A 140,258-nucleotide genomic window follows, 5' to 3' on the forward strand; every position below is an offset into this window, starting at 1 on the left:
GGCTTCTCCACCTGCGCTCCTCCGGCTCTACTTGGGAATCTTCACCTTCCGCCCTCCGCCGCCTCTGTCGGAGGGTGTCGCCCGAGCCCCCGTCATTGCTTCTTGTGCTTCCAGAGTCGCTGGTGCCCTGATGCTACCAGTGTCGCTGGCGTCACCACCTGGTTCCCCGGGGAAGATGAGCTTTGCCTTCGTGTCCGGGGTCCCCTGAGTCCCAGGCCCCCAGCCGCGGGGGAGGGAGATGGTGGGGGTTCGGTTAGAGCTGGCCCCTCTTCCGCGTCTGGTGTTGTGAGGTTCACAGGCTCCGCCGCTGCGGTGGGGCGGGGGCTGGAGGGAGGGGGTCACAGGCCCCATTGGTGTTGCTGCCCGGTTACCTGTGGCCGCAGGTGCCGCTGCGGCCGGGAGGCAGAGGCTTGTGCTCCGCCTCCCCTGCGGCCCCCGGTTCCCTGGGCCGAGGCCGCGATTCAGGCACCGCCTCCCCTGTTGCCCCGGGTCGGCCTCCCCTCTGTGTTCCCGCCCACCCTCCTAGACGTGCAGGGGTGTGGAATTCTCTCGTGCCCCCGTGTGTCGGGCAGAGGCACGTCTGTTAGTTGTGGATGTTTTACTGGTTATGGACTGAAGGGCAGGGACCCAGGCCACTTTCCCTGTCCCATGTTGCTGACCTCTCCCACCGTCCCTGGACGGCCAGGCCGGTGCAGCGTCCTCTGGCTGTTCTCCGCGGTGGACGGCAGTCACAGCCAGCCTGGTCCCTGCAAGGGGCACCATGACCCCCACATCCCCTCCCCCCATCTGGCCGCCTTGAACCCTCCGCAAAGGGTTCCGTCCAAGTCTCGATGCTTTTGTCGAAAATCCCAGCTGCAAGGACGGACCCGAGGAAGACAGGGCACGTTTGTCCACACTGAGATCACTTCAATCCTACAGAAACTCTGCAGGAGCATCACGACGCTCCTACTGTCCTTCTTTAGTTTCCACACGCGGAGACATTTGACCGCACATGGGGACCTGCCCCCCCATATGTCCTTATCATTGTTCCTAGGGCCTCTCGGTGGGTGGAGCTAGGACATGTATGTGTGTGAGCACATGCACACTTACACACACACACTCCACACACGTGTTCACGTCCAAGTCTGTGGCTCTTGCTCTGCCCGAGACGCCCCCCTGCCTTGGCGGGACCAAGTCTCTGGACCCAGGGTCCGGCGGGGCGTGCAATGACGCAGCACGGCCACAAGGGGCTCTGTTCTAGGGAAATCATATGATGGGCGTAACCCGCAAAGGTGTATGGAACGTTATGCGCACACACGATTCAGGGCGTGGTAGTGAAGAGAACACACAGGTACCTACAGGGCAGCCCGAGAAGTAGAACACGAGGGGCTCCAGTCCTGCCAAGAAGCAGAGGCCAGTGAGTGGCAGCTCCCTGCCTCCAAATCAGCTCTGCAGGATCTATAAAGACAGGCGGTTCTAGCAGGAACCAACCTGCAGAGGCCACGAACCCCACACTCCAGGGGGCGGTACCCTCCGCCCGCGTGAGGGGGGAACATCTCCGTAAATTGTTGGGGTTCTTCTGCAGGGAGAGCTGTCTCTTCTCCGCCATTTTTATTTTTCATCAAATTTTCACTTCTATCAGTGAATCCATTATGTACTTATATCAGTGTGGACTCACGGGTATTTGTTTTACACTTTGGGGTCTAATGCAATACCCAGACGGTGGGCGGGGTGCCAGGAGGTGCTGCCCTGTGACCTCTCTCCCGGGTCTGGGAAACCGCCTGGTCTGGGGCGTGTGCGATGGCGCAGGATGGCCACCAGGGGGCACCCGAGCCTCGCCGTGTGGTCATTGCGGGGACTGGATGGGGTGTAGGGGCCGCGGCCGCACAGGCGGACCTGCCAGTGTGACCCGAACTACTGAGTCCTGACCAGCAGCCACGGCTGAGCCTGCCCTGCCCGGTGTGCCTGGCTACCTGCTTCTGAAATCGTCTCTTTTCCGTTGAGTGTTCACCTCAGTGTGTCAGGAATTGCATTTTGCTTTTATTTAATGTTATGGACTGAACTGTGTCCCCCCACCCAGTTCAAATGTTGAAGCCCTAACCTCCAGGACCTCAGAATGTGACTGCACTCGGAGATGGGGCCTTTAGAGAGGTGATCGAGTTGAAGTGGGGTTACTAGGGTGGGCCCTGATCCAGTCTGGCTGATGACCTCATAAGAGGACGACATTAGGACACAGACAAGCGCAGAGGGTGCCCACGTGAGGACACGGGAGAAGACGGCGTCTACACGCTACGGAGAGAGGCCTCAGGAGAGGCCGAGTGCTGACACCTTGATCTTGGACCTCTGGCCTCCAGGACAGGGAGCGAGAATCTGTGGTTTTTGCGCTCAGTGCGCGGTGCTAATTACAGCAGCCCGAGCAGACTAGCACATGTTCCTGCCTGGGGTCTGCTGGGATTCTCCAGCGTGCTGGGCCAGGTCTCTCGTCTCTTTTGGACAATTCTGGGCCCTTGCCTCTCCGTGCACCCACTTCTTCTTTGGAAGATGAGTCCGTGGTGTGGCATGTTTGCTCCAGTGTCCAGGGCACTTGGTGTTGCTGTCCGTGTCCTCTCTCTTAGCCTCTCTGTGCTGCCTTACGTTGTGTCTTCTTTAACTTTTCCTCCATCACAAATTCTCGCTCCAGCTGTGTCCTGTGTGCTGTTTTGATTCCACTGTCAAACACCACCTTTTTCAGTTCTAGGAGCTCTTTTCAAATCTATTGGCTTCTTGAACACTTTTATCTTATTTTGTCAGACTTGAAAACATTCTTCAATTTTAAAAAAGCCCCTTCAACCCACACCCTGCATGTTCTGAGTCTGATGGTTCTGATAACCGGCACTTCCTGGGGTCTTACTCTGTGGTTCCTTGTTTCACCGATTCTCGTTTGAGGTGGCTTCTTGTTTTTGCTTCATTATGATTTTCTTTGTTAGTGGGCTTCCGTTCTCAGATCTCTATCTTGAGCCTTCTTTGAGGCTGAAGTCTAAGTGCCCCAAGAAGGCAGTCCCAGTGGGAGCAATGTTTGCATCTGCCAGGCCCCTGGCGGATCACCCAGCAGGACCAGCCATGTCGATGGCTGTCAGGGCGTTTAGGGTCCCTGGAGGTTGAGTCCTGGCTCCTACCTGCCTGGGGCTGTGGGGAGTTGGGAGGGACCTTTCCCTCACCAGAGCCCGGGCAGAGCTGGACCGACTGTTTTCCTTGTTGCCTCCCTCTGGGTGTGGGTTTCTCAGTTCACCCCTGGGGGCCTGGATTGCAGGGGTGTCTGTCTGCCTTGACTCCCCAGACTGATGGGCCCTGGCCTGGCACCTCTCCCTGATCCATGCAGACGCCCTGCACTAACCCTGGCCACAGGGCAGTGCCCTCCTCAGCACCCACCCCCTTACTCTCTGGCCATCTCAGCCGTCCATTCAGAAATCCCCCTGACCCTGATACAGACTGGGACCCACCCAGGTCCCAGACCCATGCCCAGGCTTGGTCCTGCCCTGTCACAGATGGGCACTGGGCCTGGGTCTGGGTAACAAGCCCCGGAGTGGTGCTGGGACAATGCCTTGGGGTGGGGGTGGGAGCTTCCCACCACCCAGGCAGGAGAGCTGGTGAGTCTCTGCGCAGCTTGATGAACCTGCTCACCTGGCCCAGAACCGAGTCCGGGCCCGGCCCCGAGTGCAACCCTGAACCCCAGCCCTGGTGAAGCTCCAGGGGGACCCCGGACCCTGTCCCAGGCTGCCCACGTGTTGCCCACAGAGCTGCCGCTCAGAGCCCCGAGGTTGTGGGGAGGGGTCTGGTGACCCAGTGATGGCAGAACTGCGAAGGTGCAGGCTGCCCAGGGGGTGCCCAGCCTCGCTCTGTGGTCCCTGTGGGGACAACCCTGGTCTGGGAGGGGACAGGGCCTCACAGCCGGTATGTCCAGATGTCCTCCTAGGGGACACCTGGGAGTGAACGCCTGCCTGGGACCTGCTGCACGTGACCTTGCGACAGGCTGCAGAATGGGGCCTGGGAGGTCACCCGTGAGGCACGTGGGGGCGTCCTCACAACCTGCAGCGATAATACAGCAGCCCCAGCCGAGCAGGGAGCAGCGTGTGACCCTCAGGCCTTGCCCTCGCCCCTGGGCTGGGCCTGCAGCCCTCAGGACAGCGGACACACCTGCCGTGTACACACCTGCCAACACAGGTGCCCAGGCACAGGGCCCGGCTCCCCACAGCGCAGGGCCCCCAGGTGTGCCTGGCGCCCGGTGTGACCCTTCCTGTAAGGTTGTCCCAAGGACCCGAAAGCCCACCTGCACTGAAAGGATGCGGGGCGAGGATGGGGTCCAGGACGCACACGCTCTCTGGGCCCCAGGATGAACCCCGACACCCTCCTCCAGGCGGTGCTGGCCATGCCCTCTGCCCCCTGCCCTCTGCCCCTGCCCGCCCAGGGGCCCCAGGTCTGGGCAGAGCCTCCTGCTGGCCGAGTGCCTGCGATGCTGCTGGCGGCCACACAGGGGCAGCAGAGCTCAACGTGTTCAGGGACCGGAGGTCCAGCTCATGGGGCCGCCGTGGGCCCTGAGGCCGGGAGTGGCCAGAGGGGACGCCTGCACGGAGGCCAGCCCCAGGCTCACCCGAGCCCGGCTCCGGGTCCCCTGACCCCAGCCCCAGGTTCAGCCTGGTCCCTGTCCCCAGCAGGCCGAGCTCACTGGCAGTAGGTCACCCCTGGGTCCTGGGTCATCCGGGGCTGAGGCGGCTGCACCTGTGGTGAGTGTCCACCCCGAGTGCAGCGTGTGCAGAACTCAGGGGACGCTGGGCCCTGGACAGTGAGATTGGTGCTTGGGAGACAGGACGAGGGGACCCCCTCCTGGCCCCCTGTTCTGGCACCTCTGGGGCGGGGGGTCCCGGCGTGGCAGGAGGGGGCGCCTGGTGCCTGCCAGGGGAGGGAGCGGGGCCCGCGGGGCCGCTCGGGTCTCCGGGATGGTGGCGGGGCTGGGTTTGTGGGGAGGCAGCCACTGCTGTGAGGGACTCAGAGTGGAGGTGGGCGGGCTGGGCGACCTCCTGGAGCCGTTTCTCAAGCTTCCACATCTGCACACACGTGGGGCTGTGGCCTTGGTCTGTGTGTGTTGTGTGTCTCTGCGGGTGCGTCCACCCCAAGCCCTGCCCTGTGCAAGGCACCCCGGTTCTATGCACCTCAGAGCCCCCAGCCTCCCCATGGGTTACAGCTTGACGGGGAGAGTCGCTGCTTGTCTAGGTTTTGCCCGTTTGCTGCCCGTCCTTCCCGGGCTGGCCACCACCAATGCTGAGGGAAGGTGCCCTGTAACCCCAGGAAGTGAAACACCAAAGGGGAAAAGCCATGGTGGGGGCTGTTTCCATCAGCAGGGCACAGCGACCCCCTGAACGAGCTTGCCGGTGAAAACCACTAAAATGCTGGACTTAAGAAACCTAAAATGCTCACTTTTCTAAAGCAAGGTGACCTGGCCAGAGGAGAGGGCCGGTCAGGGGCGGCAGGTGGTCCCATCCCAGGCCCACGCGGACCTGGTCCGTCTGCGGCAGGACCAGGGGCTCCGCATAGGGGAGGCGCGGGCGGCCAGCAGCCCAGGGTCCAGGCAGCCCTGGCGGCGGAGCCTGCGGAGGGCCGTTGTCCGGGTCCGGCTTTGTGAACGTCTTTCTGGGGAGACTTGCACGCCGGCTTCGGGGGCAGGGCTCCCAGTTAATCCTAAAAGCAGGCAAGCGGGCCCCTGGAGAGGCCGGCCCTGGAGGGTCCCGAGGTCGCGGCCCCGCCGGGGGGGAGGAGGCCCTCCAGCGGCGGAGGCTCGGGGTTGCGGTGCCTCCCAGCCCTGCCGCCCGCCGGCGCCCCTTCTCCGAGACCCCCTCTCCCGTGACGCCCCTGCTCTCCCCGCGCGCACCCCGCTCCGGTCCCCGCCCAGCTCCCCGCGTCCCCGCGCAGAAGAGACAGGAGGCCGCTATGTTCCTGAGCGCCCCTCTGCAGCCAGGACCCCGCAGAGCCCCCGGGGCCTCGTCCCCTGCACTTCAGTGAGACTGTCACCAGCGTGGGCAGTGTGTTTGCAGCATAAGGTGTGCTGTCAAAGTTTTATCGGAGCAGTATTACAAATGAACGTTTTTACTGCTGAGAGAAAACCACGAAGTAACATCACTGCCCTAAACCATGCAGGGAGAGCCTGGGGCGAGGCCAGGTGAGGGACCCTAGTTTAATTACAGGACCTGGTCCCTCCCCAGCCAGTCCTTGGGGGTGCCCCGTGGTTCCAGCACCCCCTGGTCCCTCCCGACCAGACCCCCGCCCCAGACCCTCCCGCTCACTCGCCCGCCCCTCCCTCTCCGCGGGTCCCTCCCCGGCCCCCAGAGCCCCTGTCCCTCCCTTTTCTCGGCACCAAACTCGCTGAAGGGCGCCCACACTGCCTGCCCCTGCCGCTCCCCTCTGCTTTTCCTTTTTTCTTAAAGAAAAAACCCTTTTTATTGTGAAATGTGGTATTCTGACAGAAAATTGCCCCAAACCAAGAAACACCCTAGAGCCACCGCAAGCCCCCATGCTCCCACCCCAGGCAGCAGGGGTCCCCGCCCCGAGGGCCCCTTCCTCCCAAGGGCACCCCGGCCTTCTAGGCGTGCATTCCCGCGAGGTCTCGTGCCCCCATTGAGTCTCCTGGAGCGTGGGGGCTCGGGGTCCCAGTGCGGCCAGCTCAGCCCCGGCCCGGGCCCGGCCACCTGCGGGGCACGCTGTCCCGGGGCCCCGGGGGGTCAGGACCGCCTTAGCTGTGGCAGCAGGCAGGGACACTGGGTGACCAGCAGGCTTCCTGGAGGAGCGTCCAGGCGGGACCGCGGGCTCTGCGTGAGGAGGGTGGTGGCCACGTCTGCACCCGCTGGGCTCGGCCTGGGCCACGGCTCCACGCGCAGACCCTGCCCTGAGACGCCCTCCACGGCGGGTGTGGGAGCCAGGGTGCTGAGGGTGGCTGGAGGGAGGGTGGCCATGGAAGAGGGCAGTGCCTGGCCAGGATTCACCCCGAGAGCGCTGGGGCCACGGGCAGCCGTGGGTTCTAGAACAATCTCCAAGGTGCAGATGGTACGAGGGTCAGTGAGGGGCCACCGAGGGGTGCAGGGCCTGGTGGTGGGTGGACGAAGGTTCAGGGTTCAAGGGGACAAGGCCAGGTCAGCTGGGCCACGAACCCTGGGTGCTCAGACGCGACGGGCAAGGTGCGGCCCCCCCAGGGTACTGCCAGCCAGCTTCCTGTTTGTGTGTGTGTGAGTAGTGTGAGAGTGAGTGTGTGCTCACGCCTGAGCTACCGCCGCCCCCTGGTCCTGACCACACGCATGAGCATTCCTGTCTCCTGTGTTGGTGGCACATGCCGGGTGTCTGAGGGGCTCTGGGTGGGCTGTGTGCACACCACGTGTGTCAGGGACCCCAGCCCCAGGCTCAGTCACGACGAGCTGTGTCCCCTCTTGAATGGACGTCCCTGTGCAGAGCCCGGGTCCCGAGTTCCCTGAATGCAGCCCCGGCGCCAAGGGCAGTGCCTGAGGCAGGTCTGGGGTCTCCGGGCTGAGCAGGGCTCTCCCGTGCTCCTCAAGACTCACACTGGGCCTCCCAGCCCCTCACCTGTGGCCACCGTGACTGACTGTCTATCTGAGCCTGTGTGAGCCTGTGTAACTCTGTGAGCCTGTGTAACTCTGTGAGGCTGTTTGAGTCTGTGAGCCTGTGTGAGCCTGTGAGCCTGTGTAACTCTGTGAGCCTGTGTAAGTCTGTGAGCCTGTGTGACTCTGTGAGCCTATGTGAGCCTGTGTAACTCTGTGAGCCTGTGTAACTGTGTGAGCCTGTGTGAACCTGTGAGGCTGTGTAACTCTGTGAGCCTGTGTGAGCCTGTGTGAGCCTGTGTGAACCTGTGTAACTCTGTGAGCCTGTGTGAGCCTGTGAGCCTGTGTAACTCTGTGAGCCTGTGTAACTCTGTGAGGCTGTGTGAGCCTGTGTAACTCTGTGAGGCTGTTTGAGTCTGTGAGCCTGTGTGAGCCTGTGAGCCTGTGTAACTCTGTGAGCCTGTGTGAGCCTGTGTGAGCCTGTGTAACTCTGTGAGCCTGTGTGACTCTGTGAGCCTGTGTGAGCCTGTGTAACTGTGTGAGCCTGTGTAACTCTGTGAGCCTGTGTAACTTTGTGAGCCTGTGTGAGCCTGTGAGCCTGTGTAACTCTGTGAGCCTGTGTGAGCCTGTGAGGCTGTGTAACTCTGTGAGCCTGTGTGAGCCTGTGTGAGCCTGTGTAACTCTGTGAGCCTCTGTGAGCCTGTGTAACTCTGTGAGACTGTGTGAACCTGTGTAACTCTGTGAGCCTGTGTGAGCCTGTGAGCCTGTGTAACTCTGTGAGCCTGTGTAACTCTGTGAGGCTGTGTGAGCCTGTGTAACTCTGTGAGCCTGTGTAACTCTGTGAGCCTGTGTAACTCTATGAGGCTGTGTGAGCCTGTGTAACTCTGTGAGCCTGTGTAACTCTGTGAGCCTGTGTGAGCCTGTGAGACTGTGTAACTCTGTGAGCCTGTGTAACTTTGTGAGCCTGTGTGAGCCTGTGTAACTCTGTGAGGCTGTGTAACGCTGTGAGCCTGTGGAACTCTGTGAGGCTGTGTGAGCCTGTGTAACTCTGTGAGCCTGTGTAACTCTGTGAGCCTGTGTAACTCTATGAGGCTGTGTGAGCCTGTGTAACTCTGTGAGCCTGTGTAACTCTGTGAGCCTGTGTAACTCTATGAGGCTGTGTGAGCCTGTGTAACTCTGTGAGCCTGTGTAACTCTGTGAGCCTGTGTAACTCTGTGAGGCTGTTTGAGTCTGTGAGCCTGTGTGAGCCTGTGAGCCTGTGTAACTCTGTGAGCCTGTGTGAGGCTGTGTGAGCCTGTGTAACTCTGTGAGCCTGTGTAACTCTGTGAGCCTGTGTGAGCCTGTGAGCCTGTGTAACTCTGTGAGCCTGTGTAACTCTGTGAGCCTGTGTAACTCTGTGAGCCTGTGTGAGCCTGTGAGCCTGTGTAACTCTGTCAGCCTGTGTAACTCTGTGAGCCTGTGTAACTCTGTGAGCCTGTGTGAGCCTGTGTGAGCCTGTGTAACTCTGTGAGCCTGTGTGACTCTGTGAGGCTGTGTGAGCCTGTGTAACTCTGTGAGTCTGTGTAACTCTGTGAGCCTGTGTAACTCTGTGAGCCTGTGTGACTCTGTGAGCCTGTGTGAGCCTGTGTAACTCTGTGAGCCTGTGTAACTCTGTGAGCCTGTGTGAGCCTGTGAGCCTGTGTAACTCTGTGAGCCTGTGTAACTCTGTGAGCCTGTGTAACTCTGTGAGCCTGTGTGAGCCTGTGTGAGCCTGTGTAACTCTGTGAGCCTGTGTAACTCTGTGAGCCTGTGTAACTCTGTGAGCCTGTGTGAGCCTGTGAGCCTGTGTAACTCTGTGAGCCTGTGTGAGCCTGTGTGAGCCTGTGTAACTCTGTGAGGCTGTTTGAGTCTGTGAGCCTGTGTGAGCCTATGAGCCTGTGTAACTCTGTGAGCCTGTGTGAGCCTGTGTGAGCCTGTGTAACTCTGTGAGCCTGTGTGAACCTGTGAGCCTGTGTAACTCTGTGAGCCTGTGTAACTCTGTGAGCCTGTGTGAGCCTCTGAGCCTGTGTAACTCTGTGAGCCTGTGTGAGCCTATGTGAGCCTGTGAGCCTGTGTAACTCTGTGAGCCTGTGTGAGCCTGTGAGCCTGTGTAACTCTGTGAGCCTGTGTAACTCTGTGAGCCTGTGTAACTCTGTGAGCCTGTGTGAGCCTGTGTGAGCCTGTGTAACTCTGTGAGCCTGTGTGACTCTGTGAGCCTGTGTGAGCCTGTGTAACTGTGTGAGCCTGTGTAACTCTGTGAGCCTGTGTAACTTTGTGAGCCTGTGTGAGCCTGTGAGCCTGTGTAACTCTGTGAGCCTGTGTGAGCCTGTGAGGCTGTGTAACTCTGTGAGCCTGTGTGAGCCTGTGTGAGCCTGTGTAACTCTGTGAGCCTCTGTGAGCCTGTGTAACTCTGTGAGACTGTGTGAACCTGTGTAACTCTGTGAGCCTGTGTGAGCCTGTGAGCCTGTGTAACTCTGTGAGCCTGTGTAACTCTGTGAGGCTGTGTGAGCCTGTGTAACTCTGTGAGCCTGTGTAACTCTGTGAGCCTGTGTAACTCTATGAGGCTGTGTGAGCCTGTGTAACTCTGTGAGCCTGTGTAACTCTGTGAGCCTGTGTGAGCCTGTGAGACTGTGTAACTCTGTGAGCCTGTGTAACTTTGTGAGCCTGTGTGAGCCTGTGTAACTCTGTGAGGCTGTGTAACTCTGTGAGCCTGTGGAACTCTGTGAGGCTGTGTGAGCCTGTGTAACTCTGTGAGCCTGTGTAACTCTGTGAGCCTGTGTAACTCTATGAGGCTGTGTGAGCCTGTGTAACTCTGTGAGCCTGTGTAACTCTGTGAGCCTGTGTAACTCTATGAGGCTGTGTGAGCCTGTGTAACTCTGTGAGCCTGTGTAACTCTGTGAGCCTGTGTAACTCTGTGAGGCTGTTTGAGTCTGTGAGCCTGTGTGAGCCTGTGAGCCTGTGTAACTCTGTGAGCCTGTGTGAGGCTGTGTGAGCCTGTGTAACTCTGTGAGCCTGTGTAACTCTGTGAGCCTGTGTGAGCCTGTGAGCCTGTGTAACTCTGTGAGCCTGTGTAACTCTGTGAGCCTGTGTAACTCTGTGAGCCTGTGTGAGCCTGTGAGCCTGTGTAACTCTGTCAGCCTGTGTAACTCTGTGAGCCTGTGTAACTCTGTGAGCCTGTGTGAGCCTGTGTGAGCCTGTGTAACTCTGTGAGCCTGTGTGACTCTGTGAGGCTGTGTGAGCCTGTGTAACTCTGTGAGTCTGTGTAACTCTGTGAGCCTGTGTAACTCTGTGAGCCTGTGTGACTCTGTGAGCCTGTGTGAGCCTGTGTAACTCTGTGAGCCTGTGTAACTCTGTGAGCCTGTGTGAGCCTGTGAGCCTGTGTAACTCTGTGAGCCTGTGTAACTCTGTGAGCCTGTGTAACTCTGTGAGCCTGTGTGAGCCTGTGTGAGCCTGTGTAACTCTGTGAGCCTGTGTAACTCTGTGAGCCTGTGTAACTCTGTGAGCCTGTGTGAGCCTGTGAGCCTGTGTAACTCTGTGAGCCTGTGTGAGCCTGTGTGAGCCTGTGTAACTCTGTGAGGCTGTTTGAGTCTGTGAGCCTGTGTGAGCCTATGAGCCTGTGTAACTCTGTGAGCCTGTGTGAGCCTGTGTGAGCCTGTGTAACTCTGTGAGCCTGTGTGAACCTGTGAGCCTGTGTAACTCTGTGAGCCTGTGTAACTCTGTGAGCCTGTGTGAGCCTCTGAGCCTGTGTAACTCTGTGAGCCTGTGTGAGCCTATGTGAGCCTGTGAGCCTGTGTAACTCTGTGAGCCTGTGTGAGCCTGTGAGCCTGTGTAACTCTGTGAGCCTGTGTAACTCTGTGAGCCTGTGTAACTCTGTGAGCCTGTGTGAGCCTGTGTGAGCCTGTGTAACTCTGTGAGCCTGTGTAACTCTGTGAGCCTGTGTAACTCTGTGAGCCTGTGTGAGCCTGTGAGCCTGTGTAACTCTGTGAGCCTGTGTGAGCCTGTGTGAGCCTGTGTAACTCTGTGAGGCTGTTTGAGTCTGTGAGCCTGTGTGAGCCTATGAGCCTGTGTAACTCTGTGAGCCTGTGTGAGCCTGTGTAACTCTGTGAGCCTGTGTGAACCTGTGAGCCTGTGTAACTCTGTGAGCCTGTGTAACTCTGTGAGCCTGTGTGAGCCTCTGAGCCTGTGTAACTCTGTGAGCCTGTGTGAGCCTATGTGAGCCTGTGAGCCTGTGTAACTCTGTGAGCCTGTGTGAGCCTGTGTGAGCCTGTGTAACTCTGTGAGCCTGTGTGAGCCTGTGTAACTCTGTGAGGCTGTGTGAGCCTGTGTGAGCCTGTGTAACTCTGTGAGCCTGTGTGAGCCTGTGTGAGCCTGTGTAACTCTGTGAGCCTGTGTAACTCTGTGAGCCTGTGTGAGCCTGTGTGAGCCTGTGTGAGCCTGTGTAACTCTGTGAGCCTGTGTGAGCCTGTGTAACTCTGTGAGCCTGTGTGAGCCTGTGTGAGCCTGTGTAACTCTGTGAGGCTGTGTAACTCTGTGAGCCTGTGTGAGCCTATGTGAGCCTGTGAGCCTGTGTAACTCTGTGAGCCTGTGTGAGCCTGTGTGAGCCTGTGTAAGTCTGTGAGCCTCTGTGAGGCTGTGTAACTCTGTGAGGCTGTGTAACTCTGTGAGCCTGTGTAACTCTGTGAGGCTGTGTGAGCCTGTGTAACTCTGTGAGCCTGTGTGAGCCTGTGTAACTCTGTGAGGCTGTGTAACTCTGTGAGGCTGTGTAACTCTGTGAGCCTGTGTAACTCTGTGAGGCTGTGTGAGCCTGTGTAACTCTGTGAGTCTGTGTAACTCTGTGAGCCTGTGTAACTCTGTGAGCCTGTGTGAGCCTGTGTAACTCTGTGAGCCTGTGTGAGCCTGTGTGAGCCTGTGTAACTCTGTGAGGCTGTGTAACTCTGTGAGCCTGTGTGAGCGTGTGTGAGCCTGTGTAACTCTGTGAGCCTGTGTGAGCCTATGTGAGCCTGTGAGCCTGTGTAACTCTGTGAGCCTGTGTGAGCCTGTGTGAGCCTGTGTAAGTCTGTGAGCCTCTGTGAGGCTGTGTAACTCTGTGAGGCTGTGTAACTCTGTGAGCCTGTGTAACTCTGTGAGGCTGTGTGAGCCTGTGTAACTCTGTGAGCCTGTGTGAGCCTGTGTAACTCTGTGAGGCTGTGTAACTCTGTGAGGCTGTGTAACTCTGTGAGCCTGTGTAACTCTGTGAGGCTGTGTGAGCCTGTGTAACTCTGTGAGCCTGTGTGAGCCTGTGTAACTCTGTGAGGCTGTGTAACTCTGTGAGGCTGTGTAACTCTGTGAGCCTGTGTAACTCTGTGAGGCTGTGTGAGCCTGTGTAACTCTGTGAGCCTGTGTGAGCCTGTGTAACTCTGTGAGTCTGTGTAACTCTGTGAGCCTGTGTAACTCTGTGAGCCTGTGTGACTCTGTGAGCCTGTGTAACTCTGTGAGCCTGTGTGAGCCTGTGAGCCTGTGTAACTCTGTGAGCCTGTGTAACTCTGTGGGCCTGTGTGAGCCTGTGTGAGCCTGTGAGCCTGTGTAACTCTGTGAGCCTGTGTAACTCTGTGAGCCTGTGTAATTCTATGAGGCTGTGTGAGCCTGTGTAACTCTGTGAGCCTGTGTAACTCTGTGAGCCTGTGTAACTCTATGAGGCTGTGTGAGCCTGTGTAACTCTGTGAGCCTGTGTAACTCTGTGAGCCTGTGTAACTCTATGAGGCTGTGTGAGCCTGTGTAACTCTGTGAGCCTGTGTAACTCTGTGAGCCTGTGTAACTCTGTGAGGCTGTTTGAGTCTGTGAGCCTGTGTGAGCCTGTGAGACTGTGTAACTCTGTGAGCCTGTGTAACTTTGTGAGCCTGTGTGAGCCTGTGTAACTCTGTGAGGCTGTGTAACTCTGTGAGCCTGTGGAACTCTGTGAGGCTGTGTGAGCCTGTGTAACTCTGTGAGCCTGTGTAACTCTGTGAGCCTGTGTAACTCTATGAGGCTGTGTGAGCCTGTGTAACTCTGTGAGCCTGTGTAACTCTGTGAGCCTGTGTAACTCTATGAGGCTGTGTGAGCCTGTGTAACTCTGTGAGCCTGTGTAACTCTGTGAGCCTGTGTAACTCTGTGAGGCTGTTTGAGTCTGTGAGCCTGTGTGAGCCTGTGAGCCTGTGTAACTCTGTGAGCCTGTGTGAGGCTGTGTGAGCCTGTGTAACTCTGTGAGCCTGTGTAACCCTGTGAGCCTGTGTGAGCCTGTGAGCCTGTGTAACTCTGTGAGCCTGTGTAACTCTGTGAGCCTGTGTAACTCTGTGAGCCTGTGTGAGCCTGTGAGCCTGTGTAACTCTGTCAGCCTGTGTAACTCTGTGAGCCTGTGTAACTCTGTGAGCCTGTGTGAGCCTGTGTGAGCCTGTGTAACTCTGTGAGCCTGTGTGACTCTGTGAGGCTGTGTGAGCCTGTGTAACTCTGTGAGTCTGTGTAACTCTGTGAGCCTGTGTAACTCTGTGAGCCTGTGTGACTCTGTGAGCCTGTGTGAGCCTGTGTAACTCTGTGAGCCTGTGTAACTCTGTGAGGCTGTGTGAGCCTGTGTAACTCTGTGAGCCTGTGTGAGCCTGTGTAACTCTGTGAGGCTGTGTAACTCTGTGAGGCTGTGTAACTCTGTGAGCCTGTGTAACTCTGTGAGGCTGTGTGAGCCTGTGTAACTCTGTGAGTCTGTGTAACTCTGTGAGCCTGTGTAACTCTGTGAGCCTGTGTGAGCCTGTGTAACTCTGTGAGCCTGTGTGAGCCTGTGTGAGCCTGTGTAACTCTGTGAGGCTGTGTAACTCTGTGAGCCTGTGTGAGCGTGTGTGAGCCTGTGTAACTCTGTGAGCCTGTGTGAGCCTATGTGAGCCTGTGAGCCTGTGTAACTCTGTGAGCCTGTGTGAGCCTGTGTGAGCCTGTGTAAGTCTGTGAGCCTCTGTGAGGCTGTGTAACTCTGTGAGGCTGTGTAACTCTGTGAGCCTGTGTAACTCTGTGAGGCTGTGTGAGCCTGTGTAACTCTGTGAGCCTGTGTGAGCCTGTGTAACTCTGTGAGGCTGTGTAACTCTGTGAGGCTGTGTAACTCTGTGAGCCTGTGTAACTCTGTGAGGCTGTGTGAGCCTGTGTAACTCTGTGAGCCTGTGTAACTCTGTGAGCCTGTGTAACTCTATGAGGCTGTGTGAGCCTGTGTAACTCTGTGAGCCTGTGTAACTCTGTGAGCCTGTGTAACTCTGTGAGGCTGTTTGAGTCTGTGAGCCTGTGTGAGCCTGTGAGCCTGTGTAACTCTGTGAGCCTGTGTGAGGCTGTGTGAGCCTGTGTAACTCTGTGAGCCTGTGTAACTCTGTGAGCCTGTGTGAGCCTGTGAGCCTGTGTAACTCTGTGAGCCTGTGTAACTCTGTGAGCCTGTGTCAGCCTGTGAGCCTGTGTAACTCTGTGAGCCTGTGTGAGCCTGTGAGCCTGTGTAACTCTGTGAGCCTGTGTAACTCTGTGAGCCTGTGTAACTCTGTGAGCCTGTGTGAGCCTGTGTGAGCCTGTGTAACTCTGTGAGCCTGTGTAACTCTGTGAGCCTGTGTGAGCCTGTGAGCCTGTGTAACTCTGTGAGCCTGTGTGAGCCTGTGTGAGCCTGTGTAACTCTGTGAGCCTGTGTGAACCTGTGTGAGCCTGTGTAACTCTGTGAGCCTGTGTAACTCTGTGAGCCTGTGTGAGCCTGTGTGAGCCTGTGTAACTCTGTGAGCCTGTGTGAGCCTGTGTGAGCCTGTGTAACTCTGTGAGCCTGTGTAACTCTGTGAGCCTGTGTGAGCTGCTGAGCCTGTGTACCTCTGTGAGCCTGTGTGAGCCTGTATGAGCCTGTGTAACTCTGTGAGCCTGTGTGAGCCTGTGTAACTCTGTGAGCCTGTGTGAGCCTATGTGAGCCTGTGAGCCTGTGTAACTCTGTGAGCCTGTGTGAGGCTGTGTGAGCCTGTGTGAGCCTGTGTAACTCTGTGAGCCTGTGTGAGCCTGTGTGAGCCTGTGTAACTCTGTGAGCCTGTGTAACTCTGTGAGCCTGTGTGAGCCTGTGTGAGCCTGTGTGAGCCTGTGTAACTCTGTGAGCCTGTGTGAGCCTGTGTAACTCTGTGAGCCTGTGTGAGCCTGTGTGAGCCTGTGTAACTCTGTGAGGCTGTGTAACTCTGTGAGCCTGTGTGAGCGTGTGTGAGCCTGTGTAACTCTGTGAGCCTGTGTGAGCCTATGTGAGCCTGTGAGCCTGTGTAACTCTGTGAGCCTGTGTGAGCCTGTGTGAGCCTGTGTAAGTCTGTGAGCCTCTGTGAGGCTGTGTAACTCTGTGAGCCTGTGTAACTCTGTGAGGCTGTGTGAGCCTGTGTAACTCTGTGAGCCTGTGTGAGCCTGTGTAACTCTGTGAGGCTGTGTAACTCTGTGAGGCTGTGTAACTCTGTGAGCCTGTGTAACTCTGTGAGGCTGTGTGAGCCTGTGTAACTCTGTGAGCCTGTGTAACTCTGTGAGCCTGTGTCACTCTATGAGGCTGTGTGAGCCTGTGTAACTCTGTGAGCCTGTGTAACTCTGTGAGCCTGTGTAACTCTATGAGGCTGTGTGAGCCTGTGTAACTCTGTGAGCCTGTGTAACTCTGTGAGCCTGTGTAACTCTGTGAGGCTGTTTGAGTCTGTGAGCCTGTGTGAGCCTGTGAGCCTGTGTAACTCTGTGAGCCTGTGTAACTCTGTGAGCCTGTGTGAGCCTGTGTGAGCCTGTGTGAGCCTGTGTAACTCTGTGAGCCTGTGTAACTCTGTAAGCCTGTGTGAGCCTGTAGGCCTGTGTAACTCTGTGAGCCTGTGTAACTCTGTGAGCCTTTGTGAGCCTGTGTAACTCTGTGAGCCTGTGTAACTCTGTGAGCCTGTGTGAGCCTGTGAGCCTGTGTAACTCTGTGAGCCTGTGTGAGCCTGTGTGAGACTGTGTAACTCTGTGAGCCTGTGTAACTGTGTGAGGCTGTTTGAGTCTGTGAGCCTGTGTGAGCCTGTGAGCCTGTGTAACTCTGTGAGCCTGTGTGAACCTGTGTGAGCCTGTGTAACTCTGTGAGCCTGTGTAACTCTGTGAGCCTGTGTGAGCCTGTGAGCCTGTGTAACTCTGTGAGCCTGTGTAACTCTGTGAGCCTGTGTAACTCTGTGAGCCTGTGTGAGCCTGTGAGCCTGTGTAACTCTGTCAGCCTGTGTGAGCCTGTGAGCCTGTGTAACTCTGTGAGCCTGTGTAACTCTGTGAGCCTGTGTGAGCCTGTGTGAGCCTGTGAGCCTGTGTAACTCTGTCAGCCTGTGTGAGCCTGTGAGCCTGTGTAACTCTGTGAGCCTGTGTAACTCTGTGAGCCTGTGTGAGCCTGTGTAACTCTGTGAGCCTGTGTAACTTTGTGAGCCTGTGTGAGCCTCTGAGCCTGTGTAACTCTGTGAGCCTGTGTGAGCCTGTGAGCCTGTGTAACTCTGTGAGCCTGTGTAACTCTGTGAGCCTGTGTGAGCCTGTGTGAGCCTGTGTAACTCTGTGAGCCTGTGTAACTCTGTAAGCCTGTGTGAGCCTGTAGGCCTGTGTAACTCTGTGAGCCTGTGTGACTCTGTGAGCCTGTGTGAGCCTGTGTAACTCTGTGAGCCTTTGTGAGCCTGTGTAACTCTGTGAGTCTGTGTAACTCTGTGAGCCTGTGTAACTCTGTGAGCCTGTGTGACTCTGTGAGCCTGTGTAACTCTGTGAGCCTGTGTGAGCCTGTGAGCCTGTGTAACTCTGTGAGCCTGTGTAACTCTGTGGGCCTGTGTGAGCCTGTGAGCCTGTGTAACTCTGTGAGCCTGTGTGAGCCTGTATAACTCTGTGAGCCTGTGTAACTCTGTGGGCCTGTGTGAGCCTGTGTGAGCCTGTGAGCCTGTGTAACTCTGTGAGCCTGTGTGAGCCTGTATAACTCTGTGAGCCTGTGTAACTTTGTGAGCCTGTGTGAGCCTCTGAGCCTGTGTAACTCTGTGAGCCTGTGTGAGCCTGTGAGCCTGTGTAACTCTGTGAGCCTGTGTAACTCTGTGAGCCTGTGTGAGCCTGTGTGAGCCTGTGTAACTCTGTGAGCCTGTGTAACTCTGTGAGCCTGTGTGAGCCTGTGTGAGCCTGTGTAACTCTGTGAGCCTGTGTAACTCTGTAAGCCTGTGTGAGCCTGTAGGCCTGTGTAACTCTGTGAGCCTTTGTGAGCCTGTGTAACTCTGTGAGCCTGTGTAACTCTGTGAGCCTGTGCGAGCCTGTGAGCCTGTGTAACTCTGTGAGCCTGTGTGAGCCTGTGAGCCTGTGTAACTCTGTGAGCCTGTGTGAGCCTCTGAGCCTGTGTAACTCTGTGAGCCTGTGTGAGCCTGTGAGCCTGTGTAACTCTGTGAGCCTGTGTGAGCCTGTGAGCCTGTGTAACTCTGTGAGCCTGTGTAACTCTGTGAGCCTGTGTGAGCCTGTGTGAGCCTGTGTAACTCTGTGAGCCTGTGTAACTCTGTGAGCCTGTGTGAGCCTGTGTAACTCTGTGAGCCTGTGTAACTCTGTAAGCCTGTGTGAGCCTGTAGGCCTGTGTAACTCTGTGAGCCTGTGTAACTCTGTGAGCCTTTGTGAGCCTGTGTAACTCTGTGAGCCTGTGTAACTCTGTGAGCCTGTGCGAGCCTGTGAGCCTGTGTAACTCTGTGAGCCTGTGTAACTCTGTGAGCCTGTGTGAATCTTGTCAGTCCTTGATCCTGTGTGGGTCTCTGTGCCTGTGTGAGTCTCTGTGAGCTTGTTTGAGGCTGTGTTGTTAGCCTGTGAGCTTGTATGAGCCTTTGTGAGTCTGTGAGCCTGTGTGAGCCTGTGTGAACCTTTGTGCCTGTACGAGTCTGTGTGAGTCTGTGTTAGTCCTTGAGACTGTGAGCCTCTCTGTCTGTGTGAGTCTCTGTGGGCTTGTGTGAGCCTGTGCGTCTCTGTAAGTCTGTGTGAGTCTGTGTGAGTCTGCATGAGCCTGTGAGTCTGTGATTCTGTGTGAACCTGTGAGCCTGTGTAATTCCCTGTGAGTCTGTGTGAGCTTGTGTGAGTCTGTGTTCTTGTGTGTGTGCCTGTTGAGCCTGTGAGTTGTGCAAGTTGTGAGTCTGTGTGAGTCTGTGTTCCTGTGTCAGTCTGTGGGCCTGTGTGGGCCTGTGCGGGCCTGTGCGGGCCTGTGTCAGTCTGTAGGCCTGTGCGGGCCTGTGTGGGCCTCTGTCAGTCTGTAGGCCTGTGTGGGCCTGTGTGGGCCTGTGTGGGCCTGTGTGAGCCTGTGCAGGCCTGTGCGGGCCTGTGTGGCCTTCTGACCCGGGGCGGTTGAGCATGTTCTTCCAGCCCTTTGATTCTCTGAAACCTGTGTGTGTGTGAGGTTGTGTGAGTGCATATGTCTGTGTGACTCTGTGTGTGACCCTCTGAAAGTGTGCCAGTGGCTGGCAGGGTACCTTTGTGTGTGTGTCTGTGTTTGTGTGTCAAGGTGCATCAGGGTGTCTGTTTGTTCATGTGAACATGTTTACCTGAGAGGCCCCATGTGCCTGTGTGTGTGTTTGTGCCCGTGGGGTCTGTGGGTATATCTCTATGTCAACACCTCTTTGTGTATCCTGTAGTTTGAGTTTCTGAGTGTGTTTACATTTCTGTGTGTCTCTGTGTCTGCCTGTGTCTGTGTCTCTCTACGTGTCTCTCTGTATCTCTGTGTCTCTGTGGGTCTCTGTTTGTCTCTGTGCCTCTACGTGTGTCACTGTGTCTCTGTGCATTCTGTGTCTCTGTGTGTGTCCATTTGTGTGTCTGTGTGCCTGTGTGAGTCTGCATGGCCATGTTTGTGGGAGACTGTGTGTGTAAGGAGGGGCCACCCAGTGACCCCCGTCACTCAGGCCACACCCTGGGGGCTCTCCCAGGGCCCCCTCCCTCAGTTGACAAGTCTTCCCTGGTGGGCCTGGGCCTGGCTGGGGAGGTGGGTGCAGGCACAGGCCTGGACCCTGGCAGATGTGGGCACCCACAGGTGCTCCTCGCCACGGTCACCACACCCTCGCTGGCCCTCCGGGGTCTCAGTCTGCAGGACGATGGGACCAGAGGCCTCTTGTGTGTGGGGTCTCACGGGGCCTCCATGAGGCAGAGTGTGCAGGTTGACCGTGGAGTGGGCAGCCCCTGTTCTGGGCACAGCAGGGACAAAGGTTTGGTGGCAGGATGGGCCACGAGGGGCCGTGAGGCCGGAGCTGTGGGCTGGGTGGGACCAGGTCCTGGGCCAGGGACCTCGTCCCTGGCTGGCCTGCACAGCCTACTTCCCAGAGTGCTGGGCTCTGTGGGGCTGTGCCTGGTCCCTCCCGTCCATGGGACCCCCTCCTCCAGGCAGGCCTCTGGGAAGCGGCCTGGGTGCCTGGGCACTCTGGCCCGGCCATGGCACGGGCTTGGCCACCTGGGGGGAGGGGTGCCCAGGACGTGGGGAGAGGATGGTCAGGAACCTTCCCCGCCAGCTGGCCCAGCTGGGCCCCCTCCCTGCCGTCAACAATGCAAATGCCCTGGGGTCCTGGCTCTGCTCTTTCAGTCTCAGGGCAGTGGGGCTTTCCCCCCGGGGCCCCACCTGCTCTGTGGCTCAACCTTGGCCCGTTTTTAGAAACATTTGCAAGTGTGTTTGTGCTCTGTGTGGGGCGGGGGTGGGGCCGCAGCCAGCACCCTCGGGGCTTGTTTCTCAGACTGGGCTGGGGGAGGGGCACCCACATCCAGCCTCCCCAGCGGGGCAGTGAGGGTCCCGGCAGGACCCCGGGCAGCGTGTGGAGCTCAGGCCTGGGCCGTGGCCTTGGCAGGGAAGCCCCTGAGGCTAAGCCTCCCACCTGGGTGTGGCCCACGGCTCTGCCAGAGGGAACCTTCCAGAACCACTGTCTCCCTGGGCCAAGGGGACAGATAGAAAGTGAGGCTCAGTGACAGCAGGCCCCGGCTGCACACTCACATCCCATGCGTGTGCACACACACACACCAACACACATGTGCGCACACACTTGGCCCCAGCACTGGCTGCCCAGGGGTCCTCAGACGCAGGTGATGAGGTCTGCTCCTCGCCTGGGCTCTGTGTGGCAGTGCGGTCCCCTCACCATGGCCTCATGACTCTGACCTTGGTGCTGACCAGGGAGGCTGGAGAGGCCAAGGTGCCCGCTCGGCCAGCTTTCTCTGACCCCAAGTGCAAACCTCAGGGCCCACAATCCACTTGTGTGCGTGTGAGTGTAAACATGTTGGTGAGCACGCAAATGTGTGAAGGCGCATGGCGTGAGCATGACCTGCAAGTGTAGTGTGTGTAGATCTGTATAGTATGTAGGTGTGCACAGGTGTGAGGGTGTGCACAGGCGTGTGTAGATGTGTGTGGGTGTGCACAGGCGTGTGCAGATGTGTGTAGGTGTGTACAGGTGTGCAGTGGAGGCTCCTGGCCAGCTCCCCCCCTCACCTTCCAGGCCTGGTTCATTGTCACCCCCAGGACAAGACCTCTGTCTCTCCTCCGGGTCCCTGCGTGCCCCTCAGCCCCCTGGGGGCAGTGACAGGGCTGGGTGGGGGGCCAGGCAGGGTGTGGCCTGTGCCACAGAGGAGACGTGCATTTATGATGTGAGCACCGTGCTGAACAATGGCTGGGGTGTCCTGGGGCAGGTGTGGCGCACAGCCCTGTGCTAGGGCCTGTGTGCCTGTGCATGTGTGTGTCAGAAGGCTGGGGCTTGTGGAATTACCCAGCTCCAAGCTGGCCTGGGCAGAGCCCCCAGACTCCCGGCCCCAAACAGAGGCTCCCACCCGAGGAGGGGGGGGTGGCGAGTGGGGGGCCGAGGAGACCCTTGGGGTCGGGGCCTGGCCGGGACTGGGTGGGCGCCCCGTGACTCGGCCTTGGGGGGAAGTGGGGGCCTCAGGGCAGGTGTCCCGTGAATACACGCTCACCCAACTCACATACACACAGAGAAGCACACTGAGAGACACACACACTGAACACAACACCCACACCCGCTACACACCCACAAACAAAATACAGACACACAACACCTGAACTCTCACTCCCCCTCCCCCCACACACCCAGAGCACACTGACACACTCACACACACAGGATGAACATATAGACACCCACACCCACACTCACACACCTACACCCACACTCACACACTCACACCCACACTCACACTCACACATTCACACCCACACTCACACTCACACACTCACACCCACACACTCCTCCCTCCAGGCCCTTGGGGCTCAGGGAGCCCCACTGAGGCTCACTCAGGCCCGGCCACTTCCTTTGGGGCCGAGAACCTGCCCAGGTGTCTGCATCCACCGGCCCCACCGCTCACCCGCCATGTGCCCCCGTCCTGCCTCGGGGGTCCCATCTGGGAGGTGGGCACATGCCCTCCGCTCGGGGAAGGCCCCGCACACACACAGTGCAGGAGCCCAGGGGCACAGGTCAGCTGGCAGCTGGGAGCGGCCCAGTGAGCCCTGGGTCAGAGCCGGGGGCCTGAGTGCAGGTGGGGGCAGAGCTGCTCGGGGACCCACCTGCACCTCCGGGGTCCGACCGCTGAGGTCTCTGGGATCCCCTCGGCCCTCCACCCTGTGTGCTGGCACTGTGCTTGCCAGGGCAGGCCTCCAGGCCTCGGGGAGAAACCCACAGGCCTGTCTGGGCCCTGAGCACGGGGCTGGCAGAAGGGCCAGCGCCCAGGGGAGCCGGGAGGTGCTGGGACCCCGGGGCACTGGGACCCCAGCCCCGGGGCTCAGTCCTGGGGCTGGTGCAGGGCCCCGCTCGAGGGGCTGACAGCCAGGGGCTCTGGGCCGGCTGCCCTTGGAGCCGGTGCTCAGAAGCCAGCAGAGCGGGGCGGCCAGCACTGCTCAGCCTGAAGACAACGGTGACGCTGCGAGGCCGACAGCACAGGGGGCTGGGGGCAACTTCCGGATGGCGGGGGTGCCCCGCAGGGGCCTGTGCGGGCCCGTGTCCGTGGGAGCGTCTGGCCGAGGCTCATCCCGCCCTGGCCCAGGAGCAGCCGGGGGGGATGGGGAATGAGGGCAGCGGAGCAGCGAGGTGGGGGCAACAGGGCCGGGTGGGGGGCGGGGGGGGGGCGGTTTGCTCTGACTGAGCCCAGCTGCAGGGTGTGACCTGCTGGGACCCTGTCCCTCTAGCTGCCATGGAGAAGGGACCCAGGTCCAGGCAGAGGCAGGGACATGGGATGGGGGCCTCATTTCACGGAGGGTTCAAGGAGGTCTCCCACTTCTCCAGCCCATCACGTGTTAGCTGGGAACCCTCTGGAAGGAGCGGCGCCCTCAGCGACTGTCTGGCGATCGCAGGGCATAAGGCGCCCTTGAATTATTCACCAGTTTTCAGTCCCTGGAGTCAGAGGGCCCGTGTGGAGCCAGCACTGGGGCCCCTGTGCCCACATGAGCGCGGCCTACAGGTTCTCCCCCAGCCACGCGGCCTCCTCGGCCACCACCCAAGATGCCAGCCAGGCCACCAAGGCCAGGAGGCCTTCCCCCGCTCCTGCCCCCCTTGCCGAGGCCAGTACCAGCTTCTCGCAGGCACCTCCCGCCAGTGGGCCGGTGACACCGCGGCCACCCAGGCGTGGGCCCTGGCCGCTGTCCTTCAAACACCAGTGGTGGGGTCTGGGCTCCCTCCCACCATCCTGGGCCCCTAGGTGCCGCGTCCTAGCTGGCCAAGGGCACAAGCGGCCGAGCAGGCCTCTGAGTCTCACATTTTCCTCTGGGGAGGGACCTGCCTGCGGGGCTGCCGGGGGCTTCCCTGGGGGTCCAGGCTGCGCGCTCAGCGCTGCGCTGGCAGGGCCGTTGGCGGGCTGGGGGCTGCCTCGTCAGGGTCTCTGGGCCCCGAGGCCAGGCCGTGACCTGGGCCCGCTTCCCCCCACCCCCGCTCCCCCCAGGCAGGTGTGAGGCCGGCTCAGTTTCTCCCCAGGTTACTCATTTGGGGCAAACTTGGCCCCAGAGGGTACATGCAAATGGCTGTTTGTTCCACACCGAAAAACAAGTCTCTCAGCCTCTGAGGATGTTTCCGAAATAGCTTGTGCTGACCACCCACCTGCAGCTCCAGCCACCGCCCCCCACCCCCAGTGTGGCAGGTTGGCCTAGGCCTCAGGAATCGGGGTGCCTTGTGCCCCCTCCCACAGGGCAGAGCCCACCGGGCCCACCCTGGGTCAGTGACTGCCCTGCGCATGGCGATCTAGTGAACTACAATTGTTCTCAGCTTGCTTGCATCTTTGTGACCCTGGTCCCCCACGGGCGACCCACAGGCCCCAACACTGGGGGGAGGGTAATGGGGATCGGGAGGGGGCAGAGGAGAGGGACCCTTGTGGTCCAGACGCTGGCCACCCTACTGGCCTGGCAGTCCCCACTTGAGAGCCCAGGATGACGAGGACCCACAGGGCCAGGGAGCTGGCCTGAGGCCACACACAAGCCTGTGGGACCCCAGGGTGGCCACGGCACCCGAGTCCCGTCCACCTGTCCCTCCCATGACCCTGCCCTGCCCCGTCCTCATCCTACGGTCCACACCCGTCTCCACTGGAGCCTCTGTCTCCGTCGCTCTCTGACTCTCCCCCGTCCCCTTCTCCTGACACCCAGGTCTCTCCCTGTCTCTGTCTCTCTCTGGTTCTCTCTCTGTCTCTCTGTATTTCTCTTTGTTTCTGTCTCTCTCTTTCTCTCTGTGTGTCTCTCTATCTCTGTCTCTCTCTGTTTTTATGTCCTATGTCTATTTCTTTCTCTCTGTCTGTCTCTCTGTGTCTGTCTGTCTATCTCTGTCTCTCTCTGTGTCTCTCCGTGTATCTCTTTGTCTCTGTTTCTGTCTCTTGTTCTCTCTCTGTCTCTCTGTATCTTTCTATCTCTGTGTCTCTCTGTCTCTGTGTGTGTGTCTTTCTCTCCCGCTCCCTCTCTCTGTGTGTCTGTTTCTGTGTGTCTCTGTCTCTCTCCCGCTGTCTGTCTCTCTATGTCTTTATCTCTGTCTCTCTCCCCCTCTGTTCATCTCTGTCTCTCCCTCTCTGTCTCTCTCTCTGTGTCTCTCTATCTCTCTGTGTCTCTGTCTTTCTGTGTCTCTGTCTCTTTCTCTCCTTCTGTCTCTTGTTCTCTCTCTATCTCTATGTTTCCATGTCTCTCTGTCTCTGTCCCTCTCCGTCTATGTCTCTGTCTGTCTATCTCTCTGTCTCTCTGTGTCTCTTCTATGTCTCTTTCTCTCTCTGTTTCTGTCTCTTGTTCCCTATCTCTCCATCTCTATGTCCCCTCTTCCTCTGTCTCTGTCTCTCCCCCTCTGTCCATCTCTGTCTCCCCATCTGCATTTCTCCCTGTCTTGAGCTGGTGCATAAGGGGAGGACGTGAGAACCTGCACCCACTCCTGAGTGATCTGTGCTCCATGATCTTCAGGCAGTAGATGAGGGAGCTTCTCCTTTTGGAAGGTTCCAGCTGACCCATGAAGAAGGGACAGAAGGGGTGGGAGCCCCCATCTGTGATCTCTAATGAAACACAGTCCCAAGGCCAGCGGCGGACAGGGCTACCCTCTGGAGTTTGCGGCTCTGGCAGGCGAGGCTGGGGCCAGGCTGGGCAGTGATGGTCACGGCACCGACGCCCACACCCGCGGCTCCAGAGGGTTCCCCCGGAGGGCCCGAGGGTCCGAGGAGCTGGAGTGGCCCTGACACCCGGACCCATGCCCGGGGCCACAGGACAGTGGCAAGGGTCCAAGCGGGACCACCAAGGATGCAGGACTCAGTGTGGGAGACTTTGAGTGGCCGGGGTGACACTGAGAAGTTAGGACCCACCAGAGCCTCCGGTCCTTGGAGACTCGGGCTGAGGTTTACAGGTGAGACGTGGGCTGTCAGGGCCTGCGGTCAGGTGGACAAGCCTGAACGCACCCCGACCCAGGCCCCTCGCCTTCCTCAGCAAGGGTTTTCAGATGGACCCTGGAAAGTGCTGAGCAACACGGGGAGCGGGCAGAGGGACACAGACACATGTGTGATGTTGACACACGTGCAATGGCAGGCCTGCCGAGACAACTCTCCTGGCTGCCGTGTGTGTTTGAAATACCTCTAATCGGCAGAGTCGAAATGCTCCTCTCTGCCAACACACTCCCTCCCAGTCCTGCCACCCCTCACCCCAGGGCTCCCCACCTCCAACTGGACCCCCACCTGGACCCCCAGCCCCGAGCCCCTGACGCTCCCACCTGGACACTCAGCCGTCACCCTGAGGCCCCCGCCCCGCCTCAGACCCCAGGTCCCGAGCCCCTGACGCTCCCACCTGGACACTCAGCCGTCACCCTGAGGCCCCCGCCCCGCCTCAGACCCCAGGTCTGTCACCTGGACACTCAGCCGTCACCCTGAGGCCCCCGCCCCGACTCAGACCCCAGGTCTGTCACCTGGACACTCAGCCGTCACCCTGAGGCCCCGCCTCAGACCCCAGGTCTGTCACCTGGACACTCAGCCGTCACCCTGAGGCCCCGCCTCAGACCCCAGGTCTGTCACCTGGACACTCAGCCGTCACCCTGAGGCCCCGCCTCAGACCCCAGGTCTGTCACCTGGACACTCAGCCGTCACCCTGAGGCCCCGCCTCAGACCCCAGGTCTGTCACCTGGACACTCAGCCGTCACCCTGAGGCCCCGCCTCAGACCCCAGGTCTGTCACCTGGACACTCAGCCGTCACCCTGAGGCCCCGCCTCAGACCCCAGGTCTGTTCTGCACGCAGCAGCCGCCCTGCAGCTGGGCTCAGTCAGAGCAAACCGCCCCCCCCCGCCCCCCACCCGGCCCTGTTGCCCCCACCTCGCTGCTCCGCTGCCCTCATTCCCCATCCCCCCCGGCTGCTCCTGGGCCAGGGCGGGATGAGCCTCGGCCAGACGCTCCCACGGACACGGGCCCGCACAGGCCCCTGCGGGGCACCCCCGCCATCCGGAAGTTGCCCCCAGCCCCCTGTGCTGTCGGCCTCGCAGCGTCACCGTTGTCTTCAGGCTGAGCAGTGCTGGCCGCCCCGCTCTGCTGGCTTCTGAGCACCGGCTCCAAGGGCAGCCGGCCCAGAGCCCCTGGCTGTCAGCCCCTCGAGCGGGGCCCTGCACCAGCCCCAGGACTGAGCCCCGGGGCTGGGGTCCCAGTGCCCCGGGGTCCCAGCACCTCCCGGCTCCCCTGGGCTCTGGCCCTTCTGCCAGCCCCGTGCTCAGGGCCCAGACAGGCCTGTGGGTTTCTCCCCGAGGCCTGGAGGCCTGCCCTGGCAAGCACAGTGCCAGCACACAGGGTGGAGGGCCGAGGGGATCCCAGAGACCTTGGGGGTCGGATCCCGGAGGTGCAGGTGGGTTCCCGAGCCTCTCTGCCCCCACCTGCACTCAGGCCCCCGGTTCTGACCCAGGGCTCACTCGGCCGCTCCCAGCTGCCAGCTGACCTGTGCCCCTGGGCTCCTGCACCGTGTGTGTGCGGGGCCTTCCCCGAGCGGAGGGCATGTGCCCACCTCCCAGATGGGACCCCCGAGGCAGGACGGGGGCACATGGCGGGTGAGCGGTGGGGCTGGTGGATGCAGATACCTGGGCAGGTTCTCGGCCCCAAAGGAAGTGGCCGGGCCTGAGTGAGCCTCAGTGGGGCTCCCTGAGCCCCAAGGGCCTGGAGGGAGGAGTGTGGGTGTGAGTGTGTGAGTGTGAGTGTGGGTGTGGGTGTGACTGTGAGTGTGTGTGAGTGTGATTGTGTGGGTGTGGGTGTGAGTGTGTGTGAGTGTGGGTGTGAGTGTGAGTGTGGGTGTGGGGTGAGGAGGTCTGTGTGGTCAGGGGCTCTCCTGTACACGTGTCTCTGTCGGCAGCAGGGTGCGAGTGTGTGAGGGGCTTGCACGGATGCCTGTGCCCACCTCACGGCCCTTTCTGTCTCTCTGCGTCTCTTTATCTCCTTGATCTGTCCTCTCTGCCTCCCTGCATCTCCGTGTTTCTCTCTCTGTCCAGGTCTCATGTTTCCCCCTGTCTCTGTCTCTCCCAGCCCTGTCCCTGTCGCTGACCCTGGTGCTGTCTCCCTTTGCTGATCCCTCCACGTCCCTGCGTGTGGGACGTGGGTCCTGCCGTGAGCCCTGTGGGCTGTTCCTGGCCCATGGCCCGGGGGGAAGCTGCTGGGGTCCCAGGGTGGTGCCTGCAGCCTGCCCCCAGCTGTGGGGCCTGGCATAGGGGAAGAGGAGGGACAGGGTGCATGGGGCTCGGGGCCAGGCGAAGTCATTGCTGGACCCCACGACGCCAGCCTGGCATAGGGGAAGAGGAGGGACAGGGTGCATGGGGCTCGGGGCCAGGCGAAGTCATTGCTGGACCCCACGACGTCAGCCTGGCATAGGGGAAGAGGAGGGACAGGGTGCATGGGGCTCGGGGCCAGGCGAAGTCATTGCTGGACCCCACGACGCCAGCTCCCCATCTGGGCCTGGCTCTGTCGCGGGCTCAGCCAACATGGGAGCGACACCCTGAAGGGTCCTGTAGCTGGCAAGAGCCCCGATGGTCCAACCTGGCTGGATGCCAGAATAACCTGTGCAGACCCTGGTAGAACCTAGGCTGACCCTGGCCTGACCCTGGCTGACTGTGGGTTGACCCTGATTGACCTTGAGTTGACCCTAGCTGACCCTGGCTGACTCTGAGCTGACCCTGTTGACACTGCTCAACCTGGCAGAGCCAGGTTGAACTTTGCCTAATCCTGGCTGACCCTGGACTGACCCTAGTTACACTGGCTGATCCTAGGCTGACGTTGGCTATTCAGGGTGATCCCAGCTGACCTTGTGAAGATCCTGGCTGACCCTAGGCTGATGTGGGCTGGTACGGGGTGGGGGCTAGGGCCCTCTGCAGGTCTCGGGAAACTCACTGCTCCCAAAGGGCTCTCCTGGGCTTTGGCCACTTGCCAGGCCCCAGGCCCAAGTGGCTAGGTCTCTGTTTTGGGACATGATTCTCAGAACAGCAGTCTGGCTGGGACACCTGGGCTAGCCTGTGCTCGCAATGACTCAGCCTCCCCATAGAGCTATTTTGGGTGTTTCAGCAGGTGATGAGGTGCAGGAGGCTTGAGAAGAAAAACAAGAGAACACAAACACCATTGCATCCCCCATCCTGCCTACACTCCTGCACCCAAGCCCTCCCCTTCTGGTAACTGTGTGCCTGGTGACCCCCATGGACTGGGGTCTGGCTCATGCAGCCTGGGCCCTGGGCCAATTTTCTTTCCATGAAGTTGGCCTGGCATCTACAAACACCTAAGGGTAAGGGAAGGGATGAAGCCAGGTGATGAGGCATCACCTCATTCTCCATCCAGTGCTCAGACCAAGAGGGTCTTGGGGCCCCTGGGAGGCTCTCCTTCCTCTGTGTGAGTGACTTCTTATGAGGGTCAGGACTCAGGACCATGGGGTGGGAAAAGGACTCAGGATCTAAGATAAAGTGATGAAGCCAAAGAACGAGGGCTCCAGGATGAATGGACAGAATGTGAGGGCCTGGCTGAGAGAGGAGAGGGCACAGTTTTTAGGACCAGGGCCCCGTGATCAGGACCAGGCTCAGTGAACAGGACCAGGACTCAGTGATCAAGACCAGGTCCAGTATCAGGACCTGGCCCAGTGATCAGGATCAGCCTCAGTGATCAGGACCAGGGATCAGTGATCAGGACCAGGGCCCAGTGATCAGGAGCAGGGCCCAGTGATCAGGACCAGGGCCCAGTGATCAGGACCAGGGATCAGTGATCAGGACCAGGGCCCAGTGATCAGGACCAGGGCTCAGTGATCAGGACCAGGGCCCAGTGATCAGGACCAGGGCCCATTGATCAGGACCAGGGCTCAGGGCTCAGTGATCAGGACCAGGGCCCAGTGATCAGGACCAGGGCTCAGTGATCAGGACCAGGGCCCAGTGATCAGGACCAGGGATCAGTGATCAGGACCAGGGCCCAGTGATCAGGACCAGGGCCCAGTGATCAGGACCAGGGATCAGTGATTAGGACCAGGGCCCAGTGATCAGGACCAGGGATCAGTGATCAGGACCAGGGCTCAGTGATCAGGACCAGGGCCCAGTGATCAGGACCAGGGCCCAGTGATCAGGACCAGGGCTCAGTGATCAGGACCAGGGCCCATTGATCAGGACCAGGGCTCAGGGCTCAGTGATCAGGACCAGGGCCCAGTGATCAGGACCAGGGCTCAGTGATCAGGACCAGGGCCCAGTGATCAGGACCAGGGCTCAGTGATCAGGACCAGGGCCCAGTGATCAGGACCAGGGATCAGTGATCAGGACCAGGGATCAGTGATCAGGACCAGGGCTCAGTGATCAGGACCAGGGATCAGTGATCAGGACCAGGGCGCAGTGAATAGGACCAGGGCCCAGTGATCAGGACCAGGGCTCAGTGATCAGGACCAGGGCTCAGAGATCAGGACCAGGGCCCAGTGATCAGGACCAGGGCCCAGTGATCAACACCAGGGATCAGTGATCAGGACCAGGGCCCAGTGATCAGGACCAGGTCTCAGTGATCAGGACCAGGGATCAGTGATCAGGACCAGGGATCAGTGATCATTATCAGGGCCCAGTGCTCAGGACCAGGGCTCAGTGATCAGGACCAGGGCCCAGTGATCAGGAGCAGGGCCCAGTGATCAGGACCAAGGCTCAGTGATCAGGACCAGGGATCAGTGATCAGGACCAGGGCCCAGTGATCAGGACCAGGGCCCAGTGATCAGGACCGGGGATCAGTGGTCAGGACTGGGACTCAGTGATCAGGACCGGGGATCAGTGGCCAGGACCAGGACTCAGTGATCAGGACCAGGGATCAGTGATCAGGATCAGGGCCCAGTAATCAGGACCAGGGCTCAGTGATCAGGACCAGGTCCCAGTGATCAGGAGCAGGGCCCAGTGATCAGGACCAGGGCCCAGTGATCAACACCAGGGATCAGTGATCAGGACCAGGGCCCAGTGATCAGGACCAGGTCTCAGTGATCAGGACCAGGGATCAGTGATCAGGACCAGGGATCAGTGATCATTATCAGGGCCCAGTGCTCAGGACCAGGGCTCAGTGATCAGGACCAGGGCCCAGTGATCAGGAGCAGGGCCCAGTGATCAGGACCAGGGCTCAGTGATCAGGACCAGGGATCAGTGATCAGGACCAGGGCCCAGTGATCAGGAGCAGGGCCCAGTGATCAGGACCAGGGCCCAGTGATCAGGACCGGGGATCAGTGGTCAGGACTGGGGCTCAGTGATCAGGATCGGGGATCAGTGGCCAGGACCAGGACTCAGTGATCAGGACCAGGGATCAGTGATCAGGATCAGGGCCCAGTGCTCAGGACCAGGGCTCAGTGATCAGGACCAGGGCCCAGTGATCAGGAGCAGGGCCCAGTGATCAGGACCGGGGATCAGTGATCAGGACCGGGGATCAGTGATCAGGACCAGGGATCAGTGATAAGGACCAGGGATCAGTGATCAGAACCAGGGCTCAGTGATCAGGACCAGGACCCAGTGATCAGGAGCAGGGCCCAGTGATCAGGAGCAGGGTCCAGTGATCAGGACTGGGGATCAGTGATCAGGACCAGGACTCAGTGATCAGGACCAGGGATCAGTGATCAGGACCAGGGCCCAGTGATCAGGACCCGGGCCCAGTGATCAACACCAGGGATCAGTGATCAGGACCAGGGCCCAGTGATCAGGACCAGGGCTCAGTGAACAGGACCAGGGATCAGTGATCAGGACAGGGCCCAGTGATCATCATCAGGGCCCAGTGCTCAGGACCAGGGCTCAGTGATCAGGACCAGGGCCCAGTGATCAGGAGCAGAGCCCAGTGATCAGGACCGGGGATCAGTGATCAGGACTGGGACTCAGTGTTCAGGACCGGGGATCTGTGACCAGGACCAGGACTCAGTGATCAGGACCAGGGATCAGTGATCAGGATCAGGGCCCAGTGATCAGGACCAGGGCCCAGTGATCAGGACCAGGGCCCGGTGATCAGGACCAGGGCTCGGTGATCAGGACCAGGGAACAGTGATCAGGACCGGGGATCAGTGATCAGGACCGGAGATCAGTGATCAGGACCGGGGATCAGTGATCAGGACCGGAGATCAGTGATCAGGACCAGGGCCCAGTGATCAGGACCAGGGCCCAGTGATCAGGACCAGGGATCAGTGATCAGGACCAGGGCTCAGTGATCAGGACCAGGACTCAGTGATCAGGACCAGGCCCCAGTGATCAGGACCAGGGCCCAGTGATCAGGACCAGGGTTCAGTGATCAGGACCAGGGCCCAGTGAATAGGACCAGGGCCCAGTGATCAGGACCAGGGCTCAGTGATCAGGACCAGGGCCCAGTGATCAGGACCAGGGATCAGTGATCAGGACCAGGGCCCAGTGATCAGGAGCAGGGCCCAGTGATCAGGACCGGGGATCAGTGATCAGGACCGGGGATCAGTGATCAGGACCAGGGATCAGTGATAAGGACCAGGGATCAGTGATCAGGACCAGGGCTCAGTGATCAGGACCAGGACCCAGTGATCAGGAGCAGGGCCCAGTGATCAGGAGCAGGGTCCAGTGATCAGGACTGGGGATCAGTGATCAGGACCAGGACTCAGTGATCAGGACCAGGGATCAGTGATCAGGACCAGGGCCCAGTGATCAGGACCCGGGCCCAGTGATCAACACCAGGGATCAGTGATCAGGACCAGGGCCCAGTGATCAGGACCAGGGCTCAGTGAACAGGACCAGGGATCAGTGATCAGGACAGGGCCCAGTGATCATCATCAGGGCCCAGTGCTCAGGACCAGGGCTCAGTGATCAGGACCAGGGCCCAGTGATCAGGAGCAGAGCCCAGTGATCAGGACCGGGGATCAGTGATCAGGACTGGGACTCAGTGTTCAGGACCGGGGATCTGTGACCAGGACCAGGACTCAGTGATCAGGACCAGGGATCAGTGATCAGGATCAGGGCCCAGTGATCAGGACCAGGGCCCAGTGATCAGGACCAGGGCCCGGTGATCAGGACCAGGGCTCGGTGATCAGGACCAGGGAACAGTGATCAGGACCGGGGATCAGTGATCAGGACCGGAGATCAGTGATCAGGACCGGGGATCAGTGATCAGGACCGGAGATCAGTGATCAGGACCAGGGCCCAGTGATCAGGACCAGGGATCAGTGATCAGGACCAGGGATCAGTGATCAGGACCGGGGCTCAGTGATCAGGACCAGGGATCAGTGATCAGGACCAGGGCCCAGTGATCAGGACCAGGGATCAGTGATCAGGACCAGGGCCCAGTGATCAGGACCGGGGCTCAGTGATCAGGACCAGGGATCAGTAATCAGGACCAGGGCCCAGTGATCAGGAGCAGGGCCCAGTGATCAGGACCAGGGCCCAGTGATCAGGACCGGGGATCAGTGATCAGGACTGGGACTCAGTGATCAGGACCGGGGATCAGTGGCCAGGACCAGGACTCAGTGATCAGGACCAGGGATCAGTGATCAGGATCAGGGCCCAGTGCTCAGGACCAGGGCTCAGTGATCAGGACCAGGGCCCAGTGATCAGGAGCAGGGCCCAGTGATCAGGAGCAGGGCCCAGTGATCAGGACCAGGGATCAGTGATTAGGACCAGGGCCCAGTGATCAGGACCAGGGATCAGTGATCAGGACCAGGGCCCAGTGATCAGGACCAGGGCCCAGTGATCAGGACCAGGGCTCAGTGATCAGGACCAGGGCCCAGTGATCAGGACCAGGGATCAGTGATCAGGACCAGGGCCCAGTGATCAGGACCAGGGCTCAGTGATCAGGACCAGGGCCCAATGATCAGGACCAGGGCTCATTGATCAGGACCAGGGCTCAGGGCTCAGTGATCAGGACCAGGGCCCAGTGATCAGGACCAGGGCTCAGTGATCAGGACCAGGGCCCAGTGATCAGGACCAGGGCTCAGTGATCAGGACCAGGGCCCAGTGATCAGAACCAGGGATCAGTGATCAGGACCAGGGATCAGTGATCAGGACCAGGGCCCAGTGATCAGGACCAGGGCCCAGTGATCAGGACCAGGGATCAGTGATTAGGACCAGGGCCCAGTGATCAGGACCAGGGCTCAGTGATCAGGACCAGGGCCCAGTGATCAGGACCAGGGCCTAGTGATCAGGACCAGGGATCAGTGATCAGGACCAGGGCCCAGTGATCAGGACCAGGGCTCAGTGATCAGGACCAGGGCCCAGTGATCAGGACCAGGGCCCATTGATCAGGACCAGGGCTCAGGGCTCAGTGATCAGGACCAGGGCCCAGTGATCAGGACCAGGGCTCAGTGATCAGGACCAGGGCCCAGTGATCAGGACCAGGGCTCAGTGATCAGGACCAGGGCCCAGTGATCAGGACCAGGGATCAGTGATCAGGACCAGGGATCAGTGATCAGGACCAGGGCTCAGTGATCAGGACCAGGGATCAGTGATCAGGACCAGGGCCCAGTGAATAGGACCAGGGCCCAGTGATCAGGACCAGGGCTCAGTGATCAGGACCAGGGCTCAGAGATCAGGACCAGGGCCCAGTGATCAGGACCAGGGCCCAGTGATCAACACCAGGGATCAGTGATCAGGACCAGGGCCCAGTGATCAGGACCAGGTCTCAGTGATCAGGACCAGGGATCGGTGATCAGGACCAGGGATCAGTGATCATTATCAGGGCCCAGTGCTCAGGACCAGGGCTCAGTGATCAGGACCAGGGCCCAGTGATCAGGAGCAGGGCCCAGTGATCAGGACCAAGGCTCAGTGATCAGGACCAGGGATCAGTGATCAGGACCAGGGCCCAGTGATCAGGACCAGGGCCCAGTGATCAGGACCAGGGATCAGTGGTCAGGACTGGGACTCAGTGATCAGGACCGGGGATCAGTGGCCAGGACCAGGACTCAGTGAACAGGACCAGGGATCAGTGATCAGGATCAGGGCCCAGTGATCAGGACCAGGGCTCAGTGATCAGGACCAGGGCCCAGTGATCAGGAGCAGGGCCCAGTGATCAGGACCAGGGCCCAGTGATCAGGACCAGGGCTCAGTGATCAGGACCAGGGATCAGTGATCAGGACCAGGGCCCAGTGATCAGGAGCAGGGCCCAGTGATCAACACCAGGGATCAGTGATCAGGACCAGGGCTCAGTGATCAGGACCAGGGCCCAGTGATCAGGAGCAGAGCCCAGTGATCAGGACTGGGGATCAGTGATCAGGACTGGGACTCAGTGTTCAGGACCGGGCATCTGTGACCAGGACCAGGACTCAGTGATCAGGACCAGGGATCAGTGATCAGGATCAGGGCCCATTGATCAGGACCAGGGCCCAGTGATCAGGACCAGGGCCCGGTGATCAGGACCAGGGCTCGGTGATCAGGACCAGGGAACAGTGATCAGGACCGGGGATCAGTGATCAGGACCGGAGATCAGTGATCAGGACCGGAGATCAGTGATCAGGACCAGGGCCCAGTGATCAGGACCAGGGATCAGTGATCAGGACCAGGGCCCAGTGATCAGGACCAGGGCTCAGTGATCAGGACCAGGGATCAGTGATCAGGACCAGGCCCCAGTGATCAGGACCAGGGCCCAGTGATCAGGACCAGGGATCAGTGATCAGGACCAGGGCCCAGTGAATAGGACCAGGGCCCAGTGATCAGGACCAGGGCTCAGTGATCAGGACCAAGGCCCAGTGATCAGGAGCAGGGCCCAGTGATCAGGACCAGGGCCCAGTGATCAGGACCGGGGATCAGTGATCAGGACTGGGACTCAGTGATCAGGACTGGGGATCAGTGGCCAGGACCAGGACTCAGTGATCAGGACCAGGGATCAGTGATCAGGATCAGGGCCCAGTGCTCAGGACCAGGGCTCAGTGATCAGGACCAGGGCCCAGTGATCAGGAGCAGGGCCCAGTGATCAGGACCGGGGCCCAGTGATCAGGACCGGGGATCAGTGATCAGGACTGAGACTCAGTGATCAGGACCAGGGCCCAGTGATCAGGACCAGGGCCCAGTGATCAGGACCAGGGCCCGGTGATCAGGACCAGGGCTCGGTGATCAGGACCAGGGAACAGTGATCAGGACCAGGGATCAGTGATCAGGACCGGAGATCAGTGATCAGGACCGGAGATCAGTGATCAGGATCAGGGCCCAGTGATCAGGACCAGGGATCAGTGATCATTATCAGGGCCCAGTGCTCAGGACCAGGGCTCAGTGATCAGGACCAGGGATCAGTGATCAGGACCAGGGCCCAGTGATCAGGAGCAGGGCCCAGTGATCAGGACCAGGGCCCAGTGATCAGGACCGGGGATCAGTGATCAGGACTGGGACTCAGTGATCAGGACTGGGGATCAGTGGCCAGGACCAGGACTCAGTGATCAGGCCCAGGGATCAGTGATCAGGATCAGGGCCCAGTGCTCAGGACCAGGGCCCAGTGATCAGGACCAGGGCCCAGTGATCAGGAGCAGGGCCCAGTGATCAGGACCGGGGCCCAGTGATCAGGACCGGGGATCAGTGATCAGGACTGGGACTCAGTGATCAGGACCAGGGCCCAGTGATCAGGACCAGGGCCCAGTGATCAGGATCAGGGATCAGTGATCAGGACCAGGGCTCAGTGATCAGGACCAGGGCCCAGTGATCAGGACCAGGACTCAGTGATCAGGACCAGGACTCAGTGATCTGGATCAGGGATATGGGTGTAGTTATTGTGAGAGGTCTTGCTTTGTATTCTCTTTTGTGAAGCCCGGCTCTTGCCTTGAGCCTGCAAGACCACAGGAGCAGCTGATGAGTTCTAGGCAAGGGGACCCCATCCATTCCCCTGAGACCCTGCCTTGGGCCATGGGGCAGGCATCCTTGTCTCCAGAGCCTCTGCCCCTCTCCTCCCCTTCCCCTCATTCAGAGTTTGAGAACTTCTGCCTTTGGGATCATTTATTGCACCAGGAAGGCCTTTGTGGGTGCGCGCATGGCTTCTGAGCAGTGCTGAGTTCTGGTGTCCAGCTGGGCTCTCAGGAGGCTCCTCAAGTTCCCTCCCTGCAAACACAAGAGGTGTCCGGGCCTGGGGGAACTCCAGAGGCGGGTAGAGTCCTTGCCAGTGCTCCTTTCCCACCATGGCCTGGCTCCCACAGACTGGATGGAATCCAGTGGCAGCCGCACCCAGGGAATCTGATGCCCTGACACTGCTGGGCCACATCCGTGCTCTGCCCCCAGGCCTGCCAAGTCCTCAGTGTCTGTGGGGGGACCGCCTCTCTGTAGGCCAGACCCCCATCAGGAGGGACAGGGGAGCTCTGTTGGAGCCGGGCACTCCTGCCCCCCTCAGCCAACTGCTCGGCCCCCTCGCCTCCCACCTGTGCCTGGCTGGCTCCTGCTCAGTACTGGGGGCCCTCTCGGCTGTCAGGCGGGCCCCGGATGCTCGTCATGGTCAGCGCCGTGCTGTAGAAGAGGCTCAGCAGGAAGAGGGTGAGCAGGGTAATGGTGGTGGGCCACAGGCTGGCTTCCAGGCTGTCCTCCTCGGGGCCCTCCCGCAGCATGTCCAGCACCAGCCAGGGCAGCGGGTCCTGGTGATCTGTAAGACACGGAGGGTCTGCCAGGCCCGGGTCTGCGTGAGTGGGGGCCGAGCCAGTGCCCTCCCCACCCGGAGCTCTCAGGGTGGGGACGCTGGCAGTGTGGGTGCCCTGTCTCAGGTCTGAGGCTGCCTCCTGGAGGGCGAGAGAGCAGGTGCCCAGGGAAGGGGCTGGACCTTGCAGCTCTTGAGGCACCCTCAGGACTCCTATCTCTGGGGGTCTCAGGGCACCTCAGAGAGAGAGAGACATGGCAGGGCAGGAGGGTGGGCACTGTCTCTGCTGCGCCAAGGAGAACTCAAGCCCCAGGCCTCCTGGATCCCAGCCCTACTTGTGCACTCAGCAAGCCCTTAGCAAGCCCTTGCTGTTGGACCTTCTTGGCCTGGGCCCCTGATGGGACCAGAGAAGATCAGACATGCCCACCCTCAGGGTGCTCCAGGTCGAGACAAAGATCTGGGTCTGTGGTTCATTGTGCCAAGGGCCAGATGGACAAGACCAAGGGGCTCTGTTGCTGTCCCAGGAAGTGGCTGATAAGCTACGAGGAGCACGAGAAAGGCCCAGGTGAGAGCCACCAGCACAGGCAACCTTGCTGTCTCCAGGGTCCCAGGGCATAGACCTCCCATGTTCAGTGGGATTTGGACCAGCTTGTTATATGCTGACACATCCAATCATTCATCCATTCGTCCATCCATCCATCCATGTAACGATTCAATTACCTACCCATCTATCCATCCGTGCATCTGCTCATTCATCCATCCACCTGTCCACTCACCCATCCATCCATTCATTCATCCATCCACCCCCATCTGTCCATCTGTCCATCCATCCACTTCTCTGTCCTTCCATCTGTCCATCTGTTCATCCATCTGTCTCTTCGACCATCCGTTCATCCATCCATCCATCCATCCATCCGTCCATCCACCCATCCATCCACCTGTCTGTCCATCTTTCCATCCATCATATGTCCTGTGACCCATCCACCTGTCTGTGCTGTCCGTCTGCTGGCTCTACCCTCATCTACTGTCTCTTCCTCCTCCCCATCTCTTTAGAAAGCTCCTCCTGAGGGCAGGTCCTGGTCCCTTGGTGGCTGAACCACCTTCTCTGTGGCAGCACTTCCCCAATTAATCCATTGCTCCCCCCATTGCCCTTTGGTGACTGGACCCTTGAGAGGGGAGCAGTGGCTCGGGTGGGCAGGGGTCCCCACCCCACCTTGGCCCTGGAAGCAGAGAGAGGCAGCCAGAAAGCTAGGTCCCCTGGGAAGGCCCAGCAGGTGTCTAAACAAGAGCAGGGGCCCCGCTGCCCCCTTGTGGGAGCCCTGGTGCAGGTGTCCCACGGTGGTCATGGGACTGTCCTTCTAGGTTCGGTCTCCCTGAACTTCCCTCCTGCCAGGAGCTCCAAGCAGAAGCTGTCTAGGGGCCCTGGGTGAGAGCTGTGTCTTCTGACCCCTCACCACCCCTGCCCCCCACCCCATCTATGGTTTGGGGCTCAGGAATGCATGGGAGACTTGGATTTGGGGACCAAGTGGGGAGCAGGTGATGCCTGAGAGGGGTCTCTCCAATCGATCCCTGAACTGTGCCCAGCTGGGTACACAGGGAGGCCTGAGGTCTGGAGGGACCTGGGGCAGCAGGTCTGGGCCTGGGGAAAACCCTCTGGGGGCTTGGGCGGGGACTGCTCTTGCCTTCCTGGAGCTGGTTCTGGGCTGTCAACTTCCTGCACCTGCAGGGCTCAGACGTGTGTGTGTGTGTGTGTGTGTGTGTGTGTGTGTGTGTGTGTGTGTATGCGCGCACGCGTGCGACCATGAACACATATGAGAGTACGTGTGCATGTGTGTGTGCGCCCCTGTGTACACGTGCAGAGCAGTGGGATGTGGGGTGGGGAAGGCTGTACCCAGGCGGGGTGGCCCCCTTTCCGTGCGGTCAGTGGGGCCGTCCTGACCTTCTGTGCGCTGCGCCCACAGAGGGCCCCTGGAATCCAACCCTCTTCCCTCGCCGCTCCTCCTGTGAGCCCCCCTCTGCATGGTGGCAACAGCCTCTTCTCTGGCCGCCAGGCTCCCCTCTGCCTCGCTCATGCCTCCCGGCTGCCCCTAGAGGCAGTTTCCTGAAATACAAGTGACCAAGTCACCTGCCCCTGGGAACTTTCGTGGGGCCACCGTTCTCAGGACCCATGAGGCTGTGCGTGCCTCGCAAATCTCAGGCCCAGTTCGACCCTCACGCCTGTGCTCACACTCGTGCACGGCCATGAACGCACGTCCAGTGTCAGGCTGAGGGGAAACCAAGGCCTAGAGAAAGTCGGGGCAGTGGCTGCTCTTTCCTCCTGGGTCCTGCCCCCTCCTGGTGTGTGCAGACCCCGAGCACGGACAGATAGGCAGCCGGAGGGAAGCGCAGAGCTGCTTCAGGCGAGCATGGAGTTTATTCAAGGGGCGGGTGGGGCGGGGGCACGGCTCAGTAGCAGACGCCGTCCACCTCCGACATGACCACGGACACGTTCACGTGGGTGGGTTTACCCGCCAGGCGGTCGATGGTCTTCTGGGTGAAGGCCAGGGGCAGGGCCTCGTGGCCCACCATGCAGGAGAAGGACTCCCCCTGCTTCCAGGCCTCGGCGTCCACGCGCAGCACGCTGGTCACGGCGAAGGTGGGGACGCTCTGGCTGTGCTCGGGCAGGGAGCTCCAGGTCAGGTACTTCTCGCGGGGCAGCTCCTGGTTCCCCTGCAGCCACCGCACCAGCACATCCTTGGGGCTGAAACCTCGCACCAGGCACGTCAGTGTCACCAGCTCGTTGAGGGCCAGCTCCTCCGACGGCGGCGGCAGCAGGTGGACCTGTGGCCGGAACGTGTTCCCTGGAGGGCAGAGAGCAGGGTCAGGGGTCTGGGCAGGGAAGAAGGTGCCCCCTGCCCCCTGGGCACCCCGTGTGGGGGTGGGTGGGAGCTGGAGGGCGGGGTGGGCTCAGGAGTGCACCTCGTGCACCGTGGAGTGCCCAGCCGCCCACTCGCGGGTCAGGGCCCACCTGAGGGTTTCTTGATGGTGGCGGTTAGCGGGTTCTTGGACTCGGGGTGGGTGGCAGTGCAGGAGAAGGACTGTCCGTTTTTCCAGGGATCGGTGCAGCGCGGCAGGACACTGGACACGCTGAAGCAGCCGCAGAGGTCAGGCTTGTGCAGCTCCTGGATGGCATTCTTCCCACCTGTCGGGTTCCAGGTGAAGGTGGCGTCCTTGGGGTCTCTCAGGCCACTCAGCGTACACGTGAGGCTGGCATTGGAGCCCAGGAGCAGGTCCTCAAGGGCCGGTGGGTGCAGGGACAGGCTGACCTTGCACACAACTGGACACGACATAAGTGGATGCGGCGTAACTGGAGCTGAAAGGGAAGCCAGAGCAGGTCAGCGAGCCCCTCCGCCCGCCTCCCTGGCCTCCAGCCCCAGCCCAGGCCCCTCTTGGCCACCCGCCGGGCACTCAGCCACCTCTGTCTGAGGGGAGTGCCCCCAGGGATGCAGTCAGGGAGCTGGGTCAGGGGGGCACCATGGGGGCCCCGCCCCAGCCCGCCCTCTGACCTTTGCAGGACACGTCCACGGCCTGGCTGGGTTTGGAGAGGTGCTGCACTTGGCATTTCACAGACTTGCTGTCTGGGCACTGGTCGGCCGGCACGGTCAGCTGGCTGCTCATGGTGTACAGGCCCCCAGCCTGAGCAGGGGGGAAGTTCCTGATGGACACGTCCCTGCCGCTCTGGCTCCAGGTGACCTTCAGTGGCTCTGACGGGAAGAAGCCCTGGACCAGGCAGGCGATGACCACCTGCCCGTCTGAGTTGGCACTCCTGAGGCTCAGTGGGAAGAGTCTGGGGCTGGTTTCAGTCACTGAAACACAAGGTGTGCTGTGAGATGGCAGCCTTCGCGCTGACCAGACGCCCGACACAGCCCCATGAGGGCAGGACGATGCCCGCCTTTCCTTTACACACAGAGAGTTAGTGACTGCCCCGAGGTCGCGCAGCTTGTACGCGGTGCACCCGGGGCCAGCAGCGGTCACCTGAGTTCAGCTGAGCCATTTCTGAACGCGCTCCTTGGGGCTCTGAGCACGTGGGCCACACGCGCTCCTCAGACGTGGGCCCTGGCTGTTGCACGCGGCTCCCCCACCGGCCAGCTGAGTCTGCGGGTGCTGTCGGAGCCTCAGCTGCCCTCTGTGCAATGGGCGCGGTCATGCCCTTCCCCAGCGTGTGCGGTATCGTGAGAAATGGGCCCAGGGAGAGGGCAGAGAAAAGCCAGAGCAGCCTGGGCTTGAAGCTGAGTCTGCATGGGGGCCAGTTTGTTTGTCCTGGGGCTCAAGCTGGGGAGCAGAGGGGGCCTGAGACTTCTATGTCACCCCTCCCACTTCCTGGGTAAAAGTCCCAGTCCAACCACCTCCCCCTACAAAGCCGCCCCCCCCCCATCCTCCTAAACTAGCAGCTGACTCCCATGGACTGTGGGTATCTTGAGGCTGGAGGCCCAGTTCCAAATCAGTCCTTCTGGGCTGCCCCCTGGACAGCTGGGCTACAGAGGGCATGGTCTGCCCTGGTCCTTTCACAGTTCCCTTCCGGTCAACTGGTGACGGGAGCGGGGAACATCACAGTTGCACCCTGAGGCTGCACGGCCCTTGTGTGCCCCCAAGAAACATGGGGGGCTGTCTGGCTGGAAACCAGGGCTCTGGGTATGATCCATGCTCAACCCACTGTCTCCTGTTCACCTCAGGCACTAGCCCAGTCCACCCCAGTTCAGCCCAGCCCAGCCCAGCTCAGCCCAGCTCAGCCCAGCTCAGCCCAGCTCAGCTCATGTCAACCCAGCTCAGCCTAGTTCAGCCGAGCTCGGCCCAGCTCAACTCAGTTCAAACCATCTCAACCCAGTTCAGCCCAGCCCAGCTCAGACCAGCCTAGCTCAGCCCAGTTCAGCCCAGCTCAGCCCATCCACCTCAGGCCAGTTCAGCCCAGTTCAGCCCAGCTCAGCCCAGCTCAGCCCAGCTCAACCCAGCTAAGCCCAGCTCAGCTCAGCTCAGCCCAGCTCAACTCAGCTCAGCCCAGCTCAGCTCAATCCAGTTCAGCCCAGCTCAGCCCAGTTCAGCCCAGCTCAGCTCAGCTCAACCCAGCTCAGCCCAGCTCAGCCCAGCTCAGCTCAGCTCAGCCCAGCTCAGCTCAGCTCAACCCAGTTCAGCTCAGCTCAACCCAGCTCAGGCCAGTTCAGCCCATTTCAGCACAGCTAAGCCCAGCCCAGCTCAGGCCAATTCAGCCCAGTTCAGCTCAGCTCAACCCAGTTCAGCCCAGCTCAATCCAGTTCAACCCAGCTCAGTTCAGCTCAGCTCAGCTCAGCCCAGCTCAGCCCAGCTCAGCTCAACCCAGTTCAGCTCAGCTCAGCCCAGCTCAGGCCAGTTCAGCCCATTTCAGCACAGTTAAGCCCAGCCCAGCTCAGGCCAATTCAGCCCAGTTCAGCTCAGCTCAACCCAGTTCAGCCCAGCTCAACCCAGTTCAGCCCAGCTCAGCCCAGCTCAATCCAGTTCAACCCAGCTCAGCTCAGCCCAGCTCAGCTCAACCCAGTTCAGCTCAGCTCAGCCCAGCTCAGGCCAGTTCAGCCCATTTCAGCACAGTTAAGCCCAGCCCAGCTCAGGCCAATTCAGCCCAGTTCAGCTCAGCTCAACCCAGTTCAGCCCAGCTCAACCCAGTTCAGCCCAGCTCAGCCCAGCTCAATCCAGTTCAACCCAGCTCAGCTCAGCCCAGCTCAGCTCAGCCCAGCTCAGCTCAACTCAACCCAGTTCAGCCCAGCTCAACCCAGTTCAGCCCAGCTCAGCCCAGCTCAATCCAGTTCAACCCAGCTCAGTTCAGTTCAGCTCAGCTCAGCCCAGCTCAGCCCAGCTCAGCTCAGCTCAGCTCAGCTCAGCTCAACCCAGTTCAGCCCAGCTCAGCCCAGCTCCACCCAGCTCAGCTCACCCCAGCTCAGCCCAGCTCAGCTCAGCTCAGCTCAACCCAGTTCAGCCCAGCTCAACCCAGTTCAGCTCAGCTCAACCCAGCTCAACCCAGCTCAGCGCAGCTCAGTTCAGCTCAGCCCAGCTCAGCCCAGCTCAGCCCAGCTCAGCTCAGCTCAGCCCAGCTCAACCCAGTTTAGCCCAGTTCAGCCCAGCTCAACCCAGTTCAGCCCAGCTCAGCCCAGCTCAACCCAGCTCAACCCAGTTTAGCTCAGCTCAGCCCAGCTCAGCCCAGCTCAGCCCAGCTCAACCCAGCTCAGCTCAGCTCAGTTCAGCTCAACCCAGCTCAGCCCAGCTCAGCTCAGCTCAGCTCAACCCAGCTCAGCCCAGCTCAGCTCAGCTCAGCTCAACGCAGCTCAGCCCAGCTCAGCCCAGCTCAACCTAGTTTAGCCCAGCTCAGCCCAGCTCAACCCAGTTCAGCCCAGCTCAGCCCAGCTCAACCCAGTTTAGCCCAGCTCAGCCCAGCTTAACCCAGTTCAGCCCAGCTCAGCTCAGCCCAGCTCAGCTCAGCCCAGTTCAACCCAGCTCAACCCAGCTCAAACCAGTTTAGCCCAGCTCAGCCCAGCTCAACCCAGTTCAGCCCAGCTCAGCCGAGCTCAACCCAGCTCAACCCAGCTCAGCTCAGCTCAGTTCAGCTCAACCCAGCTCAGCCCAGCTCAGCTCAGCTCAGCTCAACCCAGCTCAGCCCAGCTCAGCTCAGCTCAGCTCAACCCAGCTCAGCCCAGCTCAACCCAGTTCAGCTCAGCTCAGCCCAGCTCAACCCAGTTCAGCCCAGCCCAGCTCAGCCCAGCTCAACCCAGTGCAGCCCCAGCTCAACCCATTTCAGCCCAGCTCAGTCCAGGCCAGTTCAACCCAACTCAGCTCAGTTCAGCCCAGCTCAGCCCAGCTCAGCCCAGTTCAGCCCAGCTCAGCCCAGTTCAGCTCAGCTCAGCCCAGCTCAGCTGAGCTCAACCCAGCTCAGCTCAGCTCAACCCAGCTCAGCCCAGCTCAGCCCAGCCCAGTTCAGCCCAGCTCAGCCCAGTTCAGCCCAGCTCAGCCCAGGCCAGTTCAACCCAACTCAGCCCAGTTCAGCCCAGCTCAGCCCAGTTCAGCCCAGCTCAGCCCAGGCCAGTTCAACCCAACTCAGCTCAGTTCAGCTGAGCTCAGCCCAGCTCAGCTCAGCTCAACACAGCTCAGCCCAGTTCAGCCCAGCTCAGCCCAGTTCAGCTCAGCTCAGCCCAGTTCAGCTCAGCTCAGCTCAGTTCAGTTCAGCTCAGCTCAGCTCAGCTCAGCTCAGCTCAACCCAGCTCAGCCCAGCTCAGCCCAGCTCAGCCCAGTTCAGCTCAGCTCAGCCCAGCCCAGTTCAGCTCAGCTCAGCCCAGCCCAGCGCAGCTCAGCTCAGCCCAGCCCAGTTCAGCCCAGTTCAACCCAACTCAGCTCAGTTCAGCTCAGCTCAGCCCAGCTCAGCCCAGTTCAGCCCAGCTCAGCCCAGTTCAGCTCAGCTCAGCCCAGTTCAGCTCAGCTCAGCCCAGTTCAGCTCAGCTCAGCTCAGTTCAGTTCAGCTCAGCTCAGCCCAGTTCAGCTCAGCTCAGCTCAGTTCAGTTCAGCTCAGCTCAGCTCAGCTCAGCTCAGCTCAACCCAGCTCAGCCCAGCTCAGCCCAGCTCAGCCCAGTTCAGCTCAGCTCAGCCCAGCCCAGCGCAGCTCAGCTCAGCCCAGCCCAGTTCAGCCCAGTTCAACCCAACTCAGCTCAGTTCAGCTCAGCTCAGCCCAGCTCAGCCCAGTTCAGCCCAGCTCAGCCCAGTTCAGCTCAGCTCAGCCCAGTTCAGCTCAGCTCAGCCCAGTTCAGCTCAGCTCAGCTCAGTTCAGTTCAGCTCAGCTCAGCTCAGCTCAGCTCAGCTCAACCCAGCTCAGCCCAGCTCAGCCCAGCTCAGCCCAGTTCAGCTCAGCTCAGCCCAGTTCAGCTCAGCTCAGCTCAGCCCAGCTCAGCCCAGCTCAGCCCAGCTCAGCTCAGCTCAGCTCAGCTCAGCTCAGCCCAGCGCAGCTCAGCTCAGCCCAGCCCAGTTCAGCCCAGTTCAGCCCAGCTCAGCCCAGTTCAGCTCAGCTCAGCCCAGCTCAGCCCAGTTCAGCCCAGCTCAACCCAGCTCAGCCCAGCTCAGCCCAGCTCAGCCCAGTTCAGCTCAGCTCAGCTCAGTTCAGTTCAGCTCAGCTCAGCTCAGCTCAGCTCAGTTCAGCTCAGCTCAACCCAGTTCAGCTCAGCCCAGCTCAGCCCAGTTCAGCCCAGTTCAACCCAGCTCAGCCCAGTTCAGCCTAGTTCACCCCAGCTCCACCCAGTTCAATGCAGCTCAGCCCAGTTCAGCCCATTGTACCCAGCCCAGCTCAGCCCATGTGTACAGCATCCTGCTCTGTGTCTTCTGGGTCAATGGCCGTCTGCCTTTCTCCCTCTTGTCTCTGTATTGGTACCTGTCCTCCATCCTCCCGTCCCAGGAGGCCGTAGTATGGCCTGGCTGTGGAGGAGATGAGGCCTGAATAGCTTCTGGGACCCACCTGCTCAAGGCTGCCAGAGGGTCCAACACGGCTGGGAGAGGCCCATGCCTTTTGGTCATGTGGCCATGCCCTGCTGGTCCCCGTGCCCGCCTGCCCAGAGGCGCTGGAGTGGGGAGGGAGAACCAGGCCTCGTCCAGGCCCGCCTGTTGGCCGTGTGGTCTCAGCCGACCCCTGCCCCGCTCTGGGCCGTTTGCGCTGCGAGGTGAGGCTGACGCTGGGAAGGGGCTGCATGGCAGTGTCTGGCCCACAGGCGGGGGTCACTCACCCACTTCCTGTCCCGCCAGTTGTGGCCGCGTGCCTCCACGTCATGTCTGGTCTGTGGTCTGGCTGTGGCGGGACCAGGTGTGTGTGGCCTGGGCCGTGGGACCCCCAGGAGCCTGGCCCTGGCCTGAGGCCATGTGGGTGCAGGCGGCTGCCGTGGGGGGTGTGTCTCCACGGGGCGCCCACGGGGCTGGGCTGGGGGCCGAGGTGCAGAGAAGCAGAGGCCGAAGTAGACAGAGTCAGGGGCTTAGGGTCCCTGAGGTAGAAATAGTCCCAGAGGTGCAGATGGAGTGAGGGCCGGAGGGGAGGTTGCATAGGCCGGCAGGGCCGGGAGCCCCAAGGGACAGCCTCACCAGAGTGACCGCAGTGAGCAGGCCCCACAGACCTTCAGGCCACAGGGCAGCTGTGAGGGTGGGGAGCCTCTCCCTCCTGGCCACGACCAGGGGCTGCCCCTCCTCCGCCAGCCTCAGCAGCAGCGGGGCCCTGGACTGAAGCTGGGCAGGGCGTGTGGGCCCCCCTGCCTGGAGCCTGGAGTCCTGTGGGTCGGGGTGGCTGAGGGCCTCCCCCCGCCTGCATCCACCCAATTCCCTGCCCAGGCTTCTCCCACCCACGGGCCCTGCCGGCTGCCCGGCTGCTTGGCCCTCCCCGCTGCCCCTCAGGAGGCGGCCCCGGCCTGGGCACACGAGGGGCCGCGGGGCCTGGTTTGCACCTGCTTTCGCATGTTCATTCATTTCTTCACACCCAGAAGGTTCTGGAGCTACACACAGGGACCTATGGTCCCCTCCTGGGAAGGACGCCACTGGGGGGAGAGCTGCAGGCAGGTGGAGTGGGGAGATCAGCGTCTCCCTCGGGGAGGGGTGGGCCCAGGACGGGAGTTGGGGCAGGTGGGCTGCGAGGGGGAGATGGATGGAGGAAGGGGAGCCTGGGGCATGGCCCCGGGTGGGCAGACACACCTGGCTTGGTCAAGGGACTTCTGGCGTTTTATCACGGACCCTGGCACACCCACAGCATCGCCCACGAGGGGCACTTCGGCCCGGGCCGCCGGACTCTGGTCCACCCCCCGCCCACCGCTCTCATGAGCACCAGAGGCGCCTGCATCGTGGTTGACTGGCCCTGAGGATCCTTCCTCTTGCCGGCCCGTGAGGTCCTGGGGCCCTGCACCTTCCGGGGGTCTGAAGCCCCGGTGTCCCCTGGAGCCGCCCTGAGGGAGCTGGAGGAGTGGGACTCGGGGTGAGTGGTTGAGGCAGTGCCTGGCGGGAGTGGAGGAAACAGAGGAGGGCGGTGCGGGGCGGGGGGCCGCTCTCTCCTGAGGCCGGTGTCCCCCACGCAGCCAGCACTGCCCCGCTGTGGGCACAGACGGGCACGGAACGCGGGGCAGAAAGAAGAGCTTGGACTTGAGGTGGACGGATGTGGGGTCTCGCACGACCTGACGGTCGCAGTGGTTGGGGGAAGGGCCTGAGCCCGAGTGGACACTGTTGTTAAGACTAATGAGCACCGTTGGGGGTCAGGGGCTCGCCGAGCATGGCTCCAGTTGGCAGGGAGGAGCCGGGACCGGGCGAGTCCTCCTTGGGCTTCTTCGGAAGGAGGAAGGGCCTCGGCTTGGCCAAGGCCTACTGGCTGGTGGTGAGTGTCCTGGGGCCGTGAAAAAGGACCTCACACTGAGGGGCTTGAAACAACAGAAATTCAGTCTCACACTCTGCAGCCAGACGCCCGAGATCCAGGTGTCCCAGGGCCCTGCTCCCGCCAGAAGCTCCAGGGGAGGGTCCCTCCTGCCCTCAGCCTCTGGTGGCCCCAGGCGTCCCAGGCATCACCCAATCTCTGCCTCTGCCCTCATACGACCTCCTGCCCTGAGTCTGATCTCTCCTCCTCTGTCCCTTGTAAGGACGCTTCTCACTGGATTCAGGGCCACCTGGACAATCTCATCTTAAGATCCTTAACTTCAATCACATATGCAAAGACCCTTCGTCTGAATAGGATCACCTTCACGGGTTCCAGGGCTTAGGACGTGGACATAACTTCTGGGCCTGGGGGCACCATTCCGCCCACTGTGGTGGGTTAATGCAGAGGAGAGAGGAGGAGGAGCAGAGGGGAGCCCGAGAAGGTGGGGTCTTGCTGCTGGGAGGGCGTGTGCGGCAGGGTTGCTGGGTCTGGAGCCCGGCTGGCAGGGTGGGATCCATCCCCCCGCTCTCCTCTGCGGGCCTGCCCTTGGGCCGTGCTCCCACTGTGCCACCCCTCTGGGTGGGGTGACTGCCACTGTTCTCGGAGAGACGCCAGGGAGTGGCCCTGAAGTGGGATCTTACTTCCCTGCCCAGGAATTGAATCCGCGTATCCTGGATGAAAACCAGGAATCCTAGCTGCTAGACCACCAGGGGCCGGAGGCTAGAAGCAAAGTTGCCCTGGCTCTTGCCCCGTTTGAAAGCAAGAGTGTTTCAAGGAGGAAAAAGTGTAAAAAGAGGTACGAAGTTTGTTGTTAGAGACAGAGCACAACATGTGGGGGAGCACGCAGAGAAGTAGTTTATTTAAGACAGGAGCAAGGCAGACACACTCACCTGGAGAGAGAGGGTGTGGGCGTCCTCCCTGATGAGGCGCAGTAAAGCGGGGGCCAGATGGTTTGTACAGGGCGGTCCTCCCGGATCTTTGTCTTCCTCTGGCCCATTACCTCGCCTCTTCTCCCGCATCTGACCTGTCCTAGGGCCCTCCCGACAAGTGCGTATCTTCTTGACAAGAAAGATTCCAACGCAAAGGCTAACGGGAAGTTTGACAACACATTATGGGGTGGCACCCCCTCCCTTTTTGACCCCCGAGGAGGCTTCCTGCGCATGTGCAGGCGGGGAGCTTGCCCTGACCTCAGGAGCGATAGACGTGGTCGTCTTATCTCTTTACTCCAGCAGGGCTCAGCTCCTGCCACTAACTTTGTCCTTGGAGTGTCAGGGAAAGCAGAGCTCCAGGTTACTCTGCTTGGCAAGCTCCAGCCTCTCAGCCCAGGGGCCCATCTATCTCCTATTTCACCACCTTTCTTCCCGACTTGGGGAAGATGCACGTTGTCCATGTGTGACGATGCCCAGCTTACAGGGCCCCGCGTGGGCTGAGCCCTTGTTGCCCTCGTTCCGGATTCCACGGTGGTCTCATGATCCGGGGTGCAAGTCAGAGAAAGGGGACCCTCAGCTCTGCCCCCGGGGGCTCCTGGCTCAGGAGATGGGGAGTAAGGCCCCTGGACCTCGGCTTGAGAGGGCCATGCAGGTGGGGGCCGGTCTTGGGGCCTAGTTTCCTGAAACTGTGTGCGGGTCTGTGCAGGTGTGAGTGTGTGAGTGTCGGTGTGAGGGGGCAGAGCAGAGCAGGGCTGCGCCCTTGACCTTGTGTGAAGTGCTCTACTGCCCCTCTCATGTTCTATTTGAACCAAACACTCGGGCTCTCTGGACAAGCCTCAGAGTTGCCCAGTGCTGGGTTTTCTGTGCCCGACCCCAGCAGGCTGCACGGTCCGTGTCGGAGTCCGTGGGATGCCTGGTCTCCCAGCGCAGATGGCGGCTCTCAGAAGGGCCTTCGCCACAAGTGGACTCTCCTGTCAACACAGTCTGGGCACTCGTATGCTGGGAAGGAGGCCACCGGGCCCTGAAGAATGGTCTTAGCTGCTCACAGGTCCTCAAAGAGGCCAAGAAGGTCACTCACCGCCCCTAGTTTCCTCCTATTGTACCTTTTCCAATTATTGAAACATTTTCTTCCTGTTATTGGCCACCCAATAAGCCACCCGGTTTTTCCTTATGGTGCAGGACCCACTGCTCACATTTCTTTCTTTTCATTGGTTGCTGAGTGCTCTTTGTATATGAAGGAGTCCTGCCCTGTGTCACGTGTGCTCATGCGCTCTGCCCCGTTTCCATGGGACTTCAGAGCCCCTTGTGGGCGGGCTTCTCCAGCTCTTTACCCTCAGGAGGAGGCTCAGCCCATGCCCACCACTGTGCTTGGCCAGCCGGCCCTCTCCTTGGTGCCTGTGTCTCCTGCCTTCGCGGCTTCCAGCTTTCTTCTCGAGGACGGTAGCGGCCAGCCCCAGACAGCTCTCGCTTGCTCATCAGGATGTCCGGGCTGGCTGGTGGGATGGGGCCTGAGGACTGGCCTGTCTGCGTGAGCTCAGTGGGTGGTGACTGGGGCCCCAGGAGGCTGATGCCGGCCTCCATCCTGGTGCTTGTGCAGCTGTGTTCCTGCGGCCTCCTGCACTGACCACTGAATGAGCCCCTCAGGGTTTGCCCACAGGGAGTGGAATTTTTGCTTTTACCTTTGTGCGGAGAGGGGCAGTGAGTCTGGGCTGGAGGCCAGTGGCGCAGGCATGGTGGAGCCTGAACCGGGGTCTCTGTGGGTATTGAAGGACTCTTGAGGTGGAGCCTGGCTGGACACTTGGGTCCTCGGGGCCCAGAGCTGCCCTCTGCCCCCTTCCCTCTGGCCCCTTGTCCACGTCCTCGGGGGGGGGGGGCACCTCCTGCTCCCAAGGGACCACAGGCACCTCCCCCAAGGTATGCTCAGGTGGCATGGGATTCTTTACTTAAAGGAACTCTACAAGGAAAAGTAAAGAGAGAGAGGACGACCTGATTCTGGCAGTGGATCAGCTGGAAGATGCATGTCTGTCTTGCTTCCTTGAAGAAAGAATTAAGGAAAGAGACCAAGATTGTGAAATAGAGACAGTGTTTACTAGAAGGAAGGTACGAGTGGAAGAGCACACGGGAAACTTGGAGCGAGTTATGTCCCATAGGGGTGGCTTAGGTTGCTTACATGGGGACAGTTTTCCAGGTGGTCTCTGGCCAATCATCTCGAAGTGTCAGCAGGAGAGTGATTGCAGCTGTTCAACCTGGAGCCCATCTATCTCCTACATCAGGACGAGGGCACGGGGGACGGGGTGGGTGCTGCAGGGCTGATTTGGCCACACTGCGGACCCCTTGGGAAGCGTCTTTTGCTGTGGGACCCTGCCTCACAGCCTAGGGCCCTGCCTGCAGCCCTGAAAACTCCCCTGGCCCCTCCCCAGAAGGTCTGCTCTGCAGCCTCATTGTGCACAAACGGGGCCTGGGGGTGGACAGCAGGGAGGGTGGGCACGGGACAGGAGCAGGGCATGGGGGGCAGTGCCCTTGGACCTGGGGGCACGGAGGGCAGGACTGAGCCTGGGGAGTGAGCCCTTGGCTTGGCTGGGCTGGACTCAGACGCTGGATTGGGCTGGTTGGGACTCTGAGTCCTAGATTTGGCTCTGGGCTCCAGCGTGGGCTGGGCCATGGGCTCCAGGCCGTCACTGTGTTTCAGGGGTTGTTCAGTCAGAGCCGGTGTGGGCCCAAGCCCAGGGGCCTGGGAGAAGCCTGGGGTGGTCAGCAGCCACGCCCAGCCCAGGTCTCTCTGTGGAGGGAACAGATGCTCTTCTGGGACTTGCCCCAAAGTGGGGTGGTGTGGGGCTGTGATAAGTGGGCCCCCTTGTCGCCTTCGCCCTTGGGGCTGAGCTGGGGCCTCTGGGCGCCCGTGTGCTGGTCGCTGGGCCCCTGACTCTGGCCCCTTGGGGGCTGTTCTGCTCCTTCCTCCGGCCCAGGGTAGAGCTGGCCGCCTCGGGGCTGCTCACACGAGGAGGGGAAAGGCAGGGCTGTGCAACGTCCGTGTAGTCGCGGGAAGCCTGCGGCTGTTCCTGCCGGACGGCGGCCAGGACCCACTTCGCCTGGGAGGACGGCGTGCGTGAGGGACTCTGTGCCCAGGCCGAGGTTCTCCCTCTCTCTGGGCGCCCCGCCCTGGAATGGGGCGCCCGTGCCCACCTTGCAGAGGGTGACGGTAGCGCTGTAGCTCACGCTGAGCAGGAAGAGCGCCACGAAGGTGAGGAGGCTGGTCCGTGTCCCCTGCAGCTCCTCGCTCTCGGCCGCCTCTGCGCACAGGTCCTCCAGGGCCAGCTCTGCGGGCGTCAGCCGGTCAGCCCCCTGGCCTCGGGGTCCGACGGGGAAGGACAGGCCTGGCCACCCTTAGGGAGCAGAGGGGACTGGGCCGGGCGCCCTGGTCCTGGGCGGTCCCTCTGTCCGGCCCCTCTGCGACTGCCCAGAGCCACCAGCCGGACCTGGAGGGTGGGGGGTTGGAAGCCCCCGAGCTGGCCGGTGGCCGTGTGGGGCGGCACCGTTCCCCTGCCCTCTGCTGTCCCTCTGCTCTCAGGTGGCTGGCGTTTTCTCTCCCCCAGTTTCTCCGGCTTTTCTCCTGACTGCCGGTCGCCCCTCTCAGCCCCGCGGGCCCCTCACCTCAGCTCCAGCTCTGCCCCACCCCGCTCCCTGCCCCGTGGCAGGCGGGGTCCCCCGGCCTGGGGAGCACCCACATCCACCCACTGCATGGCCTGTGGCCGCCCAGTCCGGCCCCCTGGGCCCCGTTCCTGCTCGGCTCCATTCTCGCCAGCCTGGGGGCACCTTGAAGAGCCCAGGCTGGCCTCCCTGCCTGGAGCCCTCAGGAGGGGCTCTGGACCCGGGAGGGCCCCTAGACTCATTGGATCATCGCAGTGGGTGCCCCGAGGGCTGGGTCTGGCCGTACGGACCTTGCCCAGTCTGCGGGAGCCCAGAGCCGCCCCTGGCCTCCGGCTCCTCCTGTCCTGGGTCTGGGCCCCTTCCTTCCCCAGCACGGCCTCTGCTCTGGGCTCGTGTTCAGGGTGTGGGCTGTGCATGTGCTGCTTTCTGTGTGGCTGTGGTGGGTGCCTGCGTGCTGTCCATGTGTGTGTCTGTCCGTGTGTGTCAGTATGTATCCGTGTGTGTCCACGTGTGTCTGTGTGTATTCGTGTGTGTGTTCATGGCTGTGTCCCCATGTGTCTGTGTCCATATGTGTCTGTGTATATCCATGTCCGTGTGTGCCAGAGTGTCCATCCATGTGTATCAGTATGCGCCCATGTGTGTGTCCGTGTGTGTCCACACGCATGTGTCTCTGTGCGCCTGTGTCCATGTCTGTGTGTATCCATGTGTGTGTCCATGTGTCTGTGTGTGTCTGTGTATGTGTTCATGTGTGTGTCTCCATGTGTCTGTGTGCCTGTTGTGTCTGTGTCCATGTGTATCAGTGTCTGTGTCCATATGCGTCCATGTATATCTGTGTCCATGTGTGTCAGTGTGTCTGTCCATGTGTGTCTGTTCATGTGTATCAGTATGTGTATCTGTGTGTGTTCATTTGTATGTGTTCATGTCTGTGTCCCCATGTGTCTGTGTCCGTGTGTGTGTCTGTGTGTGTGTCCATGTGCGTCAGTGTGTGTCTGTGTGTCCAACTGTCCATCTGTGGGGTGCAGCTGACAGGGAGGGGCTGGCTGCAGGAGGAAGCCACGTGGGGCGATGGGTGGGTCCAGGGGCCCAGGTATGACGGGGAAGGGTTTGGGAGTGGCCTGGGAGCGAGGGCGGGCCTCACAGGTGGGAGGCCACCTGTGAGTGTGTGTGAGACGCTACCAGCGGTTGGCAGTGCCGTGTGACTTGGGTGGGTGCGGAGCCTTGGCACCAGCGGGCATGACAGTGTGAGGGTGCGTGCGAGGGCTGGGCATTTCCCTGGATCGATTCAGGGTGGAGTGAGGCTGAGCAGCAAGATGGGGGACACAGGGCGCCGACCCCGGCCTGGTGTGACCACGCAGGTAGGATGGGGGGTCAGAAGGCCGGGGTCAGAGGAGTGGGCTCCGCACTGGCCCCTGTGCAGGGTTGGCCCGTTTGTGCCCAGGAGGTGACGGTGGAGGGACCTGCGTGTTGGTGCCGGTGCGGGGGACTGACTTGGCCCATTTCTCTACCTGGAGGGCCTGTGTGTGCAGCTGGACTTGGGAGCTTGGGGGCTTGTCTGTGTCCAGAGGGGCTGGCAGGAGGCTAGGGGTGGAGGCTGAGGCCTCCGGGACCTCCGGGAGAGGCTGGGGTCTCTGTGGTCCCTCCCCTAGGACCACTCTCTGGCTCTTAGAACTCCTCTGAGTGGATAGAGTGCATAGTGGGGTGGCGGGGAGGGCCTCTGACACAGACGGCAATGCTGGATGGAGCCGTGCCTCAGCCCCGGCCCCCGCCCCGTGCCTTCCTTTCCTTGTGCCAAGACACTGCTCCCTGCCCCACAGCTCCCCAAGAACGGGCACGCCCAGGGCTCTGAGCAGGCACTGGAGTGTTTATTGACAATGGACGGAAGGTCTGGCCGGCCCCCTCCCCCACCCCAGCAGGATGGAGCCCTGGGACGGGGGGAGGGAGGGAGGTCAGCCATCATTTACCAAGGTCGATGGACATCGATCTCTCGAGGGTCCTTGAGCCGGACAGGGCCTCGTGGACCACCTGGCAGGTGAACGTGCTCCTCTGCTGCCAGTCGGCCTGCTTGACCGCCAGGTGGCTGTAGACGAAGAAGGCGGGGCTGGAGCCGCGGACCCTGTGGGGCCCCGTGCTGGTGTGCTGGTCCGCCTGCATCGGGGCGCCGTTCCGCAGCCACCGCACGGAGATATCCGCGGGGAAGAAGTTCTGGATCAGGCAGGTGAGGGTGACCTCGCCCTTGGTCTTGAGCTCCTCCTTGGGTGGCGGGAACACGTAGACCTCGGGAATCATACGCTTGCCTGAAGACAGGTGTGTGGTCAGCCAGACTCCACCTGGGAGGCCCGCCCACCTCCCCTCAGCCTGCAGCTCACCAGGGCCCTTGGAGATGGAGCGCAGGATCTCCTTGGGCAGGTGTGGGTGGGCCACTTTGCAGTAGTAGGTCTCGCCCTCAATCCAGTCACTGACGTCCACCGGCAGGGTGGACGTGACGGTGACCGTCCCGTTGAACTGAGTCTTGGCGATGGGTGGGTCTGGATAGACTAGATCCTTGTTCTCCGTGGACCAGGTCAGTGTCATGTCCTTGTCGCTGGCCAGGTCCACCACCAGGCAGGTGATCTTGGGTGACTTGTTGACGTACAGGTCTAGGGGTGTGGGTGGGCTCAGGTAGGCGCTCACGCCACGGGGCTCAGACTCGGCTGTGTGGGGGAGGGGACTGAGTGAGGCTGAGTCTGACCTCCTCTCTGAATCCCGAGCGGCTGGGTGTTGGCGTGGGCGAGCACCGTACCTGTGCACCTGCGGGCGTGGTTGTCGTAGGTGAAGCCATAATAGGTGACCCGGCAGGTGTAGGTGATTTGGGACACCCACTGGCCCTGCGTGATGTTGAGCTCGCTGTAAGTGGAGGCCAGTTTGCCCTCCACCCTTTCGGGGCCGGTGTGTGGGAACACGTCTGTGGCCTCACGCCCGTCCACCAGCCAGGTGACCTTGACTTTGCCTGGGGTATAGCCGGAGATGAGGCACAGGAGCTGGATGGTGGTATGGGTGTCACCACGGGGGTCGCACGAGGAGTAAAAGAGCTTCACAGAGGGGTCGGGGAAGCTCTTGGTGCACCCTGGTGGCAGAGGCAGCAGGAGTGGGGTTGGCCTCTCTGAGCCCCCAGCCCCTCCTCCCTGTGCCTCCTGCCCGGCCTCCCCCTCCCCCTCCGGCTGTCTCACGGGCTGGCCCAGACCTGGCTCACCAGTGACGGCCTTGGTGGTGGTGGTGTTGGACGCAGTGTGAGCCACACTGCAGGTGAACTTCTGCTTGGACCACTCGCCCGAGACTGTCACCTGGCTGCTGGTGGTGTAGAGGCTGGAGTTCAAGTTTTGGACGGCAGGGAAGGTCAGGGTGCTCCTGTTCAGGGACGCTGTGTCCCAGGTCATGGTCACTGGCCCCGGGAAGTAGCCCGTGACCAGGCAGCCCAGCGTCACAGAAGTGGCATTGGTAGCACTTGTGCAACAGGAGCCCAAGGGGTAGACGGATGGGCCGTGGATGGAGGCTGTGGGGACAAGACAGGGGTCAACGCTGGCCTCAGGACTGTCACCCGTATGTGCCAGACTAACTGCTGGCTTTGGAGGGTGGGCTGTGGGGTCGAGGGGGGGTGGTCCCGTGCAGGGAACACCGGGACTCTGCTCCAGCTTTGGGGGACAGATGGCTCCTCCTGGGTCCTTTCCTCATCTCCTGATTCCACTAGGGACGCCCTCCAGTGAATCCTTGTGTCCCTGCAGAAGCAGTGGCTGTCACTGCCCTTGGCCAGGACTCCTGCCCTCAGCCCCAAGTGGGTGGACACGGGGCTCTTGAGTGGAGGCGCTAACCCACTCCCTGAGGTGGAGGCTCAGAGCCCATAGCCCCCTGTCGGCACCCGGGGACCCAGAGAGACCCCCCCCCAGGAGTTACCAGGCTACTCTTCTGCCCCCACTCATAGACCCCCATTGGAGATCAGGGAACCTGAGAACCCCAGTAGCCACCAGTCTGTCCCCTCTGCCCCACCCATAGCCCTGGGAACACAGGCCTGGGACACAGAGACCCCCAGGATCACCAAGCTGCTTTCCCACTCCTAACCCTAACTCAGACCCCCATCGGGGATCAGGGAGACCCCCAGGAACCACCAAGCTGGCCCTTCTGCTCCCAACCAAAGACCTCATAAGGGCCTGGCGATCCACAGGACCCCACTTCCCAGGAATCACCTTGTGTCCCCGCCCCACTCCAAAGTCCCTGTGGGCTTGTTGTGGGCAGATCCACCTGCCACCCACTGGGCCCCTACTACCTGCAGCCGCGGGTCAGCCTTCAGGTCCCTGAGCTGCTTTGCCATGGCTGCCCTTTCACCCCATCCTTCGGCTGACCAGCCCAGGCCCCCTGGTGCTCTACCTGCCCTGCTGACCCCCCAAGGGGAGCCCGATTACAGGCCCCATGGAGAGAGGACAAAGACCCCTCAGAGCCCTCCTCAGTCCCCCTCAGCCCTTCTCAGGCTCCTCTGGTTCCCATGCCTGTCTGCACATCCCCTGGCCTTGGAGCTCCAGACCCCAGCCCATCCCGGCTCTGCATCCCAGCTCAGCTCTTCCACCTTATTCTATTCTGCCGGCTAGCCCAGCTGAGCACAGCCCAGATGACCTTGTGTCAGGACAGCTGAGACCAGCTGAGACAAAGCAAACAAGCTCGCAAGTACAGCCCAGCACCCCCTAACGAGTCCTGCTCATTTCAAGTCAGCTCAGCCCAGAACAGCCTGCCTTGATCCAGCCTGGCCCGCTTCAGCCCCTGACATCCCATCTCAAGCAAAACAACTCACCTGAGCTGCGTCCACATGGTTCATTTTAGTTCAGTTTAGCTGACTGAGCAAAGTTGGCCAGGATGACCCCACAGCCCACTCCACCCAGTTAATCCAGCTCAGCCCAGGCCAGTCCTGCCCAGCTCAACCCAATGTAGCCCTACTCAGCTCAGCCCAGCCCAGCCTAACCCAGTTCAGCCCAGCTCAGCCCAGTGTAGCCCAGCTCAGCCCAGTTCAACCCAGTTCAGCTCAGCCCAGTTCAGCCCACTTCAGCCTAGCTCAGCCCAGTTCAACCCAGTTCAGCTCAGCTCAAATCAACCAAGCCCAGCTCAGCCCAGTTCAACCCAGTTCAGCTCAGCTCAGCCCAGTTTGGCCCAGTTCAACCCAGTTCAGCTCAGCTCAGCTCAACCAAGCCCAGCTCATCCCAGTTCAGCTCAGTTCAGCCCAGTTCAGCTCAGTTCAGCCCAGCTCAGGCCAGTTCAACCCAGTTCAGCTCAGCCCAGCCCAGCTCAGTCCAGTTCAGCCCAGCTCAATCCAGTTCACCCCAGTTCACCCCAGCTCAGCTCATTTCAACCCACTTCAGCTCTGCCCAGTTCACCCCAGCTCAGCCCAGTTCAACCTAGTTCAGCTCAGCCCAGCCCAGCTCAGCATAGTTCAGCTCAGCCCAGTTTAGCCCAGTTCAGCCCAACTCAGCCCAGTTCAGCCCAGTTCAGCTCAGTTCAGCCCAGTTCAGCCTAGCTCAGCCCAGTTCAACCCAGTTCAGCTCAGCCCAGTTCAACCCAGTTCAGCTCAGCCCAGCCCAGCTCAGCCCACCTTAGCCCAGTTCAGCCTCACTCAGCTCAGCCTAGCCCAGTTCAGCCCAGTTCAGCTCAGCTCAACCAAGCCCAGTTCAACCCTGTTCATCCCTGCTCATCCCAGTTCAGCTCAGTTCAGACCAGCTCAGCCCAGTTCAGCCCAGTTTAACCCAGGTCAGCCCATCTCAGCCTAGTTCGGCCCAGTTCAGCCCAGCTGAAAATTGTTCAGCCCAGTTCAGCTCAGCTGAGTTCAGCCCAGCTCAGCCCCGTTCAACCCAGTTCAGCTCAGCCCAGCTCAGCCCAGCTCAGCCCCAGCCCTCCGGGGTAGGCAAGCTCAGCAGAGAAGAGCCCAGCCCAGAGCATTCAGCCCAGGTGAGCCCAGATTGCCCACTTTATCCCACCTGACTATGCTCGTTGGGCCCCACTCAGCCGAGCCCAGTTTCTTCTGACAGCCCAGCTCAGTCCAGCAGAGTCTGCGGCCACCTAGTTCATCTGAGCACAGCCCAGCCGAGCCAACCTAGGATGGCTGAGTCCTGAGCTCTGCTCAGCTGGACCAGCCTGCTGCCTCCCTGTCTATCCAAAGCAGCCTGGTCCAGGAGAGCCCAGCTCAGCCCCACTGGCCCCGCTGAGGACAGCCTCTCTCTAAGCCCACTTCACCTGGCTCAGTCCACCCAGCTTGGCCCAGAATCCCCTTGGCTCAGGGCAGCCCAGCTCACTTTAGCTCAGCGCACGGTCCCGCATGGTTGAGGACAGCCCTTCTGGCCAGTGTGGCCCAGCTGAGGCTGGGATAGTTCATCTCCCTCCACATAACTCCATCCACTGAAGCCAAACTTGGCCCAGCCCAGCCCTGCCTGGCCTACCCGAGTCAGGCTGGCTCAGGCCAGCCCAGCTCAGGCCAGACGATGTGGGCCCAGGCCTGCCTGCCATGTTGGCCGGCCTAGGGACTGAGCCCCGCTGCTTCCCCCTGACCCTGGGCTGGCCGTCACCGTTTTTACTGGTTGTAGGCAGATCCACACTCAGCCCAAGGTCCATGCCCCGTGTGTGATTCTTGCCCTGGCCCTGACCTGTCTGAGATTCTCGTCCCCTTGGTCTTCTCCAGGTCGGCTTCGAGCGTTCTCTTACTTCCCTGTGTCTCCCTGCAGGGAAGGGACGGCTGCAAGGCAAGCAGTGGCCCAGAAGCTGGGTCCTCACTGGGCGGGCGGTGCAGGTGTCTTCTCCCAGCAGTGGTCTGGGCAGCTCCAGCGGCTGGGTGCCTGAGGGGCTGGGGTCCGCTGTCGGCTGCCCATGGCTGGTGTGGCCCATCTGGCCAGTGGTGGCCGTCTGCAGCCTCCCAGATAAGGTGAATCGTTAGGAACCATTGCTGTTATTTTTATGTCCAGACGATAGGGCCTGGGGCGGGGCGGGGCAGGGGGGCGAGCTCTGCCTCAGTGCTCTCAGCTAAAAATGGAGTGGGAACCCGCAGGGGCCTCGGCAGCCCTGGAAGTTCCCTTCTCTCTCTCTGTTCTCGGGAAGTCGACCCAGTGACGGCCGGTCTCAGGTGAGGCTCCTCTCTGTGGCCTCTTCCCTGGCCTCTGCCACCCGGCTCGTGACCTCTTTCCCTTGATGCCACGGGCTGACCTGGTGAGCGGCCGGCACACACTGTGGTCACCACGACGGCCCGGGAAGGGAGAGGGCACCAGGCACCGCCACCGCTGCCCCTGAGGCAGCCCCGTGAGGGACGGTCCTGGCCTTTTTGTGCCTGAGAAGTTGAGGCCCGCGTGGCCTAGGGGCCTGTGGTGGAGCGTGGGGCTTTCTGAGCAGTGGTCTGGGGGCTGGCCCGGTGGGCGGCCCTGGGTGCGAGTGTGAGAGGCTGTGGGTCCAGCTGCGTGTAGGCAGGTGCTGGTCCTCTGGTGGCTTCCTGGGCACCCTGCCGGCCGGCAGTCTCACCCGCTGTCTGCGAGCCGGCTTCCCGATCGCCGTCCTGCAGCTGGGCTCCCATCGGGGCTGCGGCTGGGCTGCGTGGCCGGCAAGGGCTGGCAGGGGCCTGTGGGGCGGCGGGACGTGGCTGTGAGCTTGGCCAGTGGCTCGGCAAGACCTCTGTAGCCACCGGACCCTGGGGTGTGCTGCGCAGCCCTGTGCTGGTGCTGTCCGTCAGGGTGTGGGGACCACAGAGTGACCTTCGTAGAGGTGCCCACAGCATTCGACTCCGGTCTGTCGGGACAGCCAGTCTACCATCGACGCCCCACTGGCACGTGCTGAGCCAGATGGCGTGCTGAGTCTCGGCCTTGCCTCCATGCTGTGGACGTGTCCTGCAGGCCGGTGTGTCCCCGGAGCCCCCCAAAGCCCCCCAAAGGCCCACACACAGGGGAGGCCACGAGAACTTGCAAGCTAGCTCATCAGCATGGGCTCCTGGGAGGCGACATGCAGTCTTTGGAGAGGGACACAGCAGGACCACGTCCCCTGGGCCCAGGACACCCAGGGCCGCTGGTCTGCATGCAGGGAGGCTGTGCTGGGATGGGCTGTCGGGCCTGCACGCTCAGAGGAGTGTCCGGGCCTCTTGGAAGACCCCAGAGGGGCTGCTGGATGGCTGGGGGGGCCCCGTGTGCAGAGCCAGGGCCCCGAGGCCCCCAGGACAGATTGTCCTGGTCTGTCCCGCCCCACCCTCGGCCCCAGGCACAGATACCGCCTGGCAGGTGCAAGGGGAACGCCGAGTTCCCTGGAAGGACTCAAGGTTCTGAGAGAAACCACAGGGCAGGCAGAGCCCCGCCGGGCAGCCTTCTGCCATGTGGTGCCCAGCCCTGCGGCCCGCACGCTGTGAGTGTGTGGGGCTGGGGGCCTGGCCCGGCACCCCCTGCGCTTCTTGCCCAGCTGTGGGCGTTCAAGGCTGAGGCCTCGTGCCCAGCCGGCCCCTCCCCCAGCTCCACCCCGCACCCCAGGAGCCACTGGGCTGCCGGGCGCAGGGGCAGGGAGGGTGGGGGGAAGCGTCCCTTGGTGCTGGAGGAGACGGGCTCCTGCGCCGGCTGAGCTCTGGGCACTCGTGCTCCCTGCCTCTCTGGGGCTGCGGCCCCGCCCTGGCCTCCAGGAATCATCCTTCCCCCACCCTCTTCCTGCCCAGGGCTGGGCCTGGCTGTCCCCCTCCTGCCTGCTGGCGCCCCCTCCACCCAGCAGGCGTAGGGCGCTAGCCCTCCCGGCCACCCTGCTCAGGCCGTCTCACCTGTCCTGCCCAGCACAGGGTCCAGCTGCCCCTCCTGTGACCCCAAGGTGCTGCTGCTTTACTTCAGTGACTTCGGACACGTTCTGCACCTAAACGTGCGGCGTCACAGCTGGGTGCGTGTGTGTGCGTCCATGCGTGTGTCTGTGTGTGTGCACACCTGTGTGTTTCAGGAGCGGGGAGAGGTTGTGCCTTCCTACCCCAGCCCTCAAAAGGCCCTGCCGACCGAGGAGGGCCGGGGCTGCGTGTGCAAGAACAGAGCTGCTGCCGCTTGCGCAGGTGGTTGGTCGGGCAGGGCGGCTTTGCCCGGCAGCCCCGGGAGCCCTCAGCGTGGCCCCGTGGCACTGGAGGACGTGGCGAAGCCTGGAGCTGGGAGCCTGGACAGGGCGAGCGCAGTCTCCCTCAGGCCGCTCTCTAATGACCCAGCTCAGGCGGGCCCAGAGCAGGATCCTGTGTGGTCAGGAAGTTCTCAAGGAGCTGGGGGTTTGGGGACTGCGGGAAGTTAGATGGGACCTGGCCAGACAGCCTGGGATGGGTGGGCCTTCAGCCAAGGCAGTGTGAGGTCCCTCTGAGGCTGGGCTTCCGTGTAAGGGCCTGTGGGGTAGCCAGGGGCCAACGCTGGCTCCAGCCAGTGGGCTGCTTGGAGGGAAGGCCAAGCTGCAGATGTTTCTTCAACCTTTCCTGACCAGGACACTAACCGGGCGGCAGCACTAGCCTCCAGACCCCTCAGACTCAGCCAGGGGCTCACTGCCCTCGGTATGCACGGCGGGGGCTAGGTCCCAGAGTTCTCCTGGACAGCGAGACCAGCTGAGCCCCTTGTTGTCCTTGGTTGTGGCCCCGAACATGGGCCCAAAGATGCTTCAATCCCCGCTCCCCGGCTCCCTCCCCCCAGGGCAGGCCTGACTCCGCTGCTGCCCGCGCCCTCTTGGGGCTGGCGCACCACCACCCAGGCCTCCAGACATCCTCCACGCCAGGGAGGCCCCGCTTCTCCCGCTCCGTGCCTGCCTCCCCAGCAAGGATGCTGTCGTTACGATCTCTGAAGTGTGCAGTGCGTTGTCTCTCTTCTAATTTAAATGCTCCCATTACTAATGAGCTGGAGTATCTCTTCAGAGACTTGGGAGACATTTGGACGTCTGTCTCTGATCTCATCCTGCTTTCTGAAGATTTTCTTGGCTATTTCCTGGGAATTTGCAAGGCAGTCGTCTCTAGGTGCCTGCCCCTTGCTAGTTTTAACCTTGGGATAAACTTCTCCTGGTCAATCCCCTGGTTGTTAATGCTGCTTATTGAGTCCTCCTTTAACAGAAATTCTTGATTTCCATGTGGCAGATTCATCAGCTATTTACCCTACAGCTTGCACGTTTGGAGGCTGCCGTGTGAGCTTCCTGTGGCTGCAGTAACAAAGGCCCACAAACTTGGTGGCTTAAAACCACAGAAATGGACTCTCACATTCTGGAAGGCAAGAAATCCAAAAACAAGGTGTTGGCAGTACCAAGCTACCCTGAAAGCTCCAGGGCAGGGTCCTTCCTGCCTCTTCCAGCCCCTGCTGGCTATTGACATCACTCCAATCTTTCCTCCATCTTCACATGGCCATCTGCCCCGCGTGTCATCTTCTCCTGTTATAAGTCACTGGACTTACAATGCTTCTGAAATCTAGTGTGATCTAATCCCAAGGTCCTTAACCTAATTACATTTGCAGAGACCCTATATCCAGACAAGGTCACATTCTGAAGTTCTGGGTGGACATACATCCCACCAGGCTGTTGCTATTACTGTGCTCCGCCAGCCTTGCTGGTCCATTTCCTTTCAGCTATATTTAAAGTTAGCCTTTCAGATGTAAGTGTTTGATCCCAACAGGCTCCACCACCACTCACCGTGCATATGGTGTGGAGTAGAAACCCAGGGTGAAGTTCTCCACAGAAGAAGCCAGTTTCCCACCCACCTCAGAAGCTTTCCCGCTGCCTGAAGGCACCACACTCATTGTAGTCCAAGTTCCTAGGAACGACCAGGCTGTTTCTGAGTGCTCTCCTATTCCTTGGGTCTGGTAGTCTGTGCATGAGTACCATCCTTTTCAGTGATGGTTTTGTGTATGTGTTAACATTCAGGGGGACAGTCCCCCTGAAACCCCTCATCCTGTGCTTTTGTTTTTCAAAATGGTCTAAGCTGTAAATGGATCTCACAAACAAACAAAGAAACAAACAAAACCAACCCAGCTGGAATTTTGGTTGGGAGTACACTCTATTTCTTAGTCTGGGAGATAGATGACACTTTAATCTAACATGTCATTCCTTCCTTGACCAGTGTATCTCTCCAGCCATTCATATTTCTTTTATGTCCTTGAATAGAGTTCAGTTTTTTTCTCAGAGGTCTTGGGCATTCTTTCACAGGTTATTCCTCCCATTGCTGTGACTTGTGCCCGGCTTTCTGTTACATTTTCTAGTAGGTTTTTGCTGACATAGAGGAACACAGCTGCTTTCGGTAAGTTGGTCTTGCATGGAAATTGTCCCGATTTTCTTGTTAGTTCTAACAGTTTGTCTGCTGATTGTGTTGGCTTTTCCTTGGCAATGATCACATCATCTACAAATAATACCTCCTTCACATCTTTCCTTTCAATCTTAACAGCCCTGTTTCTTTTTCTTTTCACGTAGCATTGGCCAGGACCTCCAATAATCTATTAAATAAACATTTTCCAAACTGTTTCGACCACAATCCTTGCAAAAAAAGTGTCTTATATTATAATCTAATTCACATACACACATTATTTGTATGTAACATATATTATGTATATTTATTTATGTAACTGAAACAAAATTTTCATGAAAATATTTACCCTTGTTATGTACAATGCATAGACTTTTTTTCTTTATTTATTAGAAAGAGCTGGCTGTAACTGTCTGATTTGATTTCACAATCCACAAATATTTAAGCACATATCTGAAAAGCACTGCAAAATAGTATGATAGGAGTGACAGGCGTCCTTGCTGTGTCCCTAATCTTATGGGAACACCTCTTAAAGTTTGTCTATCAAGTGTGTTCACTGTAGCTTTAGTCCTTCTTTCCTACATTCTTTTGGGTTAATAAGTACTTCTTAGTACTTATTAGTTAGTACTTAGTAAGTACTTTAAGTACTTATTCCATTCTAATTTCTCTGGGGACTTCCCTGGTGGCTCAGTGGTTAAGAATCGGCCTGCCAATGCAGGGAACATGGGTTCAATCCCTGGACTGGGACGATCCCACATGCCGCAGAGCAACTAAGCCCGTGTGCCACAGCTACTGAGACTGCACTCTAGGGTCCACGCACCATAACTACTGAAGTCTGCTCACCTAGAGCCTGTGCTCCGCAACAAGAGAAGCCACCGCAATGAGACACCCGTGCACCACAATGAAGAGTAGCCCCTGCTCGCTGCAACTAGAGAAAGCCCACGCGTAGCAACGAAGATCCAACGCAGCCAAAAATAAGTAAATAAATAAATGTATTAAAAAAATAAAGGAAACGAAAGAGGCATGACAACTGAAACAACGTGTGATCTAGGATTTCCTTTTTTTTAAAAAAATTTCTCTGTCAACTTTTTAGATAAGCCTCTTTGCATATGGTTTCAGTGAATATAATGTGCATCCTGCAGTCATCACAATGAACTTAGATTGAATAATTGACTACCTCACATAAGTCATTAGAGCCTTGAAAAAGTATAGTTTCATTTATGAACTCATCTTTTGTGCTACTGTCATATATTTTGCATCTGTACGTATTATAAACCCCACAACATACTGTTAATCATTTTTACTTTAAACAATCGATTATCTTTTTAAGAAACTAAGAGAAAAAAGATTAGTTTTTGCACTTGCATGTTTGCCATCTCTGATGCTCGCCTTTCCATCCTGTAGATCAGAGTTTCCATTTGGTGTCATTTCCTTTCAGCACAAAGATTCTCTGTTAGCCTTTCCTTTACTGCAGGTCTCTTGGAAATGCACTCCCTCGGTTTTTGTGTATCTAAAAATGTTTATTACATATTCATTTTGGAACGATATTTTCTCTGGATATAGAATTCTGGGTTGAAACTCCCCCCTTCTATTGTTTCCTGGTCACCATTTTTTCCGATGAGAAGCCAGCTGTAGTTTGTTCCTTGTATGTCTGTGTTCTTTCTCTGGCTGCTATCAAGACATCTTCTTTACCTTTGGTTTTCATCAGTTTGCACAATGTGTCTCAGCATGACACATCATGTCGTACTTATGGTTAGGAACTGGCTGAGCTTCTTAAATCTGTAAATTGATATTTTCATCACATTGGGAAATTTTGCTTTTTATCTCTTCAAAGACATTTTCTGCCCCCCTTCTATCTCTTGTCCCTTTCTGGGACTCCAAAATTTTACGTATTTTCAAATGTTTCATAGTGTCTCATAGGCCATTGAGTCTCTTCTTTTCTTTCTTTCCAATATTTTTCTTTCTGTTCTTTGGATTTGATTAAAAGAACATTTTATTGATATACAAAATATATAGATATTATATATAATCTATATATTATATATAGATATATTTTACATACATAATACATTAGAATATCTATAATAAATATAGAATGTCTCTATATTGAAGTGTAGTTTTCTGACCTTTCTTATGCCTTCTCCAATCTGCTGTTAAGCTCATCAAGTGACTTAAAAAATTCAGAATTGTACTTTCTAGTTCTAGAATTTTTATTTGGTTCTTATAGATAGTTTAAAGTTTTCTGTAGAGGTCATCTAGTCACTCATTATGAGCATATTTTCCTTTAAGATCTCTGAACATATTTATAATAGCTGCTTTAATGTCTTTGTCATAATTGGGTCTGTGTCTGGGTCATCTTTGGATCATTCTCCATTGACTATTTTGTATTTTGACTATGGGTCACATTTTCTTATTTCTTTGCACACTTAGTAATTTTTGAATGTGCGCTGGGTGTGGTGGATGAAGTATAGTCCAGACTATGGATTTTGTACTCTTCCTCAGAGAAGTATTGATTTTTTTGTCGGGAGGCAGTTAGCTTGACTGTATTCCAAAATCTGTCTGCCATGGTACTATTTCTGTGGTTGGCAGTAGCTAACATCTCCTCAGTTCTTTCAACCTCCTGCTTGTGGTTTTTCCCAGGCCCTTTGGAGTTTCCCCTACACATGCACAGGTAAGGGGACAGTCAAGGATTTGAGCAGAGTGTACATACAGAATTTGGGGGTTCCCCTTCTGTGGCTCCCTCCTTTTATGGACATCTCCCCTTAATTTCCAGCTGCCCTTGCAATGCAGCCCTGCATCCATGATCTGACCCCTCGAGCCAGTGTGACTGCAGTTCCTGTTCATGTTCTAGTTGCACCTGGTGCCTGGTCGGGGTACATCCTCAGAGAAATCTTTCAAGGGGATCATTTTCTCCAGTGTCTGCTTGCTTTCGGTCATTCCCCAGTGCCTTCAACTCCTCTTTTAAAACAGCGCCCCCCCTGCCAGGGCTTATAATTGCTATTTGCAAGGGATTAGTCTGGCCCCAGCTGCCTCACCTGTGGTGGAGTCAGAACTACTTTCTCTGATGTGGTTTTTCATTTTCATTTCCTTCGTAACCAGTCTGGTTCCTTTCAAATGTTTGAGGGCTGTTTGGACATCTTTTGTGAAACATCTGTTTAATTCTCTTTACCACTTCTCTACCGAATTGTTTGATTTTTCTGATTGATTTGCAGGAGTTTGCTATATATTCTGGATCTGTTTCTGTGAGTTGTATTTGTTAATAGGAGAAATTGTGAAAGACTTGGAAATGGACCAAAGGGTTACTTCTTGTGTCTTCGGTGGAAAGCAAGGCATTGTCTTGCACACGCTTCAAGGTTATCTGATTCTACGGGCTCTATGATTTTCATTATCTTTGAGCTACTTCACAACTCTGTAAGCCATGGATAATTGATGGCAATGCAAATTCTCTTTTTTGGAAGGACGATTGATTCTTCTCCGCCTCCCATGTATAAACTCATTTCAGCATCCTTGATTCAACTCTATACATGTAGTACTTTGAATTCTACTTTGAAGTGGGTGTAAACAATTAATTGAGTTAACTAAAATTGTGAGATGTTTTCTTTATGTACCTGTGTGAGAGTCATCATCAGACCATGTTTTGACACCTATCATGTCACTGACACCTGCTCCCGCTTGGCCCCACGTATCCTGGGTCCCGAAGTTCCGCGGCTGGGAGGGCAGGAGACCAGGTGTTGACAAGGCGGCCTCACCATTCCTCCAGGGCTCTGCTTCAGGGTGCTCGCCCCGGGGAGTTCGCCCTGGCCCCGAGACTGGGCTGTTTCTTCTGTTGTAGGGCCTCATGCTCCAGCTTTCCATTCATAGCACTTATCATGATGGTCCTTACATCATTGTCTGTGGAATGATTTACTTGATGCCTGCCTTTGCCCTGCTCCCTAATGCCCTTGAGGTCAGAGGCCACATCTGTGGTATTCATCACGGGGTACTCAGTGTCCAGCGATGATGGCAGAGTTGCCATCTGGTGAGCAGTTGTCCGGTAGATAAATGGATGCACCTTCACAGGACTTCCAGGGCTTCTGTCTCTCCAAACATCTCCAGGCTGGAGGGATGTCCTCAGGCAGCCTGTCCCCGAGGGCAGGAATCGGAGGAGGAGGGTGCTGTTGAATCTCTCTAAGAGGCAGTGTGGGCAGTGGAAAGAACATGAGCTTTGGCTCAGAAGACATAGATGAAGCCCTGGCGTCCTCCCCAGAGGCGGGGCGTCCCCTCAGACAGGGGCTTCAGTGGTAAGATTGTGACAGTGACCGCCGCCTCTTGGGGCGTTGTGAGTACGAAAGGAGAGGAGGTCCCTGTGAGGGTCAGGGCCACAGTCCCACTTAGCGGGGCCGTGTGTTCCGACATGAGTCCGGGTGCTGCTGTGAAGGTATTTTGTAGATGTGGTTAACATCTGCAATCAGTGGGCTCCAAGTAAATGAGATGACCCTGCATGATGTGGGCGGGCCTCATCCAACCAGGGAAGGACTTAACAAAATTGAGACTTCCTGGAGAGGAAGGAATTCTGCCTCAAGACAGCAGCACCTACTCCCACCTGAGCTTCCAGTCTGCTGGCCTGCCCCACAGATTTCAGAACTGCCAGGCAACCCCGCACAAACGTGAGAGCCTGTTCCTTGGAAGAAATCTTGTTGTCTCCATATGTATGTCATCTATGTCTGTGTCTATCTTTAGCTGTATTTTAGCTCTATCTATAGATGTACATATATACATATATAGCTATATCATATGTACGTATGTATGTATGTATCTATTATCTATCTATCTATCTTTCAATCGTCTATCATCTATCTATCTATATCTATCTGTCATCTATGTTCTATTGGTTCTGTTTCTCTTGAGACCCCTGACTAATAGTCTCTGAAAACCCTGTAAAAGTCAGGACACTGTGTGCACGTCAGATGTGGTTATTACATTTGGGCTTGTTGTCGAGTTTACCTCACTCAGTGGCATTTGAGGGTGGCTGTATCAGCCAGCTTTCACTAGGATGCACTGAGATCACAGCCCCCAGGTGAACAGGCTACGATGTCAGGGTCTATCTCTCTCTTGCTGCTGCGTTTGCTGCAGTTTGTCTGGGCTCCTCTGTTCTGGGAGCCAGGACAAAGGAGCAGGCGCTTTCTGGAACTTGCCAATGTCAGGGCGGAGGGACGGAGCAGTGGTGGTCTGCACAGTGGACACTCCAGCGCATGCTCCTCTGCTGAGGCAGGGCCAGTGTGTGGTGAGTGTCCTCGTCCCCCAGGACAGAACCACAGAGGGTGGGGGCCGTGAGTGGTGGGGACAGTCATCGACGTACCCCCAGGGTGAAGACACACTTGAGGAGCCCAGAGCCAGCTGCTTGACAGCTGGTGTGCCACCTCGTCCTGCACACTGTGCCCTCCGGGGTCTGTCTGTGTCACTGACGCTGCTGGCCCCTTGCCTGGTCTCGTTGTCCCCACACCTGGCGGTGGGCAAGCTCTACAGCCCCCACTGGCCTCTCCCCCGGCCTGGCCCTCTGCAGCCTGCATTTGAAAAGAGCCCAGGGGTGGCAGTGGGGGGGTTGTCACCCAACCCCAAGTCATGCTGATGCTGTGACCAACTCCTCCACCTACCGGCCCCCTGCCCCTGCCCCAGCCCCAGCCCCTGCCCCTGCCCACACCCGTGCCGGTCATGGCTGGGTCCGGGCAGGCCCTGGCTGTGACTTTGCAATGGTGATCCCAGCCTGGAGAGCAGTCTGACGAATCCACAGGGTTGACGGGGAGATGGGTGCCCAGCCTGGTCCCCCCCTTGTGCGGCGGCTCAGCCACGTCTGGGGGTGCCCGTAAGAGCCTCTTTGGGGAGGCCAGGCTGTTCTCCCTGCTCTCTCCCCCGCAGGCCGACCGTCCCTGTGACTTTGGGCGGGCCTGGTGACGTGGCAGCAGCAGCGCCAGGAGTCCGTGGACCGGGACGGACCCCAGCAGGGCTCCGTGCGACCCCCATCCCGGCCTGGCCCGCCCCCAGGCCCGCCCCATGCAAGCTGAGCACACGTGGGGCTTCAGCAGCTCGTGCGCCAGGGGTCTTGTGTGCCTACACCCCGCGCTGGCGGGTCCTTCCCGCATCTCACCAGCCCTGCCACTGCTCTGCCAGCCCACCTGGGTCCTGGGGGTGGGGGGCACCTGGCCAGGGGTTTCCCGTCTCAGTTCGTCCGGCTGCTCCAACAAGGCACCACACACATATGGACGGCAGACACTTGCCCTCACTGTTCTGGGGGCTTGAAGTCTACGGTCACGGAGCTGGCAGATTCGGTGTCTGGTGAGGGCCGCTTCCTGGTTCACAGATGGCGTCTCCCTGCTGTGTCCTAATGTAGAGAAGGACTGCAAGCTCTATAGGGTCCCTACAGGGACACTAATCCCACTCACAGGGGACCACCCTCATGACCTCATCAACTCCCCAAAGCCCACCTCCTAATGGCATCATATTAGAGGCTTAGGGCTTCAATGTATGAATTTTGGAGGAAATATTCAGTCCATTGCATCGCCTTCTCTTCCCCTCCTCCACTCATACCGACCATTCTATGTCTTGGACCCCACAGACACCACACCATGGACATCACAGCACAGATGCCACAATGGGATGCAGAGTTCAGACTGACAATGTCTCCCTTGGTGAGGGAGGAGGCTGGGACCGGGTGGTGGCCCAGGGGTGCAGGCGTGTGTGTGTGTGTGTAAGACACAGATGGAGGTGTGTGGTGGCGAGGTGAGGCACTGACAGGTGTGTGTGGAGCTCATGGTCTGGGGGGGGGGCTCTAGGGGTCAGGACGCAGCGGGAGGCTGACCTCAGGCTCACACAGGTGCAGCCCGAGGGGCTCAAGGGCAGGCGTCGGCCACTGGGCTTCGGGGTGCTTGGGGGGCATGGAGAGGTGAGGGATGCCGTGTGGTGCGGCACTGCTGGGGGGCGAGGGTGGGAGCCCTGGGGCCCAGTGTGGGGCAGCTCTCGAGGGGCCCAGAGGCAGCCGTGCCAGGGACGGTGTTCAGCTAGGAGGCCATGGGACCGGCCCTCGTGTGACCACCCTGGCGTTCCTGCGGGGCGGGGCGGGCCGGCTAGCGGCTGATCGTTGGTCTGGGGGATAGAAGTGAGGGGCAGGGCCCAGGGCTGGGCAGGCTGTGCTGTCCTCAGGCAAGTTCAGCTTCTTGGTTACATGTTTGGGGGAGGGAAACGCAGGGTGTGGGGTGACCCCCAGGCCCGTCACCTGGAGCCCCCGTGGAGCCCAGCAGGCAGAGGGGGGCCCTGTGCCAGCGTGCCCAGCGTGCCCAGCGTGCCTGGCAGGGTCCCCGAGGGCCAGATGTTCTCCTGGACACGGCTGTCCACCCTCGGCCGTCCTGTCTGCCGCCCCTCCCGGCCTCCCCGTTTGGTGCAGGGCCCCCTGAGCGACGCAGCCCCTTCCCTGCAGACCATTCTCTCTGTCTCTGCCTCTGTCTGTCTCTCTCTCCCCCACGGGGAGCTGGAGCGGCACATCGGACGGCCTTGGGCCGCAGCGTCCATGCTGACCAGACTCCGGCTCCCGGTCTGGGCCGCTGTCCTGCTGGGCCTCGGCCTGGGGCTGTCGAGGGGCGGCCTCCTCCCCTCGCCCTGCTAGGCTGCAACAAACACACGCGTGGCTTCCTGCAGCGAAAGGCCGCGTGCCCGGGATGAGCCAGCCCCCCTGAAACGCTGGGCTGAGGGAGGCCAGCACGGCCAGCCCCCGACCCAGGCCCCGGCCCCCTTTCGTGGAGCTTTTACTGAGAAGGGCCGACAGCTGTGGATCCTGACTCTGCCCTCTGGGGAGGGCTGTGTCTGCTCTGAGGTGGCATCACCAGGAGGGATGGGACTTTGATCCCTGGTCTCTGTGAGGGCGGAGTCCTGACCCACCCCTGCATCCTTGCCGGCTGGCGGACACAGCAGCTTCACTGCCTCTGCACGGCCACCCTTCCTGGTCCCTCACCGGAGCCCCTGGAGCCCCACTCCTGCGCCTCCTGTGACACACTGGTCACCTCTGTGCAGCCAGCTGAGTTCAGTGCCACCCGGACCCCGTCGCCTCCTGCGGTCCTTCTCACTGCCCAGTCTGTCCTGAGCGGTGAGCCTGGTCTGGCTCTGCTCCCCTTTGACAGCCCCTCCCCACCGCTGCCCCTCCTGGCCTGGCTTCCTGGCGTTCCCTCCTGGTCCTCCTTTCTCGCACCCAGCTCGGCTGTTTTGGGCTGAATTGTGTCCCCAAATTCCAGTCTTGAAGCCCGGACCCCAGGACCTCAGAATGTAACTGTATTTGGAGATGGGGTCTGTAAAGAGGTGATGATGTAAACCGGGGTCTCTAGGGTGGGCCCTAATCCAGTCTGACTGGCGTCCTTATAAGAGGAGGACATTAGGACAGAGACACGTACAGAGGGACGACCACGTGAGGACACGGGAGAAGACGGCGTCTACATGGCACGGAGACAGGCCTCAGGAGAAGCCAGCCCTGCCCCTCCCGGATCTGGGCTTCCAGCCTCCAGGGTGTCAGACAGTGATGTCTGTCGTCAAAGGCCCCTGTGGTGTCTGTTACAGCCTCCTGTGGGGACACACCCAACGCGTGCGACTTCCCTCTGGCTCCCCCAGGACCCTGGCTCGCCCCTGCGCCCACAGGCCAGGCGGGACGCCCAGGCTTGGGCAGTGGTGTGGGGGAGGCAGGCTGTGGACTTCTCGAGGGTAGGAGGCGTGTTAACCTAGGGAGACTTCTCAGCGAGCTAGGCGACTGTAAAGAACGCTTTATTGTCATTAAGAAAATGAAGAGACGGCAAAGAGCATCGGTGGGCTCCAGCATTTAAGACGGAGAGCAGCCCCCCACGCTGCGACGACGTGGACCTTCCTTCCCACCCGGGGGGCGGCCTCTCCGACGCGGATGCTGAGCGCGTGTCTCCCCAGAGGCGGAGAGTTGGTGCCGGGCCCGGAGGCTGGCCCTACGGGGGTCGCGCCTCTCACCCCCAGCCCGGTGCAGGCGGAGCTCCTGCTGTACGTGACTCAGGCCTTTGGCTGCAGGATGCGCTGGCCGCGCCTTCTGCCCTCTTCTCCGGGAGCCCCTCCAGCTCAGCCCGCGGGGCACCAGGTCAGCAGGGCCCTCTCCGGGAGGCCGGTCTGGCTGGACCTCACCGCCTCCCGCGCTGGGGCTCCTGCAGCGGCCTCGGGCCCAGGCCCTGCTCTGAGCAGCGTCCTCGGTGGAGGTGACCGGAGGGACCACTAGCGGCACCAGCAGAAGCTCTCCTGCTGGGAGAGGCGGGCGCTGAGGGGGGCGGTTCCCCTCCAGCTTCTGACACAGGCCGTCCTCCCGGGACCCTGCGTCTGGAGCCCGGCCGGGACAAGATGCAGGGGGCGGGCCCTGTGCAGAAGCCCGGGAGGCCGGCCTCCTCCTCCTGCAGGGGGACCCCCACGCCGACCCGGGCGTTCCCGGTGGTCCCTGGGGCCCCGGAGGTGTCCTGCGGGGACATCAGCTCAGGTTGGGCATCACCTGCTGTCCACTCGGGTCTGTGAGTGGGGTGGGGGGCAGGTCGTGGTGGCCACGAGGCCAGAGGCCGGGGGTGCAGGCGAGGGTACTCGTGAGCTCAGAGGCTGGCGAGGTCAGCAGGCGGAGGGGCAGGCCTGGCGCAGGCTGAGCGGCACAAGGCGATGGACGTGGTCCTGCCGGTCCGGGGTGGCCCTGGACGCAGCACGTAGCGAGCGCTAGGCGCCCTGCACGATCATGTTTCTGTAGTCGGGGACGATCGTCTGCTTCAGCTCCACCACCGACGAGAAGATCCACTTCACCTGAGGGGTGGCGAGGCTGAGTGAAGGCTGGACCCCACCCGGGCCGCCACCCAGGGCCTGCCCCCCATCCCCAGGCCGACGGACAGCGAGGGTTTCCAGGGTGGACATGAGGACATGATGGGGACAGTGAGGGAGAGTGGGACAGTGGGGGACTGTGAGGGGAGGGTGAGGGGCAGTGAGGGAAGGTGAGGGGAGAGTGAGGCGATGGTGAGGGAGAGTGAGGGGAAATTAAGAGACAGTGAGGAAGAGTGAGGGACTGTGAGGGACAGTGAGGGACAGTGAGGAGACAGTGAGGGACAGTGAGGGACAGTGAGGGACAGTGAGGTGACAGTGAGGGACAGTGAGGAGACAGTGAGGGACAGTGAGGGACAGTGAGGAGACGGTGAGGGACAGTGAGGAGACAGTGAGGGACAGTGAGGCGACAGTGAGGAGACAGTGAGGGACAGTGAGGCGACAGTGAGGAGACAGTGAGAGACAGTGAGGCGACGGTGAGGGACAGTGAGGAGACGGTGAGGGACAGTGAGGAGACAGTGAGGGACAGTGAGGGACAGTGAGGAGACACTGAGGGACAGTGAGGGACAGTGAGGAGACGGTGAGGGACAGTGAGGAGACAGTGAGGGACAGTGAGGGACAGTGAGGAGACAGTGAGGGACAGTGAGGGACAGTGAGGAGACAGTGAAGGACAGTGAGGGACAGTGAGGAGACAGTGAGGGACAGTGAGGGACAGTGAGGCAACAGTGAGGGACAGTGAGGACACAGTGAGGGACAGTGAGGGACAGTGAGGCGACAGTGAGGGAAAGTGAGGGACAGTGAGGAGACAGTGAGGTGACAGTGAGGGACCATGAGGGACCGTGAGGGACAGTGAGGAGACAGTGAGGGACAGTGAGGGACAGTGAGGAGACAGTGAGGGACAATGAGGGACCGTGAAGAGACAGTGAGGGATAGTGAGGGACAGTGAGGGACAGTGAGGGAAAGTGAGGAGACAGTGAGGGACCGTGAGGGACCGTGAGGGACAGTGAGGGACAGTGAGGGACAGTGAGGCAACAGTGAGGGAAAGTGAGGGACACTGAGGAGACAGTGAAGTGACAGTGAGGGACTGTGAGGGACTGTGAGGGACAGTGAGGAGACAGTGAGGTGACAGTGAGGGACAGTGTGGGACAGTGAGGAACAGTGAGGAGACAGTGACTGACAGTGAGGAGACAGTGAGGGACAGTGAGGAACAGTGAGGGACAGTGAGGAGGCAGTGAGACGACAGTGAGGGACAGTGAGGAGACAGTTGGGGACTGTGAGGGACCATGAGGGACAGTGAGGGAAGGTGAGGGACAGTGAGGGGACAGTGGGGGACAGTGAGGGACAGTGAGGGGACAGTGAGGGAAGGTGAGGGACAGTGAGGAGACAGTGAGGGACAGTGCAGGACAGTAAGGGACCGTGAGGGACAGTTAGGGACAGTGACGGACAGTGAGGGACAGTGAGGAACAGTGAGGAGACAGTGAGGGACCGTGAGGGGACAGTGGGGGCAGTGGGGGACCGTGAGGGACAGTGGGGGACAGTGAGGAACAGTGAGGAGACAGTGAGGGACAGTGAGGAGACAGTGAGGGACAGTGAGGAACAGTGAGGAGACAGTGGGGGACCGTGAGGGACCATGAGGGACAGTGAGGGGACAGTGGGGGCAGTGGGGGACCGTGAGGGACAGTGAGGGAAGGTGAGGGACAGTGAGGGGACAGTGGGGGAGAGTGAGGGACCGTGAGGGACAGTGGGGGACAGTGAGGGACCGTGAGGGACAGTGAGGGAAGGTGAGGGACAGTGAGGGGACAGTGGGGGCAGTGGGGGACCGTGAGGGACAGTGGGGGACAGTGAGGGACCGTGAGGGACAGTGGGGGACAGTGAGGGGACAGTGAGGGAAGGTGAGGGACAGTGAGGAGACAGTGAGGGACAGTGCGGGACAGTAAGGGACCGTGAGGGACAGTTAGGGACAGTGACGGACAGTGAGGGACAGTGAGGAACAGTGAGGAGACAGTGAGGGACAGTGAGGGGACAGTGGGGGCAGTGGGGGACCGTGAGGGACAGTGAGGGACAGTGGGGGACAGTAAGGGGACAGGGGACAGCTGGAGACACAGTGGTGACAGCGAGGGCACAGCAGGGCTGGCCCGCCCACCTTGAAGAGGGTCACGGTGGCGCTGTAGCACACGCTGAGCAGGAAGAGGGTGATGAAGATGGAGATGGTCGTCCACAGCCCGTCCAGCTCCCCGTCCTGGGCATCAGCACAGGTCTCCTCCTCTAGGAGCAGTTCTGCACAGGGAGGGGGGGTCAGGGGTGGGGTCATCGGGGCCTCGCAGCGCGGCTCCCATTGTGGCGGGGTGGTGGCGGGATGCCCCAGGTGGGCCGGGCCAGAGGCACCTGAGGACAGTCGCTGGGCACCAGCCCCAGCCCCCCATTCCTCCAGCCTGGGCCCCAGTCTCGGCCTGGCCAGTGGGTCCTGCTCCCTCTCCTGTGCTGTGCGCTGAGCTGGGGCCCTTGGGGGGAGGGTGCCCGGACCCCCCGCGGGACAGTGGCTCAGGCCCCGGCCTCCTCGCCCCCTGGGGCCAGACCCGGAGGGCGGGAGGGTCAGCAGAGCACGTGGGCCGTGGGCCCTGCCCCAGGGAAGGGGCAGGACAGTGTTGGGCTCTGTCCCTGTGCCCGCGGGGCTGGGAGTGCCGGGACGAGGGGGCTGTGGGAGGATTTTGGCCTGTTCGGCAGGCGGTGTCGGTGCCCCAGGGAAGAGGAGGGATGGGTGACGGAGGTGGTCAGTGCGGTCAGTGTGGGGAGGGGCCGCTGAGCAGCCCATGGGCGTTGGAGGGTGGGGACCAGGCTCAGGTCTATGGCGAGGACTCATGAGACCCAGCTCTGTGGTCGGGTGTGGGTCTGTGCGGCTGCCCTGTGGGAGGGCCCGTGTGCAAGGCCCGCGTGTGTGCATGCGCGTGGGTGTGTGTGGTGGGTGCCCTGCACACGCGTGTACGCGGGCAGGTGAGTGCATGTGGATGAAGATGGTGGTGTGTGGGCTGGTGTGGCTCAGTGGGGGGCTCGTTTCCAATGGCTCTGGGCTCAGTGTCCACGGGTGCGTCTGGACGGTCCCTCCCCGGGCACTCAGGGCCGCTTGCCTCTGCCCCTTATGGGCACAGGGATGAGTGTCCCCACGAGTGCACAGGCCTGGCCCCTGGCAGGGACAAGCAGGGCAGAGCCACCTGGCCTGAGTGGGGGGGGCCTGATCTCCCGTGCCCGACGGTGCAGCAGGGCCGTCCACCCACCCCGGGCTGCGTGTGGCCCCCACGAGGGCACAGAGCTGCCACGCAGACCCTGGAGCCAGGGACAGGAACGTGGGGACGAGGACGGCCAGTGTCCCACAGCTTGGGCTGGAACAGGGGCGGGAAGAAGTGGGCACTCATTCTCCTGAGGGTCTCTGGTGGGCTTCTCCCGTTCCGGGCACACACTCCAGCCCCAGCAGCTGCTGGGCGGAGGGTGGCCGGAGCAGCTGTCGCCTCCGGGAGGGGCCCTCCCCGGCCTCGGGCAGCCCCCAAGCGGCCTGCGCAGACCCGCACACTCTGGGTCTGGCCCTGAGTGGGACCAGCTCTCGCGCACTGGTGGTGACAACCGTGACCCAGAGCCGGGTCCCCCCCTGCCCCAACGCAGGCCCGGCGTGCCCCGGGGCTCTGCTCGGAAAGAACCATGACAGCAGTGCGGGGTCCCAGGGCGGCGCTGGGTGCTTTATTTCATGGCGCCCGGGAGGAATGTACACAGGGCTGGGGCTCAGGCGTCCTCGCTGGACCCTGAGAGCCCAAGGGGAGGGAGGGCTGGCTGGGGCGACAATGCCGTGGGGCTCATTTACCCGGAGACTGGGAGATGGACTTCTGCGTGTTGTGATTGTGCAGAGCCTCGTGCAAAACTACACACGTGTAGGTGTCTCCCTGCTGCCAGCTCTTCTTGTCTACCGTGAGCTTGCTGTACAGGAAGAAGGACCCGTCGGCGTCCAGCTGGGGTGGGGTCGTGCCGTACTTGCCCTCTGACTCCGGCTGCCCCTTTCTCTGCCACTCCACGTCGATGTCGCCCGGGTAGAAGCCGGTGACCATGCAGGTTAAGCTGACCGAGCTCTTGGCCAGCTCTTCCCGCGGTGGGGCCAGTATGTACACCTGCGGCTCCCGGGGCTGCCCTGTAGGGAGAGGCATGGCTGTTAGCACGATGGTCACTGCTATTGGCCCCCAGGGACCCTCCTGCGCCCGTCCACCTGACCCACCTTTGGCCTTGGAGATGGTCCTCACGATGGGGGCTGGGAGACCTTTGTTGTTGACCTTGCACTTGAACTCCTTTCCCTTCAGCCAGTCCTGGTGCTGGATGGGCAGGGCGCTGACCACACGGTAGGTGCTGTTGAACTGCTCCTGCCTTGACTTCGTCTTGGCCGTCTTGACCTCTATGTCGTTCACGTACCAGGAGAACTGGATATCGGGGTTCTCCTTGCTCACGTCCACCACAACGCAGGAGACTTCCGGTGTTCGGGTTATTGTGAGCGTGTCCCTGGGTGTCGGGGGGAAGATGAAGACGGACGGTCCTCCTGGGAGCTCAGGGGCTGGTCGGGGAGACACGGTAGGGGGTCAGCCCCTGGGTGGACATCCCCTTGGGCACCCATTCATCCCCCTCCCACCCCCTAGTGCCGCGCCTGGGCGAGGTCCACCTCCGAGGGGCGGAGGGTGAGGCCGGGTGACTTACGTGGACATTTGGGACACCTGGAACAGGGGTTTGGGCCGTTGATCTCTGCAGAGAGAACAGACAGGAGGTTACCGGGGTTGGGGACGGCCCGGGGTTGGCCTTAGGGCAGGGCCAGGTTTCGGCAGGTGAGACCTGTGCCCACCTCTGTGGGCCCAGGGGCTGGGGGAGGCGTCCAGCCTGTGCCCACACTGGACCTGGTGGAAACGCCCAGAGGACCCCCTCCCCGAGCCTGGGAGGACTTCAGGTGAGGGAGAGAGACAGGCCTCCCGTGACACCCTGGGCGGGATTCACCATCCCTGGTGTGCGGTGTGTTCAGGTGGGAGGGCTGACCCCGGGCCTGTCTCGTAGTGGACACCCTCCCTGCGGCCCGTCCCCTCACCGATGCGCTTGTCCACCTTGGTGCTGCTGGCCGGGTGGGCTACGTTGCAGACGAAGGTCTTGCCGGACGAGGTGCTGGCAGGCACGGTCACAGTGCTGCTGAGTGAGTACAGCTTCGAGGAGCCGAGGACGGATGGGAAGGTGTGCACACCGCTGGATAGGGTGCCCGAGTTCCAGGTCACGGTCACTGGCTCAGGGAAGTAGCTCGAGACCAGGCAGCCCACGACCACTGTGGAACTAGGTGTGTTCCCACAGCTGGGAGGCAGAGGGTAGACTGCCGGGGCCGTGGGGGAGGCTGTGAGAGAGGAGGCCGTGTGACTGGCAGGGCCTCACCCCTGCGAGGGTCCGGGAAGGGCATCAGGTGTGCAGGCCTGGGGCACCATTGAGCCCAGCGACCATGTGCTTCCAGCGTGACTGAAGACCAGCGGCCCGGCATGGCTGTCTCCCACCCCAGGTCTCTGCGTCTGCAGCTGTGGGCTCCAGACACCGCTGGGGGCCAGTGCTGGGTGACCACGTGGATTAGATCCCCCCGGGGCCCCAGTCCTCCTGTGGGTGTCTGGCCTGATCAGGCCCTCGGTCTGAGCCCTGACCAGTGGCTATTGCTCCCTGGGCCCACTGCCCTGCTCTGCTCCTGTCCCCTTGTCCTGGCCTGCTCTTTGCCACCCAGGGCCCGTGTGTTCTGGATCAGCTCTGCCCATTGGCATCGCTGGGAGCCTTGCACTGCCCCTGGCCTTCTCCTCCTGCAGGGTGCCAGCACCCCAAGCCCCATTCCCCGCTGGACCTGCCCCCTCTGACCCTGGGCTGCTCAGCCCAGACCTGCAGCCCCTTCGGAGCCCCGAAAGGGCCCCTCCTATCCCCTCAGCCAGGTCCACTGCCCTGTCAACCCCAGCTCACTTTGGCATGTCATAACCTCCTGTCCCAAGCCCTGACAGGCGCCTGGAAAACTGGGGACACTGGGCCCATGAATTGCAGCCCATCAGGTCCCCTCAGGGATGCCCTTGCACCTTCAGCCTCAGAGACCTTCCCTCCCATGGTCCTCTCTCCACCTGGCCTTGCCGTCCGCCTGGCCCCTCCCATCAGACCAAAGTTCCTTTAGCTCGGCCCCTCATCCCCTGACCCCGGGGCTCGTGGGCAGCTCCTGCCTTCCCAGCCCCCTGCTCCCCTGTACAACCCCGCCTGCTCCCCTGAGTTCTTGGGGTAGCCTCCTGCGCCCGGCCTTACCAGCCCCCTGAGCTCCAGCGGGAAGGCTGCTCTCCTTTCTCTGTGCACTCAGGTTCCCCTCCCCCAGATGCTCCCTCACCTGCCTCCAGCCCCTCGTCCTGGCCTCTCAGCTGAGCCCGGGCTTCCGGTCCATCGAGTGTCTAGACTCTGCCCATCTGAGCTCCGGTTCACCATCTCAGGCCTGAGTCCTCTCTGCCCTTGTGACCCTTCTCCCTGGCCCAGGGCCCTCAGCACACCCCAGGGGGACCCCCAGCCCGATCTCCTGTAGGACTCCCTGCTCTGCCCCCACTGCCAGCTGCCCTGCGTCCTGCCCTCAGCCCCGTGGTCACTGGCACAAGCTCTACCTGCTCCCCCAAAACTCCCAGGCAGCCCCCTGCCCTCCCAGCCCCGGGCTCACCTACACAAGGTCTACCTGCTCCCCAGAGCCCCTGAGGCAGCCCCCTGCCCTCCCAGCCCCGGTCTCACCTGCAGAAACTCTACGTGCTCCCCCAAAGCTCCAGGGAAGCCCCCTGCCCTCACAGCCCCAGGCTCACCTGCAGAAGCTCTACCTGCTCCCCCAAAGCTCCCGGGCAGCCCCCTGCCCTCCCAGCCCCGGGCGCACCTACACTAGCTCTACCTGCTCCCCCAAAGCTCCAGGGCAGCCCCCTGCCCTCCCAGCCCCGGGCTCACCTACACTAGCTCTACCTGCTCCCCCAAGGCTCCCGGGCAGCCCCCTGCCCTCCCAGCCCCGGGCTCACCTACACAAGGCCTACCTGCTCCCCAGAGCCCCTGAGGCAGCCCCCTGCCCTCCCAGCCCCGGTCTCACCTGCAGAAGGTCTACCTGCTCCCCCAAAGCTCCAGGGAAGCCCCCCGCCCTCCCTGCCCCGGGCTCACCTACACTAGCTCTACCTGCTCCCCCAAAGCTCCAGGGAAACCCCCTGCCCTCCCAGCCCCGGGCTCACCTGCAGAAGCTCTACCTGCTCCCCCAAAGCTCCCGGGCAGCCCCCTGCCCTCCCAGCCCCGGGCGCACCTACACTAGCTCTACCTGCTCCCCCAAAGCTCCAGGGCAGCCCCCTGCCCTCCCAGCCCCGGGCTCACCTACACTAGCTCTACCTGCTCCCCCAAAGCTCCCGGGCAGCCCCCTGCCCTCCCAGACCCGGGCTCACCTACACTAGCTCTACCTGCTCCCCCAAAGCTCCAGGGCAGCCCCCTGCCCTCCCAGCCCCGGGCTCACCTACACTAGCTCTACCTGCTCCCCCAAAGCTCCCGGGCAGCCCCTGCCCTCCCAGCCCCGGGCTCACCTACACTAGCTCTACCTGCTCCCCCAAGGCTCCCGGGCAGCCCCCTGCCCTCCCAGCCCCGGGCTCACCTACACAAGGTCTACCTGCTCCCCAGAGCCCCTGAGGCAGCCCCCTGCCCTTCCAGCCCCGGTCTCACCTGCAGAAGCTCTACCTGCTCCCCCAAAGCTCCAGGGCAGCCTCTTACCCTCCCACCCCACTGCTCAGCTGCAGAAGCTCTACCTCCTCCACCAAAGCTCTGGGGACAGCTACCTGCCCTCCCAAACCCCTGCTTACCTGCACACGCTTTCCCTGCTCCCCAAAGCTCCCTGGGCAACCCCATCCCCTCCCAGGCTCCTGTTCACCTGCACAAGGTCTACCTGCTCCCCCAATGCTCCCGGGCAGCCCCCTGCCTTCCCAGCCCTGTGCTCACCTACACTAGCTCTACCTGCTCCCCAGAGCCCCTGAGGCAGCCCCCTGCCCTCCCAGCCCCGGGCTCACCTGCAGAAGCTCTACCTGCTCCCCCAAAGCTCCAGGGAAGCCCCCTGCCCTCCCAGCCCCGGGCTCACCTACACTAGCTCTACCTGCTCCCCCAAAGCTCCAGGGAAGCCCCCCACCCTCCCAGCCCCGGGCTCACCTACACTAGCTCTACCTGCTCCCCAGAGCCCCTGAGGCAGCCCCCGACCCCCTGCTCTCCAGCCCCCTGCTCACCTGCTGCCTCCCTGCCACTTGTCTCTGGAGCTCTGACCCTCAGCACCCGCGCCCCTCTGGCCCACCCCCGAGCCCTCACCCTAGTGCAGCTCCACTCCTGACTCCTTTCTTTCCCAGGGCTGAGCTCTGTTCCCTGGAGTCGCTAGGTGCCCACCCTGTCTCCGGGCCCCTCTCCTCTGGCAGAGCCCCTGTCCCACCGTGGGCCCCTCCCAGAGGAGCTTCTGGCCTGCCGAGCTTCACCCTCTTCTCTCTCCCACCACCCCCGGGATCCTCCTCTGGTCGCTTCTCCCTCCAGTTGCCGGGTCACCTGCCCTCTGCCTGCCCGCTCCCGGCCCCCAGCCCCTGCTCCCGGCCCTCAGGCCCTGGCTCCGCTCGCCCCTCGTGTAGCCTGTGGAGCTGCGTGCTCAGCCCCTGTGCGGCCAGCCCTGCCTGCTGTGCCCCCGGCGCTCCCGCTGCCCTGGGCCCCGGCCCCAGCCCAGAGCCCACCGCCAGCCCGCCTGCCACTGCCCTGGGGCTCAAGCCAGCTCCACTGTCCTGGACAGGACCCTCAGCCTACCCCCCCCGCCACCGGGGGGGCCTTTCCTTCCCCTGTGCCGAGCCAGCGTCCTCCCTCTGTCCTCGCTCAGACCCACCTGCCCATCCTGGCCTCGTCCTCAGCCCCAGCCCAGCCCTGTGCCTGCAGCACATCTGGCCAAGCGAAGCCCTCAGGCTCCCGTCCCCCAGCCCGTCATGTTCCTCGAAGGCCCAGCAGCCCCGCCGAGCTCTGCCGCCCCTGGGTTTCCAGCCCTGTTGGTGTGGACACGCCCCTGCCCGGGCTCCCTAGTCCCTGCCCTGGGGCAGCACTGTGACCCCTGGGGCAGCACTGTGACCCCTGAGCCAGCACTGTGACCCCTGGGGCAGCACTGTGACCCCTGAGCCAGCACTGTGACCCCTGGGGCAGCACTGTGACCCCTGGGCCAGCACTGTGACCCCTGGGCAGCCCGCCTCCTCCGTGCCCGCTTGGCTGCTCCCGCCGCTCTGTGGGGTCCCCGAGGCCAGGCTTCCCTCCGTGGCCCCCATTCCACTCCCTTGTCCTGATCCTCTCGGACCCCACTCACCAAGGGTTGGGGTGGTGGACTCGCTCCCCTGCAGCCCAGGGCTCCGCGCCCCCTCCCTGCTCCGGCCCCAGGCACATGTGGCTCCTCAGGGCTGTGCTCTGTGACTGCAGCCCCGCTTCCTATAGGACTTGGTACCCAGCCCCCCCGGAGGTGTGAACTCCCTTCCCCCAGACCACCAGACACTAAGAACAGGACTGAAACCGGGTGGCTCAAATTTCTTCCTGAAATTCCCTTTTCTTCTGGGTGTTTTCTGTCTCAGAGGGCCTGGGGGAGTCCAGATGCAGCCGGGGTGTCTCTTGTGGGTGTGTGGGGTGTGGTGAGCGGTGCCCTTGGACCCAGGGGACAGAGTGAGAACCCCGGCTGTCACGGCTTTCCACCTTCTGCAGGGATTATGCCTGGTTTGCCCACCGCAGCCCGGGTACCGGGCCCCTCGCCTGAGCCCTCTGGGTGTCCCAGCCCTGGTGGGCACCTCTCCTGACCCTGGAGAGTGTGTGGTTGGGCTCAGCCTGCAGCCCAGCCCCTGCCTCGTCCTGCCTACCTGCCGGGGTGGCCTCCCCTGCAGACCTCTGTCTCCCGCCTCTTCCCTCCTCCTCTCCCTGGCTCCATCCGTGGCCCCGATATCTGACCAAAGGCCAGTGTAACGTGCACGGTCAGAGGGCAGTTGTTATCCCGGCCACAGCTGTCCCCCGGGGGACAGAGTTCACGATGGTCACTGGGGCCGGAAAATGGCCCTCTAGGTGAGAGAGCGCGTGCGGCCTGTCCACTGCTGTGTGTGGGCCGAGACTGGTCGTCCCATCTTTGGGGGACACTGACCCTCAGTTTCTCGTTTGAGTGCTGCAGCGCACCCTACACCCTGTGTGCACCCCCTGGGCCGTCCTGTACCTTCAGCATTAGGTCTGGGATTGGGCATCCCGAGAGACACCGGAGCCCCCAACCCAGAAGTGCCATGGGTGGAGGCCTTGTTCTCGGAGAGACAGCAGTGAATGGCCCTGAAGTGGGATCTTAGTTCCTTGCCCAGGAATTGAACCCAGGTATCCTGGATGAAAACCAGGAATCCTAGCTGCTAGACCACCAGGGGCCGGAGGCTAGAAGCAAAGTTGCCCTGGCTCTTGCCCCGTTTGAAAGCAAGAGTGTTTCAAGGAGGAAAAAGTGTAAAAAGAGGTACGAAGTTTGTTGTTAGAGACAGAGCACAACATGTGGGGGAGCACGCAGAGAAGTAGTTTATTTAAGACAGGAGCAAGGCAGACACACTCACCTGGAGAGAGAGGGTGTGGGCGTCCTCCCTGATGAGGCGCAGTAAAGCGGGGGCCAGGTGGTTTGTACAGGGCGGTCCTCCCGGATCTTTGTCTTCCTCTGGCCCATTACCTCGCCTCTTCTCCCGCATCTGACCTGTCCTAGGGCCCTCCCGACAAGTGCGTATCTTCTTGGCAAGAAAGATTCCAACGCAAAGGCTAACGGGAAGTTTGACAACACATTATGGGGTGGCACCCCCTCCCTTTTTGACCCCCGAGGAGGCTTCCTGCGCATGTGCAGGCGGGGAGCTTGCCCTGACCTCAGGAGCGATAGACGTGGTCGTCTTATCTCTTTACTCCAGCAGGGCTCAGCTCCTGCCACTAACTTTGTCCTTGGAGTGTCAGGGAAAGCAGAGCTCCAGGTTACTCTGCTTGGCAAGCTCCAGCCTCTCAGCCCAGGGGCCCATCTATTTCTTACCCCAAATCTCCCCTGAGAGACGTGAACCCCGTGATATTTCATTGGGAAGATGAAGGGTGAACGTCTGTCTTCTGCAGCTTCTTCAGGCTGGCATGGGGCTCGCAGATCCTACCTATCTGGGGGTCATGGAGCTCTTGCCCCGGTTTACTAAGGGGCCCCAGGGTGACTTCTGTTGTTATTTTGGCAGGATCTGTTCTGAGGAGTGGCTGGAATCTTTGCATTATTGTCATCGTGTCTAGAAGACTGCTGTGTTCTAGAGAGAACAAACTAAACAAGTTGATTAAAAGAAGGCAGGGGTCAAAGATCAGTAGAAGAATTATTGTAACCAGGGGCCCAAGTAGGAGTAAGAACCAGTTTATGTTTCATAACATTTTTGATGGTGGTCCAGGTAGTGTCAGCGCTTGGGTTACCCTGTCCAAAGGAATGGAGCATTTGGCATGGTTATATACATTTTTTTAAAAGTTTTTTTTTTTTTTTTGATGTGGACTATTTTTAAAGTCTGTATTGAATTTCTTACAATATTGCTTCTGTTTTATGTTTTGGTTTTTTGGCCGCGACGTCTTTTTTATTAGCCCACTGTGATTGATGTAGGTGTAACAGACCCAGTTACAAGTAGCTGGACAACCTGAATGTTAATAGACAAAATCGATCTCATTTCTTTTCAGGAGAATAAGTCTGAAAACCAGTCTGGACCTGGCATTTCGAAGAGCCTTGTAGCCAGGTGGCCACTTATCTGGTTTTATCTAAGCAGGTTTTAACACTTAATGTGGTATTAACACACAAATGACAGGTGCTGTTTGTCGTCATACATGTTTTTTCATCTTGTTAGCATCTGATCTAAAGCAATTTCATTGTCTAAAATGTAATGGGTACAAGAGGAGGCCTTGCAAACATAAGTTGCAGTTACCAGCTGCCAGCTGGTGTTGTCTTGAGAATAGCTGAGGGCCTCAAATCTGACACAGCTCATAAAACTTAAGTTCTCAGCAATACAAGGACTGTCTGAAATCACACCCACAGTGTCACCTAGTATTACCTTGGATGTCTGAACCACAGTTCTTCCATCTTGACTTTTAATTGTAGTTTTTTCCTTAATAGCCCAAACAGTTGTCACCATTAATGATTTTAGTGTTTTTCTAGTATGAGAAGATGCAAGAATTTTGGCTCTTAAAAATCCTTATCTGAGAATATCTATCTGAAGGCCTGTTCTGTCAGTTTTCCCCAGAGCACAGAGTGCCTCTTTCCTGAGCTCCACCTTGAACTCCGTTCAGGGTATGTTGAAGGTTAGCAGCCGTAGTGGCTCATGATTTAATCCTGGTAGAGGTAGGCAGCAAGTGCCAGTTTCCAGTTGGCCGGGTCCCTTTATGGTCATGAATTTGACCAAGGTTTGGGGGGCATTTCATGACCATTTCGTCCCACAGTGCTAGGAATGCTCATTCCCAGTTCTGGCAAAGATTTCTTTGACAGGCCACTCAATGTGCTGTTACTGTAGTAGGTCTTATTAGCAGTAGCCAAAAGTCTCTGGACCACCTGTCTTACTAGTCTCTTATGGTCCAGGAAACTCTTCCCTCTTGTTGTTTCTTCCCATACCTAGAGTTACACTATTACAATCATTGATCTCATATGGGACTATATATTATCATTTTATCAGAGGCTCAGTCACACATTTGGTAACGTAAGAAAGAATGATTTTGTAAAACAAGCAATAAAAAATAAAATAGCTAGCAGTATTAGTAAGGTCATAAGTAAGAATGTAAGTCAAGAACTTTCATTAGGTGCAGCCCAGTATATCCCCAGGTTGTCTGACTTAGTCTGTTTTTTCTAGTATTACTAGGCTGGTTCCTTTAAACTTAAATGACCATAGCCTGGTGTTAATCTCCTGTTTGTAGATAGTGGAGATCTTTATCCAAAGACTGATTACCAAGTTAAGCTTCAAAAACAAACTTAGAGTGTCCTTTTAATAATTTAATTAAATCTTGTAGCAATATAACATAAGAGCAAGGGACCATCTGGGAAGTGGATTTTAGTAAACACCTTAGTTAACAAATCTAGAATTTAATATTTAGTGAAACATAATCCTCTTTTTTTTTTCCCCCTGAAGTCCCCTCATCTCCATTAAACACAGCCAAATCCAGACTAATTTGTTTTTTTTTTTTTTTTTAATTTGTTTTTAAAATAAGTCTGGCCCACTGACCACATAGGTTCCTCCATACTGACTCTGGTGTAATTCCTCAGAAGGAGTCTCAGGCTAAAATCACAAAAGGCCTCTCAAGGCCTAGAAAGCCATGCCAAAGTGCTGCCATCACATTTTGCCTGGTGGGTTTCTCTCTTCTAGAGGTCCCCCAGATATTTGGAGGTTCCTGTACATGTCAGGAGACAGTCTTTTTTATTTACCTGATAAGGCTGCTCATAACCAAGTGTCTCCAGTGTCTGGAGGGACAAGGCAGAGAGAAAAGAAAAACGTTTTAATTTTACCCATAGGTAAATCACCTAATTGTTGTAAACCATAAGTAGCTTGAAGAGAAGGGCTTCTCTATATCTGAAAAACAAAGATTAGAAGCCAGTAATATGTCAGACAAAAGTCATAAAAATTATAATCATATTTAGCAGTTCGTTGGATCCCACGTAATTAGTTTTGGTTTTGTTTGAGTCTAGTTTTTCCATTAGTTTTATTGACCTTGCCTGATGGTTGAGGGTGATAGTGATGGTGATAATTTTAAGAAGTTTGTAAGGTTTTTGGTTAAGGCTTGTATGATTTGTCCAGTGAAGTGGGTGCCTTGATCACTGGAGATTATAGAAAGTGTACCCCCAGTGGAAAACACATTTTCTAACCATTTCCTTTTTCATTGTGAGGGCATCAGCCTTGCAGCCAGGGAAGGCTTTAACCCATCAAATAAAAAATGAGGCTTGCCAGGGAGCCGGGAAAAGCCAAGCAGCCGCCTTGGATTTCCCATAGCCCTGACTGTTTAATTTAGTTATTGTTGACCCATTTCAATTTCTCTGATTTTGGAGTAGACCACTGCCATGCTGCAAGGACATCAGGATGGCAGAAGTCTGACAATGAGGGATTAATCTTTTTGTAGAAGTGGAATGAACTTTATCTGCACGTGCCATAATCTTTACAGATTCTGTTGTTGTTACCTTTTATTTGACAATGTTTCTCCTGTAATTTAATCTGTCAAATAATCCCAGTTAGTTTAATGTATATTTTTTGAGATGCTCCAGGGGCCTTCTGAAGCACTTCAAAGTTAGCTGGAGGTCAGAAGAACTTTAATTAGAATTTGACTCTTGGGAAGTTTGTTAAAAATATCAAAAAGTTTTAAAACACTTAGTCAAATAGAATCATAGGTCAATGTGAAATAATACTTATTTACTCAACCAAAGTGACAGAAGATTTTAAAAGCAAATATAAATCACTTAAAGGCAAATAAATTCATACAATCTGTTACCAAAGGCAGCTTTCCAAGGAAACTTTGTTCTCTTAACAGAGAGAGAAAACCAAATTCCAGTCTTCATATCTTCTATCACTGACAACATATATTCTACTTGCTTCACACACCGAAATGTTTCCCTTATCCTTTTTTTTTCTTTTGAATATTTACCTATTTATTTATTTGGTTGTGTGGGGTCTTAGTTGCAGCAGGCAGACTCCTTAGTTGTGGCATTTGAACTCTTAGTTGTGACATGCATGTGGGATCTAGTTCCCTGACCAGGGATCGAACCCAGGTCCCCTGCATTGGGAGCGCGGAGTCTCATCCACCATGCCGCCAGGGAAGTCCCTCCCTTATCCTTTTAGTAGCTTTAATGATGTATTATAATTTTTAACCCTTAAAAACCTTAATCTCCAGTGAAAACCAAGAAGAAAGCAATTGTGAACTGTTTGTCATGTTGGCATTTTCTGATTAGCAACCTTAAGGACATATTCCATAACCTCTAAAAACATGCACTTTCACAAAGCACAATTTCTTTTCTCAATGTGGTACAAGGCACGTGTCTAATAAAGCCAAACATCTTTAGTTTCCCTCTTGTAAGAAGACAAAAGGTAAATTTAGATTTGTTCAGCAATCAATATTCCAGTATTTTATCTTAAAAATGATTTAGACCTTTAATGAGTTCTTCTCATTTGACCTGATTTAGCAAAGCTCTAAAGTTTCAAGTTACCAAAAATCTGGAAGAACTAAAACATAATTATTTCCAAAGTGTACAAACATCGTAAGAGATTCAACACTGAAGATTTCCCAGATCATGTGAACCTGAAATTTATTTAGCTTAGTATCTCTTCTATTTAGAATTGCTTGATTTGTAAGTGCTTACTTTTAAAAAGCCAAGTAAATAGAGCTCATTTACAAATTAACCTCAGCAATACTATCCAAAGACAAAGACACATACTGAAGCATAAATATATCCAGACAGATATCTCATAGTTTCCACTTGAGGTTTAAATGCCTCTTTGTCTCTCTCTCTCTCTCTTTTTTTTTCTTGGCTTGAAGTTCTACTAATTAATCCAAGGCCGAAGTCTCAGGCAAAGTGGGCTATGTCTGTATTTCAAGGACAGCATAAGAGTTAATTTCAAGTTTTCCCCTAGGCATATTTTTGTTCTCTCAGGGTCAGAATTCTGAAAAAGAGTGTTTTAACAAGCTAGCTTTCTCTAACTGTACATGCAAAAAGAACCAGTTTTATAATTTCAAAAGAGTTTTACCTTAACCAACTTTCTCTGGAGTCTAAAGAATATTGTGGCCATCCAGTGTCAAAAAATATCATCTTTCTTTTTCTGTAGTCATAGTTTCATAGCTAAAGTATAGACCAAATAGTGCTCAAATTGGCCCTAATAACAGGGGCAGGCTGGCTGATACCCTGTCCCATCAGGGGTTGTCCCTCTGGGGATGTGGGGGTCTTAGTTTGACCGGAAGAATCTGGAGGGAATTTGCATGAGTGGGAGAAGCTTGGTTTCCCCCCTGAGAGCTGGGTGTGGGGTGGTGGTGGTTAAAAGGGGATCGTTTAGAATGTCAGGAGAGTTTTTTTTTTTTTTTTTGATTCCTCACGCTTTTGATTATAGGAGCCACATAGAGCAGGGTTATGATAAAGGGCCATAAAAGCCTGAGCACAGGGAACCTCAGTACATTTTGCCATCCTGTGGCAAAAAGATCTAACTGTAAGAGACACATTTTAGGCCATTTTCCCAACCCCCAACTTATATAAAGGTCAGGCAGTGTTACAGCAAAGCCTAAGCTTCCCCTTTCTCGGCCCATCTGGCTTAGAAAGGGGATCCTCCCATGTTGAATAACCTGCAACCGAGAATAGTGCTCCTAGAAGTGAAGTCCAGCATCCGGGAAACATTAGTAGGAGGCACCTGAAGGAGACTCAGAGTGTCTGAATTTCCTTTGGTCTCAGTGCTAATGGGATTTGGAGTGTCCTCTACTCCCCCGCTGATTTCTTTTCTTTTCTTTTTTTTTTTTAAAAATAGATCTTTACTGGAGTATAATTACTTCACAATACTGTGTTAGTTTCTGTTGCACAACAAAGTGAATCAGCCATATGCATACATATATCCCCATAGACCCTCCCTCTTGAGCTTCCCTCCCACCCTCCCTATCCCACCCCTCTAGGTCATCACAAAGCACCGAGCCGATCTCCCTGTGCTACACTGCTGCTTCCCACCAGCCAACTATTTTACATTCGGTAGTGTATATATGTCGATGCTACTCTCCCTTCGCCCCGGCTTCCCCCTCCCACCCCAAATCCTCAAGTCCATTCTCTACGTCTACCTCTTTATTCCTGCCCTGAAACTATGTCCATCAGTACCAATTTTTTTTAAGATTCTCTATATATGTGTTAGCATATGGTATTTGCTTTTCTCTTTCTGACTTACTTCACTCTGTATGACAGACTCTAGGGCCATCCACCTCACTACAAATAACTCAGTTTCATTTCCTTTTATGGCTGAGTAATATTCCATTGTATATATCTGCCACATCTTCTTTATCCATTCAGCTATCGATGGACATTTAGGTTGGTTCTGTGTCCTGGCTATTGTAATAGTGCTGCAATGAACATTGTGATACATGACTCTTTTTGAATGATGGTTTTCTCAGGGTATATGCTCAGTAGTGGGATTGCTGGGTCATATGGTAGTTCTATTTTTAGTTTTTTAAGGAACCTCCATACTGTTTTCCATAGTGGTGGTATCAATTTACATTCCCACCAACAGTGCAGGAGGGTTCCCTTTTCACCACACCCTTTCCAGCATTTATTGTTTCTAGATTTTTTTGATAATGGCCATTCTGATCGGCATCAGGTGACACCTCATTGTACTTTTGATTTGCATTTCTCAAATAATTAGTGATGTTGAGCATCTTGTCATGTGCCTCTTGGCCATCTGTATGTCTTCCTTGGTGAAATGTCTATTTAGGTCTTCTGCCCATTTTTTAACTGGATTGTTTGTTTTTTTGATATTGAGCTCCATGAGCTGTTTGTATATTTTGGAGATTAATCCTTTGTTGTTTCATTTGCAAATATTTTTTCCCATTCTGAGTGTTGTCTTTTTGTTTTGTTTATGGTTTCCTTTACTGTGCAAAAGCTTTTAAGCTTCATTAGGTCCCATGTGTTTATTTTTGTTTTTATTTCCATTACTCTAGGAGGTGGGTCAAAAAAGATCTTGCTGTGATTTATGTCAAAGAGTGTTTTTCCTATGTTTTCCTCTAAGAGTTTTATAGTGTCCGGTCTTACATTTAGGTCTTTAATTCATTTTGAGTTTATTTTTGTGTACAGTGTTAGGGAGTGTTCTTTTTTTTTCTTTTAAATAGATTTATTTATTTTTATTTATTTATTTTTGGCTGTGTTGGGTCTTCATTGCTGCGCATGGGCTTTCTCTAGTTGCGGCGAGCGGGGGCTACTCTTCATTGTGGTGCGCGGGCTTCTCATTGCGGTGGCTTCTCTTGTTGTGGAGCACAGGCTCTAGGCGCGTGGGCTTCAGTAGTTGTGGCACGCAGGCTCAGTAGTTGTGGCTCGCGGGCTCTAGAGCACAGGCTCAGTAGTTGTGGCGCACAAGCTTAGTTGCTCTGCAGCATGTGGAATCTTCCTGGACCAGGGCTTGAACCCGTGTCCCCTGCATTGGCAGGTGGATTCTTCACCACTGTGCCACCAGGGAAGCCCAGGGAGTGTTCTAATTTCATTTTTTTTACATGTAACTGTCCAGTTTTCCCAGCACCACTTATTGAAGAGGCTGTCTTTTCTCCACTGTATATTCTTGCCTCCTTTGTCGTAAATTAGGTGCCCATATGTGCGTGGGTTTATCTCTGGGCATTCTGTCCTGTGCCATTGATCTATATTTCTGTTTTTGTGTCAGTACCACACTTGTCTTGATTACTGTAGCTTTGTGGTATAGTTTGAAGTCGGGGAGCCTGATTCCTGCAACTCCAGTTTTCCTTCTCAAGATTGCTTTGGCTATTCGGGGTCTTTTGTGTTTCTATACAAACTGTAAAATTTTTTGTTCTAATTCTGTGAAGAATGCCATTGGTAGTTTGATAGGGATTGCATTGAATCTGTAGATTGCTTTGGGTAGTAGAGTCATTTTCACAATGTTGATTGTTCCAATCCAAGAACGTGGTATATTTCTCCATCTGTTTATGTCATCTTTGATTTCTTTCATCAGTGTTTTATAGTTTTCTAAGTACAGGTCTTTCACCTTCTTAGGCAGGCTAATTCCTAGTTATTTTATTCTTTTTGTTGCAATGGTAAATAGGAGTGTTTCCTAAATTTCTCTTTTTGACTTTTCATTGTTGGTGTATAGGAACGCCAGAGATTTCGGTGCATTAATTTTGTATCCTGCAACCTTACCAAATTCATTGATTAGTTCTGGTAGTTTTCTGGTGGCATCTTTAGGATTTTCTATGTATAGTATCATGTCATCTGCAAATAGTGACAGTTTTATTCTTTTTTTCCAATTTGTATTCCTTTTATTTCTTTTTCTTCTCTGATCGCTGTGGCTAGGACTTCCAAAACTATGTTGGATGAGAGTGGCGAGAGTGGACATCCTTGTCTTGTTCCTGATCTTAGAGGAAATGCTTTCAGTTTTTCACCATTGAGATTGATGTTTGCTGTGGGTTTGTCATATATGGCCTTTATTATGTTGAGGTAGGTTCCCTCTATGCCCATTTTCTTGAGAGTCTTTATCATAAATGGGTGTTGAATTTTGTCAAAAGCTCTTCTTGCATCTATTGAGATGATCATATGGTTTTTATTCCTTAATTTGTTGATATGGTGTATCACATTGATTGATTTGCATATATTGAAGAATCCTTGCATCCCTGGGATAAATCCCACTTGATCATGGTGTATGATCCTTTTAATGTGCTATCGGATTCTGATTGCTAGTATTTGTTGAGGATTTTTGCATCTATGTTCATCAGTGATATTGGTCTATAATTTTCGTTTTTTTGTGATATCTTTTTCTGGTTTTAGTATCAGGGTGATGGTGGCTTCGTAGAATGAATTTGGGAGTGTTTCTCCCTCTCCAATTTTTTGGAAGAGTTTGAGAAGGATGGCTGTTAGCGCTTCTCTAAATGTTTGAAAGAATTCGCCTGTGAAGCCATCTGGTCCTGGACTTTTGTTTGTTGGAAGATTTTTAATTACAGTTTCAATTTCATTACTTGTGATAGGTTTGTTTATATTTCTAATTCTTCCTGGTTCAGTCTTGGAAAATTGTACCTTTCCAAGAATTTGTCCATTTCTTCGAGGTGGTCCATTTTATTGGCATATAGTTGTTTGTAGTAGTCTCTTATAATCCTTTGTATTTCTGCAGTGTCAGTTGTGATTTCTCCTTTTTCATTTCTAATTTTATTGATTTGCGTCCTCTCCCTTTTTTTCTTGATGAGTCTGGCTAAGGGTTTATCAATTTTGTTTATCTTCTCAAAGAACCAGCTTTTAGTTTTATTGATCTTTGCTATTGTTTTCTTCATTTCTATTTCATTCATTTCTTCTCTGATCTTTATGGTTTCTTTCCTTCTACTGACTTTGGGTTTTCTTTGTTCTTCTTTCTCTAGTTGTTTTAGGCGTAAGTTTAGATTGTTTATTTGAGATTTTTCTTGTTTCTTGAGGTGAGATTGTACTGCTATAAACTTCCCTCTTAGAACTGCTTTTGCTGCGTCCCATAGGTTTTGGGTCGTCTTCTTTTCATTGTCATTTGTTTCTATGTATTTTAAAAATTTCTTCTTTGATTTCTTCAGCGATCTCTTGGTTATTTAGTAGTGCACTGTTTAGCTTCCATGTATTTGTGTTTTTTTTTACAGTTTTTTTCCCTGTACATGATTTCCCATCTCATAGTGTTGTGGTCAGAAAAGATGCTTGATACGATTTCAATTTTCTTAAATTTTCTGAGCCTTGATTTGTGACCCAAGATGTGATCTATCCTGGAGAATGTTCCATGTGCACTTGAGAAGAAAGTGTATTCTGCCACTTTTGGTGGAATGTTCTTTAAATATGAATCAGATCGATTTGGTCTATTGTGTCAGTTACAGCTTGTGTTTCCTTATTTATTTTCTGTTTGGATAATCTGTCCGTTGGTGTAAGTGAGGTGTTAAAGTTCCCTACTATTATTGTGTTACTGTCGATTTCTCCTTTCATGGTTGTTAGTATTTGCTTTATGTATTGAGGTGCTCCTATGTTGGGTGCATAAACACTTATAATTGTTATATCTTCCTCTTGGATTGATCCTTTGATCATTATGTAGTGTCCCTCCTTATCTCTTGTAACCGTCTTTATTTTAAAGTCTATTTTATCTGATATGAGTATGCTACTCCAGCTTTCTTTTGATTTGCATTTGCATGGAATTTTTTTCCACCCCTTCACTTTCAGTCTGTGTGTGTCCCTAGGTCTGAAGTGGGTCTCTTGTAGACAGCATATATGAGGGTCTTGTTTTTGTATCCATTCAGCCAGTCTGTGTCTTTTGGTTGGGGCATTTAATCCATTTACATTCAAGGTTATTATCGATATGTATGTTCCTATTACCATTTTCTTAATTGTTTTGGGTTTGTTTTTGGTGCGTCTTTTTCTTCTCTTGTGTTTCCCGCTTAGAGAAGTTTCTTTAGCATTTGTTGTAAAGCTGGTTGGTGGTGCTGAATTCTCTTAGCTTTTGCCTGTCTGAAAAGCTTTTGACTTCTCCATTGAATCTGAATGAGATCCTTGCTGGGTAGAGTAATCTTGGTTGTAGGTTTTCCTCTTTCATCACTTTAAGTATATCCTGCTACTCCTTTCTGGCCTGCAGAGTTTCCACTGAAAAATCAGCTGATAACCTTATGGGGATTCCTTTGTATGTTATTTTTTGTTTTTCCCTTGTTGCTTTTAATATTTTTTCCTTCAATTTAATTTTTGTTAGTTTGCTTAATATGTGTCTTGTTGTGTTTTTCCTAGGGTTTATCCTGTATGGGACTCTCTGTGCTTCCTGGACTTGGGTGACTATTTCCTTTCCCAAGTTAGGGAAGTTTTCAACTATAATCTCTTCAAATATTTTCTCAGACCCTTTCTTTTTCTCTTCTTCTTCTGGGACCCCTATGATTTGAATGTTGGTATGGTTAATGTTGTTCCAGAGGTCTCCGAGACTGTCCTCAATTCTTTTCATTCTTTTTTCTTTACTCTGCTCCTCACCAGTTATTTCCACCATTTGTCTTCCAGCTCACTTATTCGTTCTTCTGCCTCAGTTATTCTGTTACTGATTTCTTCTAGATTATTTTTGATTTCAGTTATTGTGTTGTTCATATCTGTTTGTTTGTTCTTCAGTTCCTCTGGATCTTTGTTAAACATTTCTTGTATTTTCTCAATCCGTGCCTCCATTCTATTTGTGAGATTCTGGATCACCTTTACTAGCATTACTCTGAATTCTTTTTAGGTAGATTGCCTATTTCCTCTTTATTTATTTGGTCTTGTAGGTTTTTACCTTGCTCCTTCACCTGTGACATACCCTTTACCCGCCTTATTTTTTTTTTTAATGAGTGGAATTGTGTTCCTCTCTTACTGGTTGTTTGGCCTGAGGCTTCCAACACTGGAGTTTGTAGGCTATTGGGTAGAGCTGGGTCGTGGTGCTGAGATGAGGAACTCTGTGCGACCTCACTCCGATGAATATTTCCTGGGGTTTGAGGTTCTCTGTTAGTCCAGTGGTTCTGACATGGGGCTCCCACTGCAGGAGCTTTGGCCTGACCCCAGGCTTGTGTACCAAGATCCTGCAAGCCACCTGGGGCAGCAAAAAATAAAACAAAAACAACAACAACAACAAAAAACAATAACAAAGTAAAAAATAAAATTAGGCTAGGAAACTAACAGATATGTTGGGAAGAATATAAAAGTAAAAATATAGATGAATCAGCAACTGGAAGGTACAACAGTACCACAACAGTAAAAAAGAGGAAGAGGGGGAAAAAAAAGAGGCGGGGGGAAGACCTTGGCTGTGGAGGGCAGGGCCTAAGCAAGGGTGAGGTTTGGGCGGTGGGTGGGGCCAATGCTCAGGACCTACAGGGCTGGAAAAGGCCCTGGGGGCTGTGGGAGGTGGGGCTTAGGCTTAAGGAACAGAAGGGGCCCTGGTGTGCCCCCCACCCCTGGTCTCAGAGGGCAGGGACCTCACCTGGGAGCCCAGTAGGCTTCCTGGGCTCGAATGGGCGGGGCAATCGCCCTCCTCTCCTCTCCCGCTCCTCCTAGATGTCCCCTCCCACCTGCCTCTCCTGATCCCCCGGCCTCCCTCCTACGCCCCCAGGACCCAGGCGGCCTGGATGGGGCTGTGGAGAGGGGGAAGCAGCTTGGGAGCTCAGCAGGCTCCCCGGCCGAGTGGGCCAGGCGATCGCCCTCCTCGCCTCTCTTGCTCCTCCTGGAGAGCCCCTCCCACCTGCCTCTCCTGATCTCCCCCGCCTCAGGGGCGCCGATCCTGTCTGGCCTCCACTTCTCCTCCCCCCTCGGTCCCCCTACGTTCTACAGGTTCACTCTGGGGTTCCTCCCGTCTCCTTGGGGGTCAGAGTGCCCCAGCAGCTGCCGGCAGGCGCCCTTGTTGTGGGGAGACGCTAACGCTGCGTCTTCCCCCACTGCCATCTTGACTGCGCTCCCTCCCCCCACTGATTTCTAACAAGATGTCTCTGGTCATCCTTGGTACCTTTCACAAGGTGTCCTCCTTTATTACCTGGAGAGGACATTTGGACCAGTGCAGAGTGGTTGCTGTGATGTTTCTGGTGGTGGGGGGTGGGGATCTGTTGTCTATCCTTGAGGCTGAGTGCTGCGGCCTGCTTGAACGTGGCCAGCCTAATAGGCTGTGCTTCGCTATATATGGGCTTCCAAGGCCTGGAGTGAAGGGGGAACTCCTGGAGGAACTGCAGTTGGCCACTCTGGAAAGTGCCACGGGGGTCGGGACTTGAGGATTTTATCTGACACTGACAACAGTGAGCTTGCCTGTGGCGAGGGTGCAGTTAGTCCTTCCTGAAGAGGGTGTTAAAGTATTAGGTAAAAAAGAAACCTTGCTGTGCAAGTAAGGTGGGAAAGAAAATCAGAGAAGCGTGGGAGAGACAGTGAAAGTCAGGAGTCTCCAGCCAGCAGTTTGGACGAGACCCGCAGTTTACCTTGAACTTCCGGGTTTTGGCACCAAATGGTCTCGGAGAGATAGCAGTGAGCAGTCCTGAGGCAGGATCTTAGTTCCCTGCCCAGGAATTGAACCTGGGTATCCTGGATGAAAACCAGGAATCCTAGCTGCTAGACCACCAGGGCTAGAGGCTAGAAACAAAGTTGCCCTGGTTCTTGCACCCTCTGAAAGCAAGAGTGTTTCAAGGAGGAAAAACTATGAAAAGAGGTACAAAGTTTATTATCAGAGACACAACACAACATGAGGGAGAGCTCATAGAGAAGTAGTTTATTTATTGAAGACAGAAGCAAGGCAGAAATACACACCTGGAGAGAAAGGGTGTGGGCGTCCTCCTTAATGAGGACGAGAGCTGTAAAAAGTGATTTAAATCACTCATATAGGACAGTCCTTCCAGGTCTTTGTTCTCCTCTGGCCAATTATCTCACTTATTTTCCCACATCTGACCAGTCCTTGGACCCTCTCCGATAAGCATGTGCACCTTTTTGCCAAGATGGATTTCAGCCCAAAGGCTAAAACAGGAAGTCTGACAACACCAGAGGGAGTGAACGTTGTAGGAGAAGCCGCTAGATGTGGAACAGGATCAGTGTCACCGTCTGGACAGTCAGTCACTGGCTCTGCAAGCTGCACTCACAACTCCCTGGTGTTGCCCACAAAGCACATGGATCTATGTAAGCTCTGCTTAACTCAGCTTTAATGAAGAGTCTGGAAAAAACCTGCCCATGACCTGGCTGAATCCTGACTTGACCCGACCTGTTGCAACTGTGTCTCCTGGGTCCACCCCTGCTCACCTCTTTATTTGGCACTTCCTTCTGTCGTTGCGGAGGACCACCTGGGTGCTGGTGTGAACTCCATGTGCCTGGGTCTCATGCCCACTGTCCCGGGATCGTGATGGCTACTGCTTGCAGGGCAGAGACACAGTGCCCGATCCACCGTTGAAGTTCTGCTTCCGGAAGGATTTTTTGCTTATTGCTGTGCAAGTCCAGGTTGAATCCAGAAAACATAAGCCCTTGGAGGCCTTTCAGGCGGGAATTGATGTCACCCAGGAAACCAAACATGTATAAAATTGTAACAAGAGCAGGCAAAGTGCTATCAGGTGAGATGGTCGCTGAGGCGCAGGGGGCCCAGGGAAGCGCATGATCTTCTGCCCCAAGAGGTTGCCCAGACCTGGGACGGGAACGCTCACTCAGAGTTTCAAAGAAATGCCCCTCAACATGATAAAGGCCACATATGACAAACCCACAGCTAACATCATTCTCAATGGTGAAAAGCTGAAAGCATTTCCTCTAAGATCAGGAACAAGACATGGAAGTCCACTCTCACCACTTTTATTCAACATAGTTTTGGAAGTCACAGCCACAGCAATCAGAGAAGAAGAAGAAATAAAAGGAATCCAAATTGGAAAAGAAGAAGTAAAACTGTCACTATTTGCAGATGACATGATACTATGCATAGAAAATCCTCAAGACAGTACCAGAAAGCTACTAGAGCTCATCAATGAATTCAGTAATGTTGCTGGATAAAAAATTAATACACAGAAATCTGTTGCATTTCTATACACTAACAATGAAAGATCAGAAAGAGAAATTAAAGAAACACTCCCATTTACTATCGCATCAAAAAGAATAAAATACCTAGGAATAAACCTACCTAAGGAGACAAAAGACCTGTACTCAGAAAACTATAAGACACTGATGAAAGAAATCAAAGATGACACAAACAGATGGAGAGATATACCATGTTCTTGGATTGGAAGAATCAACATTGTGAAAATGACAGTTCTACCCAAGGTAACCTACAGATTCAATGCAAACCCTATCAAATTACCAATGGCATCTTTCACAGAACTAGAACAAAAAATTTAAAAAACTGTATGGAGACAGAAAAGACCCTGAATAGCCAAAGCAATCTTAAGAAAGAAAAATGGAGCTGGAGCAATCGGGGTCCCTGACTTCAGACTATACTACAAAGCCACAGTCATCAAAACAGTATGGTAGTGGCACAAAACCAGAAATATAGATCAATGGAACAGGATAGACAGCCCAGAAATAAACCCACACACCTATGGTCAATTAATCTATGACAAAGGAGGCAAGAATATACAATGGAGAAAAGACAGTCTCTTCAATAAGTGGTGCTGGGAAAACTGGACAGCTACATGTAAAAAAATGAAATTAGAAAATTCTCTAACACCATGGACAAAAATGAACTCAAAATGGATTAAAGACCGAAATGTGAAACTGGATACTAGAAAACTTCTAGAGGAAAACATAGGCAGAACACTCTTTGACATAAATCACAGCAAGATTTTTTTGACCCACCTCCTAGAGTAATGGAAATAAAAACAAAAATAAACAAATGGGACCTAATTAAACTGAAAAGCTTTTGCACAGCAATGGAAAACCATACACAAAACAAAAAGACAACCTACAGATTGGGAGCAAATATTTGCAAACCATGCAACCAGTGAGAAATTAATCTCCAAAATGTATATACAGCTCATATGGCTCAATATAAAGAACAAACAACCCAACAGAAAAACGGGCAGAGTATCTAAGTAGACATTTCTCCAAAGAAGACATACAGATGGCCAAAAGGCACATGAAGAAATGCACAACATTGCTAATTATTAGAAAAATGCAAATCAAAGCACAATGAGGTACCACCTCTCACTGGTTAGAACAGCCGTCATCAAAAACTATACAAACAATAATGCTGGAGAGGGTGTGGAGAAAAGGGAACCCTCCTATACTGTTGGTGGGAATGAAAATTGATACAGCCACTATGGAGAACAGTATGGAGTTTCCTCAAAAACCTAAAAATAGAGCTACCATATGATCCAGCAATCCCACTACTGGGCATATACCCTGAGAAAACCATAATTCAAAAAGAGTCATGTACCACAATGTTCATTGCAGCTCTATTTACAATAGCCAGGACATGGAAGCAACCTAAGTGTCCATCAACAGATGAATGGATAAAGAAGATGTGGCACGTATAGACAATGGAATATTACTCAGCCATATAAAGAAATGAAATTGAGTTATTTGTAGTGAGGTGGATGGACCTAGAGTCTCTCATACAGAGTGAAGTAAGTCAGAAAGAGAGAAACAAATACCGTACGCTAACACATATATACGGAATCTAAAAAAAAAAAAAGGTCATGAAGAACCTAGGGGCAAGACGGGAGTAAAGATGCAGACCTACTAGAGAATGGACTTGAGGATACGGGGAAGGGGAAGGGTAAGCCTGGACAAAGTGAGAGAGTGGCATGGACATATGTACACTACCAAATGTAAAATAGGTAGCTAGTGGGAAGCAGCCTCATAGCACAGGGAGATCAGCTCGGTGCTTTGTGACCACCTAGAGGGGTGGGATAGGGAGGGTTGGAGGGAGGGAGATGCAAGATGGAAGAGATATGGGGATATGTGTATATGTATAACTGATTCACTTTGTTATAAAGCAGAAACTAACAACACACCATTGTAAAGCAATTATACTCCAATAAAGATGTTAAAACAAAAACAAAAACAAAAACACGTATAGAAGGAGAGACCGGGCTCAGCAATCCCAAACATGGGTCAACGGGCGCCTTCCTGCTCACCAGGATCAATCACGTGGAAACCAAAGACACCACACAGGCTACAGTCATGCCATGGAAAATAAGATACTGATATATACATATAACTGAATCACTTTGATGTACATGTGCAGCATTGTAAATCAACTATACTTCAATTTTAAAGAAAGAACAAACGAATAAAATAAAATCTAACCCCCCCCCAAAAAAGAACAAACAAACAACCCAATAGAAAAATGGGCAGAGTATCTAAATAGACATTTCTCCAAAGAAGACATACAGATGGCCAAAAGGCACATGAAGAGATGCTCAACATTGCTAATTACTAGAAAAATACAAATCAAAGTACAATGAGGTACCACCTCTCACCAGTCAGAAGGGCCATCATCAAAAACTATACAAACAATAATGCTGGAGAGGGTGTGGAGAAAAGGGAACCCTCCTACACTGTTGGTGGGGATGAAAATTGATACAGCCACTATGGAGAACAGTATGGAGTTTCCTCAAAAACCTAAAAATAGAGCTACCATATGATCCAGCAATCCCACTCCTGGAGATATATCCAGGAAAACCATAATTCAAAAAGATGCATGCACCGCAGTGTTCATTGCAACACTGTTTACAATAGCCAGGACATGGAAGCAACCTAAATGCCCATCGACAGACGAATGGATAAAGAAGATGTGGTACGTATATACAATGGAATATTACTCAGCCATAATAAAGAATGAAATAATGCCATTTGCAGCAGCGTGGATGGACCTACAGATTACATTACTAAGTGAAGTTAGTCAGACAGAGAAAGACAAATACCATATGATATCACTCATATGCGGAATCTAAAAAAAATGATACAAATGAACTTACATACAAAACAGTAATAGACTTCACAGACATAGAAAACAAACTTATGGATACCAAAGGGGAGAGGGGAGGGGAGGGATAAATTAGGAGTTTGGGATTAACATATACTCACTACTCTATATAGAATAGATAATAACCTATAAGGGAAAAGAATCTGGAATAGATACATGTATATGTATAACGGAATCACTTTGCTGTACAACTGAAACTAACACAGCATTGTAAATCAACTATATTTCAATAAAAAAAAAAAAAGAAATGCCCCAACACTCCTCGTGGTGTGGTTTGGGTGCCCTTCAGGGTGCCTGCAGGCCTGGCTGTGTGAACAGTCCTGTGAGGAAGAGGAGGGCGGGGCCCTCTGTCAGCATCCGTCTCTGCGCGGTAGAGCACTGTGGTCTAGCACGGCGGTCAAGCACGGCGCTCCCTGCCATGGTGCTGCTCTGGCCCCGTGGCCGTCCTGCCGACCCCTTCTCTGCTCATTTCCATGGGCGATCACCTCCCTGCCCAGGCCCGAATGCCAGCTTCACCTTTGTCCCTGTTGCGTCCAGGTCTCGGGATGCATTTGGGGCTGTTTGTCACTGTGACCCTGAGTTATTGTCACGAGACCTTGTGTCTCCTAAAACACTGGAAATGTTTTAACGGGAAAAGCAGAGGCTGTTTATTCTGAGCTGCTGCAGCCAGGGAGCCGTCCCCAGCTGGCTGGGCAGGGACTCGGGCAGCAGGAGAGTGGGTGGCTTTGAGGCTTTATTATACGTATGTGGCTTAATTGTTACTGTATACATATAACACTACGCCCATGTAAGGGCCTATAACATACTTATTATATCATGTGTGTGTTAGCATGTTAAAATATTTTCTGTGTATAGAAAGCTTCTTTATAGGAAAAAAGAGTGCCTCCGGCGTCCTGATGTGGGCTGCGGGGCTGGGGAAGCTGGACGGCCGACAAGACGCAGGTACCCCTGTGATGGCTGGGGCACACCCGGTTTTCTCTGATTGGTCCTCAGTCAGAAGTGAGGACAAAGACCATGGAAGCCGTGGGTTATTGATCAAGCCCCGCCCGTGGGAAGGATGTCACAGGGCAGTGGTAGGGCTTCCTGGGCTGTCACTCGAGATAGAGGTCTGACTTCCTGCAGGTCTAGCACAGAGGGTTAGGTTTAGGTTAGCGTGGAGGGAGAAGGCTGCTTCCTGGGCTGGATCCTGTGATGGTGCCTGGGTGTCCTGGGCTGTTGGCTGCATTCTTAGGTCAGAGTTCCATCTTTATATACGGTTGGCCAGGTACAGGTGTAAACTGAGTATCCCACCACAGCCCTGGCCTAGTGTCTTGTGAATGAGAATGTTCATGAGGCCCCCTTGGGATTTATCCCGTGCATCTCCCCTCCCCCGCCCCAGCACAGGTCCCCAGTGCACCTCTCTGCATCCAGCTTACATCACAATGCATCTCCCCACCCTCCCAGCACAGATCCCCAGGGCATCCTGCCTGCCTCAGGAGCAGATCCCCAGGGAGTATCAGTGTGAGGGGGCAGAGCAGAGCAGGGCTGCGCCCTTGACCTTGTGTGAAGTGCTCTACTGCCCCTCTCATGTTCTATTTGAACCAAACACTCGGGCTCTCTGGACAAGCCTCAGAGTTGCCCAGTGCTGGGTTTTCTGTGCCCGACCCCAGCAGGCTGCACGGTCCGTGTCGGAGTCCGTGGGATGCCTGGTCTCCCAGCGCAGATGGCGGCTCTCAGAAGGGCCTTCGCCACAAGTGGACTCTCCTGTCAACACAGTCTGGGCACTCGTATGCTGGGAAGGAGGCCACCGGGCCCTGAAGAATGGTCTTAGCTGCTCACAGGTCCTCAAAGAGGCCAAGAAGGTCACTCACCGCCCCTAGTTTCCTCCTATTGTACCTTTTCCAATTATTGAAACATTTTCTTCCTGTTATTGGCCACCCAATAAGCCACCCGGTTTTTCCTTATGGTGCAGGACCCACTGCTCACATTTCTTTCTTTTCATTGGTTGCTGAGTGCTCTTTGTATATGAAGGAGTCCTGCCCTGTGTCACGTGTGCTCATGCGCTCTGCCCCGTTTCCATGGGACTTCAGAGCCCGTTGTGGGCGGGCTTCTCCAGCTCTTTACCCTCAGGAGGAGGCTCAGCCCGGGCCCACCACTGTGCTTGGCCAGCCGGCCCTCTCCTTGGTGCCTGTGTCTCCTGCCTTCGCGGCTTCCAGCTTTCTTCTCGAGGACGGTGGCGGCCAGCCCCAGACAGCTCTCGCTTGCTCATCAGGATGTCCGGGCTGGCTGGTGGGATGGGGCCTGAGGACTGGCCTGTCTGCGTGAGCTCAGTGGGTGGTGACTGGGGCCCCAGGAGGCTGATGCCGGCCTCCATCCTGGTGCTTGTGCAGCTGTGTTCCTGTGGCCTCCTGCACTGACCACTGAATGAGCCCCTCAGGGTTTGCCCACAGGGAGTGGAATTTTTGCTTTTACCTTTGTGCGGAGAGGGGCAGTGAGTCTGGGCTGGAGGCCAGTGGCGCAGGCATGGTGGAGCCTGAACCGGGGTCTCTGTGGGTATTGAAGGACTCTTGAGGTGGAGCCTGGCTGGACACTTGGGTCCTCGGGGCCCAGAGCTGCCCTCTGCCCCCTTCCCTCTGGCCCCTTGTCCACGTCCTCGGGGGGGGGCCACCTCCTGCTCCCAAGGGACCACAGGCACCTCCCCCAAGGTATGCTCAGGTGGCATGGGATTCTTTACTTAAAGGAACTTTACAAGGAAAAGTAAAGAGAGAGAGGACGACCTGATTCTGGCAGTGGATCAGCTGGAAGATGCATGTCTGTCTTGCTTCCTTGAAGAAAGAATTAAGGAAAGAGACCAAGATTGTGAAATAGAGACAGTGTTTACTAGAAGGAAGGTACGAGTGGAAGAGCACACGGGAAACTTGGAGCAAGTTATGTCCCATAGGGGTGGCTTAGGTTGCTTACATGGGGACAGTTTTCCAGGTGGTCTCTGGCCAATCATCTCGAAGTGTCAGCAGGAGAGTGATTGCAGCTGTTCAACCTGGAGCCCATCTATCTCCTACGTCAGGACGAGGGCACGGGGGATGGGGGTGGGTGCTGCAGGGCTGATTTGGCCACACTGCGGACCCCTTGGGAAGCGTCTTTTGCTGTGGGACCCTGCCTCACAGCCTAGGGCCCTGCCTGCAGCCCTGAAAACTCCCCTGGCCCCTCCCCAGAAGGTCTGCTCTGCAGCCTCATTGTGCACAAACGGGGCCTGGGGGTGGACAGCAGGGAGGGTGGGCACGGGACAGGAGCAGGGCATGGGGGGCAGTGCCCTTGGACCTGGGGGCACGGAGGGCAGGACTGAGCCTGGGGAGTGAGCCCTTGGCTTGGCTGGGCTGGACTCAGACGCTGGATTGGGCTGGTTGGGACTCTGAGTCCTAGATTTGGCTCTGGGCTCCAGCGTGGGCTGGGCCATGGGCTCCAGGCCGTCACTGTGTTTCAGGGGTTGTTCAGTCAGAGCCGGTGTGGGCCCAAGCCCAGGGGCCTGGGAGAAGCCTGGGGTGGTCAGCAGCCACGCCCAGCCCAGGTCTCTCTGTGGAGGGAACAGGTGCTCTTCTGGGACTTGCCCCAAAGTGGGGTGGTGTGGGGCTGTGATAGGTGGGCCCCCTTGTCGCCTTCGCCCTTGGGGCTGAGCTGGGGCCTCTGGGCGCCCGTGTGTGTGTGTAAGACACAGATGGAGGTGTGTGGTGGTGAGGTGAGGCACTGACAGGTGTGTGTGGAGCTCATGGTCTGGGGGGGCTCTAGGGGTCAGGATGCAGCGGGAGGCTGACCTCAGGCTCACACAGGTGCAGCCCGAGGGGCTCAAGGGCAGGCGTCGGCCACTGGGCTTCGGGGTGCTTGCGGGGCATGGAGAGGTGAGGGATGCCGTGTGGTGCGGCACTGCTGGGGGGCGAGGGTGGGAGCCCTGGGGCCCAGTGTGGGGCAGCTCTCGAGGGGCCCAGAGGCAGCCGTGCCAGGGACGGTGTTCAGCTAGGAGGCCATGGGACCGGCCCTCGTGTGACCACCCTGGCGTTCCTGCGGGGCGGGGTGGGCCGGCTAGCGGCTGATCGTTGGTCTGGGGGATAGAAGTGAGGGGCAGGGCCCAGGGCTGGGCAGGCTGTGCTGTCCTCAGGCAAGTTCAGCTTCTTGGTTACATGTTTGGGGGAGGGAAACGCAGGGTGTGGGGTGACCCCCAGGCCCGTCACCTGGAGCCCCCGTGGAGCCCAGCAGGCAGAGGGGCACGGAGACAGGCCTCAGGAGAAGCCAGCCCTGCCCCTCCCGGATCTGGGCTTCCAGCCTCCAGGGTGTCAGACAGTGATGTCTGTCGTCAAAGGCCCCTGTGGTGTCTGTTACAGCCTCCTGTGGGGACACACCCAACGCGTGCGACTTCCCTCTGGCTCCCCCAGGACCCTGGCTCGCCCCTGCGCCCACAGGCCAGGCGGGACGCCCAGGCTTGGGCAGTGGTGTGGGGGAGGCAGGCTGTGGACTTCTCGAGGGTAGGAGGCGTGTTAACCTAGGGAGACTTCTCAGCGAGCTAGGCGACTGTAAAGAACGCTTTATTGTCATTAAGAAAATGAAGAGACGGCAAAGAGCATCGGTGGGCTCCAGCATTTAAGACGGAGAGCAGCCCCCCACGCTGCGACGACGTGGACCTTCCTTCCCACCCGGGGGGCGGCCTCTCCGACGCGGATGCTGAGCGCGTGTCTCCCCAGAGGCGGAGAGTTGGTGCCGGGCCCGGAGGCTGGCCCTACGGGGGTCGCGCCTCTCACCCCCAGCCCGGTGCAGGCGGAGCTCCTGCTGTACGTGACTCAGGCCTTTGGCTGCAGGATGCGCTGGCCGCGCCTTCTGCCCTCTTCTCCGGGAGCCCCTCCAGCTCAGCCCGCGGGGCACCAGGTCAGCAGGGCCCTCTCCGGGAGGCCGGTCTGGCTGGACCTCACCGCCTCCCGCGCTGGGGCTCCTGCAGCGGCCTCGGGCCCAGGCCCTGCTCTGAGCAGCGTCCTCGGTGGAGGTGACCGGAGGGACCACTAGCGGCACCAGCAGAAGCTCTCCTGCTGGGAGAGGCGGGCGCTGAGGGGGGCGGTTCCCCTCCAGCTTCTGACACAGGCCGTCCTCCCGGGACCCTGCGTCTGGAGCCCGGCCGGGACAAGATGCAGGGGGCGGGCCCTGTGCAGAAGCCCGGGAGGCCGGCCTCCTCCTCCTGCAGGGGGACCCCCACGCCGACCCGGGCGTTCCCGGTGGTCCCTGGGGCCCCGGAGGTGTCCTGCGGGGACATCAGCTCAGGTTGGGCATCACCTGCTGTCCACTCGGGTCTGTGAGTGGGGTGGGGGGCAGGTCGTGGTGGCCACGAGGCCAGAGGCCGGGGGTGCAGGCGAGGGTACTCGTGAGCTCAGAGGCTGGCGAGGTCAGCAGGCGGAGGGGCAGGCCTGGCGCAGGCTGAGCGGCACAAGGCGATGGACGTGGTCCTGCCGGTCCGGGGTGGCCCTGGACGCAGCACGTAGTGAGCGCTAGGCGCCCTGCCCGATCATGTTTCTGTAGTCGGGGACGATCGTCCGCTTCAGCTCCACCACCGACGAGAAGATCCATTTCACCTGAGGGGTGGCGAGGCTGAGTGCAGGCTGGACCCCACCCGGGCCGCCACCCAGGGCCTGCCCCCCATCCCCGGGCCGACGGACAGAGAGGGTTTCCAGGGTGGACATGAGGACATGATGGGGACAGTGAGGGAGAGTGGGGGACAGTGAGGGGACAGTAAGGGGACAGTGAGGGACAGTGAGGGAAGGTGAGGGGAGAGTGAGGGGATGATGAGGGACAGTGAGGGACCATGAGGGACAGTGAGGGACAGTGAGGAGAAAGTGAGGGACAGTGAGGGACAGTGAGGGACAGTGAGGAACAGTGGGGGACAGTGAGGCACTGTGAGGGACAGTGGGGTACAGTGGGGGACAGTGAGGGACCGTGAGGGACAATGGGGGACAGTGAGGGAAAGTGGGGGCAGTGGGGGACCGTGAGGGACAGTGGAGCGCAGTGAGGGACAGTGGGGGACAGTGAGGGACCATGAGGGACAGTGGGGGACAGTGAGGGATCATGAGGGACAGTTAGGGACAGTGGGGGACAGTGAGGGACAATGAGGGACAATGGGGGACTGTGAGGGAAAGTGGGGGCAGTGGGGGACCATAAGGGACAGTAGGGGGCAGTGAGGGACCGTGAGGGACAGTGGGGCACAGTGAGGGACCGTAAGCAACAGTGGGGGGTAGTGAGGGACCGTGAGGGACAGTGAGGGACCATGAGGGACCGTGAGGGACAGGGAGGGAAGGTGAGGGACAGTGACGGGACAGTGGGGGACAGTGAGGGACAGTGAGGAGACAGTGAGGGACAGTGGGGGACAGTGAGGGACCGTGAGGGACAGTGAGGGACAGTGAGGGACAGTGAGGAGACTGTGAGGGACAGTGAGGGACCATGAGGGACAGTGAGGGACAGTGAGGGACAGTGAGGAGACTGTGAGGGACAGTGAGGGACCGTGAGGGACAGTGAGGAGACAGTGAGGCAAGAGTGAGGGACAGTGAGGACACAGTGGGGGACAGTGAGGAGACAGTGAGGGACCATGAGGGACAGTGAGGCGACAGTGAGGAGACAGTGAGGGACAGTGAGGTGAGAGTGAGGGACAGTGAGGAACAGTGAGGGACAGTGAGGGACAGTGAGGAGACAGTGAGGGACAGTGAGGGACCATGAGGGACAGTGAGGGAAGGTTAGGGACAGTGAGGGACAGTGAGGAACAGTGAGGAGACAGTGAGGGACAGTGAGGAGACAGTGAGGGACAGTGAGGAACAGTGAGGAGACAGTGGGGGACCGTGAGGGACCATGAGGGACAGTGAGGGGACAGTGGGGGCAGTGGGGGACCGTGAGGGACAGTGAGGGAAGGTGAGGGACAGTGAGGGGACAGTGGGGGAGAGTGAGGGACCGTGAGGGACAGTGGGGGACAGTGAGGGACCGTGAGGGACAGTGAGGGAAGGTGAGGGACAGTGAGGGGACAGTGGGGGCAGTGGGGGACCGTGAGGGACAGTGGGGGACAGTGAGGGACCGTGAGGGACAGTGAGGGACAGTGGGGGACAGTAAGGGGACAGGGGACAGTTGGAGACACAGTGGTGACAGCGAGGGCACAGCAGGGCTGGCCCGCCCACCTTGAAGAGGGTCACGGTGGCGCTGTAGCACACGCTGAGCAGGAAGAGGGTGATGAAGATGGAGATGGTCGTCCACAGCCCGTCCAGCTCCCCGTCCTGGGCATCAGCACAGGTCTCCTCCTCTAGGAGCAGTTCTGCACAGGGAGGGGGGGTCAGGGGTGGGGTCATCGGGGCCTCGCAGCGCGGCTCCCATTGTGGCGGGGTGGTGGCGGGATGCCCCAGGTGGGCCGGGCCAGAGGCACCTGAGGACAGTCGCTGGGCACCAGCCCCAGCCCCCCATTCCTCCAGCCTGGGCCCCAGTCTCGGCCTGGCCAGTGGGTCCTGCTCCCTCTCCTGTGCTGTGCGCTGAGCTGGGGCCCTTGGGGGGAGGATGCCCGGACCCCCCGCGGGACAGTGGCTCAGGCCCCGGCCTCCTCGCCCCCTGGGGCCAGACCCGGAGGGCGGGAGGGTCAGCAGAGCACGTGGGCCGTGGGCCCTGCCCCAGGGAAGGGGCAGGACAGTGTTGGGCTCTGTCCCTGTGCCCGCGGGGCTGGGAGTGCCGGGACGAGGGGGCTGTGGGAGGATTTTGGCCTGTTCGGCAGGCGGTGTCGGTGCCCCAGGGAAGAGGAGGGATGGGTGACGGAGGTGGTCAGTGCGGTCAGTGTGGGGAGGGGCCGCTGAGCAGCCCATGGGCGTTGGAGGGTGGGGACCAGGCTCAGGTCTACGGCGAGGACTCATGAGACCCAGCTCTGTGGTCGGGTGTGGGTCTGTGCGGCTGCCCTGTGGGAGGGCCCGTGTGCAAGGCCCGCGTGTGTGCACGCGCGTGGGTGTGTGTGGTGGGTGCCCTGCACACGCGTGTACGCGGGCAGGTGAGTGCATGTGGATGAAGATGGTGGTGTGTGGGCTGGTGTGGCTCAGTGGGGGGCTCGTTTCCAATGGCTCTGGGCTCAGTGTCCACGGGTGCGTCTGGACGGTCCCTCCCCGGGCACTCAGGGCCGCTTGCCTCTGCCCCTTATGGGCACAGGGATGAGTGTCCCCACGAGTGCACAGGCCTGGCCCCTGGCAGGGACAAGCAGGGCAGAGCCACCTGGCCTGAGTGGGGGGGGCCTGATCTCCCGTGCCCGACGGTGCAGCAGGGCCGTCCACCCACCCCGGGCTGCGTGTGGCCCCCACGAGGGCACAGAGCTGCCACGCAGACCCTGGAGCCAGGGACAGGAACGTGGGGACGAGGACGGCCAGTGTCCCACAGCTTGGGCTGGAACAGGGGCGGGAAGAAGTGGGCACTCATTCTCCTGAGGGTCTCTGGTGGGCTTCTCCCGTTCCGGGCACACACTCCAGCCCCAGCAGCTGCTGGGCGGAGGGTGGCCGGAGCAGCTGTCGCCTCCGGGAGGGGCCCTCCCCGGCCTCGGGCAGCCCCCAAGCGGCCTGCGCAGACCCGCACACTCTGGGTCTGGCCCTGAGTGGGATCAGCTCTCGCGCACTGGTGGTGACAACCGTGACCCAGAGCCGGGTCCCCCCCTGCCCCAACGCAGACCCGGCGTGCCCCGGGGCTCTGCTCGGAAAGAACCATGACAGCAGTGCGGGGTCCCAGGGCGGCGCTGGGTGCTTTATTTCATGGCGCCCGGGAGGAATGTACACAGGGCTGGGGCTCAGGCGTCCTCGCTGGACCCTGAGAGCCCAAGGGGAGGGAGGGCTGGCTGGGGCGACAATGCCGTGGGGCTCATTTACCCGGAGACTGGGAGATGGACTTCTGCGTGTTGTGATTGTGCAGAGCCTCGTGCAAAACTACACACGTGTAGGTGTCTCCCTGCTGCCAGCTCCTCTTGTCTACCCTGAGCTTGCTGTACAGGAAGAAGGACCCGTCGGCGTCCAGCTGGGGTGGGGTCGTGCCGTACTTGCCCTCTGACTCCGGCTGCCCCTTTCTCTGCCACTCCACGTCGATGTCGCCCGGGTAGAAGCCGGTGACCATGCAGGTTAAGCTGACTGAGCTCTTGGCCAGCTCCTCCTGCGGTGGGGCCAGTACGTACACCTGCGGCTCCCGGGGCTGCCCTGTGGGGAGAGGCATGGCTGTTAGCACGATGGTCACTGCTATTGGCCCCCAGGGACCCTCCTGCGCCCGTCCACCTGACCCACCTTTGGCCTTGGAGATGGTCCTCACGATGGGGGCCGGGAGACCTTTGTTGTTGACCTTGCACTTGAACTCCTTTCCCTTCAGCCAGTCCTGGTGCTGGATGGGCAGGGCGCTGACCACACGGTAGGTGCTGTTGAACTGCTCCTCCCTTGGCTTTGTCTTGGCCGTGTGCACCTCTACGTCGTCCACGTACCAGGAGAACTGGACATCGGGGTCCTCGTGGCCCACGTCAACCACAACGCAGGTGACCTCGGGTATTTGGGATATTGTGAGGGTGTCCCTGGGTGTCGGGGGGAAGATGAAGACGGACGGTCCTCCTGGGAGCTCAGGGGCTGGTCGGGGAGACACGGAGGGTGGTCAGCGCCTGGGTGGACCTCCTCTTGGGCACCCATGCATTCCCCTCCCCCAAGCCCCAAGGCCGCTCCTGGGCGAGGTCCACCCCCGAGGGGCGGAGGATGAGGCCGGGTGACTTACGTGGACATTTGGAACACTTCGGGCATTCAGGACACTTGGGGCATTGGTTGGGGCCATGGATCTCTGCAGAGAGAACAGACAGGAGGTTACCGGGGTTGGGGACGGCCCGGGGCTGGCCTTAGGGCAGGCCAGGTTTCGGCAGGTGAGACCTGTGCCCACCTCTGTGGGCCCAGGGGCTGGGGGAGGCGTCCAGCCTGTGCCCACACTGGACCTGGTGGAAACGCCCAGAGGACCCCCTCCCCGAGCCTGGGAGGACTTCAGGTGAGGGAGAGAGACAGGCCTCCCGTGACACCCTGGGCGGGATTCACCATCCCTGGTGTGCGGTGTGTTCAGGTGGGAGGGCTGACCCCGGGCCTGTCTCGTAGTGGACACCCTCCCTGCGGCCCGTCCCCTCACCGATGCGCTTGTCCACCTTGGTGCTGCTGGCCGGGTGGGCTACGTTGCAGGTGAAGGTCTTGCCGGACGAGGTGCTGGCAGGCACGGTCACAGTGCTGCTGAGAGAGTACAGCCCCATGGACCCGAGGACGGATGGGAAGGTGTGCACACCGCTGGATAGGGCGCCCGAGTTCCAGGTCACGGTCACTGGCTCAGGGAAGTAGCTTGAGACCAGGCAGCCCACGGTCACTGTGGAGCCAGTTGTGCCCTCGCAGCTGGAATCCAGAGGGTAGACTGCCGGGGCCGTGGTGGAAGCTGTGAGAGAGGAGGCCGTGTGACTGGCAGGGCCTCACCCCTGCGAGGGTCCGGGAAGGGCATCAGGTGTGCAGGCCTGGGGCACCATTGAGCCCAGCGACCATGTGCTTCCAGCGTGACTGAAGACCAGCGGCCCGGCATGGCTGTCTCCCACCCCAGGTCTCTGCGTCTGCAGCTGTGGGCTCCAGACACCGCTGGGGGCCAGTGCTGGGTGACCACCTGGATTAGATCCCCCCGGGGCCCCAGTCCTCCTGTGGGTGTCTGGCCTGATCAGGCCCTCGGTCTGAGCCCTGACCAGTGGCTATTGCTCCCTGAGCCCACTGCCCTGCTCTGCTCCTGTCCCCTTGTCCTGGCCTGCTCTTTGCCACCCAGGGCCCGTGTGCTCTGGATCAGCTCTGCCCATTGGCATCGCTGGGAGCCTTGCACTGCCCCTGGCCTTCTCCTCCTGCAGGGTGCCAGCACCCCAAGCCCCATTCCCCGCTGGACCTGCCCCCTCTGACCCTGGGCTGCTCAGCCCAGACCTGCAGACCCGTCTGAGCCCCGAAAGAGCCCCTCGTTTCCCCTCTGCCAGGTCCACTGCCCTGTCAACCCCAGCTCACTTTGGCATGTCATAACCTCCTGTCCCAAGCCCTGACAGGCGCCTGGAAAACTGGGGACACTGGGCCCATGAATTGCAGCCCATCAGGTCCCCTCAGGGATGCCCTTGCACCTTCAGCCTCAGAGACCTTCCCTCCCATGGTCCTCTCTCCACCTGGCCTTGCCGTCCGCCTGGCCCCTCCCATCAGACCAAAGTTCCTTTAGCTCGGCCCCTCATCCCCTGACCCCGGGGCTCGTGGGCAGCTCCTGCCTTCCCAGCCCCCTGCTCCCCTGCACAACCCCGCCTGCTCCCCTGAGTTCTTGGGGTAGCCTCCTGCGCCCGGCCTTACCAGCCCCCTGAGCTCCAGCGGGAAGGCTGCTCTCCTTTCTCTGTGCACTCAGGTTCCCCTCCCCCAGATGCTCCCTCACCTGCCTCCAGCCCCTCGTCCTGGCCTCTCAGCTGAGCCCGGGCTTCCGGTCCATCGAGTGTCTAGACTCTGCCCATCTGAGCTCCGGTTCACCATCTCAGGCCTGAGTCCTCTCTGCCCTTGTGACCCTTCTCCCTGGCCCAGGGCCCTCAGCACACCCCAGGGGGACCCCCAGCCCGATCTCCTGTAGGACTCCCTGCTCTGCCCCCACTGCCAGCTGCCCTGCGTCCTGCCCTCCCAGCCCCCTTGGCTCAGGTCTCTGGGCTCAGCTCAGGGATGCTGTATCCTCATGTCATCTACTCACCTGGCGTCAGACTGCCCACTGTCCCTGGAGCACTGGGCCCACAGCACCAACTGTCCCTTGCACCCTATGACACTTGCCTACTCACCTGCTCACCCCAGTACCTGGTCTGCTGAGGTCCTGGGCAGGACCCTACCTCCTCACCCCGAGCTCACCTGCACAAGCTCTGCCTGCTTCCCCAAAGCTCCGGGGCAGCCCTCTGCCTCCCAAACCATTGCTCACCTGCACAAGGTCTACCTCCTCCCCAAAGCTCCCGGGGAGCCCCATCCACTCGAAGGTTCCTGTTCACCTGCACAAGGTCTACCTGTTTCCCCAAAGCTCCTGGGCAGCTCCCTGCCCCTCCAGGCCCCTGCTCAGCTACACTAGCTCTACCTGCTACCCTAAAGCTCTTGGGCAGCCCCCGGCTCACCCAGCCCCATGCTCACCTGCATAAGCTCTACTTGCTCCACCAAAGCTCCCAGGCAGCCCCTGCCCTCCCAGCCCCAGGCTCACCTACACTAGCTCTACCTGCTCCCCCAAAGCTCCCAGGCAGCCCCCTGCCCTCCCAGCCTCAGGCTCACCTACACTAGCTCTACCTGCTCCCCCAAAGCTCCAGGGCAGCCCCCTGCCCTCCCAGCCCCAGGCTCACCTACACTAGCTCTACCTGCTCCCCCAAAGCTCCCAGGCAGCCCCCTGCCCTCCCAGCCCCAGGCTCACCTACACTAGCTCTACCTGCTCCCCCAAAGCTCCAGGGCAGCCCCCTGCCCTCCCAGCCTCAGGCTCACCTACACTAGCTCTACCTGCTCCCCCAAAGCTCCAGGGCAGCCCCCTGCCCTCCCAGCCCCAGGCTCACCTACACTAGCTCTACCTGCTCCCCCAAAGCTCCAGGGCAGCCCCCTGCCCTCCCAGCCCCGGGCTCACCTACACTAGCTCTACCTGCTCCCCCAAAGCTCCAGGGAAGCCCCCTGCCCTCCCAGCCCCGGGCTCACCTACACAACGTCTACCTGCTCCCCAGAGACCCTGAGGCAGCCCCCTGCCCTCCCAGCCCCGGGCTCACCTACACTAGCTCTACCTGCTCCCCCAAAGCTCCCGGGCAGCCCCCTGCCCTCCCAGTCCCGGGCTCACCTACACTAGCTCTACCTGCTCCCCCAAGGCTCCCGGGCAGCGCCCTGCCCTCCCAGCCCCAGGCTCACCTACACTAGCTCTACCTGCTCCCCCAAGGCTCCCGGCAGCCCCCTGCCTTCCCAGCCCCGGGCTCACCTACACTAGCTCTACCTACTCCCCCAAAACTCCCGGGCAGCCCCTGCCCTCCCAGCCCCGGGCTCACCTACACTAGATCTAACTGCTCCCCCAAGACTCCCGGGCAGCCCCCTGCCCTCCCTGCCCCAGGCTCACCTAAACTAGCTCTACCTGCTCCCCCAAGGCTCCCGGGCAGCCCCCTGCCCTCCCAGCCCCGGGCTCACCTACACTAGCTCTACCTGCTCCCCCAAGGCTCCCGGCAGCCCCCTGCCTTCCCAGCCCCGGGCTCACCTACACTAGCTCTACCTACTCCCCCAAAACTCCCGGGCAGCCCCTGCCCTCCCAGCCCCGGGCTCACCTACACTAGATCTAACTGCTCCCCCAAGACTCCCGGGCAGCCCCCTGCCCTCCCTGCCCCAGGCTCACCTAAACTAGCTCTACCTGCTCCCCCAAGGCTCCCGGGCAGCCCCCTGCCCTCCCAGCCCCAGGCTCACCTACACTAGCTCTACCTGCTCCCCCAAGGCTCCCGGCAGCCCCCTGCCTTCCCAGCCCCGGGCTCACCTACACTAGCTCTACCTACTCCCCCAAAACTCCCGGGCAGCCCCTGCCCTCCCAGCCCCGGGCTCACCTACACTAGATCTAACTGCTCCCCCAAGACTCCCGGGCAGCCCCCTGCCCTCCCTGCCCCAGGCTCACCTAAACTAGCTCTACCTGCTCCCCCAAGGCTCCCGGGCAGCCCCCTGCCCTCCCAGCCCCGGGCTCACCTACACTAGCTCTACCTGCTCCCCCAAAGCTCCAGGGCAGCCCCTGCCCTCCCAGCTCCGGGCTCACCTACACTAGCTCTACCTGCTTCCCCAAGGCTCCCGGGCAGCCCGCTGCCCTCCCAGCCTCAGGCTCACCTACACTAGCTCTACCTGCTCCCCCAAGGCTCCCGGGCAGCCCCCTGCCCTCCCAGCCCCGGGCTCACCTACACTAGCTCTACCTGCTCCCCCAAGGCTCCCGGGCAGCCCCTTGCCCTCCCAGCCCCGGGCTCACCTACACTAGCTCTACCTGCTCCCCCAAGGCTCCCGGGCAGCCCCTTGCCCTCCCAGCCCCGGACTCACCTACACTAGCTCTACCTGATCCCCCAAGGCTCCTGGGCAGCCCCTGCCCTCCCAGCCCCAGGCTCACCTACACTAGCTCTACCTGCTCCCCAGAGCCCCTGAGGCAGCCCCCTACCCTCCCAGCCCCGGGCTCACCTGCAGAAGCTCTACCTGCTCCCCCAAAGCTCCAGGGAAGCCCCCCACCCTCCCAGCCCCGGGCTCACCTACACTAGTTCTACCTGCTCCCCCAAAGCTCCCGGGCAGCCCCTGCCCTCCCAGCCCCGGGCTCACCTACACTAGCTCTACCTGCTCCCCCAAAGCTCCCGGGCAGCCCCCTGCCCTCCCAGTCCCGGGCTCACCTACACTAGCTCTACCTGCTCCCCCAAGGCTCCCGGGCAGCGCCCTGCCCTCCCAGCCCCAGGCTCACCTACACTAGCTCTACCTGCTCCCCCAAGGCTCCCGGCAGCCCCCTGCCTTCCCAGCCCCGGGCTCACCTACACTAGCTCTACCTACTCCCCCAAAACTCCCGGGCAGCCCCTGCCCTCCCAGCCCCGGGCTCACCTACACTAGATCTAACTGCTCCCCCAAGACTCCCGGGCAGCCCCCTGCCCTCCCTGCCCCAGGCTCACCTAAACTAGCTCTACCTGCTCCCCCAAGGCTCCCGGGCAGCCCCCTGCCCTCCCAGCCCCGGGCTCACCTACACTAGCTCTACCTGCTCCCCCAAGGCTCCCGGCAGCCCCCTGCCTTCCCAGCCCCGGGCTCACCTACACTAGCTCTACCTACTCCCCCAAAACTCCCGGGCAGCCCCTGCCCTCCCAGCCCCGGGCTCACCTACACTAGATCTAACTGCTCCCCCAAGACTCCCGGGCAGCCCCCTGCCCTCCCTGCCCCAGGCTCACCTAAACTAGCTCTACCTGCTCCCCCAAGGCTCCCGGGCAGCCCCCTGCCCTCCCAGCCCCAGGCTCACCTACACTAGCTCTACCTGCTCCCCCAAGGCTCCCGGCAGCCCCCTGCCTTCCCAGCCCCGGGCTCACCTACACTAGCTCTACCTACTCCCCCAAAACTCCCGGGCAGCCCCTGCCCTCCCAGCCCCGGGCTCACCTACACTAGATCTAACTGCTCCCCCAAGACTCCCGGGCAGCCCCCTGCCCTCCCTGCCCCAGGCTCACCTAAACTAGCTCTACCTGCTCCCCCAAGGCTCCCGGGCAGCCCCCTGCCCTCCCAGCCCCGGGCTCACCTACACAACGTCTACCTGCTCCCCAGAGACCCTGAGGCAGCCCCCTGCCCTCCCAGCCCCGGGCTCACCTACACTAGCTCTACCTGCTCCCCCAAAGCTCCCGGGCAGCCCCCTGCCCTCCCAGTCCCGGGCTCACCTACACTAGCTCTACCTGCTCCCCCAAGGCTCCCGGGCAGCGCCCTGCCCTCCCAGCCCCAGGCTCACCTACACTAGCTCTACCTGCTCCCCCAAGGCTCCCGGGCAGCCCCCTGCCCTCCCAGCCCCAGGCTCACCTACACTAGCTCTACCTGCTCCCCCAAGGCTCCCGGCAGCCCCCTGCCTTCCCAGCCCCGGGCTCACCTACACTAGCTCTACCTACTCCCCCAAAACTCCCAGGCAGCCCCTGCCCTCCCAGCCCCGGGCTCACCTACACTAGATCTAACTGCTCCCCCAAGACTCCCGGGCAGCCCCCTGCCCTCCCTGCCCCAGGCTCACCTAAACTAGCTCTACCTGCTCCCCCAAGGCTCCCGGGCAGCCCCCTGCCCTCCCAGCCCCGGGCTCACCTACACTAGCTCTACCTGCTCCCCCAAAGCTCCAGGGCAGCCCCTGCCCTCCCAGCTCCGGGCTCACCTACACTAGCTCTACCTGCTTCCCCAAGGCTCCCGGGCAGCCCGCTGCCCTCCCAGCCTCAGGCTCACCTACACTAGCTCTACCTGCTCCCCCAAGGCTCCCGGGCAGCCCCCTGCCCTCCCAGCCCCGGGCTCACCTACACTAGCTCTACCTGCTCCCCCAAGGCTCCCGGGCAGCCCCTTGCCCTCCCAGCCCCGGGCTCACCTACACTAGCTCTACCTGCTCCCCCAAGGCTCCCGGGCAGCCCCTTGCCCTCCCAGCCCCGGACTCACCTACACTAGCTCTACCTGATCCCCCAAGGCTCCTGGGCAGCCCCTGCCCTCCCAGCCCCAGGCTCACCTACACTAGCTCTACCTGCTCCCCAGAGCCCCTGAGGCAGCCCCCTACCCTCCCAGCCCCGGGCTCACCTGCAGAAGCTCTACCTGCTCCCCCAAAGCTCCAGGGAAGCCCCCCACCCTCCCAGCCCCGGGCTCACCTACACTAGTTCTACCTGCTCCCCCAAAGCTCCCGGGCAGCCCCTGCCCTCCCAGCCCCGGGCTCACCTACACTAGCTCTACCTGTTCCCCCAAAGCTCCCGGGCAGCCCCTGCCCTCCCAGCCCCGGGCTCACCTACACTAGCTCTACCTGTTCCCCCAAAGCTCCAGGGCAGCCCCCTGCCCTCCCAGCCCCGGGCTCACCTACACTAGCTCTACCTGCTCCCCCAAAGCTCCCGGGCAGCCCCCTGCCCTCCCAGCTCCGGGCTCACCTACACTAGCTCTACCTGCTCCCCCAAAGCTCCCGGGCAGCCCCCTGCCCTCCCAGCCCCGGGCTCACCTACACTAGCTCTACCTGCTCCCCCAAAGCTCCAGGGCAGCCCCTGCCCTCCCAGCCCGGGGCTCACCTGCAGAAGCTCTACCTGCTCCCCCAAAGCTCCCGGGCAGCCCCTGCCCTCCCAGCCCTGGGCTCACCTGCAGAAGCTCTACCTGCTCCCCAAAGCTCCAGGGCAGCCCCCTGCCCTCCCAGACCCGTGCTCACCTGCACAAGGTCTACCTGCTCCCCCAAAGCTCCCGGGCAGCCCCCTACCCTCCCACCCCACTGCTCAGCTGCAGAAGCTCTACCTGCTCCCCCAAAGCTCCAGGGCAGCCCCCTGCCCTCCCAGCCCCGGGCTCACCTACACTAGCTCTACCTGCTCCCCCAAGGCTCCCGGGCAGCCCCCTGCCCTCCCAGCCCCGGGCTCACCTACACTAGCTCTACCTGCTCCCCCAAGGCTCCCGGGCAGCCCCCTGCCCTCCCAGCCCCGGGCTCACCTACACTAGCTCTACCTGCTCCCCCAAAGCTCCCGGGCAGCCCCCTGCCCTCCCAGCTCCGGGCTCACCTACACTAGCTCTACCTGCTCCCCAGAGCCCCTGAGGCAGCCCCCGACCCCCTGCTCTCCAGCCCCCTGCTCACCTCCTGCCTCCCTGCCACTTGTCCCTGGAGCTCTGGCCCTCAGCACCCACGCCCCTCTGGCCCACCCCCGAGCCCTCACCCTAGTGCAGCTCCACTCCTGACTCCTTTCTTTCCCGGGGCTGAGCTCTGTTCCCTGGAGTCGCTAGGTGCCCACCCTGTCTCCGGGCCCCTCTCCCCTGGCAGAGCCCCTGTCCCACCGTGGACCCCTCCCAGAGGAGCTCCTGGCCTGCCGAGCTTCACCCTCTTCTCTCTCCCACCACCCCCAGGATCCTCCTCTGGTCGCTTCTCCCTCCAGTTGCCGGGTCACCTGCCCTCTGCCTGCCCGCTCCCGGCCCCCAGCCCCTGCTCCCGGCCTCAGGCCCTGGCTCCGCTCGCCCCTCGTGTAGCCTGTGGAGCTGCGTGCTCAGCCCCTGTGCGGCCAGCCCTGCCTGCTGTGCCCCCGGCGCTCCCGCTGCCCTGGGCCCCGGCTCCAGCCCAGAGCCCACCGCCAGCCCGCCTGCCACTGCCCTGGGGCTCAAGCCGGCTCCACTGTCCTGGACAGGACCCTCAGCCTCCCCCCACCCCCCCGACACCGGGGGGGCCCTTCCTTCCCCTGTGCCGAGCCAGCGTCCTCCCTCCGTCCTTGCTCAGACCCACCTGCCCATCCTGGCCTCGTCCTCAGCCCCAGCCCAGCCCTGTGCCTGCAGCACATCTGGCCAAGCGAAGTCCTCAGGCTCCCGTCCCCCAGCCCGTCATGTTCCTCGAAGGCCCAGCAGCCCCGCCGAGCTCTGCCGCCCCTGGGTTTCCAGCCCTGTTGGTGTGGACACGCCCCTGCCCGGGCTCCCTAGTCCCTGCCCTGGGGCAGCACTGTGACCCCTGAGCCAGCACTGTGACCCCTGAGCCAGCACTGTGACCCCTGGGCCAGCACTGTGACCCCTGGGGCAGCACTGTGACCCCTGAGCCAGCACTGTGACCCCTGGGTCAGCACTGTGACCCCTGAGCCAGCACTGTGACCCCTGGGGCAGCACTGTGACCCCTGAGCCAGCACTGTGACCCCTGGGCCAGCACTGTGACCCCTGAGCCAGCACTGTGACCCCCGGGCCAGCACTGTGACCCCTGGGCCAGCACTGTGACCCCCCGGGCCAGCACTGTGACCCCCGGGCCAGCACTGTGACCCCTGAGCCAGCACTGTGACCCCCGGGCCAGCACTGTGACCCCTGGGCCAGCACTGTGACCCCTGAGCCAGCACTGTGACCCCTGGGGCAGCACTGTGACCCCTGGGCCAGCACTGTGACCCCTGGGCCAGCACTGTGACCCCTGGGCAGCCCGCCTCCTCCGTGCCCGCTTGGCTGCTCCCGCCGCTCTGTGGGGTCCCCGAGGCCAGGCTTCCCTCCGTGGCCCCCATTCCACTCCCTTGTCCTGATCCTCTCGGACCCCACTCACCAAGGGTTGGGGTGGTGGACTCGCTCCCCTGCAGCCCAGGGCTCCGCGCCCCCTCCCTGCTCCGGCCCCAGGCACATGTGGCTCTTCAGGGCTGTGCTCTGTCTCTGCAGCCCCGCTTCCTAGGACTGGTAACGAGTTCCTGGAAGTGTGAACTCCTTGCCCACAACCCTGCAAACACTAAGAACAGGACTGAAACCCAGCGGCATGGCTTGCTTCCTGAAGTTCCCTTTTCTTCTGGGTGGTTCTTGTCTCAGAGGGCCTGGGGAGTCCAGATGCAGCAGAGATGCATTATTTTGGTGTGTAGGGCGCGGTGAGTGGGGCCCAGGGACCCAGGGGACAGAGTGGGAACCCCGGCCGTCACAGCTCCACCCTCCTGAGGGAATATGCTTGCTCGGCCCACAGCACCCTGGGTAATAGGCCCCTCGCCTGAGCCTTCTGGGCCTCCGAACTCTGGTGGGCAACACTCCCACCTCCCCCAGCACAGATCCCCAGGGCATCCTGCCTGCCTCAGGAGCAGATCCCCAGGGAGTGTCGGTGTGAGGGGGCAGAGCAGAGCAGGGCTGCGCCCTTGACCTTGCGTGAAGTGCTCTACTGCCCCTCTCATGTTCTATTTGAACCAAACACTCGGGCTCTCTGGACAAGCCTCAGAGTTGCCCAGTGCTGGGTTTTCTGTGCCCGACCCCAGCAGGCTGCACGGTCCGTGTCGGAGTCCGTGGGATGCCTGGTCTCCCAGCGCAGATGGCGGCTCTCAGAAGGGCCTTCGCCACAAGTGGACTCTCCTGTCAACACAGTCTGGGCACTCGTATGCTGGGAAGGAGGCCACCGGGCCCTGAAGAATGGTCTTAGCTGCTCACAGGTCCTCAAAGAGGCCAAGAAGGTCACTCACCGCCCCTAGTTTCCTCCTATTGTACCTTTTCCAATTATTGAAACATTTTCTTCCTGTTATTGGCCACCCAATAAGCCACCCGGTTTTTCCTTATGGTGCAGGACCCACTGCTCACATTTCTTTCTTTTCATTGGTTGCTGAGTGCTCTTTGTATATGAAGGAGTACTGCCCTGTGTCACGTGTGCTCACGCGCTCTGCCCCATTTCTATGGAACTTCAGAGCCCCTTGTGGGCGGGCTTCTCCAAATCTTTACCCTCAGGAGGAGGCTCAGCCCATGCCCATCACTGTGCTTGGCCAGCCGGCCCTCTCCCTGGTGCCTGTGTCTCCTGCCTTCGCGGCTCCCAGCTTTCTTCTCGAGGACGGTAGCGGCCAGCCCCAGACAGCTCTCGCTTGCTCATCAGGATGTCCGGGCTGGCTGGCGGGATGGGGCCTGAGGACTGGCCTGTCTGCGTGAGCTCAGTGGGTGGACGGCTGGGTGGTGACTGGGGCCCCAGGAGGCTGATGCCGGCCTCCATCCTGGTGCTTGTGCAGCTGTGTTCCTGTGGCCTCCTGCACTGACCACTGAATGAGCCCCTCAGGGTTTGCCCACAGGGAGTGGAATTTTTGCTTTTACCTTTGTGCGGAGAGGGGCAGTGAGTCTGGGCTGGAGGCCAGTGGCGCAGGCATGGTGGAACCTGAACCGGGGTCTCTGTGGGTATTGAAGCACTCTTGAGGCGGAGCCTGGCTGGACACTTGGGTCCTCAGGGCCCAGAGCTGCCCTCTGCCCCCTTCCCTCTGGCCCCTTGTCCACGTCCTCGGGGGGGGGGCACCTCCTGCTCCCAAGGGACCACAGGCACCTCCCCCAAGGTATGCTCAGGTGGCATGGGATTCTTTAATGAAATTTACTAGGAAAAGTTAGGAGACAGAGGTTGAACTGATTCCTGTGCTGGGCCCATCTATCTCCTACCTCAAATCGCCCCTGAGATATGTGGACCCCGAGAAGTGTTTATTGGCAGAATGTAGGGCGATGGTCCCTCTTCTGTAGCTTCTTCAGGCTGGTATTGGGCTCATGGACCCTACCTAACTGGGGTCACAGAACTCTTGCTCTGTCTTGTTAAGGGGCCCCAAGGTGAGTTCTGCTGCCACCCTGACAGGATCTGTTTCAGGGAGTGGCTGGAATCCCTGTATCACCATCATCTTGACATGGGATTGCCGTAATCTAGAGGAGACAAATCTTTCTAAGAGGATAAACAGACATGGGCCAAAGAGGAGAAGAGGGAAGATAGAGGTTCCAGGTCCTATGAGCGGAAGGGACCAGGAGAACCAGGACCAGGTGAGAGCCATCCCTGGGTTGCCTGCTCCCTGAGTTGAAAGGCCTCAGATAAGAAGCCCTGAGTATCTTTTTGGACTTGACCTGTTTGGTTTACCCAAAACCCACATTGTTCCTTTAACATGGGGCAGATTCCCCCTTGGGCAGCGGCTAGCACGTTGATGGCCTTCTCAGGGGTCACTTTATCTGCAGAGATATGGCTAGGGATAGGATCTAGCTCCCTCTTTTCATTAGCCTCAGTTAGGGTCAAAATAAGGGGTTGCTCAGGGTCTCCTAAGCATAATATGGCCCCAAGGAAGCCCAGAAGATCTCTCCCCAGCAGTGGGGTGGGGCTTTTGGGAACCAGAAAGGCATGCAAGCTCAAACGCTGTTGAAACTGGCAAGCGAGAGGCCCAGTGAAGTCACGGGTGAGAGGCTTTCCGTCGACACGGTTACTGTGCAGCTTCTAGAAGAAAGAGGCCCAGCATGAGAAATCAGCACAGAGTAAGAGGCTCCCGTATGGACTAAAAAGCCGCTCTTCCTACCTGCCACGTCAAGGACGCCCGGGGCCCCTTGATGGAGACGGACATCTCGTTGCGGGGAGCTGCCAGAATCCCCGGGCTGACTCAGTCGTCCAGCATGGCCATCTCAGGAACAAGAGCCCCCCTTCCCCTTCGGGACCGAGGGCAGTCCCACTCTGATGACCCGTCTGCTGGTAGACTGGGCATGGCCTGGGGGGCTCCTTCTGGCATTCATGGGCCCAATGGCCGGTCGACTTGCATTTGAAGCATTCCCCTTTGCTGGTCTTACTTCCGGACTGATGGTTGAACCTTCTTGTCTCCTTTGGGTTCTCCTGAGGTTGCAAAATGCGGCTGACAGCAAGGGCTATCGGTTTAGCTGGAGCTTTGACCTGCCTTTACTCATGCTGAGTTCTTTCTTCCCCCTCCGGTTGATCTGGATTATTAAATACCCCAAAGACCACCTCAATGAGTTGGTGCATAGGGGTTTGTGGGCCTAATTGTGACTTTTGGGGTTTTTGCCTCATATTGGGCAGACTGGCTGATGAAATGTTGTCCCAGCAGGGACTGACCCTCAGGAGTGAAGGGGCCTATGTTAGTAAACTTTCTAAAAGCCTCCACAAGCCATCCTGAAGAAGAGCTGCATTTTCTTCTTTCTCTTGGGTAACTTCCTTGACCTTTTCATGGCTGACTGCTTCCTAAAGTCCTTTCTTGTTCCTTCTAATAGTCATTGGACCATGTGGCTCCTGGCCTTCGTTCCCCCACTGCCCACCACCCCTGGGAACTATAATCGCAAACGGGCTCCTGAATGGGGACTGTGTCCCCACCCCCATCATAAATGTGGAGTTGGTGCCTGGCGAGCTGGTCAGCACGCCCTTGGTCTGCTGTCCAAATCCTTTGTTTCTCCTCATGGGTACAGTAGGTAGACAATCCCTCCGTGGCCCCCATTCCACTCCCTTGTCCTGATCCTCTCGGACCCCACTCACCAAGGGTTGGGGTGGTGGACTCGCTCCCCTGCAGCCCAGGGCTCCGCGCCCCCTCCCTGCTCCGGCCCCAGGCACATGTGGCTCCTCAGGGCTGTGCTCTGTGACTGCAGCCCCGCTTCCTATAGGACTTGGTACCCAGCCCCCCCGGAGGTGTGAACTCCCTTCCCCCAGACCACCAGACACTAAGAACAGGACTGAAACCGGGTGGCTCAAATTTCTTCCTGAAATTCCCTTTTCTTCTGGGTGTTTTCTGTCTCAGAGGGCCTGGGGGAGTCCAGATGCAGCCGGGGTGTCTCTTGTGGGTGTGTGGGGTGTGGTGAGCGGTGCCCTTGGACCCAGGGGACAGAGTGAGAACCCCGGCTGTCACGGCTTTCCACCTTCTGCAGGGATTATGCCTGGTTTGCCCACCGCAGCCCGGGTACCGGGCCCCTCGCCTGAGCCCTCTGGGTGTCCCAGCCCTGGTGGGCACCTCTCCTGACCCTGGAGAGTGTGTGGTTGGGCTCAGCCTGCAGCCCAGCCCCTGCCTCGTCCTGCCTACCTGCCGGGGTGGCCTCCCCTGCAGACCTCTGTCTCCCGCCTCTTCCCTCCTCCTCTCCCTGGCTCCATCTGTGGCCCCGATATCTGACCAAAGGCCAGTGTAACGTGCACGGTCAGAGGGCAGTTGTTATCCCGGCCACAGCTGTCCCCCCGGGGGACAGAGTTCACGATGGTCACTGGGGCCGGAAAATGGCCCTCTAGGTGAGAGAGCGCGTGCGGCCTGTCCACTGCTGTGTGTGGGCCGAGACTGGTCGTCCCATCTTTGGGGGACACTGACCCTCAGTTTCTCGTTTGAGTGCTGCAGCGCACCCTACACCCTGTGTGCACCCCCTGGGCCGTCCCATAGCTTCAGCATTAGGTCTGGATCGGGGTCCCAGGAGACACTGTCTCACCACCCCAGAAGTGCCATGGGCGGGGGGCAGGGTGCAACTCCTCCAAGCTGCGGGTGGGCGGCGTGTGTGCTGTGCTGCTTCAGACCTGCCCCAGGCCAAGTCCAGCTCCACAGGGAGTGGACGGTGTGCAGGTGCCATCAGATGTGGGACAGGATCGGTGTGACCGCCCGGCCAGTTGGCTACTGGTTCTGCAAGCTGCACTTACCACTTGCTTGCGTTGCTCACGAAGCACATGGATCTGCATAATCTGTGCTCAGCTCAGCCGTACTGACAAGTCTGGATAAACCCCTGAGAAAGTCTGGGCTTGTGGGCTTCGGGCCCAAGGAGTCCACCCCACCTGCTGCCCAGGTTTCTGACAAGACAAAGCAGCAAAAGGTGCACGTCACTGAGGGCGCTGGTTACCTCCTCCTGGTCCTGTGCATGCTGTCTGCCCCCTGGTTGTGGTGGTGGCGTTTGTACTGAGGAGGATCAGTCACTCGGGATCATTAGAGCACCACTGTTGTCCCTGGAGCAACTTGGGGGCAGCCTACTTTGGCTGGGGAGGGCGTGACAATGTGATTTGCGCACTCAAGGCCCTGGGCTTTATCAAATCCACACACGTGTCCACATCCCAGTTCTCAAGGTCCCATTTTTTCCAGGCAAATCTTTTCACATGAGAAAGTTAGTGAGGCTGTGAATTTACCTGGTGTTGAAACTTTGTGAAACGTCGTGTTGAAGTCTGGGTTTGGCTTCAGAAACATTCGCCATGTAGTTCTGAGAGCAGAGAGAGGCTTTGAGGGGTTCCTAGCAGACCCTTCCTGCATCTGTGAACACGAATGAGAAGTCGGAGCAGAGGTGTCACCCCGTGCTGTGGGTCCTCCAGCCCAGTGGTAAGACCCCACCCTGCCCAAAACCTGGCTCATTCCTGACTTGACCCGACCTGTTGCAACCGTGGCTCCTGGGCCTGCCCCGGCTCACCCCTGTATTCGGCACCTCCTTCTGTCGTTGCGGAGGGCCACCTGGGTGCTGGTTTGGCCGCCGCATGCCTGGATCTCATGCCCACTGTCCCGGGATCGTGATGGTTGCTTCTTGCCGGGCAGAGACATGGTGCCCGTTCCACCTTTGAAGGACTTTTTACTTATTGCTGTTTAAGTCCAGGTTGAATCCAGAAAACATAAGCCCCTGGAGGTCTTTCAGGTGGGAATTGATGCCACCCAGGAAACCAAACGTGTATAAAATTGTAACAAGAGCAGGAGAAGTGCTATCAGGTGAGATGGTCGCTGAGGCGCAGGGGGCCCAGGGAAGCTCATGATCTTCTGCCCCAAGAGGTTGCTCAGACCTGGGACGGGAACGCTCACTCAGAGTTTCAAAGAAATGCCCCTCAACATGATAAAGGCCACATATGACAAACCCACAGCTAACATCATTCTCAATGGTGAAAAGCTGAAAGCATTTCCTCTAAGATCAAGAACAAGACATGGATGTCCACTCTCACCACTTTTATTCAACATAGTTTTGGAAGTCATAGCCACAGCAATCAGAGAAGAAAAAGAAATAAAAGGAATCTAAATTGGAAAAGAAGAAGTAAAACTGTCACTATTTGCAGATGACATGATACTATGCATAGAAAATCCTCAAGATGGTACCAGAAAGCTACTAGAGCTCATCAATGAATTTGGCAATGTTGCCGGATACAAAATTAATACACAGAAATCTGTTACATTTCTATACACTAACGATGAAAAATCAGAAAGAGAAATTAAGGAAACACTCCCATACACCATCACATCAAGAAGAATAAAATACCTAGGAATAAACCTACCTAAGGAGGCAAAGGACCTGTACTCAGAAAACTATAAGACACTGATGAAAGAAATCAAAGATGACACAAACAGATGGAGAGATATACCATGTTCTTGGATTGGAAGAATCAACATTGTGAAAATGACTGCACTACCCAAGGTAATCTACAGATTCAATGCAATCCCTATCAAATTACCAATGGCATCTTTCACAGAACTAGAACAAAAAATTTAAAAAACTGTATGGAGACAGAAAAGACCCTGAATAGCCAAAGCAATCTTAAGAAAGAAAAATGGAGCTGGAGCAATCGGGGTCCCTGACTTCAGACTATACTACAAAGCCACAGTCATCAAAACAGTATGGTAGTGGCACAAAACCAGAAATATAGATCAATGGAACAGGATAGACAGCCCAGAAATAAACCCACACACCTATGGTCAATTAATCTATGACAAAGAAGGCAAGAATATACAATGGAGAAAAGACAGTCTCTTCAATAAGTGGTGCTGGGAAAACTGGACAGCTACATGTAAAAAAATGAAATTAGAAAATTCTCTAACACCATGGACAAAAATAAACTCAAAATGGATTAAAGACCGAAATGTGAAACTGGATACTAGAAAACTCCTAGAGGAAAACATAGGCAGAACACTCTTTGACATAAATCACAGCAAGATTTTTTTGACCAAACTTCTAGAGTAATGGAAATAAAAACAAAAATAAACAAATGGGACGTAATTAACCTGAAAAGCTTTTTTTTTTTTTAAAATTATTATTTATTTATTTATTTATTTTTTGGCTGTGTTGGGTCTTCGTTTCTGTGCGAGGGCTTCCTCTAGTTGCGGCAAGCGGGGGCCACTCTTCATCACGGTGCGCGGCCCTCTCACTATCGTGGCCTCTCGTTGCGGAGCACAGGCTCCAGACGCGCAGGCTCAGTAATTGTGGCTCATGGGCCCAGCCGCTCCGCGGCATGTGGGATCTTCCCAGACCAGGGCTCGAACCCGTGTCCCCTGCATTAGCAGGCACATTCTCAACCACTGCGCCACCCGGGAAGCCCCCCTGAAAAGCTTTTGCACAGCAATGGAAAACCATACACAAAACAAAAAGATAACCTACAGATTGGGAGCAAATATTTGCAAACCATGCAACCAATAAGAGATTAATCTCCAAAATGTATATACAGCTCATACGACTCAATATAAAAAACAAATGAACAGCCCAATAGAAAAATGGGCAGAGTATCTAAATAGACATTTCTCCGGAGAAGACATACAGATGGCCAAAAGGCACATGAAGAGATGTTCAACATTGCTAATTATTAGAGAAATGCAAATCAAAGTACAATGAGGTACCACCTCTCACCGGTCAGAAGGGCCATCATCAAAAACTATACAAACAATAATGCTGGAGAGGGTGTGGAGAAAAGGGACCCCTCCTACACTGTTGGTGGGGATGAAAATTGATACAGCCACTATGGAGAACAGTATGGAGTTTCCTCAAAAACCTAAAAATAGAGCTACCATATGATCCAGCAATCCCACTCCTGGAGATATATCCAGGAAAACCATAATTCAAAAAGATGCATGCACCGCAGTGTTCATTGCAACACTGTTTACAATAGCCAGGACATGGAAGCAACCTAAATGCCCATCGACAGACGAATGGATAAAGAAGATGTGGTACGTATATACAATGGAATATTACTCAGCCATAATAAAGAATGAAATAATGCCATTTGCAGCAGCGTGGATGGACCTACAGATTACATTACTAAGTGAAGTTAGTCAGACAGAGAAAGACAAATACCATATGATATCACTCATATGCGGAATCTAAAAAAAATGATACAAATGAACTTACATACAAAACAGTAATAGACTTCACAGACATAGAAAACAAACTTATGGATACCAAAGGGGAGAGGGGAGGGGAGGGATAAATTAGGAGTTTGGGATTAACATATACTCACTACTCTATATAGAATAGATAATAACCTATAAGGGAAAAGAATCTGGAATAGATACATGTATATGTATAACGGAATCACTTTGCTGTACAACTGAAACTAACACAGCATTGTAAATCAATTATATTTCAATTAAAAAAAAAAAAGAAATGCCCCGACACTCCTCGTGGTGTGGTTTGGGTGCCCTTCAGGGTGCCTGCAGGCCTGGCTGTGTGAACAGTCCTGTGAGGAAGAGGAGGGCGGGGCCCTCTGTCAGCATCCGTCTCTGCGCGGTAGAGCACTGTGGTCTAGCACGGCGGTCAAGCACGGCGCTCTCTGCCATGGTGCTGCTCTGGCCCCGTGGCCGTCCTGCCAACCCCTTCTCTGCTCATTTCCGTGGGCGATCACCTCCCTGCCCAGGCCCGAATGCCAGCTTCACCTTTGTCCCTGTTGTGTCCAGGTCTCGGGATGCATTTGGGGCTGTTTGTCACTGTAACCCTGAGCTATTGTCACGAGACCTTGTGTCTCCTAAAACACTGGAAATGTTTTAACGGGAAAAGCAGAGGCTGTTTATTCTGAGCTGCTGCAGCCAGGGAGCCATGCCCACCTGGCTGGGCAGGGACTCGGGCAGCAGGAGAGTGGGTGGCTTTGAGGCTTTATTATGCGTATGTGGCTTAATTGTTACTGTATACATATAACACTATGCCCATGTAAGGGCCTATAACATACTTATTATATCATGTGTGTGTTAGCATGTTAAAATATTTTCTGTGTATAGAAAGCTTCTTTATAGGAAAAAAGAGTGCCTCCGGCGTCCTGATGTGGGCTGCGGGGCTGGGGAAGCTGGACGGCCGACAAGACGCAGGTACCCCTGTGATGGCTGGGGCACACCCGGTTTTCTCTGATTGGTCCTCAGTCAGAAGTGAGGACAAAGACCATGGAAGCCGTGGGTTATTGATCAAGCCCCGCCCGTGGGAAGGATGTCACAGGGCAGTGGTAGGGCTTCCTGGGCTGTCACTCGAGATAGAGGTCTGACTTCCTGCAGGTCTAGCACAGAGGGTTAGGTTTAGGTTAGCATGGAGGGAGAAGGCTGCTTCCTGGGCTGGATCCTGTGATGGTGCCTGGGTGTCCTGGGCTGTTGGCTGCATTCTTGGGTCAGAGTTCCATCTTTATATACGGTTGGCCAGGTACAGGTGTAAACTGAGTATCCCACCACAGCCCTGGCCTAGTGTGTTGTGAAAGAGGCCCCCTTGGGATTTCTCCCATGCATCCCACACTCCCCGCCACCCACAGAGGCCCAGTGCATCCCCCCTCCCCTGCCCTGCACAGACCCCTGGGGCATCCCACCTGTCCCCCCAACAGATCCTCATTGCATCCCACCTCCCCCGCCCAGCACAGATCCCCAGTGCAGCCTGGCGGCTCTCCTGTATGACCCCTGCAGGCCACTGTATGCATGTGCTGGGCCTGGTCTGTGCAGAGGGGTCCATACATTTAGAGTGACCACCAGGCAACATAGGCATCTGAGGCCACAGCAATAATCCTGGCCAGGTTTGGGTCCTCATCAGCACAGAAGCTGGATCCTGTCTGGAGGTGGCAGGGGTTGAGGTGATTTTGATTAAGAATGGAAACCTATCCCAAGGCTATCTTTACTGAAAGTAAGTAGAGTCATCCCTCTGGATCCATGGGTTCTGCATCCTTGGATTCAACCAACTGTGGATTAAAAACATGTACTGTGTTTGCAAAAAAATTCTGAGAAAGTTCCATAAAGCAAATCTGAATTTTGTGCATGTTGGCAGGTATTTATGTAGTGGTTACATTGTATTAGGTGTTATAAGTAACCTAGAGATTATTAAAGTATATGGGAGTGGGTGGAGTCAAGATGGCTGAGTAGGAGGACGTGGAGTTTGTGTCTCCTCACAACTAGGGCACCTACCAGACACTGGTGGGGACCTTGACACCCAAGGGGATGGGAGGAACCCCTGAGTGACTGGGGGTTGGGCCTGAGCTCCTATGGTGTGTGCACCAAATCCAAACCACTGGACTAACAAAGAACCTCAGACCCTAGGGAATATTAATCAGAGTGAGGTCTCAAGGAGGTCATCATCTCAGCACCAAGACCCAGCTCTACCCAGCAGCTTACAAACTCCAGTGCTGGAAACCTCAGGCCAAACAATCAGTAAAACAGGAACACAGTCCCACCCATTAAAAAAAAAAAAGAGAAGACAGAAAAACATGTTACAGATGAAGGAGTAAGGTAGACACCTACAAGACCAAATAAATGAAGAGCAAATAGGCAATCTACCTGAAAAAGAATTCAGAGTAATGATAGTAAAGATGATCCAGAATCTCAGAAATAGAATAGAGGCACAGATTGAGAAAATACAAGAATGTTTAACAAGGACCTAGAAGAACTAAAGAACAAACAAACAGTGATTAACAACACAATAACGGAAATGAAGAGTACACTAGAAGGAATCAACAGCAGAATAACTGAAGCAGAAGAAAAGATAAGTGAGCTGGAAGATAGAATGATGGAAGTAACTGCTGAGGAGCAGAATAAAGAAAAAAGAATGAAAAGAATTGAGGACAGTCTCGGAGACCTCTGGAACAACATTAACCATACCAACATTTGAATCATAGGGGTCCCAGAAGAAGAAGGGAAAAAGAAAGGGTCTGAAAAAATATTCAAAGAGATTATAGTCAACAACTTCCCTAACATGGGAAAGGAAATAGCCACCCAAGTCCAGGAAGCGGAGAGTCCCACATAGGATAAACCCTAGGAGAAACACACCAAGACACATATTAAGCAAACTAACAAAAATTAAATTCAAAGAAGAAATATTAAAAGCAGCAAGGGAAAAGTAAAAAATAACATACAAGGGAATCCCCATAAGGTTATCAGCTGATTTTTCAGCAGAAACTCTGCAAGCAGGAAGGGAGTGGCAGGATATGTTTAAAGTGATGAAAGAAAAAAACCTACAACCAAGATTACTCTACCCAGCAAGAATCTCATTCAGATTCATTGGAGAAATCAAAAGTTTTTCAGACAAGCAAAAGCTAGTAGAATTCAGCACCATCAAACCAGCTTTGCAACAAATGCTAAAGGAACTTCTCTAGGCGGGAAACACAAGAGAAGAAAAAGACCCACAAAAACATAACCTAAAATAATTAAGAAAATGCTAATAGGAACATACATATTGATAATTACCTTAAATGTAATGGACTAGATGCCCCAAGCCAAAGCCACAGGCTCGCTGAATGGATACAAAAACACGACCCATATATATGCTGTCTACAAGAGGCTGACTTCAGACCTAGGGACACATACAGACTGAAAGTGAGGGGATGAAAAAGATATTCCTGGTAAATGGAAATCAAAAGAAAGCTGGAGTAGTAATACTCATATCAGATAAAATAGACTTTAAAATACAGGCTGTTACAAGAGATAAGGAAGGACACTACATAATGATCAAGGCATCAATCCAAGAAGAAGATATAACAATTGTAAATATTTATGCACCCAACATAGGAGCACTCCAATACATAAGGCAAATGCTAACAATCATAAAAGGGGAAATTGACAGTAACCCAATAATAGTGGGGGGACTTTAACACCCAACTTACACCAATGGACAGATCATCCAAACTGAAAATAAATAAGGAAACACAAGCTTTAAATAACACAACAGACCAGATAGATTTAATTGATATTTGTAGGACATTCCATCTGAAAACAGGCGATTACACTTTCTTCTCAAGGGCACATGGAACATTCTCCAGGATAGATCACATCTTGGGTCACAAATCAAGCCTCAGAAAATTTAAGAAAATTGAAATTGTATCAAGCATCTTTTCTGACCACAACACTATAAGATTAGAGATCAATTACAGGAAAAAAAACTGTAAAAAACACAAATATATGGAGGCTAAACAGTGTGCTACTAAACAACCAAGAGATCACTGAAGAAATCAAAGAGGAAATAAAAACATACATAGAAACAACTGATAATGAAAACTTGACGACCCAAAACCTATGGGATGTAGCAAAAGCAGTTCTAAGAGGGAAGTTTATAGCAGTTCAGTCTCATCTCAAGAAACAAGAAAAATCTCAAATAAACAATCTAAACTTACACCTAAAGCAACCAGAGAGAGAAGAACAAAGAAAACCCAAAGTCAGTAGAAGGAAAGAAATCATAAAGATCAGACCAGAAATAAATGAAATAGAAATGAAGAAAACAATAGCAAAGATCAATAAAACTAAAAGTTGGTTCTTTGAGAAGATAAACAAAATTGATAAACCTCTAGCCAGACTCATCAAGAAAAAAAGGGAGAGGATTCAGATCAATATAATTAGAAATGAAAAAGGAGAAATTACAACTGACACCACAGAAATACAAAGGACTATAAGAGACTACTCCAAGCAACTATAAGCCAATAAAATGGATAACCTCGAAGAAATGGACAAATGCTCGGAAAGGTACAATTTTCCAAGACTGAACCAGGAAGAATTAGAAAATATAAACAGACCTATCACAAGTAATGAAATTGAAACTGTAATTAAAAATCTTCCAACAAACAAAAGTCCAGGACCAGATGGCTTCACAGGTGAATTCTATCAAACATTTAGAGAAAAGCTAACACCTATCCTTCTCAAACTCTTCCAGAAAATTGCAGAGGGAGGAACACTCTCAAACTCACTCTATGAAGCCACCATCACCCTGATACCAAAACCAGACAAAGATGTCACAAAGAAAGAAAACTACAGGCCAATATCACTGATGAACATAGATATAAAAATCCTCAAAATACTAAAGTACAAAATTAAAAAATTTTTGCTAGTACAAAAATACTAGCAAACAGAATCCAACAACACATCAAAAGAATCATACACCATGATCAAGTGAGATTTATCCCAGGGATGCAAGGATTCTTCAGTATATGCAAATCAATCAATGTGATACACCATATTAACAAATTAAGGAATAAAAACCATATGATCATCTCAAAGATGCAGAAAAAGCTTTTGACAAAACTCAGCACCCATTTATGATAAAAACTCTCCAGAAACTGGGCATAGACGGAACCTACCTCAACATAATAAAGGCCATATATGACACACCCACAGCAAACATCAATCTCAATGGTGAAAAACTGAAAGCATTTCCTCTAAGATCAGTAACAAGACAAGGATGTCCACTCTCTTCACTTTTATTCAACATAGTTTTGGAAGTCTTAGCCATGCGAATCAGAGAAGAAAAAGAAATAAAAGGAATATAAATTGGAAAAGAATTAAAACTCATTGTTTGTAGATGACATGATACTATACAGAGAAAATCCTAAAGATGCCACCAGAAAACTACTAGAACTAATCAATGAATTTGGTAAAGTTACAGGATACACAATTAATGCACAGAAATCTCTTGCATTCCTATACACTAATGATGAAAAATCTGAAAGAGAAATTAAGGAAACACTCCCATATACCACTGAAACAAAAAGAATAACATACCTAGGAATAAACCTACCTAAGGAGGCAAAAGACCTGTACTCAGAAAACTATAAAACACTGATGAAAGAAATCAGAGATGACACAAACAGATGGAGAAATGTACCATGTTCTTGGATTGGAAGAATCAACATTGTGAAAATGACTATACTATCCAAAGTAATCTACAGATTCAATGCAATCCCTATTAAATTACCAATGGCATTCTTCACAGAATTAGAACAAAAAATTTTACAATTTGTACGGAAACACAAAAGACCCCGAATAGCCAAAGCATTCTTGAGAAAGAAAAATGGAGTTGGAGGAATCAGGCTCCCCAACTTCAAACTATACTACAAAGCTACAGTAATCAAGACAGTATGGAACTGGCACAAAAGCAGAAATTTAGATCAATGGTACAGGATAGAAAGCCCAGAAACAAACCCACGCACCCATGGTCACCTTTTCTTTGATAAAGGAGACAATAATATACAATGGAGAAAAGACAGCCTCTTCAATAAGTGGTGCTGGGAAAACTGGACAGCTACATGTAAAAGAATGAAATTAGAACACTCCCTAACACTGTACCCAAAAATAAACTCAAAATGGATTAAAGACTTAAATGTAAGGCTGGATACTATAAAACTCTTAGAAGAAAACATAGGAAAAACACTCTTTGACATAAATCTCAGCAAGCTCTTTTTTTGACCCACCTCCTGGAGTAATGGAAATAAACCCAAAAATAAACAAATGGGACCTAATGAAATTTAAAAACTTTTGCACAGCAAAGGAAACCATAAACAAGACGAAAGACAACCCTCAGAATGGGAGAAAATATTTGCAAACAAAGTAACAGACAAAAGATTAATCTCCAAAATATACAAACAGCTCATGGAGCTCAATATCAAAAAAACAAATAACCCAACTGAAAAATGGGTGGAAGACCTAAATAGACATCTCTCCAAAGAAGACATACAGATGGCCAAGAGGCACATGAAAAGATGCTCAACATCACTAGGTTTTAGAGAAATGCAAATCAAAACTACAATGAGGTATCACCTCACACCAGTCAGAATGGCCATCAACAAAAAATCTATAAACAATAAATGTCAGAGAGGGTGCGGAGAAAAGGGAACCCTCTTGCACTGTTGGTGGGAATGTAAACTGATGGAGCCACTTTGGAGAACATTATGGAGGTTCCTTAAAATCTAAAAATAGAATTACCATATGACCCAGCAATCCCACTACCGGGCATATACCCTGAGAAAACCATAATTCAAAGAACACTTCCCTAGGGGCGTAGTGGTTAAGAATCCACTTGCTAATGCAGGGGACACGGGTTCGATCCCTGGTCCGGGAAGATCTCACATGCTGCAGGGCAACTAAGCCTGTGTGCCACAACTTCTGAGCCTGCACTCTAGAGCCTGCGAGCCACAACTACTGAAGCCCATGTGTCCTAGATCCTGTGCTCCGCAATGAAGAGTAGCCCCCTTTCGCTGCAACTAGAGAAACCTCGTGCAGCAATGAAGACCCAGTGCAGCCAAAAAAAATAAAAAGAAAAAAAAATGACACATGTACCCCCAATGTTCATTGCAGCACTATTTACAATAGCCAGGACAACCTGAATGTCCAATGACTGATGAATGGATAAAGATGTTGTACATACATATATATACAATGGAATATTACTCAGTCATGAAAAGGAATGAAATTGGGTCATTTGTAGAGATGTGGATGGACCTAGAGTCTGTCATACAGAGTGAATTAAGCCAGAAAGAGAAAAACAAATGTCATGTATTAACACATATATGTGGAATCTAGAAAAATGGTACAGATGAACCTATTTGCAGGGCAGGAATAGAGATGCACATGTAGAGAACAGACATGTGGGCATGGGGAGGGGAAGGGGAAGGTGGGACAAATTGGGAGATTAGGATTGACATATATACACTAACGTGTAAAATAGATAGCTAGTGGGAACATGCTATAAAGCACAGGAAGCTCAGCTCGGTGCTCTGTGATGACCTAAATGGGTGGGATGGTGGTGGGGAGGGAGGTCTAGAAGGGAGGGGATATATGTATGCATAGAGCTGATTCACTTCATTGTACAGCAGAAACCAACACAGCATTGTAAAGCAACTCTACTCCAACAAAAATATAAAGTATATGAGAGGATGTGCACAGGTTATATGCCAACCCTACCCCATTTTACATAAGGGACTTGAACATCAGTGAATTCTGGTATCTGAGGGCGTCCTGGAATCAATCTCCCGGGCACCCCAAGGGGGCGACTGGCCAAAAATTAAGGGCCCTTCCCTTTAAGTGAGATATTTATGTGAACCTGGTGCCACCCCAGCGTCCTTCTGCTGGGACCCTGGGTGCAACCCCTGGGTGTGCTGAACGTGTGTTTCCCGCTCTGAACCCCACAGTGACATGGTGTGTCCTGACCAGTCTCTAGGCCTAGCTCACCATCTTTGGATCCCAGAACAGCCTCAGCCTGTCCCGGCCTTTTGGGCGGAGCGCAGGGGGCCGAGCCAGGTGAGCAGAACACTCCAGCTTCCCAGCCCCACACAGCCCCTGGCGGGGACGTGCCCCCCGTGCAGCTTCACTGCGAGAGCCTTGAACCAGTACCTTCTGCGTTCCCTAAGGTCGCCCCCAGGCGTGTGGGGTGGACAGTAATTCAGGGGTCCCATCATGCGTCACCCCCCCAAGTCCACCTGGAGGAAACATGTGGAATCATGTCCATCTGAGTCCATGTGATAGAACATTCTAGAAGCACTGAAGGGGCTCAGGTGGGGGTGGCCTCTCCCCTGCAGGGTCTGCCCCTGATGGCGGGAGTGGGCTGTCTTCCTGAACGGGAGGCCTGCTGTGGTCTGCTCAGGTCATCCCGCCAGCCCACCGGCTATGGCTCCCTCCTGGATCAGCTCCAGGCCTGGCCCCAGCCTCCCTCCAGGTGGGCTGCTCTGTACCCCTCCCTCAGGCTGTGTGACCACCTGCTCCACCACCCCCTCAGGCAGTCTCTGACCCGCCCCTTCCCTGGCCGAGGGTGGGTCAGCTTGTGGGGCGCACCGGCTGGAGGGAGATGGGCGGGAGGCCCGAGCAGCCTGGCTCTCTCCCCTTAGGGCCGAGAGCTGCCTCCTTCCGCTGACTGCAAGGGGCCTTCGGGTCTGGGGGGCTTGCTGTTGTAGGGGACGAGAGCACGCCCGCCACCTCAGGTTCACCGGCTGGGCCCTGTAGTTCAGACAGGCCAGGCCAGCGGGAGCAGCCAGAAGGTTAGCAACACGCGCACGCGCACACGGAGCTCAGGCTGAGTCCCGGCGGGAAGGTTGGCACAGTTCTGGACAAGTGACAAGACAGAGGAAGGGGACTTTGAGCTCCTGGGGCCGGGTACGCGGGAAGGCAGATGCGGGTGTGGGGAGGCATGAGTCGAGCTTACCCTGAAGACCCTCCAGTGGCGACGGGCTGATACGGGCCTGCTGCGCCCTGAGGAACCGCCCTGCCCTTCCCGGTGGAAGGTGGGAGGCGAGGGTTTTTCTTGTGTTTGCTTTTTAAATTGCCCACGGCTCAAAATAATTCTTACCTCAAAGGGGCACACCTGGGGCTCCCCACGCTCGGCCCACACCCGTGTCAGCAAGCACTCCCCCCACTGCGCCCTTCTCGACTGCTCTCAATCCACTGAGCGTGGGTGGGCGCCGGCTCCCGGGGCGCCTGCTGGGCCGCACCCAGAGTCTTGAGAATCAGAAAACCCCGTCCCCGCCCCACCCCTGTAGAGTCTGACGACCCGGGTGCCGTTAGCACACCCTTGGGCCGGCCCCCTCCGCCCGTCACGCGGGTGCCGCGGAGGCAGAGTTAGGCCTGGTTCCCCGACCCCCGCCTCCCACGATGGGGCACCGGCCCCCGCGGCAGAGTCCGCCCTGGGCTGAGACCCGCCAGGACACGCAAGCAGGCTGCTTGGTGGGCGATGGCGGCCGCACGGTGGGTGGGCTCTGGCCTGGAGCAGCGAGGCTGCTGAGTCCGCGGTGGGACGCCTAGACGTGCAGGCGCGCACAGGGCGGTTGTGCATTTACAGAAGGAGACGCGGAGCGCTTACGTTCTTGGGTGCCCAGCGGCAGGAGCTGCAGGTGGAATCGGCCGAAGGTTGGTCAGATGCTGCTGCCTGGGTCTTGCTCCCCCGGCTCCCTGGGGGTGGGGGGTCTCTCCTGGTGCAGGGGGGGCCCGCAGCTCACCGGGAGGAAGGTGTGGGCGCGGGAGGGGCCCCCGAGGACTGAAGGAGCAGTGGACGGGGGAGGTTCCGGGAGAGAATGTGGGTTAACCCCTCCCCGGGGGCCCGCAGACGGCTCTGCACGCTGAGGTTTGCTGTCTGGTGACTTCTGCCTGACTTCAGAGCACTCACCATCGCCTGGTGGAGGCTCCCGCCCAGCCAGCCGAGCTGGAATTTGCCAGGCGCGGCTCTGTTGTTAGGACACTGGCTCCGTGATGTGGGAGCCCTTCCCCAAGACAGCGCAGCTGCCGTGAAGACAGTGACACGTATCGCGGTGCAGGACCAGCGGTGACCAGGAGGAGAACGCAGGCCCTTGGCTGTGACCTTTGTGGCTGGGCGTGGGCGTGGGCGTGGATTGGTCCCCTCCTTCTGCCTCACGCGTGGAACGCTGCCGCATTCCTCCCGACGGCGGGACTCACCTTCACAGCCAAGCCAAGGGCAAGGGCCCCGGTAACACAGTATTCTTTCCTAGGGGAAGTCTCTACATTTTGTCTCTAAAGGTGGAGAAGGGCTCTGGCTGCCCATAGCAGGACCACACAGAGGCCGCCTTCTCTAGAAGCCCGTGCAGCTGGTGGGCACCCAGTGAAGATTACGAGTGCCCGCTCCACTTTTCAGCAGGTTTGTGACACCCATCGTCCTTCATATCCAAGATGCTGTGCCTTCCACGGTGCTCCGTTACTTTACGCACCATTTAGAAAGAAAAATGCCACCCAGGGAACAGAACAGACCCAATGCTTAAAACTTAGCATTTTCACATTGTACGGATGGAAACATGGCCTTTAGACTTAATCAGGCATTGGTGCTGGGCTCTCCATCTGGCTTTCCAGTGCAATTTTGACCCCCTCTTCAGGAGTGCTGCTAAGTGCATTGGACCTGCCCTCCCATCCTCTCTGGAGTCAGTTGGTTCCTTTGGGTTAGAAGAAAACTCCATTGTGTCTCAGGATGTATTAGTCTCCAGGGAAACAGAATCAATAGGATGTATCTATGTCTGTACCTGTATCTGTCTCTGTCTCTGTATCATCTTTATCTAGAAGGAGATTTATTATAAGGCAGTGGCTCACACGATGATAATCTGCAATGTGCAGGGCGGCCCTCAGGCTGGAGACCCAGGGGAGCTGACATGGAGAGTTCAGATCTGAGGGCCGTCTGCTTTAGCTTGCTGAGAGAGGATGTCTGGAGGGAAATTTTTTTGAGATCCTACATGTCTGAGAATGTCTTTATTCTACCCTTACATTTTATTATCAGCTTGGGTGCAGAATTCTGTTAGAAATAATTTTTCTCCACATAGCTTAGGCCATCTGATTGCATGTGCCCCTCAGTGACAGAACATTCTGGAATCACCAAAGGAGCTCAGGTAAGGGGTGACCTCTCCCCACCCAGGTCCACCTCCAAGTGCTGGACTGGAGCAAAGGCAATTTGATGGAGAAGAGGTAGTCTTTTCGACAGATGGTGCTGAAACATCTGGATATCCACGCGCACAAAATGAACCTAGGTGTAAACTTAACAGCAGTCACAAAATTAACTCATTGACCTAAATATAAAACATAAAACTACGGACCTTCTAGAAAATAGAAAATCTAGGAGATTGTGGTGTTGGCAATGAGTTTTTAGATACAACACCAAAAGCGCACTTCATGAAAAAGAAAAATTCATTAGTTGAACTTACTTAAAATGAAAAATGTCTGCCTGTGAAAGACACTGTCAAGAGAATGAAAATACAGGCCACAGATGTCTAGAAACATGCAAAACACGTAGTTGATAAAGGACTTGTATCCAAAATGTGCAGAGCACTGTTAAAATTCAACAGTAAGGAAACAAACAACCCAATTTAAAAATGAGCAAAAGATCTGAGCAGACCTCTCACCAAAGAAGACTTACAGACACAAATAAGTATATGACAAGATGCTCTACATCACATGTCATTAGAGATTGCAAATTAAAACAGCAGTGATATACCACTACACATCTTTAGAATGGTGAAAATCTGGAAACAAGGAACCAAAAACCTGACAATTCCAAATGCTGGTGAGGGTGTGGAACAACAGGAACTCCCATCCACTCTTGGTGGGAACGCAAAACGGTGCAGCCACTTTGGAAGATAGTTTGGCAGTTTCTTAAAAATCTACACATAATCTTACCATACAAACCAACAATTGCACTCCTAGGTATTTATCCAAATGAGCTGAAAACTTATGTC

The 140,258-nt window shown here is 57.0% G+C and overlaps 3 gene segments (V, D, J or C); all 3 read right to left on the reverse strand.

Annotated features, from left to right (window-relative positions):
- Positions 1-39,430: 39,430 nt before the first annotated feature.
- On the reverse strand, positions 39,431-41,330 carry LOC103016505 (Ig alpha-1 chain C region-like). The segment is given in 4 exon segments: positions 39,431-39,847; positions 40,015-40,359; positions 40,553-40,852; positions 41,022-41,330. Coding segments are annotated over 4 exon segments (1,212 nt in total).
- A 4,006-nt stretch (positions 41,331-45,336) lies between these two features.
- On the reverse strand, positions 45,337-56,990 carry LOC103000261 (immunoglobulin heavy constant epsilon-like). The segment is given in 10 exon segments: positions 45,337-45,514; positions 46,719-47,015; positions 49,762-49,901; positions 51,215-51,442; positions 51,537-51,670; positions 53,963-54,295; positions 54,368-54,691; positions 54,781-55,104; positions 55,231-55,530; positions 56,818-56,990. Coding segments are annotated over 9 exon segments (2,142 nt in total).
- A 15,994-nt stretch (positions 56,991-72,984) lies between these two features.
- Positions 72,985-121,382, reverse strand: LOC103018077 (immunoglobulin heavy constant gamma 1-like). The segment is given in 8 exon segments: positions 72,985-73,068; positions 75,224-75,357; positions 76,931-77,251; positions 77,336-77,665; positions 110,991-111,053; positions 111,387-111,680; positions 119,982-120,064; positions 121,198-121,382. Coding segments are annotated over 8 exon segments (1,494 nt in total).
- Positions 121,383-140,258: the final 18,876 nt, after the last annotated feature.

This window comes from Balaenoptera acutorostrata, chromosome 3 (genome assembly GCF_949987535.1).
Source record: "Balaenoptera acutorostrata chromosome 3, mBalAcu1.1, whole genome shotgun sequence".
NCBI lineage: Eukaryota > Metazoa > Chordata > Mammalia > Artiodactyla > Balaenopteridae > Balaenoptera > Balaenoptera acutorostrata.